At 40.9% G+C, this 144,179-nt stretch overlaps 8 protein-coding genes and 1 pseudogene across 14 annotated transcripts; 5 read left to right on the top strand and 4 right to left on the bottom strand.

Annotated features, from left to right (window-relative positions):
• Positions 1–9,922: 9,922 nt before the first annotated feature.
• LOC135626508 (origin of replication complex subunit 6-like) lies at positions 9,923–14,170 on the bottom strand. The gene is made up of 10 exons (XM_065131870.1): positions 13,837–14,170; positions 13,716–13,762; positions 13,518–13,622; positions 13,350–13,430; positions 12,826–12,937; positions 12,688–12,750; positions 12,507–12,594; positions 12,325–12,401; positions 10,407–10,500; positions 9,923–10,295 (listed from the first exon to the last, which is right to left on the bottom strand). The coding sequence occupies exons 1-10, from the start codon at positions 13,954–13,956 to the stop codon at positions 10,216–10,218; spliced, it is 867 nt and encodes a 288-aa protein (XP_064987942.1). The 5' UTR covers positions 13,957–14,170; the 3' UTR covers positions 9,923–10,215.
• A 1,853-nt stretch (positions 14,171–16,023) lies between these two features.
• Positions 16,024–24,451, bottom strand: LOC135627202 (meiosis-specific protein PAIR3-like). 5 transcript variants are annotated; one of them, XM_065133203.1, is made up of 11 exons: positions 24,324–24,437; positions 22,173–22,251; positions 20,050–21,834; positions 19,799–19,943; positions 18,182–18,331; positions 18,043–18,106; positions 17,799–17,948; positions 17,669–17,727; positions 17,261–17,395; positions 16,534–16,625; positions 16,024–16,396 (listed from the first exon to the last, which is right to left on the bottom strand). In XM_065133203.1, exons 2-11 carry the CDS (start codon positions 22,203–22,205, stop codon positions 16,325–16,327), a joined length of 2,685 nt encoding a protein of 894 aa, XP_064989275.1. In that variant the 5' UTR covers positions 22,206–22,251; positions 24,324–24,437; the 3' UTR covers positions 16,024–16,324. The 5 variants fall into 5 exon arrangements, 4 of the variants coding, with proteins under 4 accessions (XP_064989275.1, XP_064989277.1, XP_064989278.1 ...); XM_065133205.1 differs by having other exon boundaries at positions 20,059–21,834; XM_065133206.1 differs by lacking the exon at positions 22,173–22,251 and having other exon boundaries at positions 24,324–24,451.
• Positions 24,452–24,654: 203 nt separating this feature from the next.
• Positions 24,655–25,871, bottom strand: LOC135627203 (myb-related protein 306-like). The gene is made up of 3 exons (XM_065133208.1): positions 25,602–25,871; positions 25,383–25,512; positions 24,655–25,306 (listed from the first exon to the last, which is right to left on the bottom strand). The coding sequence occupies exons 1-3, from the start codon at positions 25,732–25,734 to the stop codon at positions 24,781–24,783; spliced, it is 789 nt and encodes a 262-aa protein (XP_064989280.1). The 5' UTR covers positions 25,735–25,871; the 3' UTR covers positions 24,655–24,780.
• Positions 25,872–38,154: 12,283 nt separating this feature from the next.
• LOC135626233 (protein BOBBER 1-like) lies at positions 38,155–41,895 on the top strand. The gene is made up of 6 exons (XM_065131402.1): positions 38,155–38,645; positions 39,854–40,026; positions 40,153–40,201; positions 40,280–40,446; positions 41,289–41,372; positions 41,476–41,895. Exons 1-6 carry the CDS (start codon positions 38,237–38,239, stop codon positions 41,512–41,514), a joined length of 921 nt encoding a protein of 306 aa, XP_064987474.1. The 5' UTR covers positions 38,155–38,236; the 3' UTR covers positions 41,515–41,895.
• Positions 41,896–52,614: 10,719 nt separating this feature from the next.
• On the top strand, positions 52,615–67,694 carry LOC135626230 (cystathionine gamma-synthase 1, chloroplastic-like; annotated as a pseudogene).
• Positions 67,695–67,814: 120 nt separating this feature from the next.
• On the top strand, positions 67,815–69,636 carry LOC103971324 (purine-uracil permease NCS1-like). The gene has a single exon (XM_009385319.3). The coding sequence runs from the start codon at positions 67,854–67,856 to the stop codon at positions 69,456–69,458; it is 1,605 nt and encodes a 534-aa protein (XP_009383594.2). The 5' UTR covers positions 67,815–67,853; the 3' UTR covers positions 69,459–69,636.
• Positions 69,637–69,850: 214 nt separating this feature from the next.
• LOC135626232 (pectinesterase 31-like) lies at positions 69,851–82,578 on the top strand. Its single transcript, XM_065131401.1, has 6 exons — positions 69,851–70,238; positions 70,339–70,443; positions 70,567–70,644; positions 80,885–81,072; positions 81,621–81,794; positions 82,166–82,578. Exons 1-6 carry the CDS (start codon positions 69,993–69,995, stop codon positions 82,326–82,328), a joined length of 954 nt encoding a protein of 317 aa, XP_064987473.1. The 5' UTR covers positions 69,851–69,992; the 3' UTR covers positions 82,329–82,578.
• Positions 82,579–83,633: 1,055 nt separating this feature from the next.
• LOC135626231 (vacuolar cation/proton exchanger 2-like) lies at positions 83,634–101,396 on the top strand. 2 transcript variants are annotated; one of them, XM_065131400.1, is made up of 12 exons: positions 83,634–84,190; positions 85,910–86,062; positions 87,593–87,660; positions 87,762–87,790; positions 87,921–88,117; positions 88,207–88,419; positions 92,475–92,609; positions 94,136–94,252; positions 94,374–94,427; positions 97,460–97,576; positions 100,414–100,507; positions 101,188–101,396. In XM_065131400.1, exons 2-12 carry the CDS (start codon positions 85,910–85,912, stop codon positions 101,193–101,195), a joined length of 1,185 nt encoding a protein of 394 aa, XP_064987472.1. In that variant the 5' UTR covers positions 83,634–84,190; the 3' UTR covers positions 101,196–101,396. The 2 variants fall into 2 exon arrangements, with proteins under 2 accessions (XP_064987472.1, XP_064987471.1); XM_065131399.1 differs by having other exon boundaries at positions 83,636–84,190; positions 85,910–86,158.
• Positions 101,397–102,540: 1,144 nt separating this feature from the next.
• On the bottom strand, positions 102,541–113,082 carry LOC135626229 (protein STRUBBELIG-RECEPTOR FAMILY 6-like). Of its 2 annotated transcripts, XM_065131397.1 has the most exons (16): positions 112,707–113,080; positions 111,848–111,980; positions 111,687–111,758; positions 111,547–111,618; positions 111,397–111,468; positions 111,254–111,325; positions 110,805–110,876; positions 110,663–110,728; positions 110,515–110,580; positions 110,123–110,421; positions 107,997–108,277; positions 106,925–107,196; positions 105,430–105,565; positions 103,409–103,545; positions 102,978–103,134; positions 102,541–102,814 (listed from the first exon to the last, which is right to left on the bottom strand). In XM_065131397.1, the coding sequence occupies exons 1-16, from the start codon at positions 112,810–112,812 to the stop codon at positions 102,665–102,667; spliced, it is 2,163 nt and encodes a 720-aa protein (XP_064987469.1). In that variant the 5' UTR covers positions 112,813–113,080; the 3' UTR covers positions 102,541–102,664. The 2 variants fall into 2 exon arrangements, with proteins under 2 accessions (XP_064987469.1, XP_064987470.1); XM_065131398.1 differs by lacking the exon at positions 102,541–102,814 and having other exon boundaries at positions 103,070–103,206; positions 112,707–113,082.
• Positions 113,083–144,179: the final 31,097 nt, after the last annotated feature.

Raw genomic sequence — 144,179 nt, 5'->3', positions numbered from 1 at the left:
TACGAATTTAAAGATATTTTCTAAGCTATTACAAAGTCCGTAAGTCAAGACTTCTTCCGACGAGCTTCCGGCAAACTTCCGACGGTCTTCCGACGAACTCTCGGAAACCATTCTACGGACTCCCGGCAAGCTCCTAGACTTAACGATTCGATCTTGGCGAGTTCCAATGAGCTTCTTCGGCAAGCTTCGATCTTTCTCGACGAGCTTCGCGAACTTCCAACGAACCTTCCGGCGAGCTTCCGAAAAACCCTTTGGCAAGCTCCCTATTCATTCTCGGCTAGTTCCGGCAACATTCCCAACGAACCTTCGAACTTCCGTCGAACTCTCGAACTCCCAACGAATCCTTCGCGCTTGACTCCGGCACTTTGTTTCGCTTTATGTCTTCATCGTTATTGTAGTTAATCCTGCACACACAAACCAAAACTCAACTCCGATCTAGACAATTATTACAACGTGAATTGACATTCTGTTGCCCGGCACGTCATTGGTTGGCGCTTCGTCCGATTCTTCGGTGCATCGTCCTCTCTTGCGGCTTGTTGCCCAATCGACGGTTGACCTCCGCAACCCCGATATCCTTGGCGCAATTTCGCTCTTGGCCCGATGCCCGACGTCCGAAGCCTTCTGTCATCCAATATCCTAACGTGATCTCCTCCGGCGCAACGTCAATTCCTCTTGCGTTAACTGTCTAATCCTGATCGAGTAGACCTGCATAACTCAAAATGCAGTTTAAATTATAAACACATATCAAGTGGTTTCATCATCAAAATACGAGATTCAACAATCTCCCCCTTTTTTATGATGACAACCACTTGATGACGGAGTTAACCTTAACTCCCGGAGTTTAAATAAACTCCCCCTATCAATATGCCATATTGATAGAACCTTGAATTCAAACAGAATTCAAGTCATTGCAATATTCATCATGAATACTTGCAACACATCATCATGAACATATGCATAAACTTATGCATCACATGTCATGTCATCAACATACTTCTCCCCCTTTGTCATCAACAAAAAGAAGTACTACAATCAAGTGTTTGTTATATGGGTTCAACTCATTGCATGAAAAACGTAATATTAAGTTTTATCATCATGCAGTTTTGAAGCTAGAAAACTTAGCAAGTATTACATCATGCTTAGGACATTCAAGCTATCAAGTTTTAGATATGCAAGTTTTACAGCATACAAGATAGCACTTTTGGTAATATTCAAGATAGCAAGTTCTACATCATGCAAGCTAGCAATATTGAGATGTTCAAGAAAGCAACTCTTGCTTCTTGAAATATGCAAATTTGTCAAGTTTTGCTAGATGTGCAAGTTAGCATTTTTGCCTCTTAAGATAGGCAAGATAGCACATTTGCTTCTTTTGAGATAGCAACTTTTTGCTTCTCTTTAGACTACAAGCTAGCAATTTTTACGATATGTAAGTTTCACAATATACAAGCTAGCAAAAATTTCGAAAGCAAATGCAAGATAGCTTTCTTGTGTAAGCTCATAATTCTTGCTTCCTATTGCAATGTGCAAGTTGCAAGTTTTGCTTCTTGAGATAGGCAAGATAGCACTTTTGCAATTTTTGTTTTTTAAGATAGGCAAGCTTGTGATGTTCAAAATAACAAGCTCTTTCTTCTAGAAGTGCCATTTTTGCTTTCTTTGCAAAGTGTAAGCTAGCAAAATGTTTGAAAAAGTGATCAAGTTTTGCAACATACAAGCTAGCAAGAATGCCAAACTAGCAAGAGATAATGTTTTACATGAGGCAAGCAAACAATTTGGCAAATGTTACATTTGCATCTTCTCTTTTGAGAAGTGCAATTTTTTGCTTTCATCTTGAATTGTGTAAGCTAGTTAGTTTGCCTCTTTTCATGATGTCCACGCTAGAAATTCTTGGTGATGTTCAAGATAGCAATTTCTTCTCTTTTGAGAAGTGCAATTTTTGCTTTTTTTGAATTGTGCTAGCAATCTATCTCCCCCTTTATCATTGTCAAAAAGAAGGGAAAAACCCTTTACATCAATTTTTAAATCATGACAAAGGTAAGTAATCATTCTTCTTTGTGCATCATTATAGTTTCAATGCACAAATTCATTAACATTATATTTCTTTTTTTTTTTTTATGCACGATACCAAATCATCATTATGAGCATATTAAACATGATATTCAAGCATTCATGATATATTATTTTGGCAACATGATCATAGCTATTCAAATGATGGTATCTAAATGTCAAAATTCATTATATCCTATCATGCATGATCATTGACTTCTCATTTGTATTTCATGCATAATTTCACTTCATCACATTAGGAGAATCAAGAGGAATTAATTGGGTGATAAGATAAATATTTCACGAATACATGAAATTGTATAAAAAACTATATCATAAGTATTTCATACATTCATATCATCACATGAAGGAATATAAACAAAAATTAGTGATGATATATTACTTCATGAATACAATAAAATTCATATAGAATATCATGGTTTATTAGAATTAGTCTTCCTTTTGGTGAATAGCAAAAAGAATAATAGGAGAGCAAGATCTCAATTCATACACATCAAATATTCAATCATCAAAATCATGATTCATCTAGAAAATTCTCCTCTTTAAATATTCAAAGAGAGAATCATGAACATTCTTGGTTTACATAAAGTTTCAAAACATAAATATCGTCATAAAGCCGTCAAGACCAAACACATCAAAAATAAAACATCATGATATCACATCTATCATCAAAAGACTATCAAGAAATTCATACATATATGTACATGCACTATGTCATCTTAATATGTCATGAGAATGTCATCTTAATTCGTCATAAACATAATTAAACCAAAAACATGTTAATCCAAAATGAGAGTATCAAATCAACATTTACTTCAAAAACTCATGCATGACATAAAATCATCAAAATACACATGCATGGATTAATCCTAAGCATTATCACATATCATATAACTATCATCCATAATGTTGCATACATCATTCAATATTTCAAAAACATAACATGCATGAAACCTTAGCAATATACTTTTCATGATCAAATTTTTTAATTTTTCAAAGATGCTAAAGAAAAACATGATATAATTTTTGAAAAACAATTTTTTATTTCCTATTCTAAATTAAGCACTCATGAAACACTTCAAGTAATTTCAAAATAATTCAAGAGAGTTGAGTTACTTACCTTGTAGTCGAAGCCCGTTAAAGCCCAATTCGTCGTTTCATTTTTGGAAGTTCTTGATTCATCCTTGGGTGCCTTCCTTTTCTTTGGCCTCTTCCTCCGTTCAAGTTCATTGTTTATTTTAGATTTTTGTTTAATGAACTTATTAAGAGTTAGTGTTCGAAGTTCAAGTTCATCATTGTCCTCATCACTCAAGTGGTATTCATTTGTCCGGAGTTCCAAATCCTTCCTATCTTTTGGAAGGTGGTTCAAGTGTTCATTGTGTTCATCATGTGCATTGCGCACCATTTCATATGTCATCAATAAGCCGATAAGTTCTTCAAGTGGAAAAATATTTAAATATTTTGTTTCTTGTATTGCCGTTACTTTTGATTCCCAAGCTTTAGAAAGTGATCGTAAAACTTTACTAACAAGTTCAAAATTCGAGAAACATTTGCCAAGAGCTTGTAAACCATTGACGAGATCCGTGAAACGGGTGTACATGTCAACAATGGTTTCGCTCGACTTCATTTGAAAAAGCTCGAAATCATGCATTAAAATGTTGATTTTCGAATCTTTAACTCTAGAAGTGCCTTCGTGTGTGATTTCAAGAGTGTGCCATATGTCGAAAGTCGTTTCGCATAAAGAAACCCGATTGAACTCATTTTTGTCCAAAGCGCAAAATAAGACATTCATAGCCTTTGCGTTTAAAGAAAACATCTTCTTCTCCAAATCATTCCATTGGTTCATTGGAAGAGAAGACATTTCAAATCCATTTTCGACTATGTGCCATAAATTCAAATCCAAAGAAAGTAAGAAAACTCTCATTCGAGTTTTCCAATAAGTGTAGTCCGTCCCATTGAAAAAGGGAGGACAAATGAGAGAGTGACCCTCTTGAAAGCCGTAAAGAGCCATTTCTATTTGGGTGTTAAACCAAGGTAGAAAAACGTGGCTCTGATACCAATTGTTAGGATCGGAGCGGCACTAAGAGGGGGGGGTGAATTAGTGCAGCGGATTAAAACTTCGGTTTTAGAAAAATCTTTCATACGATAAAAAATCGAACTTGAAAAGCTTAATAACTTAGAAGCGTATGGAAGCGTAGTGACTAAGTAAAGTAGTTTGCAGTATATAAATGGCAAGAATAAAATGCAAACCAGAGAAGACGGTAGTTTGTAGTGGTTCGGTCAATCATGACCTATATCCACTCCTCCGATTCCTCTTCCGTCGAGGCCACCGGCATCCACTAATGATCTTTCTTTAGTAGGCGAAGATCAACCTCCTTCTTACACCCCTCTTACGACCTCTTACAAATGATTCACCCTTTTACAAATATTTCAATGAAAAGAAGGGAGGTGAACACTCAAGCTATTGAAAACAAGACTTTTCCTAAAGCTTTTCTCAACTTCTAGCTTCTCAAAAGGTTGTATTCTCAGTTGAGACTTGAGGGATATTTATAGGCCTCAAGAGGATTCAAATTTGGGCTCCAAAAATTTGAATTCTCTTATGTTCCCGATGCTGGCGGTGCCACCGCCCAGCGCTCGGGTGCTGGGCGGTGCAACCGCCCAGCCCATGAGGTGTCACCGCCCAGCTCTCGGGTGCTGGGCGGTGCTACCGCCCAGCCCAGGCGGTGCCACCGCCTAGGCCAATTCAGCTCACTGGTTGGGCTCCAAACTTGGCCCAAACCAATCCGAACTCGGGCCCAATTGGCCCCTACTTGGGTTATAGGATTAATACCTAATCCTAATCCTAATTAACATGCTAACTACGAATTTAAAGACATTTTCTAAGCTATTACAAAGTCCGTAAGTCAAGACTTATTCCGACGAGCTTCCGGCAAACTTCCGACGGTCTTCCGACGAACTCTCGGAAACCATTCTACGGACTCCCGGCAAGCTCCTAGACTTAACGATTCGATCTTGGCGAGTTCCAATGAGCTTCTTCGGTAAGCTTCGATCTTTCTCGACGAGCTTCGTGAACTTCCAACGAACCTTCCGGCGAGCTTCCGAAAAACCCTTCGGCAAGCTCCCTATTCATTCTCGGCTAGTTCCGGCAGCATTCCCGACGAACCTTCGAACTTCCGTCGAACTCTCAAACTCCCAACGAATCCTTCGCGCTTGACTCCGGCACTTTGTTTCGCTTTATGTCTTCATCGTTATCGTAGTTAATCCTGCACACACAAACCAAAATTCAACTCCGATCTAGACAATTATTACAACGTGAATTGACATTCTGTTGCCCGGCACGTCATTGGTTGGCGCTTCGTCCGATTCTTCGGTGCATCGTCCTCTCTTGCGGCTTGTTGCCCAATCGGCGGTTGACCTCCGCAACCCCGATATCCTTGGCGCAATTCCGCTCTTGGCCCGATGCCCGACGTCCGAAGCCTTCTGTCATCCAATATCCTAACGTGATCTCCTCCGGCGCAACGTCAATTCCTCCTGCGTTAACTGTCTAATCCTGATCGAGTAGACCTGCATAACTCAAAATGCAGTTTAAATTATAAACACATATCAAGTAGTTTCATCATCAAAATACGAGATTCAACAGTTTTTAGATTGGTTGTCATATTATATTTATCATTTTTTTATATATATGATAAGCAATCATCTCATGATCATATGAAATCATGTCTTGTATTTATATAATGAGATCCATGTTAAAATTTTAAATTATTATTATTTCTTATCGAAATGATAATTATGTTTTATCATTCGGCTTGAAAATAATTTTCATGCCTTGAAATTATGAGAAATACAAAGTTTTGTATTTGCTCATGCTTATTAAGAATAACAATAAGTTTAACGGATAGAACTTATCGATTTAGGCTTGAATTCAAAGAGATTGAATTCAAGTGTTTTTACCATCTCATAATATGACATATAGATAGGGGGAGTTATGATTAACTCCGTCATCAATTGATTGTCATCATAAAAAAGGGGGAGATTGTTGAATCTCATATTTTGATGATGAAGTCAATTGATGGGTTAATTGATCTAATCCATATTATTGAGTTTAAGTGTTCAGGATTAAGTACGATAGCTTGAAGACATAAAGCAAGTTTACCGGAGTCAAGTTCGATAGGTGTTCGAGAGTCCGCCGAAAGTCTGAAGAATCGTTGGAAATGCTGCCGGAACCAACCGAGAAAGAATCAAGGACTTGCCGAAGTTTTCGGAAGTCCACCGGAAAGATCATCGGAGGTTCGCAGAGATCACCGAAAAGGTTCAGATACTTGCTAAAGACTCGTTGAACTCGCCATAAGACTAGGAGCCTGCTAGGAGTCCGCCAGAAGAAATCCGAGGGTGTATCGGAAGTCCGCCGGAAGTTCGTCGGAAAGCTCGCCGGAAGGAAACTCGACATTGCCAGTTAAAAATTTGCTTAGGGCTATGTCTTAATTTTTATAGTTTGCATATAATTTAGGTTAGGATTAAGGGTTAATCCTATAACCCGGTTAGGGGCCAATTGGGCCCGAGTTTAAACTAGTTTGGGCCAAGTTTGGAGCCCAACTAGTGAGCTGGAACAATCCAGGCGGTGGCATCGCCCAGTACTTGAGAGGTCCGACGATGGCACCACCAGTACACTGTTAGTATCAGACACTGACAAGCGGTGGCACCACCATTGACAAGCAGTGGCACCGCCAACACCGGGAAACCCAAAAGTAATTCAAATTTGGAGCCCAAATTTGAATCCTCTTAGGGCCTATAAATACCCCTCAATTCTCAGCAGAGATTATACCTTTTTTAGAAGTTAGAAAGTGAGAAAAAACTCTAGCAAAGTCTTGTTTTCAATAGCTTAAGTGTTCACCTCCCTTTTTCTCTTTGAAAAAAATATGTAAGAGAGTGAACCACTTATAAGAAGGTTGTAAGAGGGGTATTTGGACCTTCCCCTTCAAAGTGATTTGCTAGTGGAAGTTGGGAGCTGCATCGAAGAAGGCTTCAAAAGTGGATGTAGGTCATTTGACCAAACCACTATACATCTGGTGTTCCTTGAATATGTGAGTGTTTAATTTTCTGAATCATTTCTCTACTTAGCTGCAAATTGTTTGGTTTTCATCTCCCTACTCTTGACTACCTTTACTCAAGCTATTTTAGCTAAGTCATTCTTCGTCGAATCGAAATCTCTACACATTTACGAAATCGATTTCAAACTAACGAGTTTTAATCCGCTGCACTAATTCAACCCCCACCCCCCCTCCCTCTCTCTTAGTGTCGCTCCAATCCTAACAACCTGAGCTCGAGTTCAGTTCCTCAACCAGCAGGGTCATTCCTTGCCTGAGTCGCATAGCTCGGTTCCCCGACTAGCGACTCATCAGTCTAAACCTGAGCCCGAGTTCAGTTCCTCGGCCAGCAGGTTAAGTCCTTACCCGAGTCGCACAGCTCGATCCCCCGACAGGTGACTCGTCAGTCTAAACTTGAGCCCGAGTTCAATTCCTCAGCCAGTAGGTTCAGTCCTTGCCCGAGTCGCATAGCTAGGTCCCCTGACCGGTGACTCGTCGGTCCAAACCTAAGCCCGAGTTCAATTCCTTAGCCAACAGGTTCAGTCCTTACCCAAGTCGCATAGCTCGATCCCCCGACCAGCGACTCGTTAGTCCAAACCTGAGCCCGAGTTTAGTTCCTCGGCCAGCAAGTTCAGTCCTTGCCCGAGTCGCATAGCTCAGTCCCCCGACCGGCAACTCGTTAGTCCAAACCTTAGCCCAAGTTCAGTTCCTCAGTCAGCATGTTCAGTCCTTGCCCGAGTCGCACAGCTCGATCCCCCGACCAACGACTCGTCAGTCAAAACCTGAGCCTGAGTTTAGTTCCTCATCCAGTAGGTTCAGTCCTTACCCGAGTCACACAGCTCAGTCCCCCGACCAGCGACTAATCAGTCCAAACCTGAGCCTGAGTTCAGTTCCTTGGCCAGCAGGTTCAGTCCTTGCCCGAGTCGCACAGCTTGGTCCCCCGACCAGTGACTCATCAGTCTAATCCTGAGCCCGAGTTCAGTTCCTCGACCAGCAGGTTCAGTCCTTGCCCGAGTCACATAGCTCGGTCCCCTGACCAGTGACTTGTCAGGCGCTCGGCCAATAAATCCATCCCTCCCCAAGACACAAAGCACGGCCTGCTAGGCAACCCCACGACAAACCAGCCCGACTATCCCTCATGAGTAATCAATTCGCACACGGCACCCCTACGAACTCGACGCACCCCTCGCCCTCTAGCAAGGACCCGTGGCATGCCTCGGTAAGGGGGAGAAGTGATAAGGCATATTTTGGACTCCAGCCACATCACCACCCATGCCCCTGCTACATCGGCACGTGGGGGGACCACCACATGCCGAGGCAAAAGCCATGTCGAGGCACCCCTCGGTACGTCCCATCCCGGAATGCTCGGGACAACATTGCCTGGCACCGTTCCGAGCATTCTGAGACAGCAGCCGCACAAAGGTCCACTTCACCCCTCGGGAATCAATCATCGTGCCAAACCCGCGTATGGTCGGTGCTCGCATAATAGTATAAAAGTCCCTAGCCGGCATTTGGCCAGAGGAGAGAAAGAAAAGGAGAATCAACCACTAACTTATTCGACGAGGGGCCACTATCAGGAACCCTCGACAAGGGCCTTCTATGCAGGAGCTCAGCCACCCTGAGAAGCGCGATCGCCCCGACTAAGAGACGTCATCTCGGAAGACGGAGCCAGCATCCTAACCGAGAGACGCCTTCCCGGAAGACGGAGTCGGTGCCCTAACCGAGAGACGTCATCCCTCAGACGGACACCACCGTGCATGGCGTCATGCTCCTTACAGTTCCTTGTTCCCTCCTCTCCAACCCAACCTCTTTCTCTTGCCTTCAACTCCATCTACAGTTGCGACCAAGGGAAGACACCACTGTGATCAAGCAGAAATTTCCAACGCTGAAAGCAGAAGAAGAGGCGTGTTTTGGGTCCCAAGTGAAATGGTAACCCGGCCCCCATCATAACAGACGCAAGAAGCCATGCCATTTCTTTTCAATGCACTCTCTCCGAAGTCCGAGAGGAGAAGACGAGAGAAAAAGGAAAGGTTGTTGTAGGCACTAAGATCATGTCGGGCGGAGGCAGGAGGATCGCCGACGATGAGCTTGTCTCCAAGCTCCAGTCGTTGCTCCCGGCCGAGTCCCGCCGCCACCGCTGTCGCCGGAACACGAGTGGAGGAGGAGGTGCACTTCGTACGCAGGTGTCCGCGTCCAAGGTGCTGAAGGGGGACATGCAGATATATCAAGAGCCTGCAACGGGAGATGGATGACCTGAGCGACCGGCTCTCCGTCCTCATGGTGACCATGGACGTTAACAGCCCTGAGGCTGAGATCATCAGGAGCCTCCTCGGAGGATCCTGAGAAGAGTAGGTCTTCTTCAGTAGTAACATCTGATGGTCACGAGTATATATATATATATATATATAAAATCTAATGGTAACTTCTCGTTTCCTGATAGTGTTTGGTGTGGCTGCATGATATGCACATGCTCCATATGGAAAGGGAAAAGGAACATATATCAAGATGAAGAACACCTCTCGGTAGAGACAATGCTCATATCATCTTATTTAGATCAAAATACTGAACCTAACTAAATTATTTAGGATTCTACAGGGGTGGTTTAGATCTGTAAATAGGGATTTTATAGCGGTTTAGATGCTACAGTAGAATCTAACGAAATAATTACAACCAAATTAATAATATAATAAATTCATCAAACCACCAAAAAAATTGATGAATAACAACTAGAGATGTTATCAATAGAACCAACACTGCACCCAATAGCAAAATTGATCCAAAATCAGTTCATAATTTCAATTACAAAAGAATCAAGCCAGTTTAGCTTATTTAATTTCACAGTCAGCACCCAGCTGGAGTTGGATTAGCAACTTTGGATCATTTACAGATTCTACATCTGCCTACCAAGATTTAAGCTTCCATTTCACATGGTCACTACATATCAGAGCACAAGTGATATTACATGATAAAAATTATACTCGTTCAACTATAGGTCATCATCAAAACAACAGTATATCTTTAGTTCCATCTCTAATCCTGGTGGCTCCAACTCATCACAGTCTTATTATAAAGCTTCTAATGCAATTGAGCTGGGAGACTTCCTCGTGAAATTGAGTGTGGCTTGCTTCTTTGCCTTGAGGGGTGCTACCAAGGAAAATATTAATGATAAACCTTAGTTGGTTATGTCAGTGTCGCTATTGTGAATGATTATTGCATAGTATAGTACACATCAAAGAAGGAAAAAGAGTACTACACCTGTCTTTTCTTGCTTGTTAGAGGAGATCACTGAAATCTTCCAATTTTCATAGGCTTGTTTTTCCATCTTTTTGTGCCTCTTGTAGCTTGAAAGCTGCAAGATTCAATGTACATACAAGTATGGCATAAATTAAAAGAGTAAACCAACCAGATTCTGGGCTGTTGTTTAGCCAATGGATTAATGGACATAATAAAAGATTAACACATCCCTGGTGTCTCAGCAAGGATAAGTAGAATCATAATTTTCAGTTGAATAAGATATGAATGGCAAGAATGTGATGTAAAGCCAGCTTAATGTTCTTACATCAAGTTCCAAAAGTACTTTCTAAGGATTCCATATGAAAGAAAGTTTATTTCAATTACAGGAAACAAAGCTGCAAAAGTATTTACTAAGCATTACATATAAAAGAATCCTTGTCTGTCAACTGGATATTCATTTATCTCCTGCATTCTTTCCTTTTTGCTTAAGATAGAAGCAGACAGTAACAGGTTTCACCTTATCCATCACCAATATTGCTGAGCCATAATTATCAGAACCAAACAATCACTGACCAGCTAAGTTTTGGTTCACTAGGTCATTGATTAGGTCAATGGACCAATTGGTCATTGCAAAAAATCAAGACACGATATCAGATTTTTAATTTTTTAAGTTTCTCCTTTTTTTCAATAACAATAGTAAGAAACAATAATATCGCAAGTGTTTGATTTCCTTTTCTCCCTATTTCTTTAATCTCTTCTCCCATCAACTCCTATCTCTTCTCCCTTTTTTCCTTCATATGCTCCTCTTCTCTTCCTATCTCTTCTCTAGTCCTTTTCTTCCTTTTTATCCCTTTTTTATGCTCTTCTGTTTCTTCTCCTCCACTTATTCCTCTCTCTGATAAAACCGACAGCTGCAACAAAATGGGCATAACAATGAAATGGCAATACAGAACAAGCAGGGAGAGCAACAGGAAACAAAAAGATTGCAAGGCTTTCCTCTAATTCATGATGTTGCTATCACTCAAACACACCCAATTACTAGTGAACTTGATTTACAAAGTCAAGATTTTATTAGAACTGGATAACTCTTGAAGCCAATTCATAAGTTTTCTTTTATCTGACCAAGCAATCTAGTTCAATTTTGATGACTACGAACTAATGATTAAAAGGCCTACATGTCACAACCCAACCTGATGGGATAACTAGCCCGTCAGTTTCATTGAACCCAAACCACTAATCAAAATATTTAAGTTAAAGTTAATAATAGTACACCCATCAAACCTTAATAAGTTAATCTTAGTTTTATTCACTTCTAATGTGAAACTTTTTTTAATGTTACAAATTCCCCCACTTAAGGGCTTGACATCATCGTCAAAACTCAATATATCTCAAATCAAACACTAGCATAATACATTTAAGGCATAACCCAATGATAGCTCCACACAATGATGAGTCACTTGACTCCATCCACATATAATCTTTTCCTACTCAAGCCCCCTCACCATACCTCAACATTAGATTAGTTCTAATATCAAATGTCACAACCCAACCTAATAGAATAACTTATTTATCAACTTTGTTGAGCCCAAACCACCAGCCAAAATGCCTAGGCTAAAGTTGATAATAGTACACCCATTAAATCCTAATAAATCAATCTTAGTCTTATGAACTTCCAATGTGAGCACACTATAAATCTTTATGTGAGTGATCTCTCAAATATTCATCATAAAACTGATGCAACCATAAATTTATAAGGGAAGAGCCATTGATGTGATTTCTAGCCATGGTACTACATTGAGTCACATGTAACTGCACAAACACATAATCCTCAAATGTTCAAATCTTAAAGACATTTATTAAAGGTTTCTAACATGTGGGCATAGTTCCAGCATACTGTCAACAGTTGGCTGAAGAAAGTTATCAAGAATGTATGACCTACCTCATCTCCTGAAGAATCATCAGAGGCATCACCATCATCCGCACGTCTCCTTTTACTGGGAAGGGCATCTAAAAGCTCTGTAATTATCAAGATGAAAATTATGAATGACTAAATAATTTCAATCTCATAATGTCTCTATTACATAGATATCTCCCGTATCAAGTAATCAGAGACATATATACCTCGATGACCTTTGACAGCCTTTGGATTTTTCTTTTCTTTGAAAATCCCAAAAACATCAAAGCAGAGGTCACCCATAGAAGTTGAAACCTAGATCCCACAATCAAGAGCATATATCTCATACTACTAGAATAGCCCAAAAAATTCAAGAGATGAGACTTAACAAGTTTGTATCTCTCTTACAGTAGCAAACTCAGATTCAGATGTGCCACATAACTCAATCAACCTCAATTTGTCTACCTTCAGCTGTAAGAAGAAAAATAAATTTCTCAATATTGGTTGGGGGAAAAAAATCCAAGGAGCACAAAGGCTAGCTATTACCTTATGCCTTTTGGCACATAAATAGAAGGCAACTGCTGTAAATACTGGCCGATTGAAATCTGTGCTTGTCCGACGAGAGGGTGGAAGTGCTGCTAGAAAACGGTCCTTGTATCTGGAAAACAGAAGAATCATATCTTAAGACATGCCTAGGGTAACTAATAATATATGAGCAAGCACAAAAGATTATATGCAGAACTACAACACATAAATGGTCTAACTATAATTTCACAACAATTTTCGTTTGCTAAATCCTTCTTAAAATTTGCAGTAGATTCATATATCTGTAGCCCAATTGAATTCATAATACACCAAGAACTTTCTTTTTTTTATCATGATCTTGATATTCAGGATCTAAGAATCATTAAGAAGAGAAAGGTTACCAAAAATGTTAGGGATTCTTATTAATGGGCATTCAATTGACACATATAATGTCAAGACAAGTCATAAGAAACTACATGATTATTATGGTGTTGTTCATTGCTTAAGAGAAACACATGAAATGAGACCAAGGGATTGGATCTTACAGAGTCAAGCCCTTCTTCACGAAGGGGATGAGCCTAACACAGCCAAACTGAATCCCAAGTTGCCGAACATCCAGACTCGGCCTGCAAGAAAGCACATCGGCAAACTCTAGGCATCCATCAAAGCCTGATGAACTCAAATGAATACATCAAAATTGGAAAGAAACCCACTTGACTCCGATACCATTCTTCATGGCATTAAGTGACCTCATGTAAGCTTTTTCCGACATGCCGCTCATCTTTATCGCACTTTGCCGATCAAACACCACGTCAAACCTACATTTACATATCCAAAAGCTTAATCTTTGCATGGCAAGACAGTTCAAAAGCAATTAATCAAACAAGTGATGTGCAGGCCAACGGGGGCACCTCGATGCCGCCAGCTCCAGGCAAATGATGGCTTTGGCGATCTCGCCCTGCCAAAAGAAGAATAGTTTAGGGTGGAAGAACGGAGACGCAACGTCGAGCGAGGGGAGAGGCAAGGCCTTACAACACCAATGATGGAGGAATTGAACTGGACGTCGGAGAAGCGGCGGAGCTCCTCGGCCTTGCGGATGAGGGGCTTGGAGCCAGCGAGGCCGAGCCTGGAGGCGATGGTTGAGAAGTCCATGGCGGTCGGGGAGGTGGAGGGGTTGCGAGAGGAAGCGGCATTTGAGGCGAGCGAAGGGAGGGGAGGGGGATGGGAAGGAAAGGATTTGGCGGGGAACGCTGGCGGGAAGGGCCTTCCAATTGACCGTGAAAATTTTGGCGGGAGAAGGAAACTCGCGACCTATAAGAGCTCCTTTTCCACCTTAAATTTACGAAATTATCGAATTTATATGGCGATTTTACATATCTATCCTTTCAAGGTTTTGAAATATCCTCCTCACAGTTTTAATATTACATCCATATCCTTCCAATTATTTAGATTTTCCATATATATTCTTTCAAATTTAGATTATAAATATATATATATATATATATATGCTACTCTCGATAATATCCATTGAGTAAACTTAAATTAACTCCTAATAATTATAATTTTTTTAACTTCAAAATTAAAATTTTAAATATCTGAAATGCCTTTTATTACTATCACCAATTATTTGAACCTTCATATTTTTCTAATATCTTTTTTATGTAAAAACGCATTAGTGTCAATTTGAGTTTCAATATTATTATGCCAATGATCAATTCATGGAGATCAATTACAATGGCATATCTATATGTTCTTGAACTTTGCAAATATAAATTGTATACACACAGATATATATATATATATATATATATATATATATATATATATATATATATATATATATATATATATATATATATATATATATATATATATATATATATACACGTTAAATTTAGAGGAGACAAATACATAAATTATTTACTTTGGAGGAATATATATATCACCTATTTATTTTTATTATTTCCAAAAATAGATTTTTTTTTTCTTTTACTACCTATCATCTTATTGCTAATTTCAATTGACTTATTTCATGTAATTGCCACTTGTACAAACCTCCTTAAAATAAATTTATACTATCTTATTACTAATAAAAACTATTCCTAATAAATCATGAATATAAGCAACATCAATTTTTTTTATAATTTAGGTTTTATTTATTGTATTTGAGCTTTCTTTCTTCAAAGTAAATTTATACTTTATTACAAGGTGATTAAGCAAGTTATGACAATTAAAACTAAAAATTCTAATTTTAAAATGGATGTAAGCATAAATATAAAACGAAATTATCAGTTATGGTTCTTTTTTAATCCACAAAGTTTATTGAAGCAAGTACTATTTTATTCGTTGAATTAAAGAAAAAGGTTACAAGTTTGCACAGAGTAGGAGAAACTTGGTGGCACATTTCAGTATCAAACAAAATTGTACGAGTTTAATGGATGCACATTTCATGGCATATTTAAGGCTTGAGAGATGTTGCTCACTCATGAAGGATTCACTCACTAAGAGTATGCTTTAAAATATATTTGAATTTTTAACATATATTCAGAATAAAAAGTGTGAGTGAATGAATAGTTATAGAATATTTAACACATTTAATTTTTAAAAAAAAAGATGAAAACTATTGATGCAAGTGTTATTTGATACAATTATATTTCTAAAGTATATTGAATATTATATGATAATTTTATCCTTCTAATATTTTTAATATGTATTAAATAAATAAATAAATATTATGTATTTAAATTAATAAGTAAATAAAATTTTAAAAATAAATGAATATATGTATTGTTATAAAAAAAATTTTGTTATGGCCTAAATATATAACAAATATAAAATATTCATATAAATAAATATAAAATTATATTTAAAAAATAAATAAATAAATAAAATTTCTCATTAGAAGAAATATATCATGCTGGTTTCTTACTAAATAATGGCATTACATTAAGACAGGGTTAGGGATTCTATTATATATTAGCAATCTTATAATTTTAAAAAAATGTCACAGGTACTATGAGAAATTTAAAATTTTTCATTAGTATTCTAAAGTTGAAATGCTAATGCTACCCTAAGGTAACATGATACTGGCATCTGCAATGCAGCATCAAATCATCGTTTCTAATCTGACTGAACCATACTAGATGCAGCTTATTAAGTTGGGTGCTCCTACAAAACTTTAAATCTATTTCCACTCTAGTGTCGTTCATCCACTCAGCAGAATTTAATCTCTGACACTTTCAATTAAGACCTGACATCATTACATTGGATAAACAATCTATATTGATCGGTAAATATTACTCTATTGGCCAGCAAGACTCCAAAACAAAAAACAAAAAAAAACTGCACATCAGTTAGAACAATCCTACAAAATGGACAAACAGAAAATGGAAATTGCAGTAGGTTTTCTTTACCAACATTCCTAGTGGCAAAACAGTACCTGCACCTTTTCATTCTTCTCGGTCTTAGTTCAGGCAGAAGGCCATGTGTATCCTGCCATCATCCTTCTTGTAACAAATCTTCAGTTAACTGTGCCTTCTAACAACCACTCCTTCAGAACATGCTTTAATCCATTTATTTTTCTATCAGCTTCCTGCAGTCAACCAATACAGGTGCAATGTGTAGGAAAGGAGAAGACTAATGAGCGAGATGTTCTCAACTAATAGTTCTGCACGCTACATATGTAATTGGATTTACCATTCAGTTGGAACAACTATTTAAAGAACTCACCTTATGAAGTGTCGCAACTCTTGTTTCTGCATCACTTATTTGAGATTCTATTGCTCCCTCAACTTGCAGAAGAAGCTTTCTATGTGAAGCCTCTGCATATTTACGAGTGCAAATAATATCACCAAGAAAATAAATAACAAATGAACTCATAACAAACTTTAGAGGCAGATGGCTTTTGGAACATGTCTATCCATAACAAAAAGCAAACCTCAGAAAACATTCTTTTAAGTAAATTTTTGTGGATTCAATATCATGATACAACATATATCATGCATTCAAATACAGGATGATACTAGAAAAGAATGGGTCCAGTGAAATGCTAATGCAAATGATGTTTAGTGCAGGCAAGTGTATGTGCATATTGTACTGTGTAATCCTACCACAAGACAGAAAATATCTACAGAATGAAGCTGCATGATCACTACAGTTGGCAAACGCCATAAGACAGGTGACTGATGTTTATCACTGCAACTCAAGGAAACCAATAATTTGTCATGGAGATTATTTCAAGAAAACAACCCGTCAAAAGAAAAACTTAAAGAACCACCATATCCCTTTAACAGGCATTACATGTAATGCATGATCTGGTGCTCAATCATGTTCACTCTGGTATTTATGTGTGAAAGACACCAGATTTATTTTCACTTGAAATGCTACTTGTCCATCACTACCAACTTTGGGACTTGACTTAGTGCACCAACTTCTTAAAGTTTTAAATGAGACTTACTTTGCCTGTCCAAACTTCCTTTTAGCTCGATTTTGTATGCCTCGATTTCCTCAAGAGTGCTCCTGCAGCCTAGGAGATGCTGATCAACCTCCTCCTTGAACTTGTTGTGCATGAACCTCAGTCTTTCTTGTTGCTCTGTGTCACTTCAGCTAATCAACTAGAGGAAAAAGAAATGAAAAAGCAGAGAATAAAATATACCACATGATTTACAATGTAGTAAAGTCAGTTTTAACTAAAACACAAAGCCAAAGAGAACTACAATTGGCAAATGAGGCATCTTGCAGGCCTATGTCTACTCCTCAAGTCCTTGGTCATATCCTCATTAGGTTTCAAAATTGACATTGTATGTAAAATTTAATTGAGACATTTTATCTCTTTATGTCAGAAAATTGCATTTGAAGTTTATACCTTGGAATTTTGACTCCAAGCATTTACCCTTGGATTTGCCAATGCCAAGGAACTTCCCTCTGAAAAACAGTGTCACAGGTAAGGCTTTTGATAAAAAATGTCATTGCTTCATCGCAATGCAAAAACTTACAGATCTGCTTCCATCTGAGATTCAGCATGTTGTAGCTGCAGATGTACTTTTTCTCCAGCATCCAAAAGTATCTTTGAGCTTTTTTTGCATATTTGTGACCTTATTTTAGATTTGAATTTTTCCAGAAGTCGCACCAGTTGGCACACAGACCTATTATATGGCAGGAATGGAACACAGTTAATGTGAGCAGAATATAAAACGTTGATACAAAAAAAAGAATCATTTAATCCTAGAAGGGATAGACCTAGCCAACTCATCCTCTGGATAATGCTCCAAGATTTCATGTAATCCAGTAGCTTCTTCAATTCCTGAATTAGATTATGGGAGGGGAGATCACTTGATCTTAGATATAAAATATGTAAAAGATAGTGTTTTTTAATTACTTGAAGTGCCAACATGAGGTGGTGAGGATAGGCTGCTTTTGCTTATTTTGGTATCTTTTAGGTAGTTTACCCTTTTCATCCGATGAATTCCAACAGGAGATTCAGGAAGACTACCAGAGTTCAAGAACCATTCTTCAGATGATCTGTAATCTGCACATGGAATTCAAGATTGTGCATGCTATTCTAAACACAAGAAAATCAACAAAGATTTAAAGAACCATACAAATTATCATAGGAACAAATCAATTCTCTAACATGTTCTACAAACACTCGTTACAACTCTTTCTACCATGTTCTCCAAACACATTGCACCAGATTCCTGATATTTCTACTAAACAATAAAATTGACAATCCAAAATATATAGTTGCACCGACTAGATTAACTTCCAACAAAAAAAGGAAAGACAAATAACAATAAGAGGTTACCAACCTAAAACCACTGGCTAATATCAAGCACAACAGAACAAGTAGTAAACAATCATGACAATATCTCACATCTATATTTTCTCTAGACAAAAAAAAAAAATATTGAGGCATTTGTTACCTACTATCTTAATGATATGCATCTCCATTCAATTTTTCTGCTCTATCATTAATGTGCCTGAAAATAACTGATTAATACTAGTGTCAATCAATTCTTAAAATAACATCACAATTCTTTGGTGCAGACCTAAATGGCTGGCCAACCTTAAAATACAATATTTACTGCCTATTGCAATTACTTGCTACTGATAATCATATCATAGTAGAACAACCAAGGCAACATCCTCATCAGGACAAAGCACAGCCAACAATATTTACACTAGATTTGAGGAGCAGAAAGCATTTAACTAAATAAGGATGAAAAATGGATATCACAACTTATCATCTAATATGTCCATGTAATAATAATGAAAAGGAACAAAGTAATGAAATCTTATACAAGCTGAAATTTAATGTCATATTATGTTCAATTAAGCATGGAACAGATATGGACCAGACAGGCATGTACACATCTCTGACCACTTTTCTGGGTCAAATTTTGACTTTTGTAAAGATATGGAATGGAAATGGAAATTACCAACCACATTTTCTACAAACGGAAAGAGATACAAATCAAAGACTATCCACAACTCCGTTCGAGATAAACACTGCATGTATCATATGTTAGCCAAAGCCATATACCATATATGTTCCCACCAAGCTTTTAAGATACCATGCAGAAATAATCTATAGAACCTTTCACAATGAACAAACAAGTCAATAACATTTTTGAATGGAAGGCTTATGGCTTGAGGAAAGGAAAAAAGAAGAAAAAGATACCATAACTAGAAAGAATTGGTCAAGTGATCTCTTTCTAGAAGGATTAACGTAGGTGCATCTAATATTTGAAGTTTTAAACCATATCTGGATTATCTAATATCCTGAAATAACTATAACCCAGGCAAAATCTGTACCTCATCCAGGAAATTTTGGATGGCAAATCTCAATCAGATACATTTTACATATCCAGCTCAACTACATATATATATATATATATATATATATATATATATATATATATATATATATATAAAAGAAAGGTGGCAAGATAATGCACTCTATACATTTAGGCCTATCAGCTGGAAATTAAACCACCTTCATTAATGAAGTCACTTGCTTCAAAGCTCTTATATCTCTGGTTTTTTCTTGGAGATAGAGAAGGTTGCTTTTCAGTTTCTTTTCCTTCTCCATCATGTGGAAGCATCACATTCTCTGACTCATGAATCTCTATGGTTTCATCCTAAAGCACATTAAGGCAAACGAAATAGAATGGTGGAGCATATAGTTCAGGCTTGACAGACAATGAAATATAAGTCGAATTGCAAAGATAACAAGAAAAAGGATACAGTGGATACCGTATCTGAATTTGAGTTGTCAGTTTCTTGTTTGTGGTTCTCCAAAATTTGTGGCCTAGAAGATGTTCTTGATGGAATTTTTCTCCAATTTGCTACTGGTGTACAGAGGTCCTCATTGAGTAGTTTGCATAATGGTGGAGGTGGATTTGCATCCTTCGCAAAAGATGGACCCTGAAAATCAACCAATGGAATTGAAGTTTTTTCTACTGATGGATGATCAATCTCCTTCTCCAGATGCACATCATTTGGCACTTGGCTTTTATCATGTTTCCATGAATTCCTCTTCCTTTTCAGACTACCAGAATGTTCTTCAGTTTCTGCACTGCTTAATACTGGTGGCATTGCTAAATGCTTATTTGCTCCTAATTGTAAGTGGTGGTTCAAAATTAGAACCTGGTTTGATGTTTGCAATTGGTCTTTGTCATGCTGAAACACTAGACAAGGAGAGGACCTTGTTTCCTGTCTCCTTGATGTTACTTTAACAGAAGATAACACTGTTTGTTCTTTTTCATTGGATTTTAGAGTCTTGTCAGAAACCAACTTTTTAGGACGTGGGGCTGCCCTGAACTTAATTCTCTTGTTTTTCTGCTCACTCCTCTTCCTTTTCGATATATTAGGATGGCCACTGACATATCGGCCTGAAGTGACTGCTTTTGCTTCCTCTTGATCAAAGGCAAAGATGTTCTTATCTTCCAACTTTGGTTTAGATTCTGTGCTGGAGGCAGACAATGGAATCTTCGGATACAAATTACCCCTGTGCAACTTCTGGAATGTTCTACATGAAGCTCTCTTTCGTGTAAAATAATGAGTAATAGGTCCTCTAATGATTTCTTTCGGACTGTCCAAATGAGTCTCAATAGCATCTGGATTCTGTTTTGGTTTGACTGATTTTTCTTTCAGAAATTCCCCTCTTTGATTTCTACTGAGTGTCATTTTGTCTCCAGGAGTTGATGAGTCCATAGTATGATTGCTTTTTGGAGCCATACCAAATTGTTTACCATGGTATGCCTCTTTGTCTTCAGAATTTGGCAAGTTCATATTCTGCTTGCTCTCTGAAGCCATACCAAGTATCTCCCAAATCTTCTTCTTCAGGGCCCCATTGTTGTCCGTAGTCACTTCATCAGGCTGTTCATAACCCACACCTTTTTGTAGCATTTGCATTTTCTGCATGGTGGCAAATGGGACTGCCCTTTCAGTGTTTTCATCCTTCTCTAATCTCTTTCCGCAAGCAAGAGAATCAGTTTCCTTATGTACTCCATCCTGTGACTGTAGAACTGAAGCTTGGTTTACAAAGAACATAAATTTCTCTGCAGTTGGTGTTTCATGAAGTAGGGGCTTTCTGGAAAACCACGCTGAAGACTTCTCAGCTTTACCTGCCTGATCTACTTTAGCGTCAACAACTGCTATGTTCTTGAGCATACCTTCTTCTGTATCAAGTACTGTAGTTTGATCAGCAAATACATGAACTCTTTGAGAGCTTGGTGTCTCATGAGGTTTAAATCTTGTGGATAATTTTTCTGAAGCCATCTGCTCTTTATTAGTCAGTTTTCCATTTTGCTTTGTGTTCTCAGTAACCTCAGGTACTTTGTTTTCTTTTACAATGTTTTCTTGAGATGAATGTATTCTCTCGCAAGCAGGAACTGTAAGTCTATCTTTAATTTTTGCTCCAGATGCCAGCATTGGAAACTTATTAATAGTAATCCCAATTGATACCTTGGAAATTCTATCAGAAGGATAGGGATTACTGCCCAAACTCCAACAATCATTTGCCCCAGCCTAAATTTCGCCATTTGAATCTTGTTATAATATAAATGGGACATCTATTTCGACAATAAAAGCATGAAAACAACAAAAAACTTGACCCTACAATAAATTATTCAAGCAAAAAGACTCCTAAGGCTTGATGTTCGATATTAACAGCTAAAAGCAACTTAAAACTCATCAACCAGAAAAAGTTTTCCTCCATAACATCAGAGGTTCTTGTGTTTTCATCATTTTCAACCTTTTGCCTTGTACATACCTTAATGACTGGAAAAATCCATATACCCAAACCAAATAGTTTACAGCCTGCTATTGTTGTGTATCATTTTGAAGCTTTTATAGGAACCACTTACATCTTGCAACTTCAGTGGTTCAGTATTGGTCATTTTGCTCCCATGCAAGTCAACTATAACAGTCAATGTTAGGTTGAACCTAACAAGCAAGGAAAAAAAGCTTCAGAAGATAACAGAATAAGAAAAGATACACTTTCTGAAGAACAACCATTAGATTACCAACTCAATTTAGCCCCATCATGTAAAACATGACAAAGGAAATAAAAATTTTTTGAAACATAATTTGTTCGTCAACTTTCACATGTATCCTCTCATGAAATTTTCGTAGTACTTTCAGCCTGCTAACAACAATTGTTACTCTAGACTGTTTCTAGATATAATCCATTATAAAACTCCATAACATATGGATGACCATTTTTTGTTGTTTTACCTCAATATAAAATTTTAAAATTTATAATACCTGAGAAGTTGAAAGATAGATAAGATATGTGTCACCATTTTTCTATTATCATCCATATTGTGTGCTACTTGTTAACTTGTTCTCTACTGGCAAGCAAAAAATTTCCTTATCAGCCTGCATTTTCATGAAGAACAAGAGATATGTACCTAGAATTATGGTATGAAATTTTGAATGGTACCGTCCGGTATGGGGTACATACCGGTCCGACGGCATACCGATACGCGGACCGCCCATTCCCGGACGGAACGTGCTACAGTGATACAATGCTCCAACGATAAAATTGACCGTTGGAGCCCTTTCTCATAGTATTTAAACATCTTCTTCTCTCATATTTCACTCTATTACATTTTCATACTCTTTTAAACTATCTCAAACTCTTTTTTTCTCACATTTGTACTCTCCTAAACTCTACAAAACAACGATTTGTGAATTGAATCAAGGCTAATTTGGGAAGATTAAGAGGAAGAACTTTCTAATCAAAAGGTATGTTTACATAAGGACAATTCATAATGGACTGAAATACAAATCTTGCACAAAATATTCTTCAAAGCCCGAAAAAGATATGTGATACTATTCTTACCTAATTTACATTGATTTTGCTAAACTTATGCTATTACTATATTTATTTCTAACTTAAAAACCCTATCCTAACCTTTTTTTTTATTTTCAAGTATTTTCGAAAGGTTTTACGCATAAATTAGGTGTACCGCTCGGTACGCCCTGGCGTACCACTCGGTACACGATACCGTACCATACCGAGCCAACCTTGAAACACTGGTACGGTACAGTATTGCATACCTTGCCTAGAATCACTTTTGTTACAATGATGTGACATTCAGCTATGAAAAAAAGTTTGCACCCTTAGAAATGGGCTTCTCTTATAAACTGATTAGAAACTAGGCATGACAAAAAAAAGTAATCACATAAATTTTTTACATAAAACACAGTTTACTTATATTCCATACACATCTCGAACCATGACATATTAACAAGGAAAAAATTAGCCATGTGGTCAAACAATGTCAAGCCGGGAACAAACCAGTCTTTTATAAATTTATCAGCAATGCAACTGTAAAATCATATTAAAAATGATATAATTAATTAATTAAAATTGACAATCCATCTAAAAAAAAGCCATGAAATCTTTCACAGATAAAACAAACAGAAAAATCTTTTTGGTGTTTGGTATCAATTATGATGTGCAAAGTAAAACTGAAATAGGTTCAAGAGCCGAGACTCTAATATTCCCTACATAATATATCAAAATTCCAGTAACATGAAATATCTAAATTCTCCATAACCTAGTTAGCGATGACTCAGAAATCCCAATTCAGCAAATCCCGCGTTAGTAGAGTATAGAGGTTCACAAAGAACGACGAGCGCAACACGTCGTGTGAACCGACTATGAAGACCCTGCTTCTAGAGGTAAAAGCCCACTCATTCTCCAGAGGAACACTTGAAATGCATCAATCAACTAAATTACCACCATAATGAAATTACAGAAACCCTAAATTCGTCGTGAAGCAGAGCTGATGCAGAATTCCCAACTTGCAAGTGCAAGTCGAGAAAAGCCGCAGCAGCTGGATCTAATCCGAGCGAGCCCACAAAAGAAACGCAAGATCGGATACACGATAGAGGAAGATGACAACAATTAGATCGCAGATTCCAGGAACACCTCCATCCAAGAAGGCTAACATCAACAGATCCGAGGGAAACAACGGAAGGAACAAGGAGATCGGAGGAGATCTCACCTCTCCCCTCATCGTTTGCGGATCCAACGCTCTCAGCGCTGATCTCCTCCTCCTCCTCTCCCTCTATCGGCTCTGCGAAATGCGCTTCAAAATTCGGAAACAAGGGCTGCTTTCCCTCCAACGCAACCGAACGAGGGGCCGCCTTTTCTACTAAGGCCCTGGCTTGACCCAACCGGGAGATCCGCGGTTCAGTTGGACCGGGTGGCCTAATGAGCTTAATCTGAGTTCAACAGTGCCGAATTGGCTTGACTGTTCTCATCTTGAGATTGCAACCATTTTGAATTGACGACTGAAGAACAAAATCTTATCCTTTTTATTCAAATGTGCTTATTAGTCAATGTATTGGATCTTTTTATATAGGTTCGTCACAAGTGACAGTTCCATGTCCTACACCTTTGAAATCTGCGATGGTAATGCGTCGGAAGAACACAAGGACTCGAGAAGCGACAGCAATTTCTTAAAACAATTCAGCTGTTTCATCCATCGCCATGCCGAAAAGCTTCTCTTGCCCCTGCGCCGAGCTGTCGTCAAAGAACCACGGATCGAACAGGATGAGTGGTGCTTGGTCCGCCCAAACCTCGCTCATGGAGTCGGCAAACCGATGGCTGGAGGATGAATCTCCGGGTTTCGGCGAGTCATCGGTGGTCCAGCCTTGGAGAAGCCCGGCCACGTCGTCCGTGCTCGATGCGCACGGCGTGCTGCTGCTGGCGTCGGAGGGGAACTTGGAGTGAGGCGGGGAGCTCGGCTTCTCGATCAACAAGGCGTCGCACAAGTCTCGCTTCGCCTTGTGGATGTCGGTTTGGAGACACCTCTCCCACTGTCCTCTGGAGATGGACTGCTCGTTGGAATGCTTCTTGCTGCCGCTCTTCGAGACGTCGGCATCAGCATCGAGCTTCCTGAGCTTCTTCTTCAGATGGGCGTTCCAGTGGTTCTTGATGTCGTTGTCAGTCCTTTCAGGTAGATAAGAAGCTATGGCAGCCCATCTGCATGGAGTCATAACACAAGAATCAACGTGACCGACCATCGAGCTGAGACCATAAGAGCAGTAGTGATTCTGACCTGTTGCCAAGGAGAGCTTGGAGGTGAACTATCATTCTATCCTCTTGATCGGTGAAGTTGCCACGCTTGATTCCTGGCCTCAGGTAGTTTGTCCACCTGAGCCTGCAGCTCTTGCTGCATCTCATGAGACCTACAAAACCAACACATAACCCGATGTTGATGTAACAGGTATCGTTATGTAATTCATCAAGGAATCACAATATGACTTGATCGAGTCACCGGTCTTGACAGGAACATCATTCCATTTTCCTGGACCATGCTCTTTGATGTAGGAGAACAAGATTAGATCCTCTTCTGGCGTCCAAGGACCCTTCTTCACACCAACCGTCTCAGAATCCAGTGGCCTGCTCATGTCGCCCTTGGGCTATTGTTCCTCGAGGAATGAAGAACGAGAGAGAGAGAGAGAGAGAGAGAGAGTATGTGTATACAAAGATGGTGTCCGTTTCCTTCCCTCCTTTTGCTCCTCCTCTTCGACACAAAGGGGGCAAAGGCAAGGGTCTGAGGGTGCGTTCCTTCCAACCTTTGCCACCCATATATACACAAATGACACGAGGGAAGTCTTTCTTAGCTCAGGATCCGCTGACCAAGGCAGGCATGCATCGATTGCAAGATGAGTCAAAAGAAGGCAGCCAGTTGCATTTACTCTGATGTACCATCGACATCTTAGATCGCACAAGGGAAGCTTCCTTCATCTATTTCTCTATCTATCCATCTACCTATCTATCTCCCTATTCTCTCTCACTCTCTTTCTCTATCTATCTATCTATCTATCTATATATCTATGCTCATACATGTCCAATGAGAAATGTCTCTCTTTCTCTATCTATCTATCTATCTATGTTCATGCATGTCCAATGAGAAATGTTATTTACCATTTGTCTTTCTTGACTGGAAATGGAATTATAAATTCCTCCTGGCAGATCAAGCTCAGGAGATGAAAGACTTGCTTTAGTCCTTCTACTACTGCCGCTTCTTGTACGCAAGGTTTGGCAAAGAGATGACGGTTAACAGAACTCCATCAATGGATAAGTAGAAGCTTAAAGGAAGAGTGCATCACAGCTGTCTCGGCCAAGACACTGTTCAGAGAAAGAAGGGAGCAGGAGGGTCATATCGTCAACGGCGGGTGACGTTGACCTCGTGGCTCATGAACCGAGGTGAGAGATCGGTGGCTGACTTCTGGTCTTTCACCACTTTTGACCTACCACAACTTGCCACCTGCTCTTATCATGAACTAACAGCCACGGAGTTGCACCTATAGCTGAGTCGAGGCTGTCGAGTCTTACAGCCACATCATGGAATTTTATATTTGTCAACCCCCTTGACATCAGGAGAACGATCGAGTCCATTTCATGTGTTGCATTTGAGCCACGATTTTAGATTAGATTTATCTAAATATTTATGTAATTACATCTCCAAATTCTCCATTTCGAAGGACTATAATATATGATCTCCTAAAAATAGCAATTATAATTAATATAAAATTAAAGAGAGAAAAAATCTGGAGGTCTGTCCTAAGATATAGATATATATATATATATATATATATATATATATATATATATATATATATATATATATATATATATATATATATATATATATTGAATTTCACATATTAATTGGGAGAATGAGAAGATTGCATTGGAATTATGCATGACACTACTTCTTCTGGCTGCTAATTTATGATGTATCCCATATGATATTGTTTAATCATTTGTGATGGCACATACAAAAGCAAAAACAAGATCAAATTCTAATAAAAATATCTTAATTTTTTTCCATTATATATACACATATAATCCCAATTTTTACATGGCTATAAAATTACAGAAACAAAAAGGGATTTCGATGAACATGTGTTACTTGCAGTGTAATCACGAAAAGCTTTTCTAGTCTTCTTTTCCTATTAGATTTTTTAAAGCAAAAAAATCATTAATATGCATCAGTTTCATGGGTAGATAATGTAGGAAAAAAAATTCAACTGTGTAGGACCTGATCACTTAATGAGGTGGAGGATGTCAGAAGCCAGTTTTGATCAATCAAAATCACCAACAGTTGCTAAGTCAAAATTTTCCAGGGACGTCGAGGTCAATCATTTTAGAATAAGTTACAAGTTAGCAAGTAAATTCTGATCCAAGTCAAGCAAATTCATTAATGGATGCACAGTTGAAAACTTCCTCACATTTTTTCACCTACTCCTTTTGTGTAGTATTAATGAGATGTTGGCATGCTTGGGGAATTTTTTATCCATGCTTCATTTTTCTAATGGAATCATGGATATATTTATCCCCCCATGAATTCTAAAAACAAAACTTTGTGTTATTTATGGAAATATAAAATATTAATTTTTTTATTATTGTAAATTTGATCTGTCGACTAGATAGATGTAAAGAAATTGATTTGATCATTTTTCAAGTATTGTTTGTTTAGAAATGAGAAAAAAATATAATATTTGAGATGAAAACAGATGATTCTATGGAAGCCCATTGTTTAAGGTGTCAAAATATATCAAACTCTTAATCTTTGGTAAATGGATCCGATACACTATCATCAAACCGATGTTTAAGATGTGATTAACTTTGAAGTTCTAATGAGATCCGGTAGTATGATCACATACAAAATAACTTGGATGATGTTTTGAACTCTTCGATATTTAGTAAGTCTAATGTATCGTTATAAGACCAATGTTTAAGGTATATATTCCTACATGACATGTATGACTAGCACATTATCATATTTAGGGTAGCTAAGTTTTATTGAGCATATAAATTGGTTTAAAAAAGAAATTATAAAAAAACCTAGTTAATAGAGTGATCATATTTTACTATCTTATTTTTCTGTTTTCTCTTTTCTTTCATAAAATCTTTTATTATTATCTTCTATTATAATATTTAAGATTTGATGTATAATTGCCCGATCATTATATTTTATACACAATCTATTACCCGTTTATACATCCGTCTAAAATATTTATTCCTTGAAAGGGGAAGACAACCACCATTTTGATTGCAACACCATGCGATACGTGGCACGGAGAGGAGTAAAAGAAGGGAAGCGAGTTGTGGACTTGGAATCAATGGAAGACATCAGAGCAGTGCGGCAGTCATGCAAGTGGGAAGAAACCCCCAATGGCCAAGGAGTGGCTCCTGATGAGCAATGCAGACTCGCACGCATGCGTGCATGCATGGCGATGGTGACCGCTTTGCACCGGACGCAGTCAAGGGAATGGGAAGCACCTAATTCATGGCTGCTATTCCATTCTCTACGCCGTGCAAACCTGAAAGAACCAAACATCTCTCTCTCTCTCTCAAGACGATAATCTTATCGAATCGGGTCCCTCACATCAAGAAGGAAACTACAGCACCAGCTCTACACATATTATACGCAAACATATCCGGAAAATGTCATGCTTTTTTTTTGTTTTTCTCTCTCTCTCTCTCTCTCAAGAAAATGATCTTGCTGAATCAGATATATGACATCAAGAAGTCCAACAATAGCACCAACTCTATTCGGATGTAGTATAACATGTGATACGACATATTTTAGCATCGCCCATGTGGACCCAGGCAAGCAGACACAATGATGCAGACGTGAAACCTCAAGTACGATGTGGTTCATAGCACACACGTGGCGGGCAACTGCTTGTCGCCCCCTCCGTACGAACGACATCATCATGGTACAATCATCTCGGAAAGCTCGGGGTGGTACCGCGTGATGCCGATCCGGGCAGGTCGATTGGCGCTCATACAGAAGCTTAAGTCGGCCACTGCCCAAGGAGCTGGTCATAGTGAATTGACCGTACGACCAACTCATCCCCGCAGGTATAAAAGCTAATCCTCCTTAATTCAGGGGAGGAGGCACTTCGAACACTCAACTCCATCTCATTCCACTAAAAGCTGACTTAAGCTTCAGAGGGGTCAGGTTAAAAAATCTCCATCCCAACCTCGACCTGTGTGCAGGAGCTCAGCGACGGAAAAGCAGACCACTCGTCAAGAGAGAAAACTGTGCTCAGGGGACGAGACTCGAACCCGACCCGGCTCGAACCCTCATCACCCGAGCATCCACGTGGACGACCTTACGCATCCGGGACCGGACCGAACCGCGTGACACCTCGACCATGGTGTAAAGATTTACTAACAACATGCAAAGTTAACTGAAAAATGCCATGCTTCTCCCCCCCTTAAAAATCTCTCAAGACGATGATCATACAAACTTCGCAAAGGAGACATGGGTATGCTTCAACCAATGTGTTAGGCACAATGTCAAAGGCAGTCTAATAACGCCCGCCTTTGGCCACCTTCTTGCTCTAATGGATTAAGACAACATGCAACCATTGCCACAGTTCCAACTAAGATGACACTGAAACGATGATCTTATTTCGTCAACAATCGATTTAGCAGCTTCAAGCCTCATGAATGCTTCATCAAACATAATAAAAGAGAAAAGGTGATGGTTCCAAGAGATGTAGCCACCTTGATCGAGTGGCCGAACCCCCAAACTGAAGTTGACCCACTCATTAATGTTGTTGATCATGTCAAGCCATCTACAGTGCAAAACAGTCAACCAAGAAGTTGGGGTAAAGACCGGGGTGTTGGCAGTTCATGTCAAGGACTGCCATGACTAGGACAGGACCACTGAGTTCTTTGTGCATGATGATGATGGTGGGATATAAGTGATCGGTCGTCCCTGGAGAGGCATCATCCTAACTTTTTGAAGTATTTTCTTCCCACCATTGATCTCTCTCTCCTTCCTCAGACAGACAGTGTCAGTTCAATCAATTGTGTGCGAAATTTCATGGCAACTTCCTGAAGGCCTCAGTCATGCTTCGTCCGAGAGCTGAGTCAATAGACGACATCACCAATCAAGGAAAGACAATAAAAGAACATATTTTGTATCACTTGTGGAACCCAAAATATGACAAGAATTTCCTGAGATAATCTCTATTCAGAACTGCAATATGAATACAACAAAAACGAACCATTGTTCACCACATCTTTTTCTTTTTTTCTTTTTTTTTTCTCTGAAAAGGAAATAATGTAGGAAATATATATATATGATTCTTCTTGTGGATGCAATATTTAGAACTGCTACTCAGTGATACCGATATTTGCACAATCAATCACCAAATCACTACTGCCTTGTCTCAGCAATTAAAACAATGCAATTAGTGATCCAAAGACCTAAGTACAAGAAATTTTTTTGAAGATTTAGATCCAAAGACCAAGCTCTTCATAACATGATTATTCGATGTTTTGGGCATTGGACCATGCTGATTTAGTACAGAGTCCAATACATACCATTCCATAAATCGTGTTTTAAACAAACTTACAATATTTAGAGGACTACCGTAATATTTGAGTGAGTTTAGTTGGAACAGCGAAATTACAACCGAGTATTTTTAACTAGTAATCTCATGAGCCTATCACCAATATATTCTATCCTGCTTTTAAATCTATCTCAACCACAATAGATTTAACATCATTTAAATCTGATCATGGATCGTGTTAGGAGAAGTACTAAGTTTACATGAGAACTACTAAGAAAACTTGCCAAAATGTTATATTCGTAATCCTCATCATATTGTCTACAAAGACATTGTCCTTAATAAGTACTTCAATCCAACCCATACCAAAATTAGACTCAAAAAGGAACAATGCAGCAAAAGTAGGATTATACACACTCCCTATAATGACCACAACACACAGCGATGAAAATGTATCCACACAACAATGCCAAGAAATAGAAAATACATCATCCAATTCAAAAGCACACTTTCATCAACCTAAAATTTAACGATGCATGCTTCATATAACTTGGAAATACATGCAATCAACCAATTGAGCAATAATATATACATATATATATATATATATATATATATATATATATATATATATATATATATATTAGTCAAAATTATAGTCATAGTAATCAAACAACTACAATGTAACATAAAATAATATATAGGATACATTTACAAATTAAGAGTTTGAGCATCCGAATCACATATTATTTGAAATCAATAATAATAATAAAAAATTCAATTATTTTTAAATATAATATTGAAATATTTTGAAAACAAGCAAACATTTATTTCAATAAATGCAAATCATACAATTTTTCTTTGATCACAAACGTATAGATTATTTTATAGTAATTTTAAATAATAAAATACTTAACTATTCAAATCGCTTTTCTCTATTGTCAACATATAATTTTTCTTGCAATACTTTTAAATAATAATACACCTTATAAATTATGCCGATGATATGCATTATTACTTTTTGAAAATAATTAGATGATTCATCACGTACTTAAATTATATAGAACAATCAACCATGTAGCCTTGACACTATTTTTTTTCTCATATCATTCGAACAATATAAATTAATACCACGAGAAGTAATATTTAAAAATGTTAGGTCCACCTGTGGGCTTGGACAATTGGGCATTTGGAGCCCAAATCAATAATTAAAAAGGAAGTAACGAACGAGGGCAATCGATGCAACGAGATCGCGTAGCGAGTGGCGACGGCACATAGAGAGAGAAGAGAAGAACAAAGAGAGAAAAAGGAGAGAGGACAGCGTGCGTGCGTACAGAGAACGACGACAGCGCACAACGAGAGGAAAGAGAGAGAAAAGAGCATAGACAAAAAAAAAAAAAAAGAGAAAGAAATATTAAGATGTTAAGTTTTTTACTTGACGATCAGTGGTCAAAAGTTATTAGTTTTGACTCAAATTTTATGCAGAAAATTCTTGTAGTAAGTTCTACAATTCTAATGGTATTGATCTGCAGTTTGCCCTCTCTGAGGTACTTTCTTACTATACCCACTTTGTGAGATCTAGAATTCTCTTTTGATGAGATCTATCATATGTGATGATGATATGCTATTCTTGAGCTAAGATCTATGTTCTTGATGTTATTATGATCCTCTAGTTATTCTAGAGAAGATTTACTATAAACTTGTTATCATTACTATTGATAGTGGAAGTTTGAGGTAGACTACGATTCCGTGGTTTTTCCCACATTGGGTTTTCCACATTAAAAATTTGGTCTCACCGTGTGATTGATTTATTGCTCTATTGTTTATGCTATGCTAGTTGATATTTGTATTTTGATATCAAGTTGGTATTTTGATGATGAACCTATTTTGATACACAAAGAGGAAAAAGAATTATTCTGCTTTAACAGGTTTTTCCCAACAAGTAGTATTAGAGCAACAAGTTATTTGGTGCTAGTTTTTCTTGTGTGATTGGAATGGAGTAGGCGGATGGTATGATTAAATTGAACTCATCAAATTATTCTACTTAAAGGTATATGATGGAAGATTTGCTTTATTGCAAAGATTTGTATAAACCCATCAAGATTAAAGATAAACCTTCTACTATGGACGATGAAGAATGAGAAGTTCAACATAGAAAAGCTATTTCATATATTAGAAGATTGATGAATATAGACTTGTATGAGCATATTTCGGATAAAACCAGAGCTGATGTTGTTTGGCATAGGTTAGAAAATCTCTTTGCGAAAAAGACAGTGGGAAATAGAATTTCTCTCATTAAAAGACTTGAAAATTTGAAGTATAAAGATGGTGGTAATATTGTTGAGCATATAAGCCTATTTCAGAGTCTTGCAAACAAGTCGATTGCTATAAAAATAAATATAGATGATGAGATGCAAGGATTATTACTTCTCAGCTCTTTACCAGAAAGTTGGGAAATGTTTGTGGTGACTATTTGTAACTCCACGCTAAAGGGGACTCTAACTATAGATATGGTTAAAGATAGTTTGCTAAATGAAGATGCCAGAAGGAAAGAACAAGGTGTATCTTCTTCTGGTGCATTTATTACTAAAAAACAAGAAAGACGTGGAAGAAGTCATAGTAGAAATCCATATGGTTATAGAGGAAGATCCAAGTCTAGAAGAGATATCAAATGTTTCCACTGTAACAGACCATGTCACATAAAGAAAGAGTGTAGGTTTTGGAAGCGAGAACATAATGAAATGAAGAAAAATGAGAAATAGACCAATACAGTTGCTACTGAATGTGATATCACTATTGTTTGTGATGACGGTTGTGTCAATCTTGTAGCTCAGGATAGTAACTGGGTAATTGACTCTGGTGCTTCATTTCATGTTACTTCTCATGGTGATTTCTTCAGGTCTTATACTGCTGGTGATTTTGGTAATATCAAAATGGGAAACAGTGGTACATCTAAGATTTTGAGTATTGGAGATATTTGCTTGGAGACCAGTATTAGGAGCAAATTGATACTCAAAGATGTAAGACATGTTCTAGATATTCGTCTTAACTTGATATATATGGGCAGACTTGATGAGGAGAGCTTTGCACATTATTTTAGTGAAAGCAAATGGAAACTCACTAAAGGTTCTCTAATTGTGGCAAGAGGAAAGAAGCTTAATTCTTTTTATGTCATGGAAGCTAAGCTACATAAAGGAGAGATTAATGCAATTCAAAAAGGTGAAAGTATAGATCTTTGGCATAATAGACTTGGTCATATCAACGAGAAATGACTTCAAACTCTTGCTAGAAAGTAGTTCTTACCAGAGTTGCAAGGTACATCTCTTAAATCTTGTGATCATTGCTTAGTTGGAAAAACACACAGAGTTGCATTTCATATTTATCCATCATCTAGAAGATCAGATGTTATTGATTTAGTTTATATTGATGTTTGTACTATGTAAACTAGAACTCTTGGAGGTGCTCTTTATTTTGTTACTTTTATTGATGACCATTCTAGAAAAGTGTGGACTTTTACTTTAAAATCTAAAGACCAGGTACTCGATGTTTTCAAGGAGTTTCATGTCAATATTGAAAGAGAAACTCGTAGAAAGTTAAAGTGTGTTCGATCATATAATGGTGGCGAGTACAGGGGTCCTTTTAAGAATTATTGCAGGTTCCACGGTATCAGGCTTGAGAAAATAGTTCCTAAAACTCTTCAGTAGAACGGTGTGGCAAAAAGGATGAATAGAACCATTGAAGAAAGGATTAGATGTATACTTTCTCACGCCAAGTTACAAAAGTCATTTTGGGGGAGGCTATGAGAACTACAGTTAACCTCATAAATCTTTCTCCATCAGTTCCTTTGAAAGGTGATGTTCCAGAGAGAGTATGGAAAGAAAAAGATATATCTTATAATTATTTAAGAGTCTTTGGGTGTAAAGCATTTGTTCATATTCCCAAAGATGAAAGGTCCAAGCTTGATAGTAAGACAAAAGCATGTATCTTCTTGAGATATAATCATGAAGAGTTTGGGTACAGATTATAAGATCCAGTGAACAAGAAAATTATTAGAAGCAGAGATGTTGTATTTCTGGAAGACCAATTATTTGATGATGGTAATAATGTTGAGAAGCCAAAAACCTCTGTTTATATTCCTTGGAGTTTGGGTCCAGTTCCTTCACTCGTAGTTCATGATGATCATAGGGGAGATGAAGAAGAAGATTGTAGTGAGAATGTTAGTGGTGAGACTCCTATAGTTGATGATACTGAACCAACTGAACAAGCACCTCCACCACCAGTTGAGATTCTATTGAGAAGATCCATTAGAGAGAAACAACCATCTACTAGATGTCCTCCACATGAGTATGTTATACTTACTAACGGGGGAGAGCTAGAAACTTACCAAGAAGCTATTCTACATAAGCATAAGAATGAGTGGGTTAAAGCCATGCAAGAAGAGATGAGATCTTTGCTTGAGAACCACACCTATGACTTGGTAAAGTTGCATAAAGAGAAGAAATCTCTCAAGAATAAATGAGTTTACAAATTGAAGTCTAAAAATAATAGCTCACAACAAATATACAAGGCACAACTAATTGTGAAAGGATTCAGTCAGAAGAAAGGTATTAACTTTGAAGAAATATTTTCTCTAGTTGTGAAAATGTTCTCTATCTAAGTTGTTCTTGGTTTAGTTGCCCGCTTGAATTTAGAAGTTGAGCAACTTGATGTGAAAACAATATTTCTTCATGGTAACTTAGAAGAAGAAATTTACATTGAGTAACCAAAAGGTTTCAAAGTTAAGGGAAAAGAAAATCTTGTGTGTAAGTTTAGGAAAAGCTTATTTGGACTCAAATAGGCACTTAGACAGTGATATGATATGCTAAGGGTATGATAGAAGTTTGATTCATTTATAATGAGCCAAGTGTATGATAGAACCACATCTGATCATTGTGTGTTTATTAAAAAAATTTTAGATAATGATTTCATTATTCTCCTGCTATATGTTGATGATATGCTAATTGTTGGTCATGATACTAGTAAAATTGAAAAACTTAAAAGAGAGCTAAGTAAGTCTTTTGCCATGAAAGACTTGGGATCGGTGAAACAAATACTTGGCATGAAGATTTTTAGTGATAGGAAGAAAAGAAAGATTTGGCTATCTCAGGAGACCTACATTGAAAAGGTTCTTGAAAGATTCAACATAAGTAAAGCCAAAGCAGTTTGTTCTCCACTTGCAGGTCATTTTAAGCTTAGTTCAAAATAATGTCCTACAAGTGAGAAAGAAAAAGAAGAAATGTCCAGAGTGCCTTACTCGTCTGCAGTAGGCAGTTTGATGTATGCTACAGTTTGTATTAGGCCAGATATAGCTCATGCAGTTGGAGTTGTCAACCGATTTCTCTCTAATCATGGAAAGAAAAATTGGACAACAGTGAAATGGATATTAAGATATCTAAGAGGTACTTTCAGGTTATGTTTATGTTTTGGCAATGATGAACCTGTGTTAGAAGGCTACACAGATGCAGACAAGAGGTACCAGGTTATGTTTATGTTTTGGTAATGATGAACCTGTGTTAGAAGGCTACACAGATGCAAACATGGCAGGTGATATTGATTTCAGGAAGTCCACTTCGGGGTTCTTGATGACATTTGCAGGGGGAGCAATCTCTTGGCAATCAAAGTTACAGAATTGTGTTGCTCTATCAACCACAAAAGCTTAATACATAGTAATTATTGAAGCCTGCAAGGAAGCTTTATAGATGAAAAAGTTTATACAGGAATTGAGATTGAAACAAAAATGATATACTATTTACTGTGATAGTCAGAGTGTCATTCAGCTCTTCAATAATTCAACATATCATTCTAGATCTAAGCATATTGATGTGAGATATCACTGGATTCGTGATGTGTTTGAGATGAAAGAATTATAGTTGAAAAAAGTACATACCAATAAGAATGATTCAGATATGTTGACAAAGTCTTTACCTAAGGAGAAGCTTAAAGCACGTAGACGAAGAACGGGCTTGGTACAGCCCACTATACGAGTTGAAGGGAGAGAATTGTTGGGTCCAGCCCATATGTGGACTTGGACAATTGGGCCTTTGGAGCCCAAATCAATAATTAAAAAGAAAGCAACGAACGAGGGCAATCGGTGCAACGAGATTGCGCAGTGAGTGGTGACGACGCAAAGAGCAAAAAAGGAGAGAGGGCAGCGTGCGTGCAGAGAACGAAAACGACGCACAACGCACATCGAGAGGAGAGAGAGAGAAAATGAGAGAGAAAGATTAGGATCTTGAGTTTTCTGCTTGACGATCAATGACCAAATATTATCAGTTTTGGCTCAAATTTTATGCAGAGAATCCTTGCAGCAAGCTCTACAATCCTAACGGTGTTGATATGCAGTTTACCCTCTCTGAGGTACTTTCCTATTATACCCATTTTGTGAGATCTAGAATTATTTTTGATGAGATTCATCCTATGTGATGATGATATGCTATTCTTAATGTTATTATGATCGTCTGGTTATTCTAAAAAAGATTTACTGTAAACTTGTTATCATTACTATTGATAGTGGAAGTTTGAGGTGGACTATGGTCCCGTGATTTTTTTCACATCGAGTTTTCTACATTAAAAATTTGGTCTCATTGATTTATTGCTCTATTGTTTATGTTGTGCTGATTAATAATATTTACATTTTGATATCAAGTTGGTATTTTGATGAAGAAGGAAAAAGAATTATTTTGTTTTAACAGATTTTTCCAAATAAAAAATTCAAAACTATACAACATGATATCCATATTCTGTCTCTACCTTTCTATTCTTATTTTCTCAAAAATAATCAATTTTCTTATTTTATTTCCTTCACCGCACAATCTCATATTAACTATGAACATGAGAGGTAACACTGATCTAATTAGTAGGAACGTAACCTAACATAATTAGATGCTTGTTTTCAAGAGCAATCCTCACAAGCATCTAATTAATGTTAATTAAAATAACATCATCTCATGATAAGATCTTGAAAACAAGAAAACGTTCTATTTACTTTCAGAATATTGGGAAACAAGAAAATGTTTCGCATAAAATACAAAACCCAAATACTGGAAAAGAGAATGTGCCGAATAAGAAGACATTATCATATTGTTGCCAAAAATGATGCCATTCAATTTAAACATTTTGTTGCAGGCAGCTAAAACATAAAACAGAAACACATCGATTTAGCTCAAAAAAACACGTTGAGGAGACAAACCTGTTGATGATCCATCAGATCGGACCGCACCCTTTCCTGAAGTATCTGGAAAAACGAGGCTTCAGTAACCCATGATTTAGCCCTTTGAACGAATACCTTCCTATGATTAGACGAACACAGCCTCCTTGGTGGCCCTACAAGTTAACCCCACATTTTGTCCAATCATAAGTTGGGTATTTGGAAGAGTTTCGGTAAGTATAATGGTTGAAATTACACCTATGGCATCCCTACAGAAGCTTCTAGGCTTTCTTCCAACCCACGTCTCTCTCTCTCTCTCAAACCCTCGCAACTCTTCCGTTAAATCTAGCTCTCTGTTTCCTGCTCCTCTTTCCCTCTCTCTCCCTCCAACGTGACGCCGCCGCCATGGCCGTGATCTCTGAGGTCGAGGAAGAGGCGCAAGAGCAGCAAAACCCCTCTTCCTCTTCTCCGCCCCCCGCTCCGCAGGCGGATCCCGATGAGGAGTCCTTGGCCTCGGTGCTCGCCAAAAAGGGGCCGATGCCCTTCCTCGAGGCTGCCATCGACCTCGTCAGACGGCAGTCGGATTTCTTCACGGATGAGGCGGCGGTGACAAAGGTCGTACGAGCGGTGACCGCCGCCAAGGAGAAGGTCGACGCCGAGGAGAGGCTGAAGAAAAGGGCGGCGGATGAGGCTGCCAAGGCCGAGAAGCGGCTCAAGGAGGCGGCACAGAAGGCCGCTGAGAAGACGGAGGCCAAGGATCAGAAGACGGAGGCCGCTGCGGCGGCCAAGGATGAGGAGAAGGAGGGTGTGCGGAGTAAGCTCTCTTCTTCCTTTTGAGATCATTATTTCCGTAACATTTAGCTCTGTAGCACTTGTCCGGTAATAAGTTTGAACCTATGATGTCGATTCTGAAGAGTTTGCCTGCTTTCCTGTGCACATGCCCAAGATTTAACCTGAAACATGAGTAATAGGTTCTGGATCATGCGAATGACTAGAAAAGGAACAGACTATGACTATTTGTGGTTCTTCTGAAGATGCAAAATTTGATTTTTAGGAGGGATCCTTGTATATTTGGATGCTTTGAATGGAACAGCAAATCAGATACTTCGTGGGGACGTGCATTGATTGTGCTTGTTTCTTTAATTTTTATGGTGGTCTTAGGTCCGGCAAAGTGGGAAATTCTTTAGATACGAATGCTCGGAACATGTTTAATGTTTTGATCGATGGGAAAAGGCAAGGGTTTATCTTTCTCTTTAGGGGGGCTAAAATGTCTAATATTTTTAACATGTATGAGCTATAGTCGTATTGTTCTACAAGTTGTTACATATGACAACAACTTTTTATGATTATCAATCTGGAACAGCAGAATCTGTCACATTACTACAGTGGGAAATTCTATGGATGATTGAATAGAACATCAAAATGTGAAATTCTATATATGATGGATACTCAGAACATGTTTAATATTTAAATTGACTGAAAGGCCAAGGGTTCCTCTAATACTAGTCGTTAATTCAGTTTTGAATATCTGAATTATTTAAAAGGTAGTTCCCATCAAGCAAGACTCAGGAACAAGAGCAAATTAAACCGGCAATCCAACAGTATTCCATGTCAACTAAATCTCTGTTGATTAAACAACACCATTACAAAAATAACTTAAGACCACAAGAGAGGAGGATACATCATAACGTGATATATAACAGTACACTGAGCTTCATTACATGTATAAATGGAAAAATTAATCAATACACCAAATAGAGATTACAAAAGAGCAGACAGCAAAATTTAATGGGCTGTAGTAGAGAGCAGGAGGGGATATTCTAAAAGGCCAAGGGTGTTTTGGCAATATTATTAGAACTGGTAAATGCCATTTTCTTTCCTTCCTTGAGAATTAAATGATAAACACTTGTTTTCTTTATATGTAGCAGTCTTTAATTCTTGATGTCTTTGGTTAAGTTCTTGTATGTTTTTAAGTTTTTACTTGGGAAAAATATTTTCCTTATTCTGTTCCTCATTTTGCAGAGCCAAATTCTGGAAATGGTCTGGACTTAGATAATTATTCTTGGACACAAACACTTCAAGAGGTCACCGTGAGCATTCCAGTTCCTCAGGGGACAAAATCAAGGTTTGTTACTTGCGAGATAAAGAAGACTCATCTGAAGGTTGGCTTAAGGGGACAACCTCTAATTATCGATGTAAGTGTCTATGTAACGGGTCATTTTTCTAGGCAATGCTACATTGAGAAATTGTTCTTGGATTATTTGCTGGTACGCTCTTCTCTTCTTGGAGCGCTTACATTTTTATTGCTAACACCTTTCCAGGGGGATCTTTATCAACCAGTGAAAGCAGAAGATTGTTTTTGGAGCATAGGTATGTTTTTGTGACTACCTTTGGTGCAAATTATGTTATTGCTTTTAGAGCTTACTAGTAAATTCCATTGGCACACAGAGGATGGAAAATTCATTTCTGTACTTTTGACCAAGCAAAATCAGATGGAATGGTGGAAATGTGTGGTAAAGGGTGACCCTGAAATTGATACGCAGAAAGTAGAACCTGAGAATAGCAAGTTATCTGATCTGGATCCTGAAACTCGGCAAACTGTAGAGAAAATGATGGTAAATTACTCATTTGTGAAGAAAACCATTATGTTTGTTATCTGGTTTTGTCTTGGATCGTTTTAGTATTTTTGTTTGTGGTGCAATCGTTAAAAAATATTCTTTCTTGTGGTTGGACAACAGGTATTTTATGATTTCTGTCTACATTTCTGTCAGAAATTATTTTTCAACCTGTATAATGTTCATTTTGCTGAATGGAACTTGTATCATGCCTGAGCCATCTGTGACATTGTTTTGGAGTGTTTCAGTACCCGGTATAAGTTGTATCATGCCTGAGCCATTTATCTATCATGCCTGAGCCATCTGTGACATTGATTGGCTAAATTTGCTTGAATTACTGGAGTGGTTCAACTCCATTCTAAATGAATTGGTTGACATTATGAGCGCTGATACCTCATGAGCTTACTGTAATTTTGCTTTACTAAAAAATTAGTCTTCTTTTCATTTGAATTTTGCAATCTAGTATCTCAAAAACTTTTGCTTTTAAACCATTTCTTCACCTTCTATGATCTCCCTGATATGTGATAGATAAATGGATCTTTTTAAACCATAGAAATCAATATTTTTTTCCTAATTATAATATTTGGGTATTGCATGAGCTCTGACTTCGCAGGAGACTGTTGCATTCAGCTTGCTTTAACGAAATAATATGTTCTTTTTTCTTTCCTAAAATAATTGCTGCAATATAATTATCACAAAGTTTGCTAAACTTGCACTTTGTTTTATCAGGTTTATCCCTGATATATCTTAATAGTTCTTTTTTTTTAACATGAGTTGGATTTAGTGTTATGTTATACTTTTATGTTGTCTGGAGCTAGCTTGATTTTTTTCTTTTTTTACAGTTTGACCAACGACAGAAATCCATGGGTCTTCCAACAAGTGATGAGATGCAGAAGCAGGAAATTCTCAAAAAGTTCATGGCCCAGGTGAATAAGCTTCTCTAATTTCTTAACATCTTTGCAGGATTCAGCTTTTACCAACCTGTTTGTTTTTGAGTCTCATAGAATTTCTGATTTTTTGCTTGTGCAGCACCCAGAGATGGACTTTTCAAGGGCAAAACTAGGCTAAGATTTCCTTTTTCTGCTTGCAAATAAGATATAAATGCAGCAGCTCTTCAAGCTCAAGGATACCTGATAATGGAATTAGGAAAATCATGCTCTTAAGCAGTTGTCAGTTTGGCAGATTGGTTGAAGATCCTTTTGCAGCCCTCCTTTTCTGTTCCTTGTTTTCCTTAGTAGTGCTTAGTAGTACAATCATCTGCCATGTTTTGTGAACTTGAGGGACTAATTGATCTCTTGGTAACGGAAAAAGCCGTGATGTTTGCAACTGAAACTTGCATCTATGTTTTGCTTGTGGAGGTATTACTTTCATGGTTGGGACCTTGTTGCCTTTGTGACATTGTGGTACTTTGGGCGTTTATGCCGCTTGCTATGAAGTTGTTTATGTCAACGAGCCAATTGCAAATATGTTTTGGCTGTTCTCTTATACTAGGAACTCAATCTGTCTCAGACTAATGAATGGTAACATGTCTACTGTTCCCTGGACAACTAATTGATAAATTGCTGCTATGTTGCTTATTTTCCTTGGCATTTTGACTATGCTTGCTCCTCTAAAGTGCTTTCTTGCTCTTTGACTTCATGTTTGCTGCTGCAGTTATAAATTGGAAACATCTTTTCATGAATACGTTTTGAGGCAGGTGGCAATGTTAGACATTTGTTACAGACTTGCAACTTTGATTATGTTTAGTAGATGACTTTGCCGCCATCTTTACATGAGAGAATGGTCTGTAGCTGGTTAAATGTTGACATTTTTTGGCCTTTTACTCTTGTAATTGTCAACCAACAGCTTGTTTCCCGAGTTTCTCTAGTCATAGTAGTAGCTTAGATACTAGAAATTCTCATTAGATTGATGTTGATGTGTGCTTCCATCATCTTTGTTCTTTATGTTTGGAAACGGAATGTAGAGTATGCTTTTATCTGTGTGTTTTGATTTTAAGAAGGTAAATAACAGATTTCCTCATGAGAAGCCATTGCAACTGCAGAGAGCAGTCAGATCCAAAAATAAGTAAATAAATACAATAAAATGATTTATTTCTTGGATTATGATGGGGAATACTGACTTTATCTCTTGGATTAATATTAATTGTATGTAACAGCCCATAAAGGATGCTTCTGCTACGATAAACAAAGCTATCTTATAAGATATCGTATTGCGCCTGTCATGTGATATTTTATTTCCCTTGAGACTAAGCTGTCGACTGTGCTTTCATAGTTTGCACACAAAGTCAAGCAACACACTGCATTTGAAAGAGATGTGTCGGTTAGCTGGTAGATATTCGTGCTGGAATGGGCATGGAATCATTGTGAGTTTTGACTTGTTCCTCCTGTATCAGTTGCTGCTGTCATATATACGATGGGGATATAAAGAGGAATAACCTTTGTATATGAACAAATACTAGAAGACCATAATACGCAGCGGAATAAAATGAAAACACAATCAAACAGAACACCAAGATATACGTGGAAAACCCCTTCAATGTGAAGGGTAAAAACCACGGGGCAAACTAGAGATAATCCACTATGAGAATAATGAATATACAAATCTCAATCTCTTGCCCTAAACCCTAGCAACAACCACAAGAGAATAACTGGGATACAAGGATCACGTTACTGCCCATAATATCTAAAACCTCCCCAAGTAATTACAGCCAGAGTCTATTTTAGATTTGATCTAACCTGAGATGAGAACACTGCTAGATGATTGAGAACAGTCTCTCTGCGTTGTCCTTGTCTTCTTCCCTTTCTTTCTCTTCATTTTCTGCCTTGTTCTCCTTCTTCTCTTTAGAATCCCGTGGCTCACAAGATCTGCCTTTTTCTTCTTCTAAAACGCAGCCACCACACCCCCCTAATCTTAATTAGGGTTAGGTTAAGAGGGGGTGTGGGCTGTGGGCTGCCCTAGCCCACATGGGCTGAATATGAGCTATCAGCCCAACAACCTCCCCCTTCAGCCCATAAGGGAGGCTGTCCCATAACTCCTCAATGTGAAGCCATGCCGACCAACTGTCGGCATATCTCCTGTCTTTCTTTTAGTAAGGTCTTCGTTAACATGTCTGCTCCGTTGTCATCTGTATGAATTTTCTGAAGCTGCAACTGCTTTTCTTCAAATACATTTCGAATCCAGTGGTATCTGACATCTATATGCTTTGACTTGGAATGAAACATTGAGTTCTTACACAAATGGATGACACTCTGGCTGTCACAATACACCACATAATTTTCCTGTTTCAGCCCCAATTCTTGTAAGAATTCTTTCATCCATAACATTTCTTTGCATACCTCTGTAGTAGCAATATATTCTGCTTCTGTGGTGGAGAGAGCAATACACCTTTGTAACCTGGATTGCCATGACACAGCTCCCCCTGCAAAAGTAAGTACATAACCTGAAGTGGACTTTCTCGTATCTATATCTCTTGCCATATCTGCATCTGTGTAACCTGTCAACATAGATGGTCCACCTCCAAAGCTTAAACAAACCTTAGAGCTCCCTCTGAGATATCTAAAAATCCACTTCACTGCTGCCCAATGCTCTTTGCTTGGATTTGCAAGAAATCTACTAGTAACACCCACTGCATATGCGATGTCTGACCTCGTACATACCATTGCATACATTAAACTTCCAACTGCTGAAGCATAAGGAGCCTTTTGCATTTTCTCCTTCTCCTAATCACTTGACGGACTTTGTTCTGAGCACAACTTGAAGTGACCTGCAAGAGGAGAACCAACTGGTTTTGCATTGCTCATACTGAATCTTTCCAATACCTTCTCGATGTATTTCTTCTGTGACAACCAAATCTTCTTATTTTTCCTGTCACGAGAAATCTGCATGCCTAGTATTTGCTTTGCTGGCCCCATGTCCTTCATTGCAAAAGACTCACTTAGTTCCTTCTTCAACCTGTCAATTTTAGACATATCTTTCCCAAGAATAAGCATGTCATCAACATAAAGTAAGAGAATAATAAAATCCTTACTAAACCATTTGATGTACACACAATGATCTGAAGCCGTTCTTTTGTATCCATTTTCTGTCATAAATAAATCAAACTTTCTGTACCACTGTCTTGGAGCTTGCTTTAGCCCATACAAGCTCTTCTTCAACTTGCAGACAAAATTATCTTTACCTTTGACTTTGAAGCCTTCTGGTTGCTCCATATAAATTTCCTCCTCCAAATCACCATGAAGGAAAGCTGTCTTCACATTTAACTGCTCAACCTCCAAGTCCTGGCTAGCAGCAATACCAAGAGCAACACGAATATAAGACATTTTAACAACAGGAGAAAATATCTCTTCAAAGTCAATGCCTTTCTTTTGACCAAAGCCTTTCACAACCAATCTAGCTTTGTACTTTGGTTGAGAACAATATTCTTAAGTCTTCAACCTAAAAACCCACTTGTTCTTCAAGGCCTTCATTCCATTTGGTAGCAGCACCAAATCATAAGTGTGGTTCTTCTGAAGAGCATCAATCTCTTCCTGCATAGCAACTAACCACTTCTCTTTCTGCTCACTCTCAACTGCTTCCTAGTAACTCTCTGATTCACTTGCATCAGTAAGCATCACATACTCATCTGTAGAGTATCTTCTGGAAGGTTGACGTTATCTAGAAGATCTTCTCAACTGAGGTTTTGCGAGAACTTGCTTTCCTACGATCCTCAAAGAAGACCACATCTCTGCTCCTGAACACCTTCTGCTTTTCTGGATCCCAAAGCCTGTAACCAAACTGATCATGTGAGTAACCAAGAAAAATACATTCTTTAGACTTACCATCCAGCTTGGACCTCTCATTATCTGGAACATGTGCAAATGCACGACAACCAAACACTCTCAAATGCCTGTAAGAAACATCTTTCCCTGACCATACATGCTCTGCAACATCACCATCTAGGGCTATACATGGTGATAAGTTGATCACATCAACTGCAGTCCTCAAAGCCTCATCATAAAACCTTTTGGGTAGCTTGGCCTGTGAAAGCATACATCTGATCTTTTCCATGATGGTGCGGTTCATCCTCTCTACAATTGCATTATGCTGAGGTGTACCAAGAACTGTCATCTCATGTTGGATCCCATGTGACCTGCAATAGTCATTAAACAATCCCGTAAACTCACCACCATTATATGATCTTATGCATTTCAATTTCCTTTCTGTCTCCCTTTCAACCCTGGCATGAAACTCTTTGAAGACATTAATAACCTGATCTTTGGTCTTCAAAGCATAAGCCCAAACTTTTCTGGAAAAATCATCTATAAAAGTGACAAAATAAAGTGCACCACTTATACCAAGAACATCAACAGATCCACCAAGAGTTTTTGTCCTCAAAGGACCACATACATCTGTATAAACACGATCTAAGGCATGCATTTTTCTAGACAAAGCAACACTAGCAAATTAAACTCTATGTTGTTTACCAGCCAAACAATCAATACAAGAGTTCAGATGTATACCTCCGAGATCCGGTAATACCTCTCTCTTGGAAAGAGCTTGCAGCCCCTTCTCGCTCATGTGTCACAATCGCCTATGCCACAACACTCCATACTGAAGTCTTTCTCTATAGCATTTAACTGCTTACCATAAGCTTTAGCCTGCAACTTGTACAAAGTATGACATTTCTTTCCACTAGCTATAACAAGAGAACCCTTATTGAGCTTCCATTGCCCTTTGTGAAATCTGCTTTCATACTCTTCATCATCTAGTCTTCCAACTGAAATTAAATTCAGCCTCAAGTCAACCACATGCCTCACATCCTTAAGTACCAACTTGCAGCCAAGGTTGGTCTTTAAATGGATATCACCCATGCCAATGATGTCTGATGTGCCATAGTTGCCCATTTTGACAACACCAAAGTTTCCAGACCTGTATGTAGCAAAAAACTCTCTCCGAGGTGTAGCATGATAAGAAGCACCTGTGTCAATCACCCACTCAAGATCCTGACACAAAAAAAAAAAATATCATCAGAAGGAGACAAAATCAAATAATCACCACCCTGCACTATAGCTGTAGTATTATCCTTTGACTCTGTAGACTCCACTTCTTTTCCCTTTTTCTTGTTCTTCTTAGGTTGCTTACATTGGTTCTTGTAATGTCCTTTCTCATCACAGTTATAGCAAACAATATCTTTTCTTGATCTTGACTTGCTCCTACCCATTCGTGAACTGCTTCTAGACTTTGACCTTCCTCTATTCTCTGAGATAAGTACCTGTGAATCATTCTGAGATGTTGCCGAACTCTTTTTTCTCAACTCCTCATTCAACAAACTGCTTGTTACTTGACTCATAATGACAATACCATCTTGTCACGGACAAACTTCTAAACAAGGTGTTTGATGTAATGCTTATGTATGTCCGTGTCGTTTGGCATGTTCATGCCTTGTACAACATGTAAAGGGGCGGCCGAAGGCTTAATAGTCCCATTTTAGTTGGGTTGGTGGCCTCTTTAGGCTTGTAAATAAAGGTTGTGTCATGTAGACACGTGCGAGAGCTTTTCTGTCTGTAATGGACCATTTTACCCTTTGTTGTGCCACTGTTCAGAGCTTGTAAAGTCTGTTTGTAATTTGCTTTGTCTATGAAGTGTTTTTCGGACATGTTTGCTTGTGGATCCCGTTTGAGGCGTTCTCTTTAACCCGTTCTCTCTTTTGTTGGTCCTAAGGGACAATGGGAGGCTTCGGGGAGGCTGACCTTTGCGGACGGACGCGCAAGGGTGCCGCACGACTTAGGCAAAACCAGCTAAGTCCGTGTCATATGGTATCAGAGCGGGATAAGCACTCATAGAAACACTTGACATGCAAACGTGGGGGACCTAGCGGGGCTGCGTTGAGGGCAGTCAGCACATGCGCGACCGTTTGAGGGAAAACGGGCATGGAGATGTAGGGAAAAGAGTCGCTCAGAGGAGCGGGCATCTGAGATTGGCATTCAGAGGAATGGCCAACCCTTCGCGCAAGAGGCACCACGAGAACAGGCAAGCTTGGAAGAATCTGGAGCGCACAAAGGTTGGGATGGCTGAGTTTGAGCTACGGCTCAACGTTGACAACTTTACTTGATGGTGCTCAAGGCAAGCGAGGCGCTTGGCAAAAGGACGAGACCATGCAAAGTGGAATGAGTTGCTCAGCGACCGAAAGAGTTGTGCAAAGCTCACAGAGGTGAGGGGAATTGCTAACTCGAAGAATTCAGTACTCATGCATGGGCTTGTATGCGGACGATGGATTGTTCGTGGCCATCCCAAGGCGACCGAGACTCGGCGCCATGGAGCATTGAAACTTTCTCTTCGGCATGCGAAGGATACGTCCGGAGGAGGCTGAAGTGTGCAACGAGTTCAGCATGTTGCTAGGCCTGGAGGGGTGCAGCGGTGGCTGTATTGACGTGGAGGCGCAATCTAGCAAGTGCGTTTGCAAGAGGCAGAACAATGCACAGTTTGTTCAGCAGATCGGAGTAGTCCAAGGGGATGGTGGTCTCCGAAACGAAGAGAGATGTTGCTCCAACGGGACAGTTATCCAGGAGGGATAAGTCTCGGCTCTCCAGAGGGAGAATCATGTGAGACGGACTTCACATGTTGAGGAGGAGTACCTCACAAACAACAACTCCACGAAGCTCAATGGACCGAGCAAGCAGCGAGGAGTTGTCACATGATCTCGCTCGAGAGAATGCATGGGTGGATGCATTGCGAGATCAAGTGGGGGAGCGACCTGAAGCAACTTAAATGAAGGCACACTTAGAGTCGATATGGAGATCGGACTCAAGGGAGGGCTGACCCGTGGAATGGTGGGCGTAAGGGCCACCATCAACTCAATGCAAAAAAAACAAGGAGCGGAGCAACTTGGGGGTAACTTGGCGAAGTACTCAAGCCGCTTGAAGGGAGCCAGCATAGAAGTTGGAACATGGAGCAGAGGCACAGTGCTTTCCTTAGACAGAGGTCAAGGACATGAACTCTTGCAGAGGCAAGAGTAAGATCATGTTGTTCCATGGGTCCTTCATTCTGACGGAGCAGACTCATCTTGCATGGTGCCAAAGACGAAGGGAGCTTCGGGGCACATGCACCTTATCTCGGAGGAGCATTTGATGGAGGAACTAAGGCGACTCAATTTGCGGAGGCGAAATTGAGTTCAGAAGGCCTTAGCACGGGGCAAGAGGATGCAGAGGCGGGTACTCTTGAAGAATATGCCATAGTGTTGCCATTCGAGTTGCTATGAAGGAAGCGGTGCGCAGCGGAGATTGTGCTGGTAGGGGCAGAGGCCCAGGATCCAGGCAATGGTGCACAATTTACAGCGAAGTCGGTGGACTTCGGGAGCTTCTAGGCGACGGACTGTCCTAGAGCGGTGCTTCATCTAGGTGTGACCCAAGAGTGGGTGGATGAAGGTCGATTGCCAAAGGAGCGAGCAAAATCGAAGGTGGAGGAGACCCTACGATGTATTGGCAGAGGCCACACATGGAGGGTTCACAATTCGAGTTTATTCCACAAGGATCAGAATGCAATGGAGATGTCACCAGGAGGCGACATGGTGCAGCGGATCGTGGTGGGACAGTTCGTGGCAATGCGATACACACGACAGAGTCCCAGGAGGGACTAGATCATATGGAGGTATGATCGGGAGCTACTGGGAGCTCCGCTTTGGTGAACAACACGACGGCAAGAAGGGCTATGGATTCAAGGAGTGAAGGCCATGGTACCGCAGAGGCGGGTCTTCCGGGCGTGCACCGAATTTTGCATCGGATGAAAACCTTGGTCATCAGCATATGGGGGCTGGGTTCCACCAAGGGAAAAGTTCGAATGCAAGTACCAGTGAGTCCCATGAGAGGGACTTGATCATGCAGAGGTATGATCGAAGCAGCTGGAGAGTTGGACTGCTCCAGAGCTCATATTCGCTTAAGGGAGCCCGACAAGTCAGAGGACAAGGTCGAGTAAGCGAACGTTGCTACCAAGGAAGCTAAGGAGAACAGAATCGGTGCAAACCCTACAATGTGATGGCAGAGGCCATGCATGGGAGTTGCAGTCTGTCTTTCCATCGAACAAACAGATTGCTGGGAGAACACAGAGGTGTTGAAGCAGGAGGTCGAAAGGGGCGAGGAAGTGACGACAAGTCCAGAGGGACTTAGCTACCCAAAATCAAGCAATCGGTGAGAATGGAGGTGGACTCAGCGGAGTGTCACGAAGGCATATCTACTGATTGTGAAGAAAAGGGATGTAGATGCGAGGCGACGGATAGTAGGGCCATGGGCATGGCAGCGCCATGGTACCGCAGAGGCGGGACTTCCGTCAAAGTCATTGATCCCTTGCTCTCACGGAGGGAGAGCGCTTGGTCGTGAAAGGGGCCGAGGAGGTGGAGCATGCAGAGGCAATCTCCAAGTACCGAGACAAGGCTGAAGGGCAGAGGCCAAGAAACTTCGTAAGACCGGTGTCAACAAGTTTCTCATCAAGATGGCCGTAAGTGAAGGACTTCGGGTCATGCAAGAGTGCACGACCAAGGAACGAAGCAAGCAGTACGCGGTGCTGTACCTTTGCTACTCAGTGTAGTAGGCGGCAGGGTTGATGGAGAAGACGGTACAATCCCAGAGGCGACCTCATCTATCAGAGAATTACTCCAAGTTGGGGTGAAAACTTCCTGCATTCCAGAAGTTCAATGGCATTGAGAAGGTGAATCACAGTAGCTAACTCAACGCAAGGAGTGCAAACACTTCAAGTGCTTCAGAAGTGTGAGCAAAGAGCAGGCGAAGGCCAGTAACCAGCTCGATGCATGAAGTACAACCTCGAGGAGGCGGGCGAAGTCAAGTAACCTTTGCCTTCTCAACTCTTAAGAGAATGGGCGAAACCGAGTACCCCAGTTCTCTTATCTATCCAGCAGAGGAGCTCTGCACAAGTTCAAAGACCCTTCGAAGATAATGGAAGACAATAGTTGTCAAATCCTCACCAACGGTGATCAGTGCTACTGAGAGTAGATTGTCCGCTTCATTTCCCAACGAAATGCCAATCGAAAGCGGAAGTGATGCGAACCTACTTGGATGTGACAACTAACTGAAAGAAGAGTCAATGAGCAGATTTTGTGGAGGAAGGACCCAAAACTTCAGAAGTTTGCGAGGCGATGCTCGTTAAAGCTCCAACAAGCATCCACCCAGTTCAAGCAGCATGTGGAAATTTTGAGAAACTGGCGCAGTAAGAATGGTCTTTTCCTTCATTTGGTGGATCCGCAGGAATCAACGAGGATCAACACAACTCAGCCAACCCCACACCAGAGTAAGAGTCATTGGCGAGTAGAAGCAGCATGGCGGATCAAAGGTTCGACTACTCAAAAAGAGCAGCGGAGAGCAGCTGGGAGCCAGGAGGCGCATTGCAGCTGGAGCAGAAGATTGAAGACTCAGCAAAGGCGAAGAGATGCAGTGTTCACAAAGGCTTCGACGAGGACGTCGAAGGGATAAGTGGGGGAGAATGTCACGGACAAACTTCTAAACAAGGTGTTTGATGTAATGCTTATGTATGTCCGTGTCGTTTGGCATGTTCATGCCTTGTACAACATGTAAAGGGGCGGCCGAAGGCTTAATAGTCCCATTTTAGTTGGGTTGGTGGCCTCTTTAGGCTTGTAAATAAAGGTTGTGTCATGTAGACACGTGCGAGAGCTTTTCGGTCTGTAATGGACCATTTTACCCTTTGTTGTGCCACTGTTCAGAGCTTGTAAAGTCTGTTTGTAATTTGCTTTGTCTATGAAGTGTTTTTCGGACATGTTTGCTTGTGGATCCCGTTTGAGGCGTTCTCTTTAACCCGTTCTCTCTTTTGTTGGTCCTAAGGGACAATGTGAGGCTTCGGGGAGGCTGACCTTTGCGGACGGACGCGCAAGGGTGCCGCACGACTTAGGCAAAACCAGCTAAGTCCGTGTCAATCTGGCGCAGAATTATTAAGGGAAACCACCAGTGTCTCCCAACTTTCTGGTAATGAACTGAGAAGTAACAATGCCTGCAACTCATCATAAAGAGACATTTTCATAGAGGATAACTGGTTAGTAATACTCTGCATTTCATTCAAATGCTCAGCAATAGAAGCACCCTCTCTATATTTTAGGTTCACAAGTTTTCTGATCAAAAAAGCTTTGTTGCTAGCTGTTTTTCTTTCATAGAGACTTTCCAATTTTTTCCAAAGAGAATATGTAGAAATTTCAGTAGAAACATGGTGAAAGACACTATCATCAAGCCATTGTCTAATAAACCCAATTGTTTTTCGATCTAACCTCTTCTACTCATCATCTGTCATAGTTGTAGGTTTTGCACTATCCCCTTGCAAAGGTCCATACAAATCTTTGCAATACAAGAGATCTTCTATTCTTGGTTTCCATATCATCCAATTATTTTCATTCAAACTAATCATGCGAGAAATATTACTGGCCTCCATGTTCAAATACAAAAATTAAATCACCAAAACCCCGCTCTGATACCAGTTGATGGGGATATAAAGAGGAATAACCTTTGTATATGAACAAATACTAGAAGACCATAATATGCAGCGGAATAAAATGGAAACACAATCAAACAGAACACCAAAATATACGTGGAAAACCCCTTCAATGTGAAGGGTAAAAACCACGGGGCAAACTAGAGATAATCCACTATGAGAATAATGAATATACAAATCTCAATCTCTTGCCCTAAACCCTAGCAACAACCACAAGAGAATAACTGGGATACAAGGATCACGTCACTGCCCACAATATCTAAAATCTCCCCAAGTAATCACAGCAAGAGTCTACTGTAGATTTGATCAAACCTGAGATGAGAACACTTCTAGATGATTGAGAACAGTCTCTCTGCGTTGTCCTTGTCTTCTTCTCTTTCTTTCTCTTCCTTTTCTGCCTTGTTCTCCTTCTTCTCTTTGAAATCCCGTGGCTCACAAGATCTGCCTCGTTGCTTCCTTTTTATAACCTTTTTCTGCTTCTAAAATGCAACCACCACACCCCCTAATCTTAATTAGGATTAGGTTAAGAGGGAGTGTGGGCCGTGGGCTGTCCTAGCCCACATGGGCTGAATATTGACTATCAGCCCAACAATATATATATATATATATATATATATATATATATATATATATATATATATATATTTATTTATTTATTTATTTATCATCATTGTAATGGCCTTTCTTGACTCCTGTATCAGCTAGTAGATATTCGGGTCTCGACACGGCGGACCTGCTGTTTTGCCTGGTCTTGGATGGCTGCATTGGCAGCCCACTGCACTTCGCCGCCGACGCAAGCCTCCCCAGAAGGCGACCGCAGTTCACCCGACAACGGCCACACATTTCCCGTTGGCCAATCAAACAGGAGATTCATGGTGGGACCCACTCCTGCCTTTTAAATACTCCGTCACGTCACCGGAGAGAAGAAGACGTGGACGAGTGTTTCTTCGCGTATTCAAAGAAGAGGTTGCGCCGGCGCCGGCGCCGGCGCCGCTGCCACGGATGGCCCTCTCCGCTGCCGTCGACACTTCATTACTCCTCTCTGCCGCCGCTGGCCGACAATCCTCCAAATCCGGCGCCCGCCCTCGTCCCGAGAAGCAGGCGTCATCCTTCTCCCCTTCCTTCCTCCGCAGCGTCGCACCTCGCTTCGCTGGCCTCTCCTCCGCTCTTATCCTGCGGTTCCCCCCCAACTTCGTGCGCCAGCTGAGCACCAAGGCGCGCCGGAATTGCTGCAACATTGGCGTCGCTCAGATCGTGGCGGCCTCGTGGTCGAACAGCTCGCCAGCGTTCGAGGCCCCCCGGTCCGCGGCCTCCGAGGACGCCGCCGTCGCGGCGGAGGACGCGACCCTCGTTAGTGGTGGTGCGTCCCAGAGCACGCCTGTAGAGTCACCGTTTCCGTTGACGGGGGAAGCGAAGGCCTCCGCTGCCGTCGCAAAGGCTGCAGCGTCGCTCAACTCCGATGGGAGCCTCGCGGTCCACGCTGGTGATTGATCTCTCTCATCTTACTCTTTGACGTGTTATCTCTTCCACTTCCTTTCACGATCTAAGGTTTTGATGGTAGAAATCGGCCTTCTCCCCCCCTCCCCCCCAAATTCGTGAGATCTCGGCCAATTATTCAGATTATTTGCCCGCCCAAATATATGTTCATATTGGGATCTGAGATTATTGCATGCGTTGCTTCAAAGACATTGTGAGAGATTTGGACGGGCAAATAACACATTGGGGTCCGATAGGTGAGAGATTTGGACGCCGTACAGCCACAGATGCCATTACCACTCCGGTCGTTAACACATCGGCTTACTGGTTCAACAACTCGGATGAGCTGATTGATTTCAAGGTATCTGATCGATTCGATAACTATCAATTGCAATAACTTCTCTTCCGGTTTTTTTTGGTGATATGTAAGGTCTTAATTCTTGTAAGTAATTTGCAGGAAAAGAGACATGCTAGCTTTGAGTACGGTAGATACGGCAACCCAACAACACAGGCTTTGGAGGAGAAGATGAGGTGCCTGTTGCTTGTGCTTGATGGATATGTGGGATCTGCTGAAATATACTCTGTGCTGATGCTAATTCTTTTGCTGGAGCAGTGCCCTGGAAAGAGCCGAATCCACTTTGTTTGTGTCATCTGGCATGTATACCGGTGTGGCTAGCTATGCTGTTGGCTCTGGTCCCTGCTGGTGGGCACATTGTGACCACCACAGACTGTCATAGGAAGACTAGAATCTTCATCCAAAATGAGCTTCCAAAAATGGGAATTTCGGTAATCCTCCAAGCCTCTCGTCACATATGAAGACTGCTTTATCTTGGTTGACTGGCCGGGAGGCTGTATAAATTCATAGCAGTGTATAATATAAACTTAGCCTCTGCAATTATGTGCCCAAATGCCAACTTTTCTTTTGTTATTCTGTGTTCCTGATTTCTTTGTCATTGAAATGAAGGTCACTGTCATCGATCCTGCTGACATCGAGTCCCTAAAAGGTGCACTTGATCAAAATAATGTTGGTAAATAAGGCCATGAGTACTTCACTCTTATGCTTTAGAATACTCCCAGTTGCAGTCAAGCTAACAAATGTGTTTTTATTAGGTAACTCTTTTCTTTACGGAATCTCCAACTAATCCATTCCTCCGATGTGTTGATATCGAGTTGGTTTCACAACTCTGCCACGACAAAGGAGCCTTGGTTTGTGTAGATGGTACCTTTGCCTCACCTGTGAATCAGAAGGCATTAACTCTGGGTGGTGATCTAGTTTTACATTCTGCTACAAAGTTTATTGCTGGGCACAATGATGTAAGCCATCAAAAATAGCTACACAATTGTTTTCTCATTTCTTGTTTTTGCTTAACATATAAAAATGATTTAACCTTTTTTAGGTGCTTGGTGGTTGCATCAGTGGTTCTGAGGAACTTGTCTCCAAAATTCGCCAGTATCATCATGTTATCGGTGGTGTTCTTAATCCTGTAAGGGAATTTCCATTGGACTCTTAATTATTTGTATTTGTTACACACACGATGTCAGCTGTGAGCTTCAGACTTTAAGATTTACGAAAACATGGGCAAATTCTCCTATCCCTTGTGTTCTCTTTATTCAAGTTGTGTGTGACAGTTCTCAGAGCAACATATTGATATCAAGAAGTTTTTAATTTTAGCTGCAATGTGTCACTCTCTAGTTCCCTGCCAGTTGTGCATGGCCTGTTAAGAATGATTTGGGAGAAATATTGATCACTGATGATTTACATCAAACATGTGCAAATCATTAGCTATAGTATTATTGCATCTTTATCTTTGCACTTAAATGGATTGGACATTTTGCAAAATTCATTTAACTGGCAAAATCTTATTTCCAGAATGCTGCATATATGATTCTCCGAGGCATGAAGACGCTGCATCTGCGCGTAGAGTACCAGAATAGTACAGCAATAAAGATGGCCCGATTTTTAGAGAAGCATCCCAAGGTACACGAAAGCAACCTTGTGTTTTCTCCTTCTAGGATTTTTGGGTAATTCTCTGCTGAAATATGAATTGTATTTCGATTTCACTCATGATTCAATGGGAAGCAGTTTTCTATGGCCGCTGATAACCACTATGGCACTAAAATTGGTCAATGTTGGTTTGTAAGACTTCATGTGAACCTTGTTCTAGGACATCATAATCACCAATGTCAATCATGTAACCGATGGTCAAGAATTTTGCAAATGTTCAATGTTCACCTAACAGTATTTTAATCCTTCAGTCTTCTTGCTTGGAGGAGGCCTACTATATTTTCGCTTATTCAATTCTCAGTTTTCCCTTGTACCCATCAGGTTGCGACTTGGAATTCTTACCATTTGGTGCCATCCGGTGATAACAATGAAGAAAGACTGGCATAACCTCCACAACTTGTCCATGAACCTACATGACCCCTTTCCTTGTTCCAAAATCACATTGCAGTTGGTCTCCTCAAGATGGTAATCACCAAGGATGCATGACCTTGGGGAAAATTATATTGACACATGGATCTTACAACCTTCTAAGGGAGTCCTTGTAACTAGGAAAATGAAGGCTTGTGAGATACAGAGTGACTCCCTAGGTAAAGGCATGTGCTTGGGTCTCATTTCAAATCTCTAGTCTCCTCGAGATGAATTCTTTACTCAATTGTTTCCAATCCACATTCTCCTCATTGTCTTCTTTTGCAGAATCTATAGAGATCTTTAATACTTTCCGAACTTGTCACCCTACAAATACTGCAGAAGTCATCTTTATAGCTAGATTTTTGGTGTATTGGCTTCTTTTATGACCTTACATACTGGAGTAGTGTTCTGAAATGGGCCATGTGGACTACATATGAGGTGGTAGCATACTATCTATCATATCTAGTGCTGGCACTATGCCATATCAGTTGCTCCAAGTGGCCAACCATGGAAGCTGATGAGTACTGTGTTCCATGCTGTCACATATGTGCTACACCCACCTGACAGTTGGGTGGGTCTGATAGTGCCAATGGATCCAGTATTTTGGTTGAATATGCATGATGAATTCTTTCAGTATACTGTGTTGAGGATGGAGGAACAAAGAAAAAACAGAATATTACGATAAAGTAAAAAGAAGAGAAAACTGATGTAGTATTAAAAAACAGGAGGATTGATAAGAACACTTACAAGATACCAAATGCACACAGACTCACTCTGTCTTATTTCATAAACTATGATCCTATTTATAGGACCTAGATTGAGGTAATTATTGAAATCACCTTATCACTACTAGATCATGATTGAGGTGGTTATTGAAATCATCCTGTAACCACTAAATCATGATAACTATCTAGATAGATAACTATAAATCAAATCTCAACACCTCATGCCTCCCTGCTCCCCACTTGCTTTTTCCTGCCTGTCACTTCCATCTCTATTGCATCATCTCTTTTTCCTTTTATTTTTTTTTCTTTGCAAGTGATAAATGGGGAGTATGAGATTCGATCTTAAAGCTTTGATAAGTAGCAGAGTCAAACAATTTTAACTAGCTAAGTAGCAGAGTCGCAGACATCCTCTAAAATTTGTTGGATAAGATTTCAATTCCTCAACCATCTCCCTATAGTATAGTCTCAATCATGTCCTCATCATCACTCTACTTCCTTTCCATCTCCTTTGGCTTTTTTTCTTCTTTCCAACTCTTTTGCATCATCTCCTCTCGACTAATTTCTTTTCTTCTGAAGCTCTTATCATCTATTTCTCTATTCTTTCTCTACATCACCTTCGTCAACTCCATGATTTTCTTATTTTCATCTATCACATCTCCGCCTACTCGTTATTGGGCTGACAACCCACAAATTCAGTCCATAGTGGGCTTGGGCAGCCCACAGCTCATCCCCTCTTAACTTAACCTTAATTAACATTAGGGGGGTGTGAGGCAGAAAAAAACATAAATATGACAGCAACGTGGGAAAAGAAAACAGTCACGTGATTCCAAAGAAAAGGAGGAAAACAAGGCAGAAAAGGAAGAGAAAGAAAGGGAAGAAGACAAGAACAACATAGAGAGGCTGTTCTCAATTATCTAGTAGTGTTCTCATCTCAGGTTAGATCAAATCTATAGTAGACTCTTGCTGTGATTACTTGGGGAAGTTTTAGATATTGTTGGCAATGACATGATCCTTATATCCCAGTTATTCTCTTGTGATTGTTGCTAGGGTTTAGGGCAAGAGATTGAGATTTGTATATTCATTATTCTCATAGTGGATTATCTCTAGTTTGCCTCGTGGTTTTTACCCTTCAAATTGAAGGGATTTTCCACGTATATCTTGGTGTTCTATTTGATTGTGGTTCCATTTAATTCCGTTGCGTATTATGGTCTTCTAGTATTTGTTCATATACAAAGGTTATTCTGTTTATATCCCCATCAACTGGTATCAGAACAAAATGATTTTGGTGATTTAATTTTGTATTTGAACATAGAGGCCAGTAATGTTTCTCGCATGATTAGTTTAAACGGAAACAATTGGATGATATGGAAACCAAGAATGTCAGATCTCTTGTGTTGCAAAGATTTGTATGGACCTTTGTAGGGGGATAGTGCAAAACCCATAACTATGAGAGATGATGAGTGAAAGAGGTTAGATCGAAAAACAATTGGATTTATTCGACAGTGGTTTGATGATAGTGACTTTCACCACATTTCTACTGAAATTTCTGCATATTCTCTTTGGAAAAAGTTGGAAAGTCTCTATGAAAGAAAAACAGTCGGCAACAAAGCTTTTTTGATCAGAAAACTTGTGAACCTAAAATATAGAGAATGTACTTCTATTGCTGAACATTTGAATGAAATACAAAGTATTACTAACCAGTTATCCTCTATGAAAATGTCTCTTGATAATGAGTTACAGGCATTATTACTTCTCAATTCATTACCAGAAAGTTGGGAGACACTAGTGGTTTCCCTCAGTAATTCTGCGCCAGATGGTATTGTCACTATGAGTCAAGTAACAAGTAGTTTATTAAATGAGGAGTTGAGAAGAAAGAGTTCGGCAACATCTCAGAATGATTCACAGGCACTTATCTCAGAGAACAGAGGAAGGTCAAAGTCTAGAAGCAGTTCACGCATGGGTAGAAGCAAGTCAAGATCAAGAAAAGATATTGTTTGCTATAATTGTGGTGAGAAAAGACATTACAAGAACCAATGTAAGTAACCTAAGAAGAGCAAGAAAAAGGGAAAAGAAGTGGAGTCTATAGAGTCAAAAGATAATATCACAGCTACAATGTAGGGTGGTGATTATTTGATTTTGTCTCCTTATGATGATATTTTTTCTTGTGTGTGTCAGGATCTTGAGTGGGTGATTGACATAGATGCTTCTTATTATGCTACACTACGGAGGGAGTTTTTTGCTACATACAGGTCTGGAAATTTTGGTATTGTCAAGATGGGCAACTATGACACGGCAGACATCATAGGCATGGGTGATATCCATTTAAAGACCAACCTAGGCTGCAAGTTGGTGCTTAAGGATGTGAGACATGTGATTGACTTGAGGCTGAATTTAATTTCAGTTGGAAGGCTAGATGATAAAGACTATGATAACAGATTTCACAAAGGGCAATGGAAGCTCAGTAAGGGTTCTCTTGTTATAGCTAATGGAAAGAAATATCATACTTTGTACAGGTTGCAAGCTAAAGCTTATGGTGAGCAGTTAAATGCTACAGAAAAAGACTTCAGCATAGAGTTGTGACATAGGCGGCTGGGATACATGAGCGAGAAGGGGCTACAAGCTCTTTCCAAGAGAGAGGTATTACCAGACTTCAGAGATATACATCTGAACCCTTGTATTAATTATTTGGCAGGTAAACAACATAGAGTTTCATTTGCTAGTCCTGCTTTGTCTAGAAAAATGCATGTCTTAGATCGTGTTTATATAGATGTACGTGGTCCTTTGAGGACAAAAACTCCTGGTGGATCTGTTGATATTCTTGGTATAAGTGGTGCATTTTATTTTATCACTTTTATAGATGATTTTTTCAGGAAAGTTTGGGCCTATGCTTTGAAGACTAAAGATCAGGTAATTAATGTCTTCAAAGAGTTTCATGCTAGGATTGAAAGGGAGACAGAAAGGCAATTGAAATGCATAATATCAGATAATGATGGTGAGTATACAAGATTGTTTAATGACTATTGCAGGTCACATGAGATCCAACATGAGATGATAGTTCCTGGTACACCTCAGCATAATGCAATTGCAGAGAGGATGAACCGCACCATCATGGAAAAGATCAGATGTATGCTTTTACAGGCCAAGCTACCCAAAAGGTTTTGGGATGAGGCTTTGAGGACTGCAGTTGATGTGATCAACTTATCATCATGTACAACCCTAGATGGTGATGTTGCAGAGCATGTATGGTTAGGGAAAGATGTTTCCTACAAGCATTTGAGAGTGTTTGGTTGTCGTGCATTTGCACATGTTCCAGATAATGAGAGGTCCAAGCTAGATGGTAAGACTAAAGAATGTATTTTTCTTGGTTACTCACATGATCATTTTGGTTACAGGCTTTGGGATCTAGAAAAGCAGAAGATGTTTAGAAGCAGAGATGTGGTCTTCTTTGAGGATCAAACCTTTGAGGATTTGAAGAAGAAGGCACCAGCCAAAACTTCTACAGAAGGATTAGCATATTGTGACCCAATTATTCCTCCAGTATATCAGGGTGATAGGGGAGATGTGTAGGAAGATGACGTAGAGCCTGACGTTGATCTACCTACAGGACATGTTGAGCAAGAAGAAGTAGGAGAGCAAGTTCCAACAGAACCTCAGTTGAGAAGATCTTCTAGACAACGTCAACCTTCCAGAAGATACTCTACATATGAGTATGTGATGCTTACTGATGCAGGTGAACCAGAGAGTTACCAGGAAGTAGTTGAAAGTGAGCAGAAAGAGAAGTAGTTAGTTGCTATGTAGGAAGAGATGAATGCTCTTTAGAAGAACCACACTTATGATTTGGTGCTACTACCAAATGGAATGAAGGCCTTGAAGAACAAGTGGGTTTTCAGGTTGAAGACTCAAGAATATTGTTCTCAACCAAAGTACAAAGCTAGATTGGTTGTGAAAGACTTTGGTCAAAAGAAAGGTATTGGCTTTGAAGAGATTTTTTCTCCTGTTATTAAAATGTCTTATATTCGTGTTGCTCTTGGTATTGCTGCTAGTCAGGACTTGGAGGTTGAGCAGTTAGATGTGAAGACAACTTTCCTTCATGGGGATTTGGAGGAGGAAATTTATATGGAGCAACCAGAAGACTTCAAAGTTAAAGGTAAAGAGAACTTTGTCTGTAAATTGAAGAAGAGCTTGTATGGGCTAAAGCAAGCTCCAAAATAGTGATACAGAAAGTTTGATTCATTTATGATAGAAAATGGATACAAAAGAACGACTTCAGATCATTGTGTGTACATCAAATGGTTTGGTGAGGATTTTATTATTTTCTTACTTTATGTTGATGACATGCTTATTCTTAGAAAAGATATGTCTAAAATTGACAGATTGAAGAAGGAATTGAGTGAGTCTTTTGCAATGAAGGACATGGGGCTAGCAAAGCAAATACTAGGTATTCAGATTTCCCGTGACAGGAAAAATAAGAAGATTTGGTTGTCACAGGAGAAATACATCGAGAAGATATTGGAAATATTCAGTATGAGCAATGCAAAACCAGTTGGTTCTCCTCTTGCAGGTCACTTCAAGTTGTGCTCAAAACAGAGTCCGTGAAGTAATGAGGAGAAGGAGAAAATGTAAAAGGTTCCTTATGTTTCAGCAGTTGGAAGTTTAATGTATGCAATGGTATATACGAGGCCAGATATCGCATATGCAGTTGGTGTTACTAGCAGATTTCTTGCAAATCTAAGTAAAGAGCACTGGGCAGTAGTGAAGTGGATTTTTAGATATCTCAGAGGGAGCTCTAAGGTATGTTTAAGCTTTAGAGGTGGACCACATGTGTTGACAGGTTACACAGATGCAGATATGGCAAGAGATATAGATACGAGAAAGTCTACTTCAGGTTATATACTTACTTTTGCAAGGGGAGCTGTGTCATGGCAATCCAGGTTGCAAAGGTGTATTGCTCTCTCCACCATAGAAGCAGAATATATTGCTGCTACAGAGGTATGCAAAGAAATGTTATAGATGAAAGAATTCTTACAAGAATTGGGGCTGAAACAGAAAAATTATGTGGTGTATTGTGACAGCTAGAGTGTCATCCATTTGTATAAGAACCCAATGTTTCATTCCAAGTCAAAGCATATAGATGTCAGATACTACTGGATTCGAAATATATTTGAAGAGAAGCAGTTGCGGCTTCAAAAAATTTACACAGATGACAACGGAGCAGGCATGTTGACAAAAACTTTACCAAAAGAAAGACAGGAGATATGCCGACAGCTGGTCGGCATGGCTTCATATTGAGGAGTCATGGGACAACCTCTCTTATGGGCTGAAGGGGGAGGTTGTTGGGCTGACATCCCACAAATTCAGCCCATAGTGGGCTTGGGCAGACCACAGCTCACCCCCTCTTAACCTAACCCTAATTAACATTACGAGGGGTGTGGTGGCTACATTTTGGAGGCAGAAAAAGGCATAAATAGGGTAGCAACGTGGGAGAAGAAAATAACCACGGGATTCTGATAAGACCCTAAAGTCTTATCGTAAAAAAGAAGAAGAGAAAGGGGATGATCACTTCGAGGGGATCGACCCTCCTTGATCGCTTCGAGGAGATCGACCTCCTAAGGTTTGTCACAAGACAAAAATAGTATTTTTCATAGATTACTGAAAAGAAGCAGTTACATCCTTATTTATAGAGTTCCACCCAGAGTCCATCAGGACTTGAACTCTAATAATAAATAAATATTAAATAAACCTCTACTTGACTCTAACTGAACCAAACCGTTTCAATAAATAACTGGACTAAACAGACTCAATAAACATTATTCAAAAGCTCATAAAAAGGTTCCTAACAGTTCCTCCCTCTTCAAATCAGCCTTGTCCTCAAGGCTAAGCAGCATCAATCTCGGGGAACTTATCTTTTAGCACTTCAGTCATAAGCTATCTGTAACGCATCACAACCGTTTGATCAAGTAAGTATGGTCTCCACTTTCTGACAGTGTAAGCAATAGGTCGATCTTTCAGTGTAGTAATCGTTGCAAGAAATTCCTGGCCTTTGCTATCATAAGTTAAAATCCGTCCATCAGCTTCGAATATATCACAGCCTTCAATGTGGTGGGCTAATTGGGCTGCAACTTTCCTGTCCATAAAATTATTAGTGTTATCTGTATCAATCAAAATAGTGATAGGTTGATGCTTCAAAGTTCCTCCGATTTTCATAGTTTGTGGGTTAGTGTAGCCAGCCAATGCATGTACTGTATGTGTGATGGCTTCAATATCTTCATCGGTTTTCATACCTTTATGATCGGAGTCCAACTCTTTTACTTCCGGTTCCTCTCTAATTGGCTCAATCATCAGAAGTTGCCCTTGTTTACATCGGTGCTCTATACTCCAATTTTTATCATAGTACAAATCCCTTGCTAATCTTTCCTTGCCAATTTTTTTCTCATGTAGATTTGCAAATGAGATCGCAGCTATCATAGTGCGGGGTTGACGAGCCTTAACTTCACACCGGATCTCTGGAATAAGCCCTTTAATAAATGTATCCAGAAGTTGTCGGTCTGACCAATCTCTAGCTTGATTTGATAATTTTTCAAACCTACTCTGATATTCTAACATTGTAGAAGTCTGATGAATTTTGGCAAGCTGGCAATCAACATTCTCATATTCGGATGGGCCAAAGCGAACAAGAAGTCCTCTTTTGAACTGCTCCCACGAAGGAACTCCATGGAAAGTTGTCGGTCTGACCAATCTCTAGCTTGATTTGATAATTTTTCAAACCTACTCTAATATTCTAACGTTGTAGAAGTCTGACGAATTTTGGCAAGCTGGCAATCAATATTCTCATATTCGGATGGGCCAAAGCAAACAAGAAGTCCTCTTTTGAACTACTCCCACGAAGGAACTCCGTGGAAAGTTTCATACCAATTGTACCACTGGAGTGCATCTCCCTCGAGCTGGATTGAGGCCACTTCTACCTTGGATTCTTTTGGGGTTCTGTGAAAACGGAAAAAATTTTCTGCCTCAGAGATCCAATTGGTCGGATCTCCATCTTTCCATCTCGGAAATTTCATCTTCATGTGTGAGTAATTTATGTCACAATCTTGGGGCCCTGTATTTTTAGATCTGTGCAACGTAGAACTTGAGCCCCCATTTTGTTGAAATTTGCTGAGACTCTCCAGTAGGCTCTTTTTGAAATCATTAAGTGTTTCTTGCAGTCGGTTCTCAATTCTGATTTCCAATGCTTCCATTTGTGCTTTCACCAAGTTATCAGTGGCCATTGCGTAAGACTGCAAATCTATAATCTCAACTCCTGTTTTTGGTGTCAGTCAAGGGCATCAACACTGTCGATGCGAAGTTGCCGAGGAGGTGGACGCCAAGGCAGTGCTGTGGTCGCTACGTTAGAGGAAGAGTTGTTGCCCTGTTTCTATCGCTGCGTAGGGTGAGAGCTCCGAGGCTAGAAGGCGACTGCGTCGATGTGGCTGCAGCTACTGCGACTTAAGGGACGATCGCCGAGCAACGGGGTTGAGGCTGTGGTGATGGCAACCTGTGGTGATGGCAACCTGCGGTTGTGGTAGAATATGCTAAGTAAGGGGGAGGTGGCGTTAAAGCGGCCGGGGTTGAGAAGAAGAATCAGTGTTGCGTGCGTTGCTAGGGTTGAGGCAGGGCAGTATACTTGCTGCGGTTGCTGCGTTCGCTGTTGGAGGGCGGCTGGTACAGAACGAGGGGTTAATCGTTGGCCAGGAGTAGTGGCGGTAGTGGTTGCTGGCCAAGAACTGTGGTGATTGGTGGCTGCGGCAAAAAAAATGCAAAGTTACTCTGTTGTGGTTGCCACGAAGAGGGGAGGTCGAGTGACTACAACTGCGACGGTTGTGACCCAAGGGAAGGCAGTGACGGTGGTGCGGCTGGGGGCAACGGAGGCAGCGATGGTGGCGCGGTTGTGGCAGCATCGCCGACGGTAGAAGTGACGAGGGGGTTGGTCCGCTAGCCGGGAAGCAGCGGCCGTGGTCCTTCTCGCTTAAACAGGGAGCATCAAGGAGGGAAGGCTGCTGGCCGGGGAGCAACGGCGACGGTGGTTGCTGGCCGGAATGCAGCGGCTGTGGTGGGGTTGGCCGAAAGCAGGGGAGGCAGGGGCCCCTTTCGACCAGATGGGCTTCAAAGGGGAGAGGATGTGGTTGTGGCGGGTACAGCACAATGAGGAGGGGACGTTGCTGGCTGGGGAGTGGCGGCGGCGATGGTCGTGCGGCCGAGAAGCAACAGCGGCGGTGGAGAAGGAGGAGTCGGCGGTGTCGCGTTTGGGAACAAGGGCAACCGGTGAGTTGCCCTGTTTCTGTCACTACGGATGCAGAGCAAGGAGGATCGACAGCTGGGAGGCGTGCGATGGTCGTCGCACGGTGGCTGGCAGCGGTGTGGCTTGGCAACGAAGGAGAGGGGTGGCGTTGAAGTGGCCGAGAAGCAGCGGCGGCGGTAGAGGCAACCGGCGCCTACGACAGCTGAGGGACCGGCGACTGCTCTGTTTTTATCGCACCACAGAAACAGTGAAGCCGACAGATTGCGTGGCCGAGGCTGCAACCGAGGTAAGGCAGCGATGGCGGTGCGGCTAGGGCAGCATCACCGAAGGTAGAAGCGGCGATGGGTGGTCCGCTGGCTGGGAAATGACGACCGCGGCCCTTCTCGCTCAAGCGAGATGCGGGCAGCGAGGTCGCTGACCGGGGGGTGGGGGGGGGAGGGCAATGGCGACGGTGGTGGCTGTCGGCTGGGCAGCAGCGGCGGCAGGTAGGCTGGCCGGAAACAAGAGCCCTAAAGTCTTATCGTCGCTCTGATACCAAATGATAAGACCCTAAAGTCTTATCGTAAAAAAGAAGAAGAGAAAGGGGATGATCACTTCGAGGGGATCGACCTCCTATAATTTGTCACAAGATAAAAATAGTATTTTTCATAGATTACTGAAAAGAAGCAGTTACATCTCTATTTATAGAGTTCCACCCAAAGTCCATCAGGACTTGAACTCTAATAATAAATAAATATTAAATAAACCTCTACTTGACTCTAACTGAACCAAACTAATTCAATAAACAACTGGACTAAATAGACTCAATAAACATTATTCAAAAGCTCATAAAAAGGTTCCTAATAGATTCGAAAGAAAAGGAGGAAAACAAGGCAAAAAAGGAAGAGAAAGAAAGGGAAGAAGACAAGGACAACGCAGAGAGGCAGTTCTCAATCATCTAGCAGTGTTCTTATCTCAGGTTAGATCGAATCTGCAGTAGACTCTTACTGTGATTACTTGGGGAGGTTTTAGATATTGTTGGCAGTGATGTGATCCTTGTATCCTAGTTATTCTCTTGTGATTGTTGCTAGGGTTTAGGGCAAGAGATTGAGATTTGTATATTCATTATTCTCATAGTGGATTATCTCTAGTTTGCCCCATGGTTTTTACCTTTCACATTGAAGGGGTTTTCCACGTATATCTTGGTGTTCTATTTGATTGTGATTCCATTTAATTCCGCTGCATATTATGATATTCTAGTATTTATTCGTATACAAAGGTTATTCCTATTTATATCCCCATCACTCGCTCCTTCTGCTCTTACCTAATACCTGATCATAACTAATATTTTGTATATTTTAGAATATGACCATGGGCAACAAGATGCCTTGTCCACTGCTTTTCATCACCTTAGAACACCTACTGGTGTTAAGCTTCTTTCCTCACATGGAAACATTTAGGTTCATGTTTAAATGTTGTACAGGAGTCTGCCTGTCTATTTGTCCTGCATTTCTTTTGGAAGTTAGCTATTTGGTTTTTTCTAGGAATGCCTTGAAAATTTATCTTGGATCTTATACACAAATTTTTGTGTTCTGCCCATTGATTCAAAAAAGAAAAATGGTGCACAGGAAAGAACCTCCAATTGGTTTATACTGCTTTATCAATCTTGTTGGTGAGAAACCTAACACACAGCTTTGCCAGATAATTCATGTCTATTATCCTGGCCTTCCAAGTCACCCGGAGCATCACATTGCCAAGCGCCAAACGACTGGTTTCGGGGGTGTCGTCAGTTTTGAGGCAAGTTCCTTCACTCCATCATCATCATCATCATCATCATCATCATCATCATCATCATCATCATCAGCATTTTTCGATTTGTTTGTTTGTATCTCTACATGTTGATGATGCAGGTGGCCGGAGACTTGAACACTAGAAAGAATTTTGTTGATTCTTTAAATATACCGTACCTTGCCCCTTCCTTTGGAGGCTGCGAGAGCATAGTAGACCAACCTGCCATCATGTCTTATTGGTAATACTCGTGTCGACGCTATTTTACGGTAGATTATTGACGAAGGATTTGGCAACACTTAGAATCCTATCCACATGCTAGAATGATATAAACTAGGCACGAAATATTTGATGACACACGAAAGAACCAGTGCTAGTTTTCTCAGTCATCTTGTCTACACAGGGACCTCAGCGGTTCGGAAAGAGCAGCCAAATATGGAATCAAGGACAACCTGGTCAGGTTCAGTGTTGGGATTGAGGGTTTCGAGGATCTCAGACCTGATACCATTCAGGCCTTGGACAAGATCTAATTAGCGTTGAGCTCTCTTGTGAACCTGATCGAGCACAAGCCGTCGTGCATTATGCTTCTGAATGCTCCATGAGATGAGATGGTTAGAGTGATGAGCAGTAGCTATCTATCTATTTCTTTCGCCTAACCATTTTTACATGATGCTCGAGATTGTAATTTCTTAGACAGTTCTAACACAACGATAGGATTTAACTCAGAGAGTAAGTTTTATTTCTTTTTTCTACTTATAGGTATGGTGTGATGTTGCAGATATCGAACCCATGCTGGTCTCGGGTCGAATCAATATGTATCGACGTACAATCATAGAATAGAATAGCATAGCATAGCATGTCGGTACAATGTTACAATACATGTCGTGTGGATAACTATAATAGGCCTTCATATTGTGTGTACTATCTAATATGTAGAGGTAGAGAGAGGCCTTTGTGTACTAATTATTTTTTTGTAGGTTGGAGTTTTGTCTCAATTTACTTGGGATTCTAAGTGATGCTTGCAAAGGGAAATTATTGTTGCATTATTAGCCTTATTTATTTATTTTTGTTGTACAAACAACAACATTGGGCTCTTCTGAAATTATTTTCGGACATCATTTCTCTTATCCTATTTCCTGCCTCTTTCTACCTTCTACAATAATCCTTCTCCGTCGTTGTCAACACCCTTCGGTGTCCCGACTGTCCTTTACCTTATTATATTAATGTCCTTTTAACTTCCGCGGGCATCGCATCCATCCATTTTATATTAATGTCCTTCAACAACCGCAGGCATCGCGCTGCAGCTAACGAAAGTTGGGCCACCATGTGTTTGCCCAGCGGGAACGATGATGGTGGAGGCGCCGCTCCCGGCGGCAACGTTGACTTCCACCCGACCACCCCCTCCCAGCGCACCGCCACCGCGTGGGACATGGCCAGCCTGTGGATCGGCCTCGTGGTGGGCGTCCCGTCCTACTACTTGGCCGGTAGCCTCGTCGAGGCCGGCATGTCCTGGTGGCAGGGCGTGGCCGTCGTCGTCGCCGCCAAGGTCATCCTCCTCGGGCCACTCCTCGCCGCCGCGCAGCCCGGCACCCGCTACGGCGTCCCGTTCCCGGTCCTCGCCCGCGCCACCTTCGGCGTCCGCGGCGCCCATGTCGTCGTCCTCCTCCGCGCACTCGTCGCCTGCGGCTGGTTCGGCATCGAGACCTGGATCGGCGGCCAGGCCGTCTTCCTCCTCCTCCCGGCTTCCCTCCGCCTCTCCCCCTACGCGACGCCGCTCCCGTGGCTCGCCACCTCGCCGCTGGAGCTCGCAGCCTTCCTCCTCTTCTGGGCGGCCCAGCTCGTGCTGCTGTGGAAGGGCATGCATGGCATCAGAGCGCTACAGAAGATCTCAGCTCCCATTCTTGCACTGCTCGCCGCTTTGCTCTTGGGCTGGGCTTACTGCAGCGCCGGTGGGTTCGGCCCCATGCTCTCTCTGCCGCCCCGGCTGTCGCCACCCGAATTCTGGGCACTCTTCTTCCCGTCGCTCACCGCCAACGTCGGCAGCTGGGCGGCGGTGGCACTGAGCATCCCGGACTTCTCTCGCTACGCCAGGAGCCAGGCGGACCAGGTGGCGGGGCAGCTGGGCCTCCCCCTCTACGTGGGAGCCTTCGCCTTCGTCGGCCTCGCCGTCACCTCCTCCACGATGGTCATCTTCGGTCGGGTGGTCTCCAACCCCATCGAGCTCCTCTCCATGATCGACGGCACGCTGGCCAAGCTGCTCGCCGTCCCGGGGATAACCCTCGCCGTGGTCACCACCAACATCCCCGCCAACGTGGTGGCTCCGGCCAACGCGCTGGTGAGCTTCCGTCCGGCCACCTTCAGCTTCAGGGGCGGCGCGCTGCTCACGGCCCTGACGGCGATCCTCTTCCAGCCATGGCGGATCTTTAGGTCCACGGACAGCTTCGTATACACGTGGCTCGTCAGCTACTCGGCGGTCATGGGCCCGATAGCCGGCGTCCTGCTCGCGGACTACTATGTCGTGCGGCGGATGGAGCTCGACGTGGAGGAGCTCTACTGGAGCAGCGCGGCGGGGAGGTACTACTACACCGGGGGATACAACGTGGTGGCCATGGCGACGGTCATGGCCAGCCTCGCGCCGGTAGTCCCTGGCTTCCTTCACAAGGTGAGGGTGGTGAAGTCTGTACCGGGAGCGCTCGTCTTCATCTACAACGTTAGCTGGTTCTTTGGCTTCTTCTCGTCGGTGGGCATCTACTTGGTTATCTCTGCTTTCTGCAGCAGGAGAGGTGGTCGTGATGACTGCCAGGTGACGCTGTCTTCTTCTTCTCCTCCGGCATTGGAGGAGCCCCTGTTTCGGCATTGGACGATCAAATTGTAGGCCATTCGTTTCTCTGTAAATCTTCATTCGAAAATGGGATGCAATGTGTTTGCGTTTTCCTTCTTTTATACGAAAATGGGACGCAATGCATTGAAGGATCAATGCATGGTATTATTGTACCAAAAGAATCAATTGGATTTGCACAAGTTCCCAAACATCGTTAAGCTGCTCATGCTAATGGCGGGTGTCTCGTCTCCATGCTCGACTCGGTATCCTTCTCGAACTGTGTTGGATTGCAATTGCCCGGTGCGGGCCTCAATTGATCACGTCAGTGTGTCGCACATTTGGAATTCAATTGGCCGGTCGGTCCGGACCGGTTCCGCTCGGAGACCCAGCAGTCAGAAGTAGCGTGATGTCCAAGCAGATGTGATGATATCTGTCCACGCGTCAAGACGAACGATTCCGTGGAGTCGACCGACCTCGCTGTCGCAAACGCCCTTCCCGCCGTAGGAGAAGGAACCGAAACGAAGGTTACAACAACAGGTAACAGAGAGGAGAGGAGAGAGAGGAGAGAGAGAGAGAGAGAGAGAGGAGATGCCTTCCAATCGGGTGCTGAGGGTTGCGACGGACGGCAGCGGCGAATTCCGGACGGTGCAGGAGGCGATCGACGCGGTGCCGCTCTCGAACCGGTTGCGGACAGTGATACAGGTGGCGCCGGGCCTGTACCGGGAGCCCGTCTACGTGCCCAAGACAAAGAACTTCATCACCCTCGCCGCCTCCCGCCCCGAGTCCACCATCCTCTCCTGGGACAACACCGCCACCCGCATCAACCACCACCAGGTCTCACGCTCTTCTCCCCACCTCGCGCACGCACTTGTTGATCATCATGGACTCATAAAAGGTGCTTCCTTTTCCCCCTTTTTTCTGCCATTCTTTGTAGCCGTCTCGAGTGATTGGGACGGGGACTTTCGGGTGCGGGAGCACCATCGTCGAAGGAGAGGACTTCATCGCGGAGAACATCACCTTCGAGAACAAAGCCCCCCAGGTCTAGCTGATTCGTGCCCTTGAGCCCGTCCTTTGCTTCCCCTTTTTCTACTGCTACCGTGCTATCTTTTCTAGCTGTAGAAACGCACCGACACATATCTTGTTCTTGTGGATGAACGTGTAGGGTTCGGGGCAGGCTGTAGCGATCCGGGTAACTGCCGACCGATGCGCATTCTACAATTGCAGGTTCCTCGGGTGGCAGGTACCGGCCTTCCTCCCACTCACTCTCTTGATGATATGTTCTTGTGTGAAGTTGATGGGTCCTCTGCTTGGATCAGCTTAATGATCCTTGAGATGAAAAGCTTCGATCTGAATTTAATTTGTTGTCACCTAGAGACTCAATAATAAGGCAAATTTGCAAGTTCTTGGGATTACTTTTGATATAATTGGTCTGTATGGGGTTTAGGTTTGACGTTCCGTCGAGCCATCACCTCTCGGATGGAAAGTTTCGATGGAGGAGTTGCGCCTTTACTGAAATAAATAAATACAACTTTGAAAGAGCAATCTTAATCTACTCTTGCAGAGAATCAGAAGTACCTAAAATAGGAATCAAGAGTTCTTGAGCGACACAGGCTTAGAGTTTCTCGTGCGCAAGCACTGACAAAACGCTCTCGGCAGGACGCAGGTTGCTGCTGGTTTCTCTCTTTCTTCCCTCCTTTCCTCTCAACCATCTGCACCTTGGTTAGGGGCTGCAGAAGGACTGTTATTGCTGCTGTGTCTTTTGAAGTCGAAGATGAAGACGAAGCTGCTGATTTTTGCTGGAAGAAGATCTCTTTCTGTGGTTGAAGTTTGTTGCCGCAGGTTGGAAGGAGCTATTGAGATTTGCTTGCTGCTGAATTCTGCAGCTTCAAAAGGCTGTGATTTGGATGAGACAGACATTGAAGACATCAGTGTTGTTTGTAGAAGGGATAAAGCAGCAACTAGGACCGGCTGATTGTAGTACTCTCCAACTCCTTTCTGCCAAGAACTTTCTGCTGCAAGCGAAGGAGGCTGTGCCTTCTTTTTTTTGTTTGTTGCTGCCAACTTGATCTCCTCAAGAGCTGCAAGGCCGGCTGAAGTCTGATGGTTTCTCCGCTGCAATGCTGCTACAATGGGTTGGGGAACAAGAAGAAGAAGGGCTGTCAAAGTGTTAGGACTCTAGCTAGGAGAGTCCTAATTGAGAGGGACATTCATGTAAAACCTACCTAAGCCGACCCCTATTAAAGATGTGAAGTGGCCGGCTAGGGTTAGGAGGTTATTTCTTAGAGAAGAATAAGGAGTTATAAAAGAATAGGAGTCTTGAGTAGGAGTCCTATTAGGAGTTGGTTAGAAGTAGGAGTCTTGAGTAGGAGTCCTTTTAGGAGTTGGTTAGAAGTAGGAGTCTTAAGTAAGAGTCCTATTAGGAGTTAGGGTTTAGAAGCCCTATAAATAGTCATGTATTCCACCTCTTTTCATAAGCAATAGATGAATCTTTTCTGCAGCCTTTGAGCAGCAACTTGGAGGGAGAAACCCCTATAGAGTTCCAAGGAGGCCGATCCCCTAAAGAGATCAACCCCAAGTTTAGAATCTGCAAGGGTTCTAACACCTGGTATCAGAGCAGCGTTCTTGGCGTCTCGCTGCCCTTCCACAGCCATCCATCAACCCTCAACAACCGCTCAAAGCAATTCTCACAATTGCTTAAAAGATCGTCACCAAATTCTGTCGTCATCTCCACCACCACGAATCATCCTTTGATCTCCCCGTGAATTGCAACAGGTTCTGGTTTTCTACCTTACTGCTGTTGCAATTTAGTTATCCTTATTTGAAAATCCCAAAAAAACTATTCCTATATTTCTGCATAAATTTTTCGTCATAAAATTTTTATCTCTACGACGAAAGATACATTGCAGAATTCCAACTGTATAGCACCGTCTGTTTGATCTTGCTACTGTGTTTTTTCTATCCAAATCTTTATGAAATTTTTATGACATCTTTGACACTTCCTAACAGCAGATTTTCCTTTGGTTTTGTCAAAAATTCTCAATATAAACCATTGATATTTTACATCTAATCTGCTATACTTGAAAATCTGCACTGTAAAATTTCAACCGCATAGCATTGTTTTTTTATCTTGATACTACGTTGTTTCTATCCAAATCTCTACAAAATTTTTATGATAGCTTTGACACTTCTTAACAGTGGATTTCCCTTTGGTTTCATCAAAAAATTCTCAATATAAACCACTGATCTTTTACGTCCAATCTGCTATACCTAAAAATCTATGCTGCAGAAAATTTAGTCGCATATTGTTGGCTTAACCCATCTATTTGCAATCTTTTTTGAATGAAATTTCTTATATACTTCATAGATTATCTTGGCTTCTATCTAAGATTGATCTATTAAGAAATTCATCTCTAAAAACGATTTTATGTTGTTGCAAATTTTCGTCGTAACCCGCTGAAATTTTTCGACGAGAATTCTGCAATCGCAACTTGCACCAATTTCCTTGCTGTTATACTGTCGAAATTTTCTTGATTAAATTAGATATCCTTGCTGTCATATAAACTGTGATTTTGCTATCAATTCCCTCCTCAATTCTCTCAAGTTTTTGGTGGAAATTACGTCGAGAAACCGTTGTTTCTTCGACAACAATTCTACTCTTACAAGACAGCACATACTTGCTACAACTTCCACTGATTTCTATCAAACCTTTGCTACTATCTACCACAGATCCAAAACATTCATCCACAACCCTAAAACTCCACCAAACCACACCCTCAAACTGCACCCAAAATAGTCACAAAACAATCCTAAACCGTAGCCTACATCCACCAATCCACCAACCCTTTCGACCATCACCTCTCTCAACCAATACATGCATTTAACTCGACAACAAAAGAGAGATCTTAACATCACAGATTTGGCGGCCTATACTATGACATCTGAGGAAGTAATCAATGCTAAATTTGAAGCCTTCGAGGTGCGAATGGAGGATAAGATTCGGATGCTCTTTACCGAACTCTGATTGGGCCGACCACTAAACCCGAAGAAATCATATCAAGGAGAGAGCTTTGCCCAATCGCACCAAGCCCGAAGATATGACTTCCAAGAGAGGGGAAGCTCTATGACCAACCCCAACTATCCATGCATGAGGATAAATTTTCCTAGATGAGAAGAAGGAGACCCGATTGGTTGGATCTCGCGCGTGGAGCGATATTTTCGGTACCACAAAACCGCGGACGCATCTATGATGAAAATTTCAGCTATACATCTTGAAGGGGATGCCATACAGTAGTTTGACTGGTTTGAACACATTTATGGAGTCCTTTCATGGCGATAATTCAAAGAAGGACTGTTGATCCGCTTCAGACCAACGGATTATGAGAATATTGACGAACAACTAGCAAAGATCCGACAAACCTCCACCATTCAGGAGTACCAAACCAGGTTTGAAAGGTTATCTAATCAAACTCGTGATTGGTCTCAAAAAGCAGCTATTGAGGACCTTCGTTAAGGGCTTGAAGCCGGAGATCCGAGGAGAAGTTAAAGCGCGACAACCATATACGCTTATGGCAGCCATCTCTTTCGCACGACATCAAGAGGAGTAATTGAACCATGAAGCTCGGAGGACTAGGGTTGCTCCTCAACCAGTAATATTGAAGCCCTCAGCCCCCCTACTGTCGACCAAGTCCCTACACCAAAGAGGTTAACAAGAGAAGAGCTTCGGGAGCGATATGCGAAGGGGTTATGTTGGCATTGTGACGAGCCGTGGAGCTGTGAGCATCGCTGTAGTAAAGGGGGACTTCTTATGATTGAACCGATAGAAGAAGAGGTCATTGAACATTCAGAAGAGAGCCTTGAACATGAAGAAGAAGATGCAGAAGAAGAGCCACAACCGACCGAAGTTACAGTACATACACTAGCTGGCTACTCAAACCCGCAAACGATGAAAGTTGGAGGCCTTCTCAAACAACAACCGATCACTGTTCTCATCGACACGGGCAGCACTAATAACTTCCTAAACAGTAAGGTTGCTGTCCATATGAACTTACCTATTGAGAATTGCAGCAGGTTTGTCGTTAAGGTCGCCAACGGACGGATTTTGAAGTGTGATCATAGGTGCCCGCAGGTGAAACTGTTGCTGCAGGACCAAGAGATAATTGCAGATTTCTTCCTCCTCCCTCTTGATGATCATGTGGCCATACTCAGAATTAAATGGTTGATGACATTAGGTGATATTTCTTGGAATTTTATGCAACTAATTATAAAATTTTACAGTAAAGAGAAACAGGTGATACTGCACGGGAAACGTGAGGGCGACGTAACGATGATTTGCACACAACAAATGAAGAAGGTTTTGTATAAAGCATGCAGGGGCTTTTTGGTACAACTTGAGCAGTAAATTAAAGGAGAGCCAATAGAATTTGAAGATCCAAACCTATTTCCTTTGCTTGCTGAATTTTTAGATATATTTGACGAGTCGCACAACCTACCTCTTACTCGTCAGCATGATCATTGTATAATGATTTTTCCAATCAAATCTCCAGCAAATGCTCAGCCATATCAGTATCTACATCTCTAGAAGGATGAAATAGAAAGGATTGTAAAAGAGATGCTCAAAATAGGAGTTATTCGGCCATGTTACAGCCCCTACTCTTCACCGGTGCTCCTCATACGAAAGAAGGATGGAATATGGCGATTATGTGTTGATTACCGAGCTCTCAATGGCATAACCATCAAGGATAAATACCCTAATCCAGTAGTAGATGAGTTGCTAGATGAAAGGGAGCACAAATCTTCACAAAGCTGGACCTTCGATTCGGATATCATCAAATACGAGTATGCGAAGAAGACATACCGAAAACCACCTTTTGAACACACAACAACCACTATGAATTTTTGCTTTCTTCAAAAGAAGGTGGAATATCTTGGGCATATCATATCAGAGGAAGGTGTGGCAGTAGACCCCTTCAAAATTGGAGCAATGCAAAACTGGCTGACCCCGAGGAACATAAAATTGCTACATGACTTTCTGGGTTTAACAGGCTTCTACTGCAAGTTTGTGAAAAACTATGGAGAGATCAGTGCACCACTAACTTCCTTACTAAAAAAAGATGTCTTCCAATGGTCGGACAGAGCCTCCGCTGCCTTCGACAAACTTAAGGCAGCCATGACGACGACGCCGGTGCTAACACTTCCAGTTTTCAACTAACCCTTCATTATTGAGGCCGACGCATCTGGAGTCGGAATTGGAGCCATTCTCATGCAAGATGGTCGACCACTCACATACACTAGCAAGGCATTATCTCCCTCCCATCAAAATAAGTTAACATATGATAAGGAGATGCTCGCCATTGTGCGCGCATCAACGAGGTGGAGACCCTACTTGATTGGCCGACGATTTCAAATTAAAACCGACCATAAAAGCCTCAAGTACTTTTTGGAGCGAAAGATATCATCTCCTGAGCAGCAAAAATGGGTAACAAAACTTCTTGGATTTGATTATGAAATAACTTACAAAAAGGGGAAAGAGAATGTTCTTGCAGATGCGCTTTCGCAGCTACCCGAGCAAGTTGAAGTTTCGGCCATTTCACTTCCGACCAGCGACTTTCTTAAGGATATTAAGATGGAATGACAGGAAGATTCAGAGACTAGTAAGATTATAAAAAAATTGGAGGAAGCACCAAGCCCCATGGCTCATTACAATTGGGATTCAAAAGAATTACACTATAAGGGACGCATTGTGCTTCCGATAAATTCTACTTGCATCTTCACGAGCAGATTTTGGACAAAGTTATTCCATATGCAGGGTACTAAATTGAAAAGGAGTATGACATATCACCCACAAACCGACGGCCAGACGAAAGTTGTAAATAGGTGCTTGGAGATAGCCCAAAGCCACCCACCAAATATGACTACCCAAGGAGAACTTCTGACTCAGCTAAGTGTCATTATTGATCGACGGATCGTGACTCGACGACGACGATCCACTACTGAATTGCTAATACAGTGGGCAAACCTACTAACAGAAGATGCCACTTGGGAGAACTATGATGACTTGAAGATCAAATTCCCAAAATTCATGAATCGTCAGCCTCGAGGACAAGGCTGATTTGAAGAGGGCGGGTTTGTTAGGACTCTAGCTATGAGAGTCCTAATTGAGAGGGACATTCATATAAAACCTACCTAAGCCGACCCCTATTAAAGAGGTGAAGTGGCCGGCTAGGGTTAGGAGGTTATTTCTTAGAGAAGAATAAGGAGTTGTAAAAGAATAGGAGTCTTGAGTAGGAGTCCTATTAGGAGTTGGTTAGAAGTAGGAGTCTTGAGTAGGAGTCATTTTAGGAGTTGGTTAGAAGTAGGAGTCTTAAGTAAGAGTCCTATTAGGAGTTAGGGTTTAGAAGCTCTATAAATAGTCATGTATTCCACCTCTTTTCATAAGCAATAGATGAATCTTTTCTGCAGCCTTTGAGCAGCAATTTGGAGGGAGAAACCCCTATAGAGTTCCAAGGAGGCCGATCCCCTAAAGAGATCAACCCCAAGTTTAGAATCTGCAAGGGTTCTAACACAAAGTTGGAAGGGAGAAGGCTGCTGCTCGTTTCTCAAACTCTCCTTCTCTTCCTCTTCTCTAACTCTAACTCTTGACTGGAAGGAACTCTTAGGGCTGACTGGTTTTGGGATGCTCTCAAGGGGCTGCGACCCCTTTCTTTTAAAGGCTTATGAGGCATAGAAGGTCCCGATGGTTTTAGGACTTTTGGTTAGAGCCGGCTGATGGGAAGTCCTGTTCCCTTTAGGACTAGGACTGACTCCCCTTGTGGCTACTTTAGTTGGCCGCATGCTACCCTAATCCGAGTTCCACTCGGATTGGGATTTTGGCTGATGTGGTACTGAGTAGGAGCTTGACTTGGGCTGGCTGAATTGGGCTTTGAAGCTTGTGTGATGACTCGGTTGGGTGAACTGTGGAGCATGTTTGAGACTCCGGTTGAATGTCATTGAGATCATCCCTGATCAATGATGGGATTGGGGTTTGGATCTTCTGTTACCCCTTGCTTTCTGCAGGATTGTAATCGAGTGTAGGCTGGAGTTCAAAAGGTGAGTCTCCTTGTATGATCTGAAGCTGCTCTTGCAGAGACATGGATCAATCTGGCAATTTTAGGTTTTCATTTTTTTTTTTAGTGCAAGACTAGTGTGAGACAAACTCCTTGACATCACAAGATTCAACAATATGAGATCCTGAGCCATGTGGGCATAGCTATTCTCTTTGTTTTCCTAGTTGATCCAGTGTTTTTCTTTTTTGAGATTGCCAAGCATAAAAGTGATGAAATGGACATTGTATCTGAATGAACCTGCACACAGTAGTGATGGTTACTGGTCCATAGGATTACGATGTGATCAGATGTAATAAATTGACTCGGTTAGATATTTTTATTGAAAATGTGTGAAAGCAAATGATACAGGTAAAGAAACAAGCAAAATCAAGAAAGAAATAGAAACATTAAAATTAAGAAATTCTGTAAAAACTATGTAGGCTAGGGAGCTATAAATGATCCATCAATTGGCTGAATAGATTATTATAAAAGATAATAATGATATGTGATTTTGTGAACAAATATTAACAGCAAGGCATTACAAGACTAAATGTTTACATTGAAATTTGTGGATTATATAGAAAATATTTTGTCACTGGAAGGAAATTCAAGAATTTACAGCTGGGAACTTAATCGAGCAAAAGCTGCAAAACAAAGAGGGGAATTTTTCTTCAAGTCTTGAGCTTATAATAGAGAAAAGTCCCTTGTAGGGTGATCCTCTTCTTTTGCTTCAATCAACTCAGATCCTTCACTCTCATACTTTTTAGGGTCTTTGGAGGATTAATATACATAGCCCTATATCTAAATATAAAGAGAGTATTTCTATGATGCGAAGCTGATCTTCTAAGTTGCAAAGGAGTAATCTTACTATTGTACTAAGACCCACCCTTAACTCAAATCCTTCATTTCCAAAAAAGAAAATTGATGTTATCTATTATAAGCTCAAGACTTGAAGAAAAATTTCTAAATATAAAGAGAGTATTTCTATGATGCGAAGCTGATCTTCTAAGTTGCAAAGGAGTAATCTTACTATTGTACTAAGACCCACCCTTAACTCAAATCCTTCATTTCCAAAAAAGAAAATTGATGTTATCTATTATTGATTTCAATCCAGATTGGCCAATAAAGGCCAGAATGATACATGGTATGTTGAAATTTGCTCAACATATGGACCTAGCATTTTGAAGAGAAGATCTAGTGATTGTGATGGCAATGCTCAGATTTCCTCTTCACCTGTCACCTAGTTCATGAAAATGATTGGCAACATCATTGAAGGAGCTTTTATCTTTGATAATATTATATTTGTCTGTAAAGTGCACAAAGAGATATGTATTCTGCCCTTATAAGTTGGTAATTTTGGAATTTCTTATGGCTTAAATGCTCTGTAACGTTTTCATTTTTTCCCATATATAGAACCATAAAAAGTCCAAATATTGAAATTTTTTATCATACTTTAAATTATACGTTAAAGATCAAAAAAGTATCTTTATGACAATCACTTCATTTTGTTGTACAAGGTCATAAGGAGTTTATTTGGTTAATATCATGTTTTTAATGTTATACTTTCATGAAGTAATGGTCTGTTCATAATATATATGGCCATCATTTTCACGAAGGTGTATACTGTATGTATGTTGTGCAGAATATTCCCATTGAACTGAAAAGATCAAGCATGTTTAATTCCATGAAATGCTTGTAATTCATGCATTTCATTTTTCATAAGACAATAAAAAAGGTGAAATACTCTCAAATCCAAGACGATATGCAAATAATAAGTTTTGAATAGATAGATCCAGTAAGATTTACCATTCCAGATAACAACTGCAAACTTGCATCCTATGTGCTCGTTTTTGTATATAACATCCTAAATTCCTTTTCAAATATCCACATCAAGCTTGGTCCATCTTATTATAATGTCCAATGGATAACCCAGTGCATGAGACTTCTATCACTACAAGGTAAGGATGGGTCAAATGCATGCAATATTTTTCCATGTACAAGAGAATGATTGAGATTCAAATCCATGATATCAGTTGGCAATTGGGCAACTTATCACTATACTAGTACCAACAACAACTATTTGGAATGTTTAAGAATTAAAAGATCATCTAATTTGGGGCTAATTACATATTACCCCTTGTAGTTAGACTTTTTTAGCATCTCGGTCTCTAGAGTTAATAAATTTACATTAAAATCCCTATAGCTATGAAAGTGAAACATATAGCTCCATTTATCCACGAGTGGCTGTTGTAGATAAGGAGGAAGAGCAACGGTGAAAGGTGAGGCAAAGGGAGAGGAGGAAGAGGACGATGCAGATGTCAAAGGTTTGCATCTGCGTTGACGTCGCTTGGTAACGTAGATGCAGAGTGGCGAAAGGGTCGCTGGACATCTGCATCAGCGCCGACGCAGTTGTCGAGCAGCGTTGACATAGATGCAGAGCGTCACCGCTCTGCATCTGCGTCGGCATCGATGTAGATGTAAGCAGCGTTGATGCAGATGCAGAGCGTCAGTATCTGCGTTGTCCTCTTCTTCCTCTCGCTTTGCCTCACCTCACACCGTCGCTTTTCCTCCTCATCCACAACTGCAGGTGTCTCTCTATATCTGCGTTTGTGCCGATGCAGATGCAAGCAACGTTGATGCAGATGCAGAGCGTCGGTATTAGTGACATTCTCTTCTTCCTCTCCTTTTGCCTTACCTCACATCGTCGCTTTCCCTCCTCATCCACAACAGCAATCGTAGCCCCCAGTGGTGTCATCGTCCCCCACTACTGAAAACGTAATTGGAATGTTGAAATTATCTTTTTTCCTATTGTTCGTGGTTTCGTTGGTAAACCCGATGATGTTATGGTAAATGGAGTTAGATATTTCACTTTAATAACTATAGGATTCCAATGTAAATTTTTTAAATATAGGGATTGAGATGCTAAAGAGGTCTAACTACAAGGGGTAATATATAATTAGCCCTCTAATTTGGTCGCTTCTTGTTTTCAAATTAAGAACATCATTTTCGAGTCTGAATGTAAGTATGGAATAAATTTGGAATTCTAGGTCCAACGTGCATGTTTGCCAATGGTTGAGTTCTGATATAAAACAAGACGTAAGTTCCAAGTATATGGTGTTGGCGATTAACCACCGAACAATGTTGAGGAAAAAATGAATTCTAAAAGCTAAAAGCCTTCAAATTTTCATAAGATGAGTTCTCATTGTGCCACTAATCTGGATGACTCATCACACCTAATTGGTGTATAAAGAAATAAGTTTCTTCTGAGAAAGTTTGTCTGTTTAGTTATAAAGAAATATTATGTTAATACTGTTTAGGTTCCAACCGAGCAGTAAGGTTCAGAATTTTTGCTACAAATCACAGGGTGTTATTTTTTTTGTTCAAACTTTCTTTGTGCAGGATACCCTGTATTTACATCATGGAAAGCAATATCTGAGAGATTGCTACATTGAAGGAAGTGTCGACTTCATTTTTGGGAATTCTACTGCCCTCCTAGAACATTGTCATATCCACTGCAAATCCCAAGGATTTATAACTGCCCAAAGTAGAAAATCTTCTCAAGATTCAACTGGTTATGTCTTCTTAAGGTACATAATTCCTTTCCACCAACTGCACGAGATTAGTAATTGAAAAGTTCCACAATTTTGGTTTGTCAGAACAAATTAGTGTTTTTTTCTTTATCTAATATTTGATGCCAAAGATCTTTTGCATGTATAATATCTCCTGGTTGTAAGTACACTCAAGCATGTAATTAAAGAAAAAAGAAAACACCATCTAGTTTTTGATTCTCAGAAGTCAGAACTATAGATTTTACAAATATTTGTTCATGGTTATTTCACTACAAAGTGATTAAGATTATAGGCGTAATACTGTGTCCAAGGATTATCTTGAGAATTTGAGCCAGATAACGTATGTTAGGAATTAAAAATCACTAGATTGAGAATTTATGCCAGCAATTTGGCATTTACACAGTAGAAAAGATACATCACGTATTACTCTTGTTGTCAATTAGTTGCTATATACCCTCATTAGCATTTCATTGCAGAACTTGGTTCCCTTGTTGATATCTGGAACACACTCTCCATGTCAAGTTGAGTTTGTTGGCAAGTTGTGTTCTTATATTTGTTCCATGCAGATGTATTATCACTGGAAATGGTGGAACTTCGTATGCATATCTTGGGCGTCCATGGGGACCTTTTGGAAGGGTTGTTTTTGCATATACTTGGATGGATGCTTGCATCAAACCTGTCGGGTGGCACAACTGGGACAAGTCTGAGAATGAACGAAGTGCATGTTTCTATGAGTATAGGTAAATTACATTTTGTGAGATTCAAGCTGGTTCCCCTCTTACTGCCCTGGCTCACTCCATTGAAGATTTGTTTTGGGCATGGAAGGGCTTAAACAACACTAAATCCATGTTGCATTGATAGATCTAATGCGCATGGTATCAAAAGCTGTTATGTTTTATCAAAAGGGGTTGGAAAAATCCATCTTACAATGTTTGCATTAAACCATCATTTTTTGTGCATGTAGATCATTTTTTACTGACAATTAGAGAATCTGCTTCATTGTGGTTTCTTCCCAATGGTATTAATATCATCGTCTCTCATGAATCACTTTGTTGCCTCAGAGATAGTCTTGCATGTTTCTTGTCTCAACTGCCTTTTTATTTTTTTGCAGATGCTCTGGACCAGGTTGTTGTCTCACAAACAGAGCCACATGGTCAAGAGAACTGGTTGACGAGGAGGCTGAACAATTTATATCACACTTGTTTGTAGACCCAGACCCTAGTTGGCCTTGGCTTGCGCAGAAAATGGCAATTAGAGTACCACATTCAGCTTAGAGTTCACAAAGATATCGTCTAGCATTCGAATGCTGTAGTCACTAAAATTGAGTGTCAGTCTGTTTATGTTTGACTGGTGAATTAAGTGGGTAAAAGTGTATGGTTTTGATAGAAAAGTTAAACGATTTTGGAATATTTGCACACCTAACATCGAACATTCAGATAACAATTATGTTCGTTGTGGTTGAAGAGTTTTATTGTGGATTATTTTGTCCTACTAAAGTTACATACTGGAAATTAGAGTCTCTTATATATGATTATGTGGCAATGCTAATCCATTGCAGTAGACTACCAAGTGCGGAGACTCTCAAAGAGATGGAATCATAAGCAATAAAGGCCAATCAGCTCGCAGCATTTTGCTACCTTCTTTTCTTGCCGTGGCCACTTCTTCTGGCATTTGAAGGATTGCTTTCGACTCTTTATGATTCTGCATTAGAATGTCTATGGTCTATACAAACATTACAGGGTAAATTTTTGGTGCTGGTGCTGATTTTTTACTTCAATGTTGGAGATAGTAATTTTTTTTTAATTTTAATTTTGCCTCGATCATTAACTGGTTTCATCACAGGCGTGTAGATGTTTGAAGACCAGCAGCAACAGAAGCATTTGCAAGGACCAGAGCTCAGAATCGAGGTTGGCTGACACCGCAGCAAAAGCGTGAAATATATGTATAGTTTTGAGAATTCGTTTGATCGTCTTCCTCTTAACATGCCAAAATCTTGATGGTGTTATTACATTGACTTCCACAAAGCCGGACATTGCAGGTTCAACTTTGCATGAATCTCTAGCCGTACAGGAAAAACGAAGAGGAAGAAGACAACTTCCAAACAAATGCCAAATATTAGGTCGGCTCAATCGGTCTATTGTAAGAAGACCGATACAATCGATTCGTATTGCTGGTGAGAATTTTTTTTAGATAAATAATTTATTGTTTACTATTCTTTATTTACTATTTGGCCTCTCTAATTTATTATTGCTTCAATCGTTTATCCGTAGTCCCATGTCCTCCACGTGCTTAGCACGTGGTGCTAATGCACGGCAAAGAGGTTGACGCTGCCCTGTCGGAAGACTGAATCACCCGTCGAAAGAGGTCAAGGTGATGTCATCTAACAGGACATCCGGATCACACCTGGAACGTTCCACCGGTAGGTTTGACCCATGCCGACAGGATATTTTTACCTCGGGAAGTAAATGCAGTCAAGGCTGTTGGAGCGGCAACAGGATCCCACGCGGGACCCAGAAAGGAGGGAACATCTGTCAGATGCGCGCGTGAATCACCCCTGACAGTTTTTACGGCTGCAACTTTGGGTTTGGGGGCGCGACGATCGCACGTGTCCGCTCCCTCCTGCCGGAAACAGCAACGCCAGACGGAACCACCGCCCGGAGCCTCGAGATTCGCACCCGCACGAATCCTGATGCAGGACAGATTTTCCACAACACAGCTCCTCTTCTCCAGATTACTTCACGGGGCTCTCTCTTTCGCTCGTCCTCGTGCTAATAAGTATTGATTACCAGCATTATACATTATGTATGCATTATCGTTCAAAGATAGATCTGGAGCAGATGATGGAGACGGTGGCAGTCGGATGCCACCTTCCGGGTAACCAAGAACAAGAGATGCCGCCTGCGACCCTTTCTGCGGCTTTCATGGATCTCTCCCTCTCTCTCCCCCCATCCACGTGAATTCCTAACTATAGCCCTCCCCCATTCTTTTGCCCTTTCTTACCTTCTTTGGTGTTCTCTTCCGGTTCGTTCTTGGTCCGGTCTTCGACATGCGGTTTCTTGACACGTCGGTCCTTGGGCTGCCGTGAACCCGAGATCGGGCTCCTCCTCCCTCTTTCTGTGAAATTCAACGATCCGAGGTAAGACCTTCGTACCTGCATTCCTTGGATGTTGATTTTGTGGTTCGATCATAGCATCTTCGGCTTCATTCGAGGATTTCTTGTTTCTTTGCAATTCTGGGCTTTATCTTGGTGTTTTCTTCCGCTTCTCTTACCTGCGATCCTCTCTTGTTGTTGAAAGCTATATTACTCGTGCATCCAAACTGTGTTTCATTCATCATCTTATCGTACAGAATCGTGAGATTCTGTTCATTACGCCGTCTTCTTGATTCTTCAATCAAGAAACACAGGACAAGGTTTCTCTACCTGCATTGGTTGGGATGTTAATTTTGTGGTTCGTTTGTAACATCTTGGGCATGATTTGAGGACTTCTTGTTACTTTGGAATTGGGATCGTCACCCTGGGTTTCCTCACCTTGTCTAAGCCGGCGATATCATCTTGTTCGCTGCTTGCTTTGATGGGACGAAGTTGTGTTTAATTGATCAAGATGGCTTTAAATTAACCCGTATTTCCATCAATATGTAGAATTGGTAAGAACTGTAGTCAACGTGAGAAATTAGAGTATGATTTGGAATGAGCCTCTCGATCTGCTTTGCCGTGAACACTAAAAGAAACCCCTTCGTTGTGTAACAATGCCCAGAAATGTCAAACTAGCTCATGTGTCCTTTATGCTGATCATTATAGACCTCTTGATTCTTTAAGCGTTGCATTGGTGAACCTTCTACGTTCCTTGCGTGCATTTTTGGTAACCCAATTCTTCATCTTCTTATTTATTGGTCTTCAATTGTTTCCATCCACTTGTTCTTACTATTCTCACCCTCAAGATATTTTGGTGTTTCCATCCATTGGAATTGGAACATTGGAAAATTGTCCTTATTCTTTGGAATATAAACGAGGTTATAAATCTTCTCATCAATTTTTTTCTTTTTTAATCTCTCTTGGGCTTTCTCTTAGAAGGTTGCTTGGGAACCCTAGTTTCTGGGATGTGTCTCACTGCAGTAACTCTAGTTATTTTTTTACCTTCTTTGCTTTTGGGGTTTCAGAACTTTCTAATACGTCATGGGCAGGGCAGACTCCCTATTAATGCTATTTTTTTTTCTCAATAAAATCTTTAATAACTAGAAGACTAGCATCTTGGCCTGTCTCAAAAACAGTTGGCAAGCAGGAAACTCTATTGTCATGGGGGAGACTGCTGTTAATAGAACTGGCTGCTGCACAGGCTTGTTCCAATGGTTTAATTGCCGAGACAGCCATTTTTTCATCTTTGGGGTCATCGATAGCAAGAGTACAGCCTAGTACAGCTTGACATTAGTGAAAGTATGAGTAGTATAGAATAAACTCGTGGGTGGTATATTTTGTATGAATCCAGACCAGGAGACATTTTTTGATCTGCTTGCTGGCTCATGGTCAGAATAGTAGACATTGACCAACCAAAGCCTTAAGCCTTGGTTATATTTTATCGTTGGTACCTCAACCAAACAACTACCTTGTGATTCAAATTCCAAATAAAAAAATTGACTGATTCTTTTTCAGACTATGACTAATTTTTGTCCTCCATGTTCATCTATCCATTCTTGGATGCACTTTTTAGAGTAATTTAATTTTGCATAATGGTGCTTCATGTTTGATAAGCAAATCATGCTTAGTGCTGAAAATGATGTTAGCCGTTTAGTGCTTCAGAATTATAACTCTTGTTCTTATAAAAAATGACTATGATCTCAAAAAGATGTGCATGTGCAGATGGGACCTAATGAGAAGACAGATCTTGAACTCCCAGAAGATACAATTGTTGGTTCACCATTGGCTACCAGGAAGACGCACACATTTGATCACATCGGATCATTTGCAACTGTTGCTCAATACACCCCTGGGAGGACAAGAAATAGAATATTGATGAGTATTTACATTGTGCTAATCAAGGCGAAAATTAATGTGTTATTACCTTTTGGACCTTTAGCAATCATGCTTCACTATCTTACTGGAAAGCATGTAAGCATTTACTTATCACCTTAGTTTTATCAGCTCCAAAGCCTTTTTTGGGTCCATAGATCAACTCTCATTTCAAACTGCTTTTACATGCAATAATCAATTTGCCTACTTTCTCAATCTTATAGTGGACTTGTCTAACTCCTATTGTCTTTGCTTGTTTCATAATGGTAAATATGCATCTGAGCATAGAGGAACTATGATGGCCTATAAAGAATGAAGGCCAGTGCCTGATTCTGATATAACATGATTCAAATATATACCAAAATAGCAATTCATTAAAAAAAGATATAATATTGAGCAATTCTGTTTGGCCAACGTGTGTCTTCTCCAATTCACCCCCTTGGAATAACTGGAGAGAGCACATGGGAGCCATAGGGGACCCACCAATCGGGCTTTTTCAGCCTATCAGTGTAGATAAGGTGGATAAGGTTCAAAGGTTGCAGGCAGGTAAATATAGGACTTTCTTATAATGTTTGTTTAATATGGCATGGATGAAAACCTATATTTTCCTTGCTGATATATGATATTTGCTTTTATATTATGATTAGTGCTAACCACTACAATAAACATCTTTAATTGTTAACCAAGAAAGTCATTCTTTTCCTTTTTCTAGGCTGGAAGGGACAGAATAATGCATTCATTCTGTTAGAAATATGGAGTTCCTAGTGATTGCTAGCCTCAACTTTCCATGAAGCACTCGAGTGGAAGATCGGCACTTGAATCATATCAATCATGAAACCACTCGTTTAATTACCTTTTATCAATCAGTTGATCTTGAGCTGAAGCCAACATATCTGAAACGTTGGCTCTAGCCAAAAATATCCAGGCAATGTTAGCCATTCACCATTGTACTAACTCTTTTAAAGGGAATGCTTACATTAAAAATCTAAAACATAAACGTGTAGTATTGGTGGATACATGAGTATCTGATTTGGGCAAGTTGGTTGTTATGGTGATCCAAGGTTTCACAGACTATGAATAACTTCTCAATTGCTTCTACGACTTTATCATAATATTTTATGACTCATTCTCCTTTCATATTTATAAGTTTTGTCTGGAACAAGTGACTATAGTTTCTAATGTATCAGGTTGAAATTACTGAGGTCTTGACTGCTGCAGTTCACTCACAGTTTACTAGAAAAATGATTATTCTAGTTGCTTATCATCCTGACTGATTCTCTACAAGTGTTTTGTGGCAATTTTGTACCACAAGTGGATGGTTTGTACTGTGGCTCATATTAGTCACAGTTATTTTTTCATTTGATGAAACTAATATAGATGCATACCAAGTCGTACTGCTTGTACTGATAAATGAAAGGGGGCAAAGCACCTTTATTTTGTCCTGGAAGCTATATCTTTGATATGGGACAATTATATACCGTCTTTGGTTCTGAGTTGTGTTGTATTTTTAATACCATACTTTTCAAATTACAGGGATGGGTTTTCTTTTTCAGTCTGATTGGAATAATACCTCTGGCTGAGCGTTTGGGTTATGCCACAGAGTAAGTTTCACTGTTTGTCAATCTGGGTTGCCATTGCATTTCTTATCTGTTCATTCTGAGTTTGCAAATTAATATGTTGTTGTTGATTTATTATAACACAGACAGCTAGCAAGTTACACTGGTCCAACAGGTACATCTATATTTATTGTTGCACTTTGTTTCTTATATAAATATTATACACTTATGTGATGGAACTATCTTGATTTTTTTCTTGTCAATTTTAAGCATTAAATGATGCAATTAACCACTTGGAATTGCAGTTGGAGGACTTTTGAATGCTACATTTGGTAATGCAACAGAGATGATAATATCAATTTATGCATTGAACAATGGAATGATTCGTGTTGTTCAGCAATCTTTGCTGGGCTCCATATTGTCAAATATGCTCTTAGTTCTGGGATGTGCTTTCTTCACTGGTGGAATTGTCCATTGCAACAAAGATCAGGTCTTCAATAAGGTAACTCTATCGAAAAGAACAACTTCTTGTCCAATAGATTGGTTGTATTTTTTTGTATGAAACAATAATATGGCTTCTATGCGAAACAGGCTGCTGCCGTCGTGAACTCAGGATTGCTATTAATGGCAGTGATGGGTCTAATGTTTCCAGCAGTACTTCATTTTACACACTCAGAATTACATTATGGAAGATCAGAACTGGCTCTTTCAAGGTTCAGCAGCTGTATCATGCTTGTGGCATATGCTGGCTACCTCTTTTTTCAATTGAAGAGTCAACATGAACTTTATAAACCAATTGGCGAAGTAAGCTAGCTGTTCTAGTTTGTGGCCTTGGAAATTTATATACAAAGATTGCAAGTTTTCCTGGAACGGTTCGTACCGGTCTGGGCATGAACGGATAAGAGGACTGCCCCTGTTATGGGTGATCCGATCCAGTCCTGTCCAGTTAAAATAAAATCTTAAAAAGTTAAATTTCTGGGTTCAATTTGTGGCCTCTCTTCTCCATATGTGCAGAGCCCGAAATCATCAGCCCTCTTCTCTGTACATGCGAAGGTCGCTACCATCTGCTGCTCGCCTACCTTGGATACACTTCCTCCTCCTCCACCTCCTCTTCCTCCAACTTCTTCCTCTTCCTTCTCTTCCTCCATGACCTCCTCTTCTTCCTTCCTCTTCCTTGTTTCCCGCCACTGCCAACTTTTTTTCCTTCATCTCCTTCTTAATACTTCCTCTATGTTACACATTGGTGTATGAATGTCGGTATGCTAGTTACAACGGTATGTACCGGTTCAGCCTAGGACCGGTACAGGTCCCACAGAAGTTTGCATTCTTTGTATATACATATATATGAAATATGTCGTGATCTGAATTTCTTTCTTATTTTTATAGGTTTCTCAAGCTGAGATGTCTCATTAGTTATGTGAAAGTGGTTATCTTCTTCTCATTATGCATAGTTGTTAATTTGTTATAGCTTGCCAACCCATAAGCAGAGCAAAATGGAATATGTTCTCGTTAAATCAAGACTTGTGACTATAGTCATCAAGTGTTATTTACTTAATTTTTTTGCTATATTTTGAGTGCCTTTAATTGGTGATGCATATAAAAGTTTCTAATGGTGCTCAGGAGCAAGGTTTGTTATTTTGAATGATACCGCCCATACCAGGCGGTATGTACCGGTCCGCTGGCAGACTGGTATGCGGACCGTCTGCTATCGGGTGGTACCGTCGATTAGGGCTATTTGCCCCCTATTACCACGCGAAATCGGTTGGTGACGGTCGATTGGGGTTGTTTCTGCTATGGGACGATATTAGCCGAGGGAGAAGGAAAAAGCGGGAGTAGAAGAGGGAGAAGAAAAGGGAGAACCTGGAGATCCGATGTCGCTCTCCCTCGACGATCCCGATCTGTTGCCGCCCTCCCTCGTTGGACGTCGCAGATGAGATATCGTCTTCTCCTCATCTAGGCGATGAGGCCTCGACGTCGACGACAACTTCTCCTCATCTGCACGGGGAGAAGAAATGAGGCGGCGATGTCGCCCTTTTTTGTTTATTAATTTTTTTATTATATATATATATATATATATATACATACCGAGAGGTACGCCAGAGCGTACCACTCGGTATACTCGTACCGTATCATACCGAGCTGAACTCGATACTTCGGTATGCTACGAAATTGTGAACCTTGCTCAGGAGTAGTTTAGTACATATTTGATCATATAAATTGCAAAAAAGGATTATCTGTACCTGTCTTCTCTTAATGCCAGAGATGCTTAAATTATCGAATATCTTTGTTAATAAGTTTAGTTTATTGCACTATGTATTTCATTTGGAAAGCAATCATTGCTTATTGTGGGATGATGCTTGCTTCAATATGCATAACTAAATATTCTTTCATGCATGATTTTGCTTCAATACACATGTCTAGATATGTGTATCTAAATGTTCTTTCATCTTTGATTTTGCACAGGTAGCTACGAGGTTTAGTCTGGGTGTGTGACATGTGTATCTAAATGTTCTTTCATCTGTGATTTTGCACAGGTTGCTAGAAGGTTTAGTCAGGGTGATGTCCTAGGTCTAGCTGGTGCAGCACCTTAAATAAAATGTTCTGGTCCTTAAACATGCAATTTTCTTTGTTAGCCATACGATAAGTTGAGGTCACATTGTACTGTCAAGGATTATCAATTGAATAAGCGCTTTGTGTACTACCAGGGATTCATCATGCTTGCCTTTATTTGGTTAGTTTCTCAGGAGCAATAGTGACAAAATCAATGTTAAATGTATGAACGCAATTTTCGTGCCAAAATTTTACTTTGGCTAATTAGTTGATATTTATGAATTCACTGGTTATACAGCATACAGAATACCATCAAATATCTGATATTTACCTTATCTATTTTATACTATATTATTTAATAAGCAAGACATTTCAAATTCATTGTATAGGTGGTTCATACCACCAGCCTAAGGTTTTAGATATGGATCATCCATTAATATGAGGGTATACCTATGATACCCCAGTGGAGATTATTAGAAGTGAGGATGGATGTGATAATAAATTTATGGCTAGATGGGTTTACAGCCATTAACTTGGGTTTACAACTTTAAATATTTTTGGTCATGTGGGTTTAGGTTCATCTAGTTAATCAATCATATCCGATACAATATCACATCCCATGTTGAACCATGGTACACTGAGCTTAAAATAGTTTAGCGCTATTAACTTGCATGATAAACGACCCAATATTGATGGCTAGGTGCTTGGGCTATTCATTTTTAATATGATAAAGGATTTTAATTTCCATTTAAAGCATGATGAACCCACATCTACATTAGAAAAGCATAATCTCTTTGGTCTCGCTCCTATCTCTAGTGTCTTGAAATGAATAATAGAAGAAAAGGGTTTAGAGAAGAGAGTTCTATCCTGTATTTTTTATTGCTTCTGTTGTTTCTTGTTCTTTTTCTTGTATTTTTTATTTGCTTCATATTGGCTAGCAAGGTTTCACATACACCAGAAATGGTATGAAACAGATAGTACATAATGGTGTGTGTAACTGTGTGCCAGTTGATTGGTACACAGACTAGCCCATTATGAAAAGAATGTTGAAATATGACCTAATATGGGTTGGTACAGGGCATGTATCGACTGACACGATTGAAACATGTCATGTATTAGATGATACGGGTCAAGACCAATTGGAATTTGACCGATGTAGCTCAGATCGAGTCTACTTTGACCCTAATGGTCAAATTGATTGTTGGGGCCACTTTTAGGCCCCTCGCTCCCCTCTCTTTCACTCACTTTTGGGCCAGTACATGAATACTGTAATGTATCTCTGTTGCTGACATGTACAGATTTTTGAAAAAAAGATTGAAAATGGCCAAAAATTTACAGAAAACCATTTCTTAGGATTTTTTTTATCCTAATCTAATGATAATTTTATTGTATTTATATAGAATAGAGTGTATATGAGGCATAAATGAATAGGAATTCTAAGTTATAAGGATGACAGTGACTAGGAGTGAGAGTGAGAATGAGAGAGCGGATGACAATGAATGAGAGTGAGAGTGAGTGAAAGAGGGGGGAGGGAGGGGATTTATAGTTCAAAAGAGGTTCCAAAGACCAATTTGACCATTGGGGGCAAACTTGACCCAATTTTGGTTGGTAGCAGTCCAGTTCCAACCCATACCAACTCGTGTCAGCCGATACAGTATGAACTGTATCGGCTGATGCATCATGTATCGGTTAGTTGACAGACTGGCATGTACGGCCTGCTTCGTATTGTTTTGGATGGTACATCAAACACGGGTACCAAGTGGATGGTCTTTTATAGTTTCTTGGATACACCAGTAAATATCAGTTAGGATAAATCTGACTAGTATTTAAAATCTTGGTTGCAGGGGCAATAAATTAGGGTAATACGATGCAAGCCTGTACCAAATAGACAACTTGATATTTTTCAGCTTTAGTCATAGCATACATATTTTATTTTCAAAAAATAATTTTTTTCTTCTATTTTTTTAAGTGCATTTTAAGGGTTTCAACATAAGGAGCTATAAAAGGACTTCATGTCTGAGTGAATTCTAGCTTGTCATACATCTAGCTTTATTTTAATTTTCGTTTCTTTTCTTTTTTTCTTTATTGACTTTTCAAGGTCTGGCCTTAAGCTTTAGTTGAAAGCATTAATCACAAATTTTTTATCACAAATTCTTTGTTTTTTTTTTGCCTAAGATATACAAAAGGTCATTTTATTTGTTTAAACATTGGTTGGTGGTCAATCTATTGTCTGAAATTTAACCAATTGTTATTTTGTGTTAGATATGCATCAAAACACATGGTTCCTAAAAATTCATATTACATTGTAGGAAGAGGTAGCGAATGAGAACGACAGTGATGATGAGGATGCTCCTGAGATAACTCAATGGGAAGCAATATCCTGGCTTGCTGTCTTGACTGTTTGGGTTTCTATTCTCTCTGGATACCTTGTTGATGCTATACAGGTGTTAGATTCTTCCTTTTGTACCCTTTTTTCTGCTTCATTCATAACAATCTTGTGTGTTTGTCTTACATGTTATTATAGATATTCATGAGTTACTTGACCAGTTATCACTTTGGGATATAGAATAACCCAATCCTTATTTTAATGAAAGCAGCTGATTTGAAGTTTCCATGATAACAGGGAAACGAATGTAATTTGGCAGCAGTTGTATTTCCATTCATTCATCAGATTGTTAATTAAATTAAGGGTAATAGACATCCCACTCTAATTTATTAACTCTAGAATTGGAACTGTTATGACAATGTCCAAAAGTCAATGACTAACTGGTAATGCTAATACAGTTATGAAAGAGAGAAATGATATTCCCACATGTAAAACCCACATGCATATTTTATGCATGGAGTTTTTCCATCACTGCAGTAAAGAATTGATTTTTGTAGTAAAAAATCCTATTCTCATGTTCTCTCATCTCAGAATATAAGAGTTGTGTATAAGATATGCAGTGGGCATAAGATTTTTTTAATCAAATATCTATCTAATTCTAGTAGGACAACTAACAGCCCAAAGTTAATATCAGTCAAGAGAAATTAAGTTGGGCGTGACTAGCTGTTGACATGTGATCATGAGCAAAATTATTGGATGGTAATGCAATATAATATGAGAGGATCTCACCCAATTTTAATTTTGCTAAGAACAGCACAAGCTTTGGAGAAGTTCCATTCAGGAACAATCTCTCTAAATATAAAGGCAAGGCTGCACACATTGACCCTTCCCCAATCCAAATGTTGTTACCATTGTTTTTCAGGTGTCTACTATCTGGTGAAGTTTCCCATGGATAAGCCATATAGGAATGAGATATGATATGACACACAGCATATGTGGATGTGTGCCAACTTATGTTAAGACAAAGAACTGCAATGGAACTGGACTTTGTTCTAATCTTTATGATCTACTCTTCTTATCCATACTGAAATTGAGTAATATATTTCCATATACTATTGGATTCACATCCATTTGTGTTGTGCTTGTTCATATGACAAATTTTGATTATGTAAATTTATATGACTTGCAATTTTTCTTTCTTCAAATGAAGTTTGTACATATTTTTCTGGGCACGACTATTCAAGGTACCATAATTTATTATAACATAGTCACCCTCTACATGTTCTGTTTTCTACTAAATGATCGTGGATTTGGCTGATATCAAGATTGATCTGAAGTCACAACAAATATGACATGTATGGTCCCTCCATGTAGGGTAAACTAGAACACATAGGAGAATTTAGGCCAAACATGTATATAGATTTCTTACTTGATAGTTTCTTCTTTGTAGACCAAGCTGATATTTTGCTTCTGAATCAATGCGTACTGAATTTTGTCTTGTCATGCTTTTACATTAGACTCTAGATATTGTACGGTATTCATTTAGTAAAGCGGACTATGGAAAATACATTATATTCTTTTACTAAAGTAATAATTTGCTGTGGTTGCCCATGATCTAATTGTATTTTTGATATTTTCTTCCAGGGGGCATCAGAGTCAATGAACATGCCGGTGGCTTTTATCAGTGTTATTTTGCTACCTATTGTTGGAAATGCTGCTGAGCATGCTAGCGCAATAATGTTTGCTATGAAAGACAAACTGGTTAGTACTTTGAGGCATATCCTCTTTTATCATACCACTATTGGTTTTAGTTTCACTTTTCTTGGAGGATTTCAAATCCAATTGGCAATATTTGTTGATACAAGTTTTCTTTTTTTTGCAGGACATCACACTGGGTGTCGCAATTGGATCCTCTACACAAATATCGATGTTTGTGGTAATCATATGGACATAATTAGTGTTCAGTTTGTTTGTGCTTTGCACTTGCAAGTTCTTCAGTCAGTGACTGGCGGTACTTGAGATTTCTTTGCTTAGAACTAAGTCTTACTTTTTGATGTTTGAAGAGGATAAGATGTGGTAAAAGAAATTATTTATGTGCATGAGATAACAATCTGCCATGAAACAAATATACCATATAATATTTGGGAAGGAAGTGAAATATGGGGAGAAAGAATCTAGGGTAGGAAGAAAGATATCAAAAGTTTCAACAATTGGTTTTTGTTCATATGAAAATTGAGCACACAATAAGAAACTCTTATTATCAATCCTGATTTATACTGACGAGGCACAACTGATTTGTATCTTCTGTCCATGTGGGTTATTGTTCACCCATGAGCAGCGACAACATCTGTATATACTCGACTAATTTTAATGCATCCAAAAAATTACAAAATGATATATCTCAACATACTTTGATGCGAGTGGTACAACCATACCGAAGAGATCCAGTCTATATCTTGGTAAGTTGTTGAGCCAGTAAATACTGGCCCATACTAACCAGTATGAATGATAATTTTAGAAACTTGTATACAAACTGTCATGATTTGGTTCCTCATCCTGAACTAGTTTCATTTATGAGAAATGGTTAAGATAACAAATCTGACTTTGCCTGACCAGCAATGAGCAAGCTATGTTGATAGAAGAGATGGAAGAGTTATGGATGTTAATGTGTGTGAAGAAGTCCTAGTGTAACCCAAAATGTAACTTTTAGTGGTTATTGAAGGTGCCTATGCTAGAAAATATATTAGTTGTACTCTGACATAGTAAATTTTTTCCAGTGGGTTGTTGCATGCACAACAATTACTTACATAACCTAGGGATACATTTGATATGTTTCAGGCATTGGCAAGGTACAATAGACAACAACACACACAATATATAAAATTAAATGCTACACTTCTCTGCTATGCTGATGATTAACTGCCTTTAACGTGTCATGGTATGTTTTCTTCCAGACCACAGTATGCATGAATCTAATGCTTGTTACTGAAATTCTATTGTTATGCTTGTCTTTTACCCAAGGTTTGCAATTTTGATTGTTGGACCTGTATGGGTCCGTGCCATGTTAATGTATTGATATTGGTACATTGGAACATAGCATGGTACTACTAGGGGAGAGAAAGGACTAGAAGAAGGAAGAGGAAGAAGGAAGAAAAAGGAGAAAGAATAAGAGGTGGAAAAGAGGTGGCAGAGGAGGTGTACCAAAGTGAACTGTATGGTGCAATGCAATCAAGGTGTTTGATGCATATCCGTGAATCGTTGCTGGACTTGCGGCTATGTTTTTACTGTTCAAAGTCCTTCGCTTGCGGGGAGTTGCGAACTACTTGCACACCATTATGACTGTCACGCTCCTCTTGAGTGGCTCCACATTTTGAGAGCGAGGGTACACTTGTGGCCCCATTGGATTCAACCTTGATTCACCATGGTGCTTCATCATGGCTGAGCTGCAAACTTTGTTGTTTGCTCAAATCGCTTGCCCACTCCGATACTAAATATCACAGACTTAGTTGGAATTGTTTAAGTCATGAGATACCTTTGTGACATTCGTCCACAAAGGGTTGACCCAAGTGTAACCTTGCTCAGGTCTCCAAAGACATGCAAAAAGAGAGTTGATTAGTTTAAAAAATGATTGGCAGACAAGTCCTGACATCTCGCTCAAAAGCACAACACTCAAACAATTCAACAAAAACTTGATTAGTCTAAAAAACAAGCGACATACATCTTGCTCAAAAGCACAACACCTAATGAATTCAACAAACACTTGGAAGACAAGAAGAAATTCATGGACTTTAAAAGTAAAAAGATAGTCGCAAGTCCAACTATAGCCGCTCAATCGGGTTTTGGAGTGCTTTGTAAGACTACGCACACTTTTGCATATGAGATTATGTTTTCCATACCAGAGCACAATACAATACCATAGCCTCATCCGGCTCGAAACTACGTGTGCAGTTCTAGGGCTCAAGTTAATAGGTTGTTCGAAGTGTAGTGGAATATGAACTACAGGAAAGAGAGAAGAGAATGAGAGACTATTTATACCCACAGTCTATAACTATTAATGGTTAGGATGATTAGGGCAATTGTCGGCGTGGCACGATTGCCTATTGAGGTGGCATAGTCGATGCCTCGATGATGCAACTACCTGCTGATGTGGTGGCTGAGGTGGCATAATTGCCCTCTAAGGGCAGTTATGTGGTGCAACTGTCCATGGAGGTGGAATAACTGCCTATCCAGGTGGCACAATGTTCACTTCAAGAGGACACTGAACACCTCAGGAGAGAGGATAAACTGGCCACGAACCGAATGTTGTTGCAGTAGACCAGGCCTGGTTCTTCCTTGACCCCAACCTGACCACAACGGGTTAGGGAAGCCATAAGCATAGTTGACCTACCCTCATAGGGCAGGGGCCCTCCCTCTTTGCCAAACCAGCTAAGTCTGCGACGGACGTCAAGTAGTGACAATGGGTGGAGACAACTCATGAATCCTCTTGAGCCGCATTGGGTGCATGCCTTCTATATATATATATATATGTATATATATATATATATATGTATAAATGTGTATATATGTATATATATGTATATATATGTATATATATGGTGAATCATACCAGATCGTCTAATTTAGGCTGCTCAGTGCATTGGTCAGCACTGTGGCCAGTAAAAACAGGTCAAACCATACCGAATCGGTTGGTTTTGCAATCCATGGTTTTACGAATAGGCTACAATTTTTTAACCCCTTTTATCCACAGAAATGTTTAGTGCTTGCTTTTTTATCTTTTTAGGCCAGAGCAGTGCATTCCAATTTTCTGGCCAATTCTAGCTATTGTGTGAGCTGATTATATCTTATATTGCAACATTATAACCATAATACGGGTCTCATTCATCCTTTCTGATGATTCTGAGATTTGCATGTGTTAATAATAGAAAATTGATATCATGGACATAAACTGATTCTTGTTGGTATTTGCAGATTCCTTTCTGTGTGGTTGTTGGTTGGATTATGGGGAGGCAAATGGACTTGAACTTCCAACTATTTGAAACAGCCACTCTCTTTATAACAGTACTGGTTGTAGCATTTATGTTGCAGGTCTCTCCGAAATAGTTTTACCACTTGATAGCTTTATAATAATTTGATTATAACTACTTGGCTATATCATTTATGTTGCATTATGCCAGAAATGGTTATTACTTCAATGTGATCCTTTTTCCATTTTTTGTTAGGGCTAATATGGTGTCTAGACCAATTTTCTACTTGGCCAGCATGATTATTTGTTTTGAGATTTTTACTTATTATCTCACTATTTGAAAACCATGAAAGACCATCATTCTACTGTTATTTTGCTACAATCAATTTCCAATCAAGGTGTCAAATTTCAATCTTACTGGTTGGTAAGGATCAGTATTTATTAGTCCGACTAAGTTTCAGTATTGAAAAATATAGCTTGATATAAGTACATTATCATTCTTATTTATTTTTGTATTATTTTTTCAATGATACCAGATGATACTACAGGTAGGTTACTAAAATCAGATTGGGCAGGTCATGAATGATATTACAAAAAGTATTTAAGGTTCATATGGTACTATCATGGAAGCAATTTTTAACTTTTAACGACAGAAAAGATTCATGCAGAGAGTGATAGCTTGAACATATATATAGCAGTATATGTCTCCACTGCAATTGGTAAGGCTATCAATTTTCTCATATGCTAGTGACTTGGGCTAAGGATTGCTATAATGATCGAGGGTGTGAATTATTACTATATATTATAAACACCAACTCTAAGTGTTAGTGAAACCATTATAAGAAAAGGCAGGCAGCTTCAACCGAAGTGGTATAATTAAGAGGACTCTATCTAGACGGGAGTTGTAAGAGGACTCTAGATGGGGATATTTGTAAAACTGCATCAGCCACTAATTCAAACCAGGGTACAAACAGAATATGTATATGTATATATAGGGTTTGTTATACCGATGCATACCGCCCGGTATGCGGTCGTCCTCTACCGAGCGGTAATGGTTGAAATCTGATCGTTACCAGTTAGTAACGATCAGATTTTGACTGTCGCCGATCAAGGGCTGAAATTGTTCGATTTCAAACGGTCAATTTAATCGTTTGAGGCTTAGAAAAAGGTTTTTAAACCCTTTCCTCCCCCCTCTTTCAACTCATTTCACTTAATCTTTTAAACTCTCTGAAACTCTTTTTCATTCATTTCTCACTTTTATTCTTACATTTTCACTCTCCTAAACTTAACAAAGTTATAATTTGTGGATTGGATCAAATTTAGGAGGTTAATTTGAGAGGATTAATAGGAAGAACACTCTAATAAAGCAATGTGTATTCTCTTTCTAGATTTTTATCGATTTATGAGATGATTAAGCCTATTATATGTGGTGTATGGCTTAATGTCTAATATATTGTTCGGTATATTTGTTATGATAGAATATTATTAATTAGGGTGTAATTAAGGTCTTTAACGTTGTGATTAGTGTGTTTAATATTGATTTTTTTTCGAAATTAGACATTTAATAGGTGAAATCTTTATTTTTCATTCATATTAAGGATTGGATCATATGTTTATGTATATTAGATTTTAATTAAGTTTTTTAATATTATAATTAGTGGTTTTAATGATGATTTAATCAAAATTTGATTGATATTCGATCAATTTATATTATTTTTACTAAAATCATATTAAATTTATATTTATTTCTAACTTAAAAAATCCTTATCTATTTTTTTTATTTTTTAGATATTTTTAGAGGTTTTTTTTGATGATTTTGAGTGTACTGTCAATATGCCACAACATACCATACCGGTACGGGCTAAAATTATAATCTATATATATATATATATATATATATATATATATATATATTTCTGGTTATGATTATCTATATTGTTATTGCAAATATACTAATTTTGTACCCTATTTTCTGGATAACTTTATGTTTATTCTAAATGAGAATAGAGATTACTAAGTGAAAGGTTGAAAGACATAATTATAAAATCTCATCTTGTTCTATATGATTTTGTAATCCTTATGCATAAGACCAAGCACCATGAGACAGATTCAAATAAAATTGTTTGGCTGTTTTTAGTTCTGAACTTTAGATTGGAAGAATTGCATATTGTAAAGTGTAAGTTATACATGTCTTGGCTGCTAGAAACAGATTCAAATACGATATATAGTTATGATAAAGGTATGTTTTTATGTTTGAAATAATTGCTGACATTAAGAAAACTTAATCTCTATATATTTAGAGAGTGAAATAATTGCTAGTATATGTTTCTTCTTTTTAAAACATATAAATAGATAAAAACTGATAAATCATCTGATATTCTTAAAAATGGAGAAACTGATAAATAGATATCAGTATAATTATTTTGATATCTGTAACTTTGGATCAAGCTTGATGGCATCCGGTGGTTGAAGTTTTATTTGGTTGATGATAAGTCCTTAGTGATCACTTAAGCATCTAATTTTAACTTTGATGTGATATATATATTTTTGCATTGGTGGAATTGTTGAATGGTAGAGCTGCTTTAATTGTTCTGTTATTATCTAGTACTTTTGTGAGGTGCTTCAAGAAATTATCATAATCAACTTTGAAAGAAGCATATATCTCAATACTCATGAAAGTTTGTATCTAGAGAAAAATAGACTTTGTGATATGTTCTGGTACATAAATGTTTTTATGAAACTTTTAGAATTATGTTGTCTTTATTTTTTCGGTATTGTTTGTAGTAACTTTACAAATTTGGTTCATTTGCTCTGCAAATTTTATAAGCTTCTGACCTGCTTGAGAATTTTTCCAAGTTTCATAAGATTCATCTGCTCTGTTTAATCTAAACTGCAGATTATAAATATAAATTTTAGATAAGCAATATACTATGTTTTACTTGTCTGATATTTCTTTCAGGAAGGTACTGCAAATTATTTCAAGGGACTAATGCTTATTTTGTGCTACCTCATAGTTGCTGCAAGTTTCTTTGTACATATAGATCCTGTAGCAAGTAAGTATTGGAAACCTTTTTTCAGTTCAAAGAGATATATACATATATATATATATGTATATATATATGTATATATATACATATATATATACATACATATATATATATACATATATATATATATACATATACATATATATATATACATATATATATATATATATATATATAAGAACCAATTTTTTGCCCCACTAATCAACACAGTTGTCCCTGTAATGGATTGCATCTTCAGTATAAGGTCTTGTATAAATCATTACTCTCAAGGAACACAGTCAAGGCAATAGGGTACAATGTCCATGATCAATGTGAACGAGCTTTAAAAACATTGCATCAGAGAAACACTAGAAACTCTCATGTTGAGTTGAGGTCAAAAGGAGTAACCTATCACATTGTTCCTCATGTACTTTCTGCAGCTTATTTTGACAACAAAGCCATTGTTCCCTTGGCAGCTTTTTTAGCATTCTTATTTACATTAAAAAATATTGTGGTAGGCTGTAATTGTTAGCATGCTTCTTTTATTCTGTCTACAAACTATGCCTAATGTACGATGTGGACCCTAGCACAATTGCTATATGTAGCGTCTTATATGTTGTTTAATATAATAAATATTTCTTACTAATTTATTTTTTCAAAAACACTTAAAGGCAAATGGTAAATTTGGGTTTTTTGTTTTTTGTCAGGTGATTGATTGATCCCCCTGAATAGTTCATCTCGAATTTTGGCAAAGCTAGAGCGGAACATGATTAGTATTTTGCAGAATGGATGCTCTGCTAGCTGTTCAAGGATGTGGGGACTGATCTGTACCCTTTATACGACAGTTTATTGTATCACAGGTTTTCACCCTTAAAAGAAAAAGACACACGGCTGTTTATAATCTTTGTTTTCTTCACATTGTTGATCTTCTCTCATGATGGAAGAATCGGAGTGGTCTCGAGGATGTCCTGCCAAAATGTGTGATTAAAGCACGGAGATGAACGTTTCATAAAAGTAGTTGCATTGTTATTCAATCTTTACGTGTTATATATATATATCATGTTTAAGGTTTATTTTAGCTTATCTGATTTTGGTAATGGATCACTTAAGGTTTATTTTACTCATATTTAAAATAATTTTTATATTTTTAAAAATATAATATATAAGTTTCTTTCAACAGTTAACAAACATTAATAGTTTATTTACGTGATATATTGATTTATAATAAATTATTATTATAATAATACGTATAATTTAAGTTTATAAAAGAGTTCAAATTTATTTTAGCCTATGTGATTTTTATCATGGATCATTTAAATTCGTATGATTTATTTATCTAAAATAATTTTTATATTTTTAAAAACATAGTACATAAGTTTTTTCTGTTATAGTTATATGTTGATTTAAAATAAATTATTAATATAATGATATATATAATTTAAGTTTAAAAAAGATTATGATTCATCTTATTGAGGAAGTGATTTTCTTAAAAAAAAACTTATTTATTAACTCAGACTTCACAATAAAAGCTTACGTGTTATGTTTTTTAAAATATAAGAAAATTATTTTAGATACGAATAAATCATAAAGACTTAAGTAATTAAATATATATATAATAAAACAAATATATATATATATATATATATATATAATTTAAAAAAAAAAATTAAATAAAAATACTTCTCTTAGTCAAAGAAAACCTTATTTCCTAGCTTTAGAAAAGGGGAGTAGTCATATTAAAAAAATCATAAAATAAGCTGTAATCACTACAAAGGATGTATGAGTTGGGCCGAATTAGAACTTATTATAAGCCGATTTAAAACTCAATTAAACAACTTAATAAAGTAGTTTGACGGGGGTAGCATTGAAGGCCCATTCGCCAGCCCACCGCCATCAGCCCCTCCCTCTCTCCTCCTAAAACCCTGGAAACAGTACCAATGCCCAATTGAAGCACCCCTAGACTCTCCCTTGTCCATGGCGGAATTCGCCGATGGCTGATGCGACAGGACAATGATTCAGTCTGCGATACAGAGGCTTATTTCATTGCAGTGTAGGGATCGTAGTCGAAAATATGTTTCATAGCAACGAAACCAAAGACAGAGGTAACGTGTAACAATATCTGAGAAATAAGTATATAAACATGCAAAAGATTTTGCAAAACCAAGCTGGATATATCTCATGCAACTAGAAAGTATAGTCATCCGATTCATCAGCTCGCCGAGTCTCTGGTCCTTCTCCACCTACGGTTCGCTTGCTGCTCATGTTGGCCCTCTGAACCAGGCGAACTAGCGCTTGCACAACTTCTGACATAGGTGGTCGGAACTCAGGCTCGGGCTGCCAACAGAAACAAAATCCAACGAACTCAATTAAAGTTCAAACATAATCCAGATGAGTGCAAACAGCTACACTGCAGCTTTGGTACACAATGCCAGATATGTCAAGTTTTGCCTAGGCAAAATGAATCAAACAAAGTATTGTATGTGATGCATGGTTTTACCTGTACGCAGAGAGCTATCACATCAGCGAATCGAGAAAGCGATTTTGCAGGGTATAGCCCCTTGAGGTCAGGATCGATCATCCTGTCTAGTGCATCGATGTCATGGAGCTGAGGTGTAGCCCATCGAACCAATGACTGCTCAGATCTTGGTCTCGAGCTGTAAGGAGTTTTGCGACGACAAACCAGAGCATCAGCATCAGCATCAAACAACAAAACCAACTGATTTCAGCTGCGCCACATGGATAATATATCACCCAAGGCATGAAAAGAAAATCCTTATAGGATTGTGTATATTGAATGCGAATAAGTAGACTGGCAAGATGCCTTTCAATTGACTCTGAAAGGCAGAGCAAGGTTAAGTTTGGAATCACAGAAATTTGGTGCTGCTTGGATTCTGTTTGTGAATCAAGTTATAGCAAATATAGAGTTACCTGTCGAAAGGCTTCCGCCCAGTCAAAAGTTCTAGCATGACAACACCAAAGTTGTAGACATCACTCTTCAAAGTATACTGGCCAGACATGGCAACTTCAGGAGGACTATATCCAGATGCCATATTCTGTTCAGATGCCTTCAGAGAAAAAATAAGGAAAATTAATTATCTTAATTTATATGGCAAAGACTAATCCAAGCATGTTGATAAAAATAACTGCTTCTAGCAAGAATCCTATGTAAATATCAGTACTACCGCCTACAAAACAACTGTAGAAAATTATCATCTAGAGGAGGTGAATCCATCACTTGAGCTGTATTAAACATGCATATGAACACAGGACATGGACACAACACAATATAGATGCTGATATGGCAGATGTAACAAAAGGACAGGGCACTGCATTGACAGTCTTATGAGGCGATTGATACATATATATTTCATAATTCATAGGCTATAATAATATTATGATTTGTATAGCGTAGACAATCAATGGTCATGATGTGTAGATATGCACAGGGCTGCAGTTTTTATATAAAACTAAAATGAAGTATAACAACCATTCATATAAGAAGCGCCATTCACAAAAGTATTTGACACACATACAGATGTACATAAACAGATATATATAATACAAAATTAAGGAGTAAGCCTAAAGTCCAAATACATATATATTGTCAATATCAACATGTACTAAGGTCTTAGATCCATGATTTAAGCAAACATATATAATCCTAATATCTCTTTGAACTGTTGGGCACATGTCAAGAGGTGTCTGGTCAGGGTCGGTGTCTTACACACTTATGCAAGCATGTTGAACTGTGCTTCATGGATTGAGCCACAGCCATTAGCAGCTCTTGATATCTTTTCCTATTAAATCTTGGGTCTAGAATTTCAGTACAATTTGTCTAGGCTGATCCCTGCATTGGTCTATGTTTATCTCAGAGAAAATAATGTTAGCTACTAATCCACTTTGTTGAGCTGTTTGACTTATGGCAAGGTTAAATATTTCTCAGCCATGGATCTCAAACTGTTGTTACGACTACTTACAGTTAACTTCTAAAGACTGATCTTATGAAATCCTCAATCTGAACAGTGACCCCACCACACTTGTCACCAGAAGAACAGGAATGAGGCAAAAAGATGAGAAACAAAAAACTTCATCAGCACTTACTCATGGCTATAACATACCATAAGACCGGACCTATTAAATGGACAACAGGTTCAGCCATTGTTTGACATCATCTACACAGCTTTCAAACTCTAGCTCCCTAATCATATGCATAAAATAACATCACGACTATCATCTCATATCTGTGATCTATGCTTTCTTCCATCAGTCAGATATAATAAGTCCATATAGCTGTTAGCCTCACATTCTTCTTTTAACACCCAAGTTATCCACCTGAACTTAAACCTATATGGCTAGTGCTGCAATTAAGCTTCTTAACCAATGGATCCTATGTCATCAACAGCTTAGTCAGTCTCTCCATTAATCATATCCAATACAGCACCAACACATGCTGCCACAATTTTAAGCTTAGTATCTGTTCCTGCAAGTTAGCCAGTTACATGCTATACGATTCTCTGAATCCCCACTGTCAGAGGGAAACTAACTTTCTGACATACCTCTGAAACTTGAGAAGTCAAAAGGATCAGTATCCATCAGTTATTCATCTTCATTCTTAAGTAACTTGCTTAATATACTGAATTTCTCCCCTCCTTTTCCATATTCTTTCACTTCATTCACATCCTCCTATAAAGCAGGACTTAAATGTCACATAGTATACAGTTTTGTTTAATTGATATTGTGAATGAAATAACAATGGCAAATAACAGAGATTAGCTTAAGTGACCATAGAATACAAGAAACTGATTTTTCCTCAGGAAATTGCTAAATGTTTCTCTGGTAAAATGCAGATAATTCTAAAGATATAATGTTATTATCAACGACATATATTTACTGCTAAAACCTTGTAGAAAAACTAATTCAAAGTAGACATATATGACATAGAGCTTTACCTGAAATTCTGCATCAGGAACAAGGCTCTCGAACCCACAATCTGAAAGGTGTGGGTTGAGCTCCATGTCTAACAATATATTGGATGACTTAAAATTCTTGTGGACAAGAGACGGTGAGCAAACTTCATGCAGATACCTGCAAGTAACATTTAACAACATGATTGATTTGAAGTAAAAAGGGGAACAGATACCTCAACTATATGAAATACCATTACATCTTTTACAACTCGTAGATAATATTCATGAATTAGTATATATAGTTTGTAATATTCATGAGTTTTTGCATAATACATTACTATTCGGTTTATTGCAAATAATATATTTGTTCACTAGGAATCATATCATTTGATACCTAAATGGGGTTTTGGTAACTATGACAATTTTCATATATGATGTGAAAGGTCACTGACAAGTTTGTGTATCATGGCATCTAGGACTCAATCACCCAACCTCAAGTTTGTGTATCAAGTCGGTCATTCATGCCTGTTATACTTGAAAGCAAGGTATACAGTTTCGAATAATACCGCCCGTACCGAGCGGTATGTACCGGTCTGTCAGTTGATTGGTACACGGACCACCCGTTACCGGACGGTATATATATATATATATATATATATATATATATATATATATATATATATATATATATATATATATATATATATATATATATACCGAGCGGTATACCGCTCGATATACAGTATTGTACCATACCAAGCGACTATCGAAACGTCAGTACGGTACGATATTTCAAACTTTGCTTGAAAGAAATAGTTTATTCGTTGGTTTAAAAAAAAAGGTGAGATAGAAGAACCTCGTTGCAAAAAGGATAAGACGTTTAACATAATACTGCTAATGGGTACGGAGAGCAGCAGAAATGTATAACTAATGCTACCAATTCAAATCCTCAACTTAACATAACATACTTCAATCTGAGTACTCAATTAAACTATTATCTGGTTGTGAGAAACTTGACATTCTTTAAGATGAAAAAATGACTGTCAACCATTAAGTTTGTCATAGCCATTGAAATCTTCTGCAATAAGACAGTTTCTGTAGAACCAGCAAACTTGTCCAATTTTATGGCCGAATTTCTCCACAAGACATTACTAGCTTTGAACAAGATTCATGGGTTGATCATGTAAGGCAATGTTAAGTCCTAAAAAATTTGCACGGAGAAGATGGTCCAAACATGTACTTGAATAGTTCAGGAAGGCCAAAAACACCATACAAGAGACAAATGCAATACTGTAAAGATTGTGAGTCAGAATAATGATTCTCTAAGTCTAATGATGAGAAATGAGATCATTGATTTTGTTGATGGAAGACATCTGTGTCAACACAAGAAAATTCTCAGAGAATATTTCTAGCCAGCCTGAAGCAAGATTAGAAGTAATTTCTTGATCAAATGGCATATATGATTTTGTCAACCACAGAAACAAAAAAAATCAGGTTTAACAAAAAGACAAAAAAAGAAGAACATATTTTCACTTACTCTAATGCTCGTGCTGTGCCAAGGGCTATTTTGACACGAGCATTCCAGCTCAATGACTTGCTGTATTCATCTGAGAGGTGAAGCAGATCATGCAGCGAGCCATTCTTGTAAAATTCATATACCAGTAGATGCTGCCCATGTTCCGAACAATAACCTACCAGTTCACACAAATTTGGGTGATGCAGACGTGAGATATTTGAAACCAGTTCAATGAAGCAATCTGGTAATTGATTGGGCAGAGCTGAAGAATTTATCTTCTTCACAGCCATAATCTACAGACAAATAGTATTTATCTTCAGTTCCTAAATTCCTGAAAGAAGCTACTATTATACAGAATTTCAAAGAGCAGAAAACATTAATGGAGTGTTGTGAAGTACATGCTTATTTATGGACATAAGGGGCAGTAATATCTCCAAGAACTAATTTTCAGTTACATCGTCGAGAAAATTTGTCTCATGAACATATTGAAAAAAAGAAAGGATATTACTATGGAAACTCAATAGAAGCTTGTAACTAGGTAAGCGAGTATTTTACAAGAACATGACAACCACTACTACTGCAGTAGAAAAATTAAAGTGCTTTCTTGTGCATGATGATTCATGAGCTCTACTGTCGTTATAGAAGTGCATTAACTTACTAATATGAAAATTCATGAGCTATTATTAGACATGCCATCTCTATTTATTATTGATGATGAACCTGCTAGAAAGTGAAAGAATTAGTTGGTTGTTTGTTTTTTTAGAAAATTATTTTTGAAATTTATGCTACTTGGTTTTGATTTGTCAATATAGTTGGCATGGTTGTTCCATCAGTTTTGCAGCCATCCTGCAGAACTTGATGCTGCTTCTAGTGACAACAAATACTCCCCATTAATATGATTCATTTTTAATGATAAAATATCTCCAATGTTTCATCTCCCAAGTTAGTCTCCTTTTCCAAGAGAAACAGACACCTCACATGAAATATGCTATTCAAACCTAAATAACAGAGATGCTTAGTTGAGAAAGAAAAGATAAAAATGAATCAAGATCAATGTAAGGATAGAAACACTCTCATTTGAAGTAAATATTACCTTTCCATCACTAAATTGTGCCTTGTAAACACGACCAAAAGAGCCTTCACCTACAAGATTATCTATGCTGAAGCTATCTGTGGCAATCTGCAAATCTGCTACTGAATAAACAGCTGCCTTTATTGGTGTTGTGTTAGCCTTCTTCACAATAGGCTTGTTTGAGAAATCATCTTCGTCAAATGATTTATGCCTCTCGATAGGTGGAGGTTTAAGGCTTATAGGAGCAGGTGGTGGCAATATTGCTGTATGAGATGTAGAGGATGCCTGGATTGTCTTCATCTCTATAAAAGATTGTTCAACAATAAGCAAAAAAATAATACATAGTATGAACCAGAAATCTAATTACCTAATAACAGTGAAAAGAATAGCTAATGTTCATTTCACATGGAAAGTATCTTAAAATTTGTCTGGTACAAATCTAAAACTAAAGACCAACAGGCACAGATGAAAAGCCAAAGACTGAAATCAGCTTATGATGTTTTGAATGTCACTGAGTCTACTATGATTAGATATTTGTCATGAGTTATCTATTTAAGAATTTAACCTACAACATGTTTACAACACTTGTCCAACTCATCAAATTTTATGGTCCAAAAGTCTTGATATGAATCCTAATAGACAACAAGTAAGAAAAGCTTTCGTCAAACGTTTAACCAAAATGCATTGATGTTCTTTCAAACTGCACATTTTGCCAATACAAGTAATTCTAATAGGGAACCTCTTAAGTCAACATTTCTCCCAAAAAACCAGCCAGTTTCTGATACAGTGAGACAAGCAAATAGTCCTGATGAATGGTCGCTTGTACCATGTCAGCAGCCTTAATTGCATAGGGCCTAAATAAATGGTGCCCAATGCCATCACATAAAGTTCTTGGAGTATTGGTGCCTCTGCACCTTTATATTTCAATTCTACCTTCTTTAGTAAGTCAAATGGGATGAAAGGCATTTATGAATGATTTCATCATGCTTCCAGATCAGGCGACCTCATGATAGTTACCTGAGTTATATGCATGTTAGGAGTTTATGTGAAAAGAAAAGTGGCTACCTCGTTACTTGTACTTAGCAGCCTTTGCTTTTTACCAGCTATTAAAAGGATTGATGAACTTTGAAAAAGAATGTGCTTCGATGAAGTGAAAAAGAAAGATCTAGTTGGCAATTTATCTTTTGGAGGTTATAATGTTATATAACATTGACAGGTTCCAAATGTGTGTTATCAAATGCTTTCTATAGATTTAACCAATATGTAAAGGGAATCCGATGCTTTATATCAGTGGCTAACTTATGCAATAGAACTTTACACAACTAGAAATCAACCATCTAAATCAATTGGTGTAGCCTAACAATAGATGAGTTTTAATTTCATCAACAAAAAAGTTAAAGCACTACAAACATGACTAATCAAGAATGGCATGCAACAAACCATAAACATAACACCTCAAATAAAAGGACAAAAAACCGAAGCTATATAGCTTTAAAATTATTATTCTTGTTCAAAAGTAGAGTTTTTAGTCATTAAAACATAAATCTAAAAAATGAAATTAAAAAAATACATCAGATAAATATCTGTTACAGGTCTCTAATAAATTATAAGGCCCAGCTGAGTGGTCATTCAGCTAAAGAACTTTCGGGCCTTGTATGTTCAGAGAAGTTAATAAGTTTGTACATGTTAATACTTCGTTAAAAGTACGTGAAGATACATTCACTCAGAATAAGTAGGCAACTATTTGGTCCAATCCCAAGTCATGATACAACATTACACATAGGAATACTTCGATCTGTGCAACATATTGGTATTATAGAGTCAGAAATTAATCCAAAATGTCCTTTGTTCAACATTTGAAAAAAAAAAAAAAAATGCTCCCTCACATCCCTTGTTGCAAGTGGTTGCATGAGATCTGCCAAAAATTCTCTCTTAGTTGGTTGATGCAGCTAAACTGAAGCAAGAAATGGATGCCAATGATGAAGTGGATGGCATAGGACTGTAGATCTCATGCCCTCAAGTGGGAAATGCAAATTAAAGGCAGCAGTTGATTGAAGAGAGGCTGGCAGATCACATGCTTCATGTGTATAATAAATAAAATAAAATAAAATAATCCAAAGAAAATACATTTACACGAGTCCAATTACCTTTAGCATCATTGGAAGCAAGAGGGGCAAAAGGCGGATCTTTTTCAAAAATTTCTTCCTTTGAATGCTTTTGTGATTTCCTCCTCATCAAGAAAAATGCAAGTATTCCTCCTACGACCAAAACAGATATGACGATTCCCGCTATAACCCCAGCACCTATACCAGAGTTATTTCCGCCACCAGATGATTTGTTACTTCCACCAGAATGTTGGCCTGGGTTGCTTTTTCGACTTGGTGGAGGAGGCCTATAAGGTGGTGGTGGAGGTGCTGGTGTTGAGCTCCATGAGTTACCATCAGTACTACAAATATAAGATAAGTACATGAGGCTTTTATATGGAAATTTACATGGTTATTAGGTCATCATTTATGCCAACAAAACAATGAGTACTCACCGAAGATTATTAATCTTTTTCAACTGATCAGGAATCCATCCTGTAAAGCGGTTATTTGCCACATTCCTAAAAGCAAGAATGTGTAAAAAGTGTACAATATGCAAACTATTTCTATTATACAGGGACATTTCTGTGTATACAAACTTACAAATCTTGTAGGGGAAGATTGGCAAGGATGTCTATGTGGCCAGTAAATTGGTTGTTCTCCAAATATCTGCATAATGTAAATGGATGTTAACATGAGTACCTTTTTTATGAAAACATGTTAGAAATAAATATATTCAACATACAAGGTTGTCAAACTTGATAGGTTGCTGAAGGTCTGCGGAAGATCACCAGTCAGTTGATTGAAGGACAGGTCCCTGCAGTAAGAAGAACTTAATCTTTAACTTAGATATTCACTTGGATAATGTCATCAAAGGAAACATCAGTGCAACATCAATCGCCTATCAGTTTCTAGCAGGATCTGCTGGTGAAATGAACAAATTGGCAAAAACAATGAACCTTCTAGAAATTATCATTCACCATTTTCAATAATTTTCCAGAACATGAAATTTAGCCCAAGCTCTGCAACTGAATTTAAGAATGTGACATGGTACACCAAATGCAAGCTTTAATATTCAGAAATAGGTGTTCCAGAAAAAAAAAATTCTGGCAAACCGAAAGGTTGATGATTGGACAGGTGTTTTTTATGAAACAATGAGTAAAACAAGGCCAAGAAAGTACAAGTTGTACTTACATTGTTGTGAGATTAGTAAGGCCTCCAAACATTTCGGTCAGATTTCCTTGTAGCTGATTATGAGCAAGATTTCTACATCAATGAGAAATTGGTTTAGTTTGAAAGCATCTAATAATCAGTAATGGGATTACAAAGCCACTTACAGATATTTAAGTGTCACCATCAGGGAGATTGAATAAGGTATATTTCCAGAAAATTGGTTACCGCCAAGGTTTCTGCACATGTTATCCTTATAAAATAGTCACAAGAAACCAAGAAAACAGTTGATGCTATCCACATTCACGGTAACTTACAGGCTCTGGAGGTTTGGAGGAAGATTATAAGGTAACTGGCCTCCGCTTCCAATATTATTATTGCTCATGTCACTGTGTCAATATCAAGAAATTAAATTCCAAATTCTAAATACATATACACAGTGAGTTATCCAACTCACAGTTCTGCCAGTGAAGTCATGGTTTGCAAATTATAGCCTAGTGTTCCAGAGAGTCCCAACCCAGACAATTTGCTGATATAGTCCAAAAGGGAAACATGTATCAGATAAAGTAGGGATTAGCAACATTTCCAAACATCAATTCCACTTTGATGAAACCTCACATAGTTGTAATGGCCGATCCAGTGCATGTAACACCCAGCCATGATTGCCCACAGGGATCACCACCATTTGCAATCCAGCCGGTTAGCTGAGATGGTGAATTCAGGCTGGTAAACAGGACATTGAGAGTTGAAACTGCAAATGGAACATTACAACAAAAAAATTTAGTACTCAACTTAGCAAATCGTGAATCTCAGACTATGCCCTTCATTACATACAGTAGGAACCAATGCTTTCAAGATAAGAGCAAAAAAAAATTGAAGCAGAAATATTGGCAATTTCAATTAGCTCATTGCAACTTTTATTTAAAAGAGAGTGATGCAGTTGCAATCGGGACGGTTTTCATTTACATTTCTCAGGGTTGCAGGCCAAAACACCAGGAACATCTAGCAAAGGGTAAAATTCGCCTCAAAAGTAGAAGCACTCTTCTGTCTCCTAAACCCACAAACAAGAAATCAAGGCATCTCCCCTTGTTTGGAAACGTATCTTCTCTCTTTTTTTCCGTCAAAGGTTAGATCTTCCTTCAAATCCAACCAAAATCTACATATATAGTTCCAGCGTTTAACACCCACCATAAACCAAAAGGTACCCAAATCTTTGATCCCAAAATCCAGCAAAGAAGGCAAGAACAAGGATCAAGAACACGACTTTTCGCCTTTTAGACAATGCCCACATAAAAAAAGAACCAAGATTCAGCATCAACATGTTAATGCGGTGATCCTCTCTATCTTTCCATTCAAATCTAACAATAAGTCCGACTCGAAAAAGATTCCACCCAAAAGAAAAGGAGAAAAAAAGAAGCTCCCTTTTTATTTCAAGAAAAAGAAAGGAAAAAGCTGCTGAGGATCTGAAACCACTCACCGTCATTCTGGTCCGTGGCGCCACCGACACCTCCCGGATTGCCGACCAAAATGCAGGCGAAGAGAACCCCAATCGCCAGCGTCTCTCTCCCTCTCGCCTTCGCCATTCTCCCCCCTCGGCACCAAGGATTACAGGAACAGACAAGCCCCTCTCTCCCCACCTCGACTCTCTGCTGTGGCTACACTATACAACAATAATCATGCCAATAATTCGACTATTTCTGCTATATATTATTATTCACCGAAAAGAGGAAGGAAGGGAAGCAAGCTGGCACGACGAGGGAGAAGAATCCAAAAGCCAAGAATTTATAGAAGATAAAGAGGACAATCATCACATTCCGATCTCGATGATCGGGGCGGGTAGTAGATGCTCGATCACGGTAAGAAATGATTACTGTCCTGTTACTGTGAGCTGAGAGAAGAGGGCTTTTTGCTGCCGCTGCAGTAGAACCAACCAAGAGAACGGAGACAGAAAGCGACAGAGATGGGCACCGACCGGTGACCGGACTCATGTCGGTGGGCGGATCGGCACCGTCGGATTCCGACGGTGATAATCTTGATGCTGATTAATCTGATCCGAATTATCATATGATTGACTTAAAAGCTAAGAATGCGTCAAAAGATTAATAAGATAGTTATGAGATTAGAATATTTAGGAAGACATCGATGACATGTCTTGCAAGATAGCATGACTAAGAGAATCCATCATTAGCTGTTGCATAATTGAAGGCCAATTGGTCTCCTCCCACTACTCTTTCATTTCATTTCTCTTCCAGCAAGCAACTAACGTTTTTATTTTATAATATTACATATATATATATATATATATATATATATATTACCCCCAAATAAGGGATTTTTATATTCGTCTCTTAAATTTTAAGTTCAACATATATATAATCATTTTTAATATAATCAACATTCTCAATCGATCGGAGATACGATATATAGAATTCAATCAATCATATCTACTTATCGAGGATACGATATAAAGAATATTATTTATAATATTTTTATTCTCTTGTTCCTTCTTTGTAAATAGGAGACTTTATGATTTCATATGTTAAACTCTTTTTTTATATCATATAAAAATATCTTATTAACTTGAGTATCGAAATGATTTTCTCAGTATGCTCTTAAACTAGAGCACTAGTCTTATGAGTGATGTTAGGGTTGTGAAGAATTCTTCAAAAACAACATACCACCTCGAAGATTCAATTGTAAAGTAATGTAAAAATGAGTCAAACCTAATAATAATTTATCATTTTCAACACTAAGAATCTAAAAAACTTATTTACATGCAATTATGTTAGTTACGATAAGTAAATTATTAATTTTATAATATATATAATTATTTTAAAAATTATATTATGATGTTAAAAATATTAACAATATTTTAGATATTTTATGCGTATTATTTAACTAAAAGTAGTTCCAAAAGATGTTCTACATGGATGTTTATGGTAATGACATGTGTCGAGAATATTATTTAAAAAAGGAATATACATATTGTATTAAAATTTATAATGAAAAATATGATATTTTAAAATTTTTTAATATATATATATATATATATATATATATATATATATATATATATATATATATATGTGTGTGTGTGTACAAATCCATTCATTATAAATCTCCCCAGTCTAACAATAATTTTGAAAAAAAAAAAACTCTCCAACATGCAACTGTGATTGTATTTGGAACCTCCTCAATCAAATAGTCGTTTTGAGAACAAAAACCCAGTATAAATAACAAGAAGAAATTGATCAAGAACAGCTTGAACAAGTCTCCATACCGCATTAGTTTATAGTTGTACTTCAAGCAATTAGGAAGAGTTGTTGATTTCTTGGAGGCATTTAATCACTCCAAATCTTTCCTTCGGTCCATTTTATTCAGCTGCTGAACTCACAAACACATTAAAATAAACTAGTCTTACAATAAATTAGAATCGTTAAAATAGTGTTGAAGTAGTAGCATTATTAATTACCAACACATTGATCTGAACGTATACAAACTGTTCGACGTTGGATCAGTTGGTCAACCTGTTAGGATCAACAACACTAATAGAGCGGGTGGTGAATTAGTACAGTGAAAACTTTCATCGGTTTAAAAAGATTTCATACGAAAATCGTTTCAGAAAGATCTTTAACTTGAGAGCAAACGAAAGTATAGTTGATATAAAGCAACTGAGGCAGTTTGCAATTAAGATAAAGAGCAGAATGTAAATACAAATCGAGATTTAGAGTGGTTCGGTCAATCTTGACCTATATCCACTTTTACCTTCCTCCTCCGACGAGGTCACCGACGTCCATTAGAGGCCTTCCTTCAATAGACGAAGGTCAACTACTCTTTTACAGCTTTTCTCCTTTTGACGGGTTTAGGAGACAACCCTTATAAGTTTTCACTCTTCTATCAAGACTTGAAAGAAAAGAGGGAGAGGAACTCTAGCCTTTTATAACACTTTTAAGCTCTTAAATACTCAAAATAAAAGCAAGCTTTTAGTGTCCTTTTATGCAAGAACGGGTGGGGTTTATATAGGCCCCAATCAGTTTGAATTCGGAGCTCAAAAGTGTCTATTCTCGGATTTTCGAGGTCCTAGCGGTACTACTACCTGTCATCTGTCACTTAGCAGTACTACCGCTTAGTCTGAGCGGTACTATCGCTTGACATCGCTCGAAGACCGAGCTCAAGCGGTACCACCGCTTGACAGGGGCGGTACCACCGTCGGCAGTAATAACTGCCGACGGTATCACCGCCTGACAGGGGCGGTACTACCACCCAGAACTCCTGGGAGACCAAGTCTCCTAGGCGATGCCACCACTGGCCCTAGTGGTGTTACCACCGGCCAGGAATTTTGGGTCCGAATGAGCTAATCTATTCGACCCAATTTGGATGGCCTAGTTGGCCCCAGATTAAGTTAATGGGGTTACCTCCCAATCCTAACTTAATCTACATGCTAACTACGACAATTAAGACATCAATACTACAGATCGTGTTCCGGTGCGTCAATCGCTTCTTCCGACGAGCTTCCGACGAACTTCTGGTGAACATTTGACGAACCCTCGACGATGCTCTGGCGGACTCCCGGCAAACTTCTGGACTTGCAACGATCCTCTTGGCGAGTTCCGACGAGCTTCTTTGGCAAACTCCTGGACTTGTCAGATTGTTCTCGCAGAACCTTCGACGACAGTCCGGACTTCCAACGAACTCTCGAACCCCCAACTTAATCTTGGTTTGACTCTAGCTCAATACCTGCTACATGTCTTACTGCCATCATAGTTAATCCTGTACATTTATCTCAACATACAGATTAGATAACTAAATAATAATTAATTTTACCATCAACATTCAACCCAACCCTACTGTCTTAAAGAACTGCTAACCACGTACGTACATGAATTGTTCATCGACGCGACTCATCGATCGACCGAGGTACGAGCATCAACAACAATCAACAGTAGTCTAATTTGCGTTTGAGAGTGTAATAACGCTACTGACCGGATAGCTAATGATCCGAAACCCTACATGGCAGACTTGCAAGTCCCAAGTGATTCGGACAAACATTTGTGATTGTCATTTGAGGTGATAGTTTGAAACAAAGTCAACGTTTAGAAGTCCGCATCGAACCCCCACCTGCATGGCTGGTGTGCAACATGTGTCGGTGGCGTTACGTGGTGGGAATACCTCCGTGTGAGGTTCGTGGTGGTGGCCGATCCCTCCCATTGACGGCGAGGGGCGAGGCGAAGCTTCCATGACACCCCATCACGGCGGTGGCCTGATATCTCAATAGAAACATATATATATATATATATATATATATATATATATATATATATATATATATATAAAGGTAAAAATTTAATTATAGAACCATAGAAGGGGGTCCTTTTCATAGTGAGTGGTCCTCAGAGTATTAGCTAAATTGAGAATATTCTTCACTTGTATTCATGATGATATGATAAATTTGGATGATGTGTGACTGCCTTGGTTGAATAAACTCTACAGGTTAAGACCTATTTAATTGAAAAATATTAATATCAGGTTTAAAAGTGAATGATACAATTCACAACTTAAACTGTCATGTCCCAACTATTAGGGGTGTTTTACATGGACATGGACAGCTTTCATGTCGGAAACCTCCATGGGGTGAAACATAAATTAGGGGATGTATTGGATTTAAGTTGGGTGGACATACAATTGTATGAAATATATTAGAAATAATCTTGAAGCAAACTTCATGAAGTCCAATCCCCTCAAGGTATGCAAGATCCTATGATGGAAGATGCTGTAAGGTAAAGTAATTAGGACATGGATTAGGTTGCAAGTAACTGCAATGGAAGGGAACTATGAGTGCCATGAAATGACAGTCACCAACTCATTTGAAGAGGATGTGTTGGGTCATGTGAAGTTGTAGGATGACTACAAGTACTGTTGATTCACTCGCATCTTACCCTTTCATTCTCTTGGAAACTAACTATCAAGTATTAGATGGCAGTGACGCAGCTTTCGTCTTTATGTGAAGAACGTATTCTTGAGTTGGTAGGAAGCATCAACTACTCCAACTAATTGCTGTAGCTTTCCATCATTGTCATACATAATTATGGAGTAATGATGGCCCTTCCTGATGCATCTTTCTTGAGAACAGGCCACATACTTTTCTTTAATAGTCTGATCTTATGTGTCTCTCTTTGAACCTGAAAACACTAAATGCAACAAGCACTTTTGTCATTTGATATAAACAATAAAGAATTTAAAATCTCATTTGATAAATTTTTAATACCTAAGATATCGACATAGTTGAACTCTTATATGATAAATTTTAAAGATATTAGCAAGTTAGCAAGGACTTTGAACGTGGATAGCAATCTCCTAAGATCAAATATCTTCTTTTCGACTTAGCATTTGAACAAGAAAACAATATCAATTTGTTACATGTGCGGTAATTCCATGATGAAACGTATAATACAAATAAATCTTAGTTTTCTTACTATTAATTTAGTGATGATTAAAAATAATTTTTTTTTATGGCCAGTAGGGATATTTCATTATGAAAAGTGATAGGACATATTTTGGCCCTATTTTGAACCACCGACAGATGTCGCATACCGACGCGACACCGTACGCCTCCAGAAGCGCGGGATGCACGCCATGTCAAGCTCCAACGGTGCGACTGTGCGGCCTGACCCCTCCAAGAGCTGGGGGCGATGTCGTTTGCTGTTAGGACAGTTCTGTCTGACGCCACTCAAGCACCCCCGAAGACGTCATCTCGTCAGAGAGGTTGTTCCATCCCCAGAGTCAATGGCCATGCTGGACCAAGGCCCGACCAATTCCCGCACGCAGGTATAAATACCCCCGACCTGATCCAAGAAAGGGGGAGGGGGGGGGAGGAAAAACAGGGAATAAAAACCAATCTAACTTGCTTGTCGGAGGGGCCAAAGTCGAGACACACCTGACGAAGGCCTTTTTGCAAGGAGGTGGTCGTCATCAAGCTGTAGGCGCCTTCACCCTGAAATTGTCTCCCAATACGCAGAGGAGGGCGACCCAATGGCTCGGATCCGACAGGTGCTAGTCTCATCTCCCGTTCCAAAGAGGAGCCCGCATGGTGAGGAAGGTCGCCATCTATCCTAGAGACGAGCGGACACATCTTCCCACAAACGGAGCTCGGGGGCGGCGGACCTTAGAAAGTCAACCCTCGTATTCCCATCAGAAGTTCCCGACGTCGGCACGTGGGCCTAACCGTGCTGACTCATCAATCACGGTACCTTTGTTAACTATCAGATTGGTGCTAGAAGGAGAGCCCATGTCGCAGGAACAGTTGACAGGAATGTGCCCCGGGAGGGAGCTCCCGACTGACCTCCCTTCCGCCGAGCCAGAAGGACAAGCCCTCTCCGCCCCTATGGACGGAAGGATTTTGGCTTCAATGCCTGATCGTTACTGGTGCCTGTTCAACGACCCAGGACTGTCGCCCCCGGGGCTCACCCCGAGGGGCCCGGCCGTGACGCCCGAGGTGTTTCTTAGCCTAACCAAGCAAGCACAGACCATGGCAGGCATGATGCACACACTCGCCCTGGTCATCCCCTAACTCGGGCGACCCCCGACGCTCCCGACCGATTTGGCCCGGCAACCCCCGAACGGGGAACAGCTCGGGGTTGGGGCAGTCTCTGGGCGGGCAACAAACCCGAGGGCTCCTCCCGAGTAGAACGCGCCCGCACCTTGCCGAGCCACCCCATCTCATCTAGAGCTTGACACTATATCGTCCGACTCGGTGGACGACTCACTCAGAGCACAGTTGTCCCGGGTCAATCAGCACCTGGACGCGTTCCAGCATGAGCTTCAGAGATCACGTAGTGAGCCTAGCGAGGGCGCTTCGGGTGGATCCCCCTTTACCCATGAAGTACAAGACAAGCTGGTACCCCTCAACTTCAGGTTCCCAACATTGGAAACGTACGATGGAGGCTCCGATCCCATGGAGCATGTCTTTGTATTCCGGGCCCAGATGGCCCTCTATGGCGCCTTCGATGCGCTGATGTGCCGAGCATTTTCGACCACTCTACGTAGCCTGGTGCGGATGTGGTTCAGCCGGCTATGCCAAGCTTCAGTCTCATCCTTCGACCAGTTGGCTGAGGAATTTGAGTAAAGTTTCCTCTCCAGCACGCGGCCTAGGCCCTCCATGGCCAATTTGCTCGCACTATCTTAGCGCGAGGATGAGTCACTCTCTCAGTTCGTGGCATGGTTCACCACCGAGATCCGAGGTTTTTCGGATGCTCACCCATCTTTAATCTTGCAGGCCTTTCTGATGGGTCTTAAACCCTCAAGGTTCTTCTAGTCGCTGATCGAGAAGTCGCCAGCAACCATTTCTGAGATGCTTTAGTGTGCCAACCAGTACGTTGCCACCGAGGCTTTGGTGGTAGGGAGGCACGTGGAAGGCAAGAAGCCGAGGATGGAGTTATCTCGAGGAACGACCTCGGCGGTCCTAATGCCTCCCCATCGAGGGCCCAACCGACAAGAGCTGTTGCTCCCAAGACCACCACCTCTCCCCTTAAACGCATCCCGCACTGAGATCTTTCTCCAGATCAAAGAGACGAGCCCCTCTTACAGCAGCCTCGCCCTATGAAGGCCGCCCGTAGAGACCAATCTAAATACTGTAGGTTCCACCGGGACCACGGCCATGACACAGAGGACTGCCATGACCTCCGGAACCAGATAGAAGCACTAATCTAGAGAGGCCACCTCGGACGCTATCTCAAGTCCCAGGAGGTGACTCCGCACCCCAGAGGGCCCCCCGAGAGACAGATCGACGTCATCTCTGGTGGACTGGTAGCCGGCGGCACTAGCACGGTAGCAAGAAAGGCCTATGCACGTTGCGAACACGGTGGAGAAGCGTCCCTAGCCTGAGCACGAGCCTACAATTACCTTTGGAGCTGGAGAGGTCGAGCGCTCCCACCATGATGACGCTCTAGTGATCTCTATCCAAATCGCCAATGCCCGGGTCAAGAGGGTGATGGTTGATACGGGGAGTTGTGCCGATGTCCTCTACTTCGATGCCTTTGGGAGGCTTGGTTTGACCCAGGAAAACCTTACCCCTATGACGTCAGCTCTTAAAGGGTTCACCGGAGATTTCATCTCCCCTCTCAGAACCACAGTGCTCCCCATCACCCTCGGGGAGGAACCGAGGACGAAAACAGTAATGACCACCTTCATGGTGGTTGACCTACCATCGGCCTACAATGTCATCCTCAGCCGTCTGACCCTCAACAGGATCCAGGCGGTGGTCTCTACCTATCACAGAACCATCAAGTTCCCAACCTTGGCAGCGATTGGGGAAGCTTGGAGCGACCTAAGGGAGTCGAGGCGATGCTACCTCACCACAGTCGCTCTCCCGCTAAAGCCTCCCCCAACCCTGGTTCCTGACCCCCGTGAGGCACCTGTACCACAAATGACGCTGGAGCCCCCGGAGCCACTTATCGAGGTGCCCTTGAAGCGGGGCAGACCCGACCAGACCATTAGAGTCAGGACTGCGCTCCCCGAAGCGGACCAGCTCCACCTTGTTGATTTCCTGAGGGAGAATGCTGACCTATTTGCATGGTCCCTCGAGGAGATGCTTGGGATTGACTCGGAGGTGGCGCAACACCGGCTCAACGTCGACCCTGGGGCGTGGCCGGTAAGGCAAAAGCTTCGAAGGTTCACCCCCGACCGGTAGAGGGTGATTCGAGACGAGGTCGATCGCCTCATAAAGGCTGGGTTCGTCGCCGAGGTTAAGTACCTCCGATGGTTATCTAATGTAGTCCTCGTCAGAAAGCCTAATGGAAGTTGGAGAATGTGTATTGATTATACCGACCTCAGTCGAGCATGCCCCAAGGACTGCTATCCGCTCCCCAGGATAGACCAGTTGGTCGACGCCACCGTCGGTCATGAACGCCTTACGTTCTTGGACACGTTCTCCGGCTACAACCAAATCCGGATGGTGACCCAAGACCAAGAAGATACTGCCTTCGTCACCAACCAAGGGGTGTACTGTTACAAAGTAATGCCTTTTGGCTTGAAGAACGCCAGCGCGACCTACCAAAGGATGGTCAGCAAGCTTTTCAATCACCAGCTCGGGAAAAACATGGAGGTGTACATAGATGACATGATTGTAAAAAGCAAGGTCATAGGGACACATTTGGCTGACCTGGCGGAAACATTCCAAACCCTCAAACAGTTCAACTTGCGTTTGAACCCAGCAAAGTGCATCTTCGGGGTCAGCTCGGGGAAGTTCCTTGGCTTCATCATTCACCGACGGGGAATTGACGCCCAGAGAAAGTTCACACCATTACTGAGATGCACTCCCCCCGCTCGGCCAAAGAAGTGCAGCGACTCGTCCGGAGGCTGGCAGCGTTCAGCAGGTTCGTATCGCATTCGGGCGACAAGAGCCTCCCTTTCTTCTGAGTTCTGTGATGGGCCGGCAGCTTCACTTGGACCCCGGAATGCGAGGAGGCCTTCGAGAAGTTGAAGGAATGCCTCGTCCGCTTGCCTCGACCCACCTCTCGGGCTAGATCCTCGGCCTCTACTTGGCGGCCTCGCCTCAAGCTGTCAGTTCAGTGCTAGTTCGGGAGGTACCACCGATGCAACAGCCAGTGCATTACGTTAGCCATGTCCTCAGAGGGCCTAAAATATGCTACCCCCCGATCGAAAGGCTGGCTCTTGCCCTGGTCCTGACGGCCCAGAAGTTGCGGCCCTACTTCCAAGCTCATACGATCAGAGTAGTAACCGACCAACCACTACGGCAGACCCTATCCAACTTCGACACATCGGGTCGCATGTTGCAGTGGTCGGTTGAGCTCAATGAATTCGACATCCAGTACTCCCCCAGGACCACCGTTAAAGCTCAGGTGCTAGCCGATTTCATTTCTGAGCTGATGCCCGAGGACCAAGCTGCAGGGCGACGAAGTGGCCGGGGCACGTGGACGTTGCACGTAGATGGCTCTTCCACTTCTGAGGGGGCTGGGGTCAGTTTCGTCCTCAAAGGTTACTCGGGAGAGGCCTATGAGAGATCTCTCCAATTAAAGTTTCGAGCCACCAACAACGAAGCTGAGTATGAGGCGCTACTCCATGGTCTACGTCTCGCTCTGGAGTTACATGTGGGCGACCTTGAAGTCTTTAGTGACTCCCAGCTAGTAACAGGGCACATCAATGGGAGCTGTGAAGCCCGAGACCCCACGATGATATCATACCTAGTGGAGGTAAAGCGGCTCGCACGCTGTTTCAACCACTTTTCAGTCACCAGAATACCTCGGACGTAGAACTAGCGGGCCGACGCGCTGGCCAAATCAGCCTCCACCCGCACCCCTGAGTCGGTCCCGACCACTGAGTCCATGGTGGTCCTGACCATACCAACTCACGAGGTCACCGAAACAAATCTACCTCCGAATTGGATAGAAGAGATCCTCCGCTACAAGGCGGGTGGGAAAGAGCCCGACGATCCCGCAGCTGCAAGATGGCTGAGGCGAACTCGAGCGTGGTACTGCATCATCGGCGGAAGATTGTACCGAAGGGCATTCTCTCAACCCCTCCTGTGCTGCCTTGCACCGTCGGAGGCTGAGGCCATCCTCGCCGAGCTCCACGAGGGAATATGTAGGGAGCATGTCAGGGGGCAGACCTTGGCCTTCAAGACCCTTCGGTAGGGGTACTACTAGCTGACCATGCGCCATGACGCCATGACATACACACGATAGTGCCCACAGTGTCAACGACACGCCCGACTGCCACACCAGCCGGTAGTCCCCCTGACCTCCATTGATGTGGCTTGGCCCTTTTCCTAATGGGGGCTCGATCTCCTCGGGCCTTTCCCTCCGACGTCAGGCCAACGACGTTTCCTCATTGTCGGGGTCGACTACTTCACGAAGTAGGTCGAGGCCGAACCCTTGGCCTCCATCACCGAGAGGCACGTTCAGAACTTCACATGGAGGAACATCATCACCCGGTTCGGGATCCCAAGGGCTATCATCACCGACAATGGGACCCAATTCAACAACAGTAAGTTCAAGGCATACTACCAGTCCTATGGGATTCAGCTGAAGTTCAGCTCGGTCGCACACACCTAGACCAACGGTCAAACCGAGGTGATGAACCGAGCAATAATTGAAGGCCTCATAAAGAGAATCTCAGGCGCGCATAGGGCTTGGGTGGATGAGCTCCCCAGCGTCCTATGGGCGATGCGAACAACCCCTAAAGCCACCTCGGGAGAGTCATCGTTCAGCCTGGCGTACGGGACTGAAGCGGTTCCTCCACCCGAGATGGAATTCCCGACCTTGCACACCTCCCACTATGAGCGAAGGCACTCAGAGGAGGGCCTACGGGCCAACTTGGACCTTCTCGAGGAGAGAAGAGCCGAGGCACACCTGCGCACCCTGGCATACAAGAAAGCGACAGCTCGGATGTACAACCGGAGGGTCTGTCAGCGACCGATTCAAGTCATAGACCTCGTCCTCCGAAAAACAGAAGTGAGCAATCCGGCCCAACCAAGGGGAAAACTCACACCCAATTGGGAAGGCCCCTACCAATCTACGACATGGTGCGAGAAGGCACCTACAGGCTCGAAATAATGGAGGGAAGCCCCCTCCTGAGGACGTGGAATGTCGCGAACCTAAAGAAATTCTACCCTTGAGGGGGGAGGAGTTGATTGGGATGCAATAAAGGTATGGAGAACCCGCACATACGCGTTCAGAGGAGAAGAATAAGCTAGGGTTCCTAAAATGAAATCACTTCTTGGTTGCAAAGTATGTACATATAGCGGTCGGGCGACCCGCCCCCAGGCCCGACGAACAAAAGGAAAAAGAAGGAAAGACAAAACAAAAGCAAGGGGAGGTAGTCCCTAGCCCGAGGGAGGAGTCGATGGCCTGTCATCAAAAGGCACATTCGTCGGCATGTCGACATTCTGGTACGTAGAGTCTTCGGAAAATGGGTCCGGTTCCAGGTCTAGGAACTTCACTCGGAAACGAGCACAAGCCACCCGGAACCCGTACTCGTACGTGACCCGGCCTAACCTCACTAGGCCACGCTCGAACCCTACGAGCACCTTGTACCCAGCAATCGCTTCCTCCACCCTCTTGGGCAACCTTAGACGCTCCTCCTCGAGCGCCTCTTCGGTGGCCCGGGCCGCCGCCTTAGCGGCCCCAACGTCCTGGGAGAGGGACAGCAGCTCATCATCCAACGAACAGATGTGTGACCGGCTCTCTTCAAGCATGGCCTTCAAACGAGCCACCTCCCCCTCCAACGCCGTGGCGCGCCCTTCGACCGCGGCAACTGCCTTCGCACCCCCCTCAGCCCTCAGCTTTAGGTTCACCTTCCGAAGGGCATCGTCGAGGTCCATCTGACGCCTAATCGCTTGGCCGACGTTAAGGACCTGGTCGATCAGTGCCATCCCATAATGCAGGCCCTGCATGAAAGTCATTGTCAACATCTACGAAGCAAGGATGCGAAGAAAAGGAAAGGCCATCACTTACCCGGACGAGCGACTTGGCCACCCCCTCTGCCAGTACCTTCGAGTCGGAGCTGTATGGCTCCTTGGCCAACGAGGGGTGTAGTACCCCTCGGACGAACTCCTGGGCGGTTTCTCCATCGGCCCAGGGTCGACTATTGGCCTTCAAAGATGACCATCGGGCGGCGTAAGGGGCCCCCGGCTCCCCGACCGAAAGGTTTGCCATCAATTGGGCTTCAAACTGCCCACCCTCGGGCCAGGAGAAGACGCAACACATTTCCCGCACCGGTAGGGGGAATGCTGGCCCCCTCTTGGAAGGGTCACTACCGGATGATCCGATCGACCCCTTCCCCTTCTCACTCCCTGCACCCTCTCCTTGGACAGAGGTCCCAGATGATGCCAGGGGGGCGCTCGAGCACGTGGCCTGACTAGCTCGCGTCTTTCGGACCGCCAGCTTCGTCCTCTTGGGAGGGCGCTCCGTTGCCAGTGATGTCGGTGCCCTCTTTGGGGTCCCCTCCAATGGGACGATCTTGCCTCCGGAGCCTTCCTTATCTCGAGGCGGGGGCTCGATGGCCCTAGTACTCGCCTTCCTCGTCATTGTTCATAAGTCCACCATTTCTGCAAGAACATATAGTGGTCAGACGACATGAAATGGACAAATGAGCCGTTATATGTGAATAGCCATACCCCCAGTGGCGGGGCTCAGCTCAGCTCCAACCATCCACTCCTCGATCATCTCTTTTATTACCTGAGAAGAGGACAGGATGCTCCTCAAATGGTCCACTAGCGCTATGTCGCCAGCAGGGAGCGATGGGAGGGCATTATCAATGGGCCAAATGGCCCACCCGGTGCTGAAACCCCACTCTTGATCACAACTGATGAAGAAGAAGCGCCTCTTCCAACCTTTGTTGTTAGAGGGCGCGCCACTAATCTTGAAACCACTGCAAGTGGTCAGGTAATATCCGCCTGGCCCCTTCCCCAAGCGGAAGCAAGTCAGGAATAAAGGGCAGGACGGTTCAATCCTAGCCCCCCGACACTCCTAGATGAATGCCACCAAGTACCGCCAAGAGTTGGGCGACACCTGGGATGGGGAAATCCCCCAGAAGTAAAGGCAATCCCCAATGACAGGGTGCACCGAAAACCATAGGCCGGCTTCAAGCGCCCCCACCGTCAAACCGAATCCGTTGGGGAACCGGTCATATGGTTGTTGCCCCGGAAAAGGGGCATGCAAGCGGTAATGCTTCGGGATGCGATAGCGGTCCCGGAGCACTCTCACGAGGTCCTCAGTGACCACCAAGTCCACATCATGCAGGGACTTCAAGGCCTCCAGCTCGACGGTGCCCTTAGAGATCCCTGGTGAAGCACTACCCAAGGATATGCTCACCACCTCATCATGAGAACTCATCGAAGGAGAAGGAGAAGGTGGGGGAGAAGGAAAAGGTGTGGCAGAAGGAATGAGAATGGGGGACGAGAAGGAAGACGAAGACATCCTGACCTCAAAGTCGCGAGAAAGAAGTCCGGTCGCCGGGGGCTAGAGCTGAACCAAAGAGGGCAGCAAGGTTGCAAGGAAGGAGTCGAAGCACGAAGCAGAGGACTGATCGCACGAGTGATGATAATCGCCCTGGATGGGGACTATATGATGGGTGCGACCCACGGCAAGGCGGCGGATAGGGCTTCCCAAGGAGAGCCACACTCGCGACATTTAAGACCTGTCACAACCCCTCGGATTCGCCAGATTCTCCCGCCTCAGACCCCCCACTAGTGTCGTCCCATCACCTCGCCAAGCGCCGTTCAAAAAGGAGTTTCCCGCCAAGCCCCACGGCGCTTCGCATGACCTGCCACATGGCACGACGCCAAGCGCCGTTCAGGTATGCGTCGGTAACCCAAGCTTAAATCCTGCCCGGGTCGCTCCAGATCGCCCCCGACAAGTGACCTGTCGGCAACCCAACTCAATTCGGAGCTGAGCTCACACCTCGGCCCCTAGATTCAATTCGGAGCCGAGCTCACAACTCGGTCCCTAGATTCAATTCAGAGCTGAGCTCACAAACTCGGTCCCCAGATTCAATTCGGAGCTGAGCTCACAACTCGGTCCCCAGATTCAATTCGGAGCCGAGCTCATAAACTCAGTCCCTAGATTCAATTCGGAGCCGAGCTCACAAACTCGGTCCCCAGATTCAATTCGAAGCCGAGCTCCCAACTCGGTCCCCAGATTCAATTCGGAGCCGAGCTTACAACTCGGTCCCCAGATTCAATTCGAAGCCAAGCTCACAAACTCGATCCCCAAATTCAATTCGGAGCCGAGCTCGCAACTCGGTCCCCAGATTCAATTCGGAGCCGAGCTCACAACTCGGTCCCCAGATTCAATTCGGAGCCAAGCTCGCAACTCGGTCCCCAGATTCAATTCGGAGCCAAGCTCACAACTCAGTCCCCAGATTCAATTCGGAGCCGAGCTCACAACTCAGTCCCCAGATTCAATTCGGAGCCGAGCTCACAACTTGGTCCCTAGATTCAATTCGGAGCCGAGCTTACAAACTTGGTCCCCATATTCAATTCGGAGCCGAGCTCCCAACTCAGTCCCCAAATTCAATTCGGAGCCGAGCTCACAAAATCGGTCCCCATATTCAATTCGGAGCCGAGCTCACAACTCGGTCCCTAAATTCTATTTGGAGCCGAGATCATAACTCGGTCCCCAGATTCAATTCGGAGCCGAGCTCACAACTCGGTCCCCAGATTCTATTTGGAGCCGAGCTTACAACTCGATCCCCAGATTCAATTCGGAACCAAGCTCATAAACTCAGCCCCCAAACTCGAATCAGAACCGAACTTATTCCGTCCCTAGGTCCGATTCAGAGCCGAATATACCCACTCGGCCCCCAGGTTCATTTTCTGCCCAGGTCGCTCCAATTCGCTCCTGACAGGCAACTCGCTAGCACTGAAACCTGAGCACGAGTATAAACCACTCAGCCCACAGGTCTGGATCCAACGCTTGAGTCGCATCTTAGCCAAATCTAGCGTCCGAGCCACGCACCTCGGCCATCCAACGCTCGAGTCGCATCTCGGCCAAATCTAGTGTCCAAGCCACGTACATCGACCATCCAACGCCTGAGTCGCATCTCGGCCAAATCTAGCGTTCGAGCCACGCATATCGGCCATCCAACGCCCGAGTCGCATCTCAGCCAAATCCAGCATCCAAGCCACGCACCTCGGCCAAATCTAGCATCCAAGCCACGCACCTTAGCCATCCAACGCCCGAGTCGCATCTCAGCCAAATCTAGCGTCTGAGTCACGCACCTTGGCCATCCAACGCCTGAGTTGTATCTCGGCCAAATCTAGCGTCTAAGCCACGCACCTCAGCCATCCAACGCCCGAGTCGCATCTCGGTCAAACCCAACGTCCGAGCCACACACATCAGCCATCCAACGCCCGAGCTGTGCATCTCGACCAATCCAACGCTCGAGCCACGCCTCAGCGCACCTCGGCCAGTCCAACGCTCGAGCCACGGCCTCAGCGCACCTCGGCCAATCCAACGCCTGAGCCACACCCTAGTCGCATCTCGGCAACCGTAACTCTGGGCCATGCCAAACCCATTATCCGACCTACGACACGTCGGTTTCGCCTCGATAGGCCCCTACCATTCGATCAGCAGGGTCAGTCCTGCTCGGATCACTGGGCACCGCCCCTCTAAAATGCCACCCGACGAGTCAATCCAACCTCGCCGCGCAGGTCATGCCTCACCGATGTGACGCTTCGGTTTCACCTCGACAAGCCTCTACCGTTCGACCAGCAGGGTCAGTCCTGCTCGGATCACTGGGCACCGCCCCCCTAAATTACCCCCGACAAATCAATTCGTTCCTCCCACAAAAAGCCCAGCACTGTCATATCCCTCGAACCCAGGCATGCTTCTCGGACAAATGTTGCAGACCGACAAACGCTCTATGTGAACCACCGACAAACGCTGTAGACCAACGCGACACTGTACGCCTCTAGAAGCGCGGGGTGCACGCCATGTCAAGCTCCAACGGTGCGACTGTACGGCCTGACCACCCCAAGAGCTGGGGGCAGTGTCGTCTGCTGTTAGGGCAGTGTCGTCTGACACCGCTCAAGCACCCCCGAAGACGCCATCTCATTAGAGAGGTTGTTCCGCCCCCAGAGTCAACGGCCATGCCGGACTAGGGTCCGACCAATTCTCGCACGCAGGTATAAATACTCCCGACCTGATCCAGGAAAAGGGGGGGGGGAGAGGAGGGAGGTGGTCGTCATCAAGCTGTAGGCGCCATCACCTCGAAGTCATCTCCCAATACGCAGAGGAGGGTGACCCAGCGGCTTGGATCTGACAGGTGCCAGTCTCATCTCCCGTTCCAAAGAGGAGCCCACTATCACGAACGGTCATCGCGCACCAGCAACAACTCTGTTCAACGAACCGTTCGTCGCTCTCATCTATATGTATAGCTACTTGGCAGCCTGTTTTGCCTTGGTTTTGAGTCATTTTGCTTATAAAAATGTAAGTTCGAACAAGTTACAGCGCTACAAAGTGACCTCTCACCGAACCGAGCAAAATAGCCCCAAAATAGCTCCATTTTCGTGTGCTGCGGGCTGTTTTCTGCAGCCCACCTTCGCTCACCAAAACATCAATCATCTCAGCCCCTTTGAACCCCCCCAGGTGACATAGGGCTGGATGGAGCTTCAGTATAGTATCGGGCGTTGAACAACCTTTCGCAAGTTCGTATGTTACCTTGATGGGAACTTGTTATCACGCCCGGCACCCAGTGAGCAGCTGTTTGTGGACTTGTAGTTGTTCGTTCAACCCTCTAAAGTCCTTGTTTTCCCCCTCTCCCTCTTTTCTCTTGTGTACGCAAGGTGCTCGCTGAATTGCTTATAAAGCTTCCCCTCTTTTCACGAGACGTCGAGACTTGTCCGTCACTCATTTTTTTAAACTAATCAACTTTCTCTTTTATAGCTCCTTCAAGACCCGCGAGAGGTTGCAAGTGGGCTGATCTTTGCGGAGCAATATCGCAAGGGCAAAGCACGACTTAGGCAACGCAAACTAAGTTCGCGTCTTTGCCACAAGGGTGCCTCGCGACTTAGGCAACGCAAGCTAAGTTCGCGTCTTGGTCGCAAGGGTGCCTCATGCCTTAGGCAATTCTAGCTAAGGTCGTGACATTGTGGTATCAGAGCCGGCAAGCACTTTGAGCGAGCAGCGTAGTAACTTTGCAACTTCTCTATGGCAAAGCATCGTGGCAAATCAAGCAAGATGGGGCAAGCAGGACCCTTGCCCCAAACAGCCGTAAGTGGGTTGCATGTGCACACTCGCTCTCAAGCTGTTGGAGCTGCTCAAGAGGAGCGTGGCAGTGAACATGATGAGCGAGAAATTGGCTACTCTCTGCGAGTGGAGGAGGCACAATCTGGAGCGCCAATTGGGAAAAAGAGTCACAAGGAGAGACTCACAATGACGGAAACCCACTTGGATGTTCTTGAAGCGAGCATGGAGAAACTCTGCCATGGCCAACAAAGGCTTGTTGGGGTATAGAGCTAGCAAGAGGAAGCGGAGTCCAGGATCGACAAGGTCGAGGCCCTAGTTGACCGACTGTCTGATGACACCAAAGACTCCATGCAACACTTACAGGATGTTGTGGCGGAACTCACTTCAAAGGTGGCCATGCTCACAAGAGCACTAAATCCAGGAGGAAGCAACACCCACGTTGCACCACCATAGAACTTGAGGGCACCCAAGCCTCATGGTTATGGAGGGGCCAGAGATGCCAAAGAGCTCAAGAATTTTCTGTTTGACATGGAACAATACTTTCAAGCTATGAGGCCCGATTTTGAAGATACCAAAGTTTCTATAGCAACAATGTATCTAAACAGAGATGCGAAACTTTGGTGGCGAACCCGTTGGGAGAAGATCCAACAAGGTCGGTGTCGGGTCGACACATGGGAGGACTTAAAGCGGGAGTTGAGAACTAAGTTCCTACCGGAGAACACAGAGTTCGTCGCAAGAAGGAAGTTGAGACAACTCTGCTAGAGTACCACCATTCGAGACTATGTGAAATAATTTTTTGCACTAATGCTGGACATATAGGATATGTCCGAGAAGGACAAGTTGTTCAGCTTCCTCGATGGTTTGAAGCCATGGGCTCAACAGGAGGCGAAGTTGGTGCCTATGTCGTTCCTAAACTCCTTGTGTATGATGGGAGGCGACGACCCCTGCGTGGTTCCTGTCTCTCAGAGAGGAACCAAGGAACTGTTAGGATCAAGAGCACTAAGAGGGGGGGGGGGGGGGGGGGTTGGGGTGAATTAGTGCAGCGGAAAACTTTCGACGATTAAAATTGCGTTTGTACGATAAGAGCAATTTCGGTAGAAAAGCCAATTCGTAAATCACTTTAACTTGTGATCAAGAAAGATGCAGTTAAAGCGAATCTATAAAGGTAGTTTGCAGTTATGATGGAAATCAGAATGTAAGCACAAACTGAAATATGATGTTCGTACGATAAAACTTATTTACGTCTAAACACCGATTCGGAAAATACTGAACTTTGAAACACGATCGTAAATGCGCAGAAGGCAGTAAGCTATTGAGGAGGTTTGCAGTAAAGATAATATGTTCAAAGTAAATGCAAACTAGAAAGCACCGCGATTTTAGAGTGGTTTGGTCAATCTTGACCTACATCCACTTCTGGCTTCCTCCACCGACGAGGTCACCGAGGTCCATTAGCCTTCAATAGGCGAAGGCCAACCACCCTTTTATAGTTTCACTCCTTTTGGGAGACAACCCTTACAGAATTTTCTCTCCTCTCTTGAAAGATCAGAACTTGGAAGAAAAGAGGGAGAAGAACTTTTGGCCTTTACAATACTTTTGAGCTCTAAAAATCACATAATAAGATCAGGATTTCGGTGTTTTTTTTTGTTGCCCTTTCATTGCTGAAAGGGTGGGGTATTTATAGGCTCCAACCCAGTTTGAATTCCGAGCTCAAAACTATCAATTCCTGGAATTCCGGGGTCTAGCGGTTGCACCGCCTGACTGGGGCGGTTGCACCGCCTGGCAGAGCTCGAAGACTGAGCCTCTAGGCGGTGCCACCTCTTGTCAGGGGCGGTTGCACCTCCTACCAGAGCTCGAAGACCGAGCTTAGGTAGTGCCACCGCTTGACTGGGGCGGTTGCACCACCCAGCCAGAGCTCGGAGAACGAGCTCAGGCAATTGCACCTCTGTCAGAGGCGGTTGCATCGCCCAGCCAAAGCTCGGAGACTGAGCCCTGGGCAGTGCCACCGCCGACCCAGGCGGTGCCACCTCTAGCCAAGTAATCTGGGTCCGAATGGGCTGATCCATTCGACCCAATTTGGGTCTGTCAAGGGCCCAATTACCCCAAGATTAAGTTAATGGGATCACCTCCCATTTCTAACTTAATCATCGTGCTAACTACGAATTTCTTAAGACATTTACTGCAACTTGCTCCGGTGCGTCAATCTCTTCTTCCGACGAGCTTCCGATGAGCTTCCGTCGATCATCCGATGAACCCTCGGTGATGCTCCTACGGACTTCCGGCAAACTCCTGGACTTGCGACGATCCACTTGGCAAGTTCCGATGAGCTTCTTTGGCAAGTTCCTGGACTTCTCGGATTTGTTCCCGCAGAACTTCCGACGACCGTCCGAACTTTCGTTGAATTCTCGAACCCCCAACATGATCATAGTTTTGACTCCGGCGTAACTCCTGCTGCATGTCTTACTTACATCGTAGTTAATCCTGCACACTTATCTCAACATATGGATTAGATAACAAATGACAATTGACGTCATCATCAAAATCCAAGATTCAACAATCTTCCCCTTTTTTATGATGACAATCAATTGATAACGGAGTTAACCTTAACTCCCCCTATCTATGTGCCATAATTGAGATAAGTCATTCTTGAATTCAAAGCTTTTGAATTCAAGAGACATATTGATAAGTTAAAATCATTTAACCTTACCAATACTCCCATCATGATTCCCATCATGATGTATCTCTCTGAAAATGATGTATGATGTCAAGGCTTGACATCCATTTTCAAATTTCAAATGTGAATGATGGTAATGATAGCAATTCATCATATGGTAAGATATCAACATGTAAAATTTCGAAGTAAGATTTTGATATCTTAACATGATGCACACATTTCAAGTGTTTTAGCAATCATAGCATTTCATCACATGGTAAGATATCAACACGTAGGACTATGATGCAAGTTCTTGATATCTTTACATGATGCAAACATGGCATATTGCTAATATGGCAATCATAGTTATCATTAATTCATATATTTTCGATGATGCAAACATGACATAATCATAGTATCAATTCATATATTTGTTTTTTTCAACATAATATGGTATTTATAGCATCAATTCATATATTTCTCCCCCTTTGTTATCAACAAAAAGAACAATATAAACAACTTTTAAATATACGTGCGATGTCATAAGTAGGTTCATGTCATTTATTTATATAGAGTGATAGGATATAAATTATACAAACATCTCAAGAAAAACATGATATGAAGATTATAGAGTGAAAACTTCTTCCTTTTTATTTGTTATTATCTTTTTGCATGAAGGAGGAAAGCCATTTGTGTAGTTCAAATCGATAGGGTATTAAGGCATACTTTACAAGGATCAGGATATTTATGTGAATCAAATCCTTGCACATAAAAATATCTTTCTTTTATAAGAAGGAATCATCAAATCTATTTCTCAAAGAGAATATTTTTTATATGATAAGTCTAAAAGATATGCATTTGCTAGATGATTCTATTTGTCAAAAATCAATGATGTGAATCAAACTATATGTGACATATGTTTATTAAGTCTGAAAGAGAATAATGTATTCATGAAATCCGATTGGAACTGAAAATTTAATTTAACACTTTCATGCAATCGGACATGACTATACAATTATGAAGACATGCTCATTGTTATGGAAATTTTTGTATTAATTTCCAACATGTTATTTTAGGCATGTAATGACAATTAAGTGATTTGATCATTCAATCAATAAAGTCCGAATAATAATTTTAACAAGTTTATGCATTCTGACACATCAACATTCCTAATTCTCTTCTTATGAAATCAAATTGTTCTTCACTTAGAGGTTTTGTAAAAATATCAGCTAGTTGATGCTTAGTATCTATGAACTCTATGATTACATCATGATTAGTAACATGATCTCATATAAAGTGATGTCTAATATCAATATGTTTTGTTCTTGAGTGTTGAATGGGATTCTTTGTTAAACATATTGCACTCGTGTTATCACATTTAATGGGAATGTTTTTAAGATAGACTTTATAATCTTCTAAGGTGTTTTTCATCCACACAACTTGTGCACAACATGCACTAGCTGCAATATATTCAGCTTCAGTTGTTGATAGTGCAACCGAGTTTTGTTTCTTAGATGACCAAGAAACAAGGGAATGTCCCAAAAATTGACATGTTCCTGATGTGCTTTTTCTATTTAGTCTACACCTAGCAAAATCAGCATCAGCATAAGCAATTAACTCAAAATTTTCGGATTTTGGATACCATAATCCTAAATTTATGGTATCTTTAAGATATCTAAGTATTCTTTTAACCGCTTTGAGATGAGATATCTTAGGGTTCGATTGAAACCTAGCACAAAGTCCTACACTAAACATGATATCTGGTCTAGTTGTAGTGAGGTAAAGTAAACTTCCTATCATACCCCTATAAGTTTTTTGATCGAAGCTTTCTCCACTCTCATCAACATCTAACTTAGTGGAGGTGCTCATAGGGGTGTTAATAGCTTTTGAGCTATCCATATTAAATCTTTTCAGTAGATCTAAAGCATATTTAGTTTGACTAATAAAGATGTCATTGCTTAGTTGCTTAATTTGTAAGCCTAAGAAAAAGGTTAATTCTCCCATCAAACTCATTTAAATTCGAGACTCATGGTTTTAGCAAAAGATTCACAAAGAGATTCATTCGTACAACCGAAGATAATATCATCAACATAAATATGAATAATGAGAAAATTATTTTCAAAATTCTTGATAAACAATATGGTATCGACCTTGCCTTTTGTGAAATTATTTTCAATAAGAAAAGTACTTAATCTATCATACCAAGCCCTTGGGGCTTGTTTTAAACCATAGAGAGCTTTGGTTAATTTAAATACATGATTAGGGAGGCTTTTATTTTCAAATTGGGGAGGTTGTTCAACATATTCTTCAGAAATAAACCATTAAGAAAAGCGCTTTTAACATCCATTTGAAATAACTTAAAATTGTTATTACTAGCATAGACAAGGAGCATTCTTATGGCTTCTAATCTAGCCACAGGAGCAAAGGTTTCTTCATAATCGATACCTTCTTCTTGGTTGAAACCTTTGGCCACTAATCTAGCCTTATTTCTAGCCACGATACCAGATTCATCTTGCTCGTTTTTAAAGACCCATTTAGTACCAATAACTAAATGGTCATTTGGCCTTGGAATAATCTTCCATGCCTCATTTCTCTTAAATTGATTTAATTCATCTTGCATTGCGAAAATCTATGAATCATCTTTCATGGCTTCGTCAATACATTTAGGTTTAATTTGGGAGAGAAAAGCGGTGTTGGCACAAAAATTTTTAAGAGAAGAACGTGTCTGAACCCCCTTTAATGTGTCTCCTAAGATTAGCTCCTTAGGATGAGCATCTACATACTTCCAATCCTTGGGTAAGGATGTTTCGGAAGTGGATGCATCCAAGTTGCTAGTTGGAGAAGAGGTTTCATTTAAATTTAAAGAATCGAAGTTAACATCATCATCAAAATCATTTTTCTTGATTTCGAAAATCTCATTGAAAACAACATGAATGGATTCTTCTATAATTAAAGTTCTTTTATTGAAGATACGAAAAGCTTTAGAAACTGAAGAATAACCAAGAAAAATTCATTCATCGGATTTAGCATCAAATTTTCCTAAGGCATCTTTTTCATTCGAGATGAAACACTTACACCCAAAAACTTTAAAATATGAAACATTGGGTTTTTTGTTGTTCCATAACTCATAGGGAGTTTTGGTGAGTAGGGGTCTTACTAGAACTCTATTCAAAATATAGCATGCAGTGCTTACGGCTTCGGCCCAAAAATATTTGGGTATGCTATGTTCATTCAACATGGTTCTTGCCATTTCTTGTAAGTTTCTATTTTTTCTTTCTACTACTCCATTTTGTTGAGGATTTCTTGGAGTAGAGAAGTTGTGGTTGTATCTATTAAGTTCACAAAATTCTTGGAAATCATGGTTTTGAAATTCACCACTGTGATCACTTCTAATTGATGAAATCATAGAACCCTTTTCATTTTGAATAAGTTTACAAAACTTGTTAAAATATCTAAAGCATTCATTTTTATGTTTTAAGAAGTAAGTCCATGTGTATCTGCTATAGTCATCTACAATGACGAAGACGTATTTGCTACCTCCTAGGCTTAATGTAGAGATTGGTCCGAACAAGTCCATATGGATCAATTGCAAGGGTCTAGAGGTGCTTATTTGATTCTTAGATTTGAAACTACCCTTAATTTGTTTACCTAATTGATAAGCATCACATACATTATCTTTAATGAAATTGATATGAGGAATTCCTCTTACAAGTTCTTTGGATGATATTTGAGTGATTAGTTTCATGCTAACGTGACCTAATCTTCTATGCCATAGCGAAGCATTCTCATTTAAAACCAAGAAACACATTTCATTACACAGATCATTGATGTTAATGGTGTATACGTTATTTTGTTTTAATGCAATCATAGATGTGTTGTTGTGTGATTTTTCAATGATGCAAGCATTAGATTCGAATTTGACAATATATCCTTTGTCACATAATTGACTAATGCTCAAGAGGTTATGTTTTAAACCATCAACTAACAAAACATCTTCAATAAAGAAGTTGGATTTGTTACTTATGGTTCCTTTGCCAATGATTTTACTCTTGTTGTTGTCTCCGAATGTGACATAGCCTTCATCTATGCTAGTGAGCTTAGAGAATTAAGATGGATCTCCGGTCATATGCCTTGAACATCCACTATCAATGTACCATCTCTTGCTCTTAGCTTGTGATGATGTATGTCTCTACAAGAAAGGATAATTTTTAGGTACCCATTTACTTTTGGGTGCCTAAAAAACTGATCTACATTGTTTATCATGTTGCATAGTATTTATCATGGTTCCTTTAGGAACCCAAATTAATTTATTCGGAATAATTTTCTTGAATGGACAATAATACGTTTTGTGTCCATGTTTGCAATAAAAGTTGCATTTGCTTTGGTGTCGAACATGTAGGATGAGGCCTTTTATGAAGCTGGTTGGATTTTGGTGAGGATTTCTCACAAATCCGATTCCACTTCTTTTGGGAACGTGACCCTTGTTTGTAAGGATCATGTTCAAAGACTTGCTACCAACCTTGAATTTCTTCAAGGTGTCTTAAGTAGCAAGTTTTCCTTTTGGATAGTTTCTAGATCATGACATTTTATACAAGAACCTAAACTATCATGATATTCAGTTTTTAACTTATCGAAATTACAAGTAAGACTATCATGCTCCTTTTTTAGCAATTTGTATTTTCTACTAATAATCTTGCATTCATCAAAGGAAGGCATTTAATGATTCATCAAATGATAAATCTGCATCAACTAAATTTGTTACCTCCTCTCCGATGGCCATTAAGGCGTAATGAGCAACTTGCTCGGTGTTGGACTTCTCTTCTTCGGATGCGCTCGAGTCATCCCACGTTGCTTTGAGCGCCTTCTTCTTTGATGTTCTCTTCTTGGCTTGGGGACAATCACTTTTGTAGTGTCCCGGCTTTTTGCACTCGTAACAAATAACTTGGTCCTTTTTGGGTTCAAGTTTATTTTTTGTGTCATTTTTAAACTTGTTTCTCTTAATGAATTTTTTGAATTTCCTTGTTAGAAGTGTCAAGTCATCGTCATAGTCCTCATCACTCGAGTTTTCTCTCAAGTGGTCATCTAAAGTTCTAAGTGTCATATCCTTCCTGTTCTTTGGAAGGATGTCTTTTGCTCTTCATGAGCCTTGCATGTCATTTCATAGGTCATTAATGACCTGATTAGTTCTTCAAGAGGGAAGTTGTTTAAATCTTTAGCCTCTTGAATAGTAGTGACTTTAGGGTCCCAACTCTTAGGAAGGGATCTTAGAATCTTATTTACGAGCTCAAAATTCGAAAAACTTTTGCCGAGTCCTTTTAGACCATTGACGACATCCGTGAAACGGGTGTACATGTCGCCAATAGTCTCGCTCGGTTTCATTCGGAAAAGTTCGAAAGAGTGTATCAAAAGATTGATTTTTGATTCTTTCACTCTACTTATGCCTTCGTGAGTCACTTCGAGTGTATGCCAAATGTCAAATACAGTTTCACAAACCGAAACACGATTAAACTCATTTTTATCAAGCGCACAAAATAAGGCATTCATAGCCTTTGCATTAAGAGCGAAAGTCTTCTTCTCCAATTCATTCCAATCGATCATTGGAAGAGAAGACTTTGAAAATCCATTTTCGACAAGATTCCAAAGTTCAAAATCCATTAAAATAAGGAAGATCCTCATTCGGGTCTTCCAATAGGTGTAGTCCGTCCCATTGAACATGGGTGGATGTGCAATATAATGGCCCTCTTGGTTTCCGACGTATGCCATCTCTCTTGGGTTTTAATCTATTTGAGAGTTAACCCCACTCTGATACCAATTGTTAGGATCAAGAGCACTAAGAGGGGGGGGGGGGGTGAATTAGTGCAGCGGAAAACTTTCGATGATTAAAATTATGTTCGTTACGATAAGAGCGATTTCGGTAGAAAAGCCGATTCGTAAATTACTTTAACTTGTGGTCAAGTAAGATGCAGTTAAAGCGAATCTATAAAGGCAGTTTGCAGTTATGATGGAAATCAGAATGTAAGCGCAAACTGAAATATGATGTTCGTACGATAAAACTGATTTACGTCTAAACACCGATTCGAAAAATACTGAACTTTGAAACACGATCGTAAATGCGCAGAAGGCAGTAAGCTATTGAGGAGGTTTGCAGTAAAGATAATATGCTCAAAGTAAATGCAAACCAGAGAGCACCGCGATTTTAGAGTGGTTCGATCAATCTTGACCTACATCCACTTCTGGCTTCCTCCACCGACGAGGTCACCGACGTCCACTAGAGGCCTTCCTTCAATAGGCGAAGGCCAACCACTCTTTTATAGTTTCACTTCTTTTGACGGGCTTAGGAGACAACCCTTATAGAATTTTTTCTCCTCTCTTGAAAGATCAGAACTTGGAAGAAAAGAGGGAGAAGAACTTTTAGCCTTTACAATACTTTTGAGCTCTAAAAATCACATAATAAGATCAGGATTTCGGTGTTTTTTTTGTTACCCTTTCATTGCTGAAAGGGTGGGGTATTTATAGGCTCCAACCCAGTTTAAATTCCGAGCTCAAAACTGTCAATTCCCGGAATTCCGGGGTCTGGCGGTTGCACTGCCTGGCAGAGCTCGAAGACTGAGCCTTTGGGTGGTGCCACCTCCTGTCAGGGTCGGTTGCACCTCCTGCCAGAGCTCAGAGACCGAGCTCAGGCGGTTGCACCTCTGTCAAAGGCGGTTGCACCACCCAGCTAGAGCTCGGAGACTGAGCCTTGGGCGGTGCCACCGTCGACCCAGGCGGTGCCACCTCTGGCCAAGTAATCTGAGTCCGAATGGGCTAATCCATTCGGCCCAATTTGGGTCTATCAAGGGCCCAATTGCCCCAAGATTAAGTTAATGGGATCACCTCCCATTTCTAACTTAATCATCATGCTAACTACAAATTTCTTAAGACATTTACTGCAACTTGCTCCGGTGCGTCAATCGCTTCTTCCGGCGAGCTTCCGACGAGCTTCTGTCGATCATCTGATGAACCCTCGGTGATGCTCCTGCGGACTTTCGGCAAACTCCTGGACTTGCGACGATCCACTTGGCAAGTTTTGACGAGCTTCTTTAGCAAGTTCCTGGACTTCTCGGATTTGTTCCCGCAGAACCTTCGACGACCGTCTGAACTTCCGTCGAATTCTCGAACCCCCAACGTGATCATAGTTTTGACTCCGGCGTAACTCCTGTTACATGTCTTACTTTCATCGTAGTTAATCCTACATACTTATCTCAACATATGGATTAGATAACAAATAACAATTGACGTCATCATCAAAATCTGAGATTCAACAGGAACCGCAACATATATCGGCGTTGTAACTAAAGAAAGGGGTGCGAAAAGGTGAATTAACCTTCGTGGCTACTATGAAGCTAGAGCCACTTGACGAGAAGGCCATTCAAGAACCTACTGTGGTGGCGAATGTCCTGAAAGAGTTCAATGACGTTATGCCACCCGAGTTGCCAAAGACTCTTCCACCACGCAGGGGCATGGATCACAACATCGAGCTGGAGCCAGGAGTGAAGCCTCCAGCGAGGCCACCCTACCGCATGCCCCTACCAGAGTTGGTAGAACTCAGGAAGCAGTTAGGTGAACTACTAAGCGGTGGTCTCATCCGCAGCTCTAAAGAACCTTTCGGAGCTCCGGTCCTCTTCCAGAAGAAACAAGATGGGAGCCTCTGACTATGCGTCGATTACCGAGCCCTTAACAAAGTGACAGTGAAGAATAAGTATCCCATCCTGCTCATCGCGGACTTGTTCGACCAGTTGGGCAAAGCTAAGTATTTCTCGAAACTCGACCTTCGGTCGGGATATTGGCAGGTGCACATTGCTGAAGGCGACGAAGCGAAGACTACATGTGTGACCAGGTATAGAGCGTTTGAGTTCTTGGTGATGCCTTTCGGCTTAACCAATGCTCTGGCCACGTTCTGCACTCTCATGAACCAACTATTCAAGGAGTATTTGGACAAGTTCGTGGTCATCTACTTAGACGATATCGTCATATATAGCCAAACGCTCGAGGAGCATGTTCAGCACCTTCGGATAATTTTCAAGGTTCTCAGGGAGAACACTTTGTTCGTAAAAAGGGAGAAATACTACTTCGCCCAAATGGAGATCTTATTCGTGGGGCATCGAATCGGTGATGGTTCCATTCGCATGGACAAATCAAAAGTGCAAGCGGTTGCGGAATGACGAACTCCAAAGAAGGTGCTAGAGTTGAGATCCTTCCTTGGTTTTGTCAACCACTATCGATGCTTCATAGCGGGGTACTCGAAGCGTGCAACTCCACTGACGGAGTTACTGAAGAAGGAGCGGCCTTGGAAGTGGTCGGACAAATGTGAAAGAGCATTCCAAGATCTGAAGGCTGCAGTTATGGAAGAACCAGTGCTCAAATTGCCAGACTATGGGGAGCCTTTTGAAGTCCATACAGATGCTTCGGACTTCGCTATTGGGGGAGTACTCATCCAGGAAGGTCATCTAGTGGCCTACGAGAGCCGCAAGCTCAACGAGACCGAGCGGCGATATCCAGTGCACGAGAAGGAGATGACAGTAGTGATCCACTATCTACGAGTTTGGCGACATTACCTTCTCGGATCGTGATTTGTGCTGAGGACAGACAACATCGCTCTGAGCTATTTCCAAACACAAAAGAAACTTTTCCCAAAACAAGCATGATGGTAGGACTTCTTGGCTAAATTTGATATGGCAATGGAGTATAAGCCTGGGAAGGCAAACGTCATGGCCGATGCATTGAGTCGGAAAGTGGAGCGCGTGAATGCCATACAATTAGAGGGCGGAGGCCAATCAAGTCAATTGCACTCCAACATCCTTTCCAGGATCAGGGATGGACTGTATAGTGATCCCCAGGCAATTCTGCTGATGCAGCTCATCAAAGAAGGCAAAGCACGATGATTTTGGGTCCAGGAGGGACTCATGTACACAAAAGGGAATCGGGTTTATGTTCCTCGAGTGGACAATTTGAGGCATGAACTCTTAAGAGAGTGTCACGATTCCCTCTGGGCTGGACACCCAAGTATTCATCGAACGTTGGCTCTCGTGGAGAGGGCCTTCTACTGGCCGAAGATGGGGACTGATGTGGAGGAATATATTCGAATATGCCTCACTTGCCAATAAGACAAGGTAGAGCAGCAGAAGCCGATGGGACTTTTGGAGCCGTTGCCCGTACCAGAAAGGCCGTGGGAGAGCATTTCCTTAGACTTCATATCGAGCTTGCCACTAGTAGGAAGACTTGGATCGATACTCGTGGTAGTCGATCGATTTTCAAAGTATGTAACTTTCATTGTTGCTCCCCTACAATATTCAGTAGAGGAGGCAGCCAAGCTGATGATGAAGGATGTGGTGAAGTATTGGGGAGTCCCGCATAATATCATCAGTGATCGGGATGCTCGGTTCTTGGGATGATTCTGGACCGAGTTATTCAAACTGTTGGGATCCAAGTTATACTTCTCCACAAGTCTCCACCCCCAGACGGATGGCCAAACTGAGAAGATAAACTCGCTCCTAGAGCAATATCTCCGGCACTACATGAGTGCTAACCAACGAGATTGGGTGAAGCTGTTGGACATTGCCTAATTCTCCTACAACTTGCAGCGGAGCTCTGCATCCAACAAGAGCCCCTTCGAGATCATTATCGGATAACAACCGTCAACTCCTCACACCATGGCAATTGGGTATACTGGGAGTAGTCCGTCAGCCTACCACTTCGCAAAGGAGTGGCACCGAAATGCAGATATTACGCAGGCTTACTTGGAGAAGGCGACAAAAAGGATGAAGAAGTGGGCAGACTTGGGAAGGCGATCACAAGAGTTCAAGGTTGGTGATTTGGTGTTAGTAAAGCTCCAACCAGCATCACTCCAATTCTTTAGGAACAAAGTCTACAAAGGATTGGTGCACAAGTATGAAGGGCCCTTCCCAATTATCAGTAGGGTAGGCAACGTCTCTTACAAGTTGCAGCTGCCGGTGTGGTTCAAAATTCACAACGTTCTTCACGCTAGCAACCTAAAAGCCTACCATTCGAATCCGCAAGATGCTTCCCAAAGTGTTCCAACTCGGCTACCTCCCATCACAGCCTCATACGAGAAGCGAGTTGAAACCATTCTAGCGGACCGCAAGATAAAGCTACCCAATGGAGCTGAACAAAAAGAGTACTTGGTGAAGTGGCGAAAGCTTCCCCGAACTGAAGCCAGTTGGGAGCCTGAAGACGCCCTATGACATGAAGAAGCAATCATCAACAACTACAAACAAGCATCGATGAGGGCGTCGAACAGTTTAAGTGGGGGAGAATGTCATGAACGGTTGTCGTGCACCCACAACAACTCCATTCAACGAACCATTCGTCGCTCTCATCTACATGTACAGCTACTTGGCAACCTGTTTTGCTTTGGTTTTAAGTCATTTTGCTTGTAAAAATATAAGTTCGAACAAGTTACAATGCTACAAAGCGACCGCTCACCGAACCGAGCAAAACAACCCCAAAACAGCTCCGTTTTCGTGTACCGCAGGTTATTTTATGTAGCCCGCCTCCGCTCACCAAAACATCAGCCATCTCAGCCCCTTTGAACCCCCCGAGTGGCACAGGGCTGGATGGGGCTTCGGTATAGTGTCGGGCATTGAACAACCTTTCGCAAGTTCGCACGTTACCTTGACGGGAACTTGTTGTCGTACCCGGCACCCGGTGAGCAGCTGTTTGTAGACTTGCAGCTGTTCGTTCAACCCTCTAAAGTCCTTATTTTTCCCCTCTCCCTCTTTTCTCTTATGCACGCAAGGTGCTCGCTGAACTGCTTGTAAAGCTTCCCCTCTTTTCGCGAGACGTCGGGACTTGTCCATCGCTCGTTCTTTCGAACTAATCAACTTTCTCTTTTACAGGTCCTTCGGGACCTACGAGAGGTTGCAAGTGGGATGATCTTTGCGAAGCAATATCGCAAGGGCGAAGCGCGACTTAGGCAACGCAAGCTAAGTTCGTGTCTTTGACGCAAGGGTGCCTCGCGACTTTGGCAACGCAAGCTAAGTTCGCGTCTTGGCTACAAGGGTGCATCACGCCTTAGGCAATTTCAGCTAAGGTCGTGACACCGCGTGATGAGGAAGGTCGCAACAAACGAAGCTCGGGGTCGGTAGACCTTGGAAAGTTAACCTTCGCATTCCCACCAGAAGTTCCCGACGTCGGCACGTGGGCCTAACCGTGCTGACTCATCAATCACGGTACCTTTGTTAACTAACAAAAAAAAAAAAAAAAAACAGTCAAATTTATTCATATACAACATAAATTTATTCATATACAACATTGGCTTCTTTCTGGCTTACAAGATATGCAATTTGTTTAGCACATACACATACCCATGCATTGAAAAACATGTTGAATTCTGACAAGTCATGCACATCTTGAGTTGACCCAATGACATGAATATAGTTACAGGAAAAATAGACATGGGCCTAACAAAGCATGAGTTCATGATGATAGTTGACATTTGATATTCATGATGACCAACCTGCAGAAGTTTGCAAGTTGGTCTGCACCTGAATACATTCTCTTGCCCAAAGAAACACAAAACAATGAGTTGCACAATTTC

This window comes from Musa acuminata, chromosome BXJ2-11 (genome assembly GCF_036884655.1).
Source record: "Musa acuminata AAA Group cultivar baxijiao chromosome BXJ2-11, Cavendish_Baxijiao_AAA, whole genome shotgun sequence".
NCBI lineage: Eukaryota > Viridiplantae > Streptophyta > Magnoliopsida > Zingiberales > Musaceae > Musa > Musa acuminata.
Note: the sequence above shows the minus strand (reverse complement) of the source record. Positions and strands in the feature narration are given on the sequence as shown.

Bases quoted from the DNA above. Each gene is read 5' to 3' on its own strand.
- LOC135626508 (XM_065131870.1), bottom strand. From the start codon at position 13,956: ATGGACTTCTCAACCATCGCCTCCAGGCTCGGCCTCGCTGGCTCCAAG. The intron at 12,938-13,349 runs GTAAGATCCAAT...TCTGTTTTCCAG, and splicing joins GTGAAGAAGGGCTTGACTCT to ATACAAGGACCGTTTTCTAG. The intron at 12,595-12,687 runs GTAAGAGAGATA...TGTGGGATCTAG, and splicing joins CTGAATCTGAGTTTGCTACT to GTTTCAACTTCTATGGGTGA.
- LOC135627202 (XM_065133203.1), bottom strand. From the start codon at position 22,205: ATGACCAATACTGAACCACTGAAGTTGCAAGAT. The intron at 18,107-18,181 runs GTAATTAAAAAA...AATCTAATTCAG, and splicing joins ACCTCATGTTGGCACTTCAA to GAATTGAAGAAGCTACTGGA. The intron at 17,728-17,798 runs GTAAGTTTTTGC...ACTGTTTTTCAG, and splicing joins TCTCAGATGGAAGCAGATCT to AGGGAAGTTCCTTGGCATTG.
- LOC135627203 (XM_065133208.1), bottom strand. From the start codon at position 25,734: ATGAGCAGGCCACTGGATTCTGAGACGGTTGGTGTGAAGAAGGGTCCT. The intron at 25,513-25,601 runs GTGACTCGATCA...TTGGTTTTGTAG, and splicing joins TGATGTTCCTGTCAAGACCG to GTCTCATGAGATGCAGCAAG. The intron at 25,307-25,382 runs GTCAGAATCACT...GACTCCATGCAG, and splicing joins CAAGCTCTCCTTGGCAACAG to ATGGGCTGCCATAGCTTCTT.
- LOC135626233 (XM_065131402.1), top strand. From the start codon at position 38,237: ATGGCCGTGATCTCTGAGGTCGAGGAAGAGGCGCAAGAGCAGCAAAAC. The intron at 38,646-39,853 runs GTAAGCTCTCTT...CTCATTTTGCAG, and splicing joins GGAGAAGGAGGGTGTGCGGA to AGCCAAATTCTGGAAATGGT. The intron at 40,447-41,288 runs GTAAATTACTCA...CTTTTTTTACAG, and splicing joins AAACTGTAGAGAAAATGATG to TTTGACCAACGACAGAAATC.
- LOC103971324 (XM_009385319.3), top strand. From the start codon at position 67,854: ATGTCCTTCAACAACCGCAGGCATCGCGCTGCAGCTAACGAAAGTTGG.
- LOC135626232 (XM_065131401.1), top strand. From the start codon at position 69,993: ATGCCTTCCAATCGGGTGCTGAGGGTTGCGACGGACGGCAGCGGCGAA. The intron at 70,645-80,884 runs GTACCGGCCTTC...TTCTTTGTGCAG, and splicing joins GCAGGTTCCTCGGGTGGCAG to GATACCCTGTATTTACATCA. The intron at 81,073-81,620 runs GTACATAATTCC...TGTTCCATGCAG, and splicing joins ACTGGTTATGTCTTCTTAAG to ATGTATTATCACTGGAAATG.
- LOC135626231 (XM_065131399.1), top strand. From the start codon at position 85,910: ATGGGACCTAATGAGAAGACAGATCTTGAACTCCCAGAAGATACAATT. The intron at 94,428-97,459 runs GTAATCATATGG...TGGTATTTGCAG, and splicing joins CACAAATATCGATGTTTGTG to ATTCCTTTCTGTGTGGTTGT. The intron at 97,577-100,413 runs GTCTCTCCGAAA...TATTTCTTTCAG, and splicing joins TTGTAGCATTTATGTTGCAG to GAAGGTACTGCAAATTATTT.
- LOC135626229 (XM_065131397.1), bottom strand. From the start codon at position 112,812: ATGGCGAAGGCGAGAGGGAGAGAGACGCTGGCGATTGGGGTTCTCTTC. The intron at 111,619-111,686 runs GTGAGTTGGATA...ATATTGACACAG, and splicing joins ATGACTTCACTGGCAGAACT to TGACATGAGCAATAATAATA. The intron at 110,729-110,804 runs GTATGTTGAATA...TACATTATGCAG, and splicing joins CTATCAAGTTTGACAACCTT to ATATTTGGAGAACAACCAAT.